General features: G+C 42.7%; 6 protein-coding genes and 3 long non-coding RNA genes across 22 annotated transcripts; 1 reads left to right on the forward strand and 8 right to left on the reverse strand.

Annotated features, from left to right (window-relative positions):
• Positions 1 to 211: 211 nt before the first annotated feature.
• Positions 212 to 8,861, reverse strand: LOC125295168 (zinc finger protein 629-like). 3 transcript variants are annotated; one of them, XM_048244356.1, is made up of 5 exons: positions 7,732 to 8,861; positions 5,989 to 6,096; positions 5,602 to 5,806; positions 2,621 to 2,683; positions 212 to 2,289 (listed from the first exon to the last, which is right to left on the reverse strand). In XM_048244356.1, exons 1-5 carry the CDS (start codon positions 7,926 to 7,928, stop codon positions 895 to 897), a joined length of 1,968 nt encoding a protein of 655 aa, XP_048100313.1. In that variant the 5' UTR covers positions 7,929 to 8,861; the 3' UTR covers positions 212 to 894. The 3 variants fall into 3 exon arrangements, with proteins under 3 accessions (XP_048100313.1, XP_048100324.1, XP_048100335.1); XM_048244367.1 differs by lacking the exon at positions 2,621 to 2,683; XM_048244378.1 differs by lacking the exons at positions 5,989 to 6,096; positions 7,732 to 8,861 and adding an exon at positions 3,667 to 3,881 and having other exon boundaries at positions 5,602 to 5,638.
• A 2,175-nt stretch (positions 8,862 to 11,036) lies between these two features.
• Positions 11,037 to 48,625, reverse strand: LOC125295128 (zinc finger protein 629-like). Its single transcript, XM_048244301.1, has 8 exons — positions 48,277 to 48,625; positions 36,356 to 36,526; positions 33,024 to 33,296; positions 15,174 to 15,279; positions 14,548 to 14,679; positions 13,559 to 13,592; positions 13,244 to 13,448; positions 11,037 to 12,570 (listed from the first exon to the last, which is right to left on the reverse strand). Exons 1-8 carry the CDS (start codon positions 48,571 to 48,573, stop codon positions 11,083 to 11,085), a joined length of 2,706 nt encoding a protein of 901 aa, XP_048100258.1. The 5' UTR covers positions 48,574 to 48,625; the 3' UTR covers positions 11,037 to 11,082.
• LOC125295173 lies at positions 24,216 to 32,458 on the reverse strand. The gene is made up of 3 exons (XR_007193643.1): positions 30,735 to 32,458; positions 28,063 to 28,106; positions 24,216 to 25,134 (listed from the first exon to the last, which is right to left on the reverse strand). It is a non-coding gene; the product is annotated as an uncharacterized LOC125295173 (long non-coding RNA).
• A 10,418-nt stretch (positions 48,626 to 59,043) lies between the features above and the next one.
• On the forward strand, positions 59,044 to 61,403 carry hes6 (hes family bHLH transcription factor 6). The gene is made up of 4 exons (XM_048251922.1): positions 59,044 to 60,039; positions 60,129 to 60,215; positions 60,352 to 60,433; positions 60,520 to 61,403. The coding sequence occupies exons 1-4, from the start codon at positions 59,968 to 59,970 to the stop codon at positions 60,951 to 60,953; spliced, it is 675 nt and encodes a 224-aa protein (XP_048107879.1). The 5' UTR covers positions 59,044 to 59,967; the 3' UTR covers positions 60,954 to 61,403.
• Positions 61,404 to 62,827: 1,424 nt separating this feature from the next.
• Positions 62,828 to 88,065, reverse strand: per2 (period circadian clock 2). Of its 9 annotated transcripts, XM_048240983.1 has the most exons (25): positions 87,892 to 88,065; positions 80,881 to 81,371; positions 76,483 to 76,581; positions 75,967 to 76,124; positions 75,426 to 75,547; positions 75,111 to 75,312; positions 74,618 to 74,669; positions 73,672 to 73,814; positions 73,489 to 73,567; positions 73,235 to 73,341; positions 72,814 to 72,967; positions 72,517 to 72,625; positions 72,108 to 72,257; positions 71,850 to 71,943; positions 71,560 to 71,734; positions 71,105 to 71,229; positions 70,526 to 70,729; positions 70,151 to 70,408; positions 69,190 to 69,725; positions 68,737 to 69,153; positions 67,610 to 67,753; positions 66,304 to 66,496; positions 65,753 to 65,981; positions 64,487 to 64,637; positions 62,828 to 64,350 (listed from the first exon to the last, which is right to left on the reverse strand). In XM_048240983.1, exons 2-25 carry the CDS (start codon positions 81,252 to 81,254, stop codon positions 64,183 to 64,185), a joined length of 4,443 nt encoding a protein of 1,480 aa, XP_048096940.1. In that variant the 5' UTR covers positions 81,255 to 81,371; positions 87,892 to 88,065; the 3' UTR covers positions 62,828 to 64,182. The 9 variants fall into 9 exon arrangements, with proteins under 9 accessions (XP_048096940.1, XP_048096931.1, XP_048096921.1 ...); XM_048240974.1 differs by having other exon boundaries at positions 68,737 to 69,725; positions 70,526 to 70,726; positions 71,560 to 71,731; XM_048240964.1 differs by having other exon boundaries at positions 68,737 to 69,725; positions 71,560 to 71,731.
• Positions 88,066 to 102,844: 14,779 nt separating this feature from the next.
• Positions 102,845 to 104,818, reverse strand: foxl2b (forkhead box L2b). 2 transcript variants are annotated; one of them, XM_048248979.1, is made up of 2 exons: positions 104,596 to 104,818; positions 102,845 to 104,439 (listed from the first exon to the last, which is right to left on the reverse strand). In XM_048248979.1, the coding sequence occupies exon 2, from the start codon at positions 104,435 to 104,437 to the stop codon at positions 103,544 to 103,546; it is 894 nt and encodes a 297-aa protein (XP_048104936.1). In that variant the 5' UTR covers positions 104,438 to 104,439; positions 104,596 to 104,818; the 3' UTR covers positions 102,845 to 103,543. The 2 variants fall into 2 exon arrangements, with proteins under 2 accessions (XP_048104936.1, XP_048104928.1); XM_048248971.1 differs by having other exon boundaries at positions 102,845 to 104,442.
• A 12,656-nt stretch (positions 104,819 to 117,474) lies between these two features.
• Positions 117,475 to 118,746, reverse strand: LOC125302957. Its single transcript, XR_007194991.1, has 3 exons — positions 118,555 to 118,746; positions 118,240 to 118,424; positions 117,475 to 117,933 (listed from the first exon to the last, which is right to left on the reverse strand). It is a non-coding gene; the product is annotated as an uncharacterized LOC125302957 (long non-coding RNA).
• Positions 118,747 to 118,791: 45 nt separating this feature from the next.
• Positions 118,792 to 122,431, reverse strand: LOC125302962. Its single transcript, XR_007194992.1, has 3 exons — positions 121,915 to 122,431; positions 121,449 to 121,606; positions 118,792 to 121,263 (listed from the first exon to the last, which is right to left on the reverse strand). It is a non-coding gene; the product is annotated as an uncharacterized LOC125302962 (long non-coding RNA).
• Positions 122,432 to 128,550: 6,119 nt separating this feature from the next.
• On the reverse strand, positions 128,551 to 144,013 carry copb2 (COPI coat complex subunit beta 2). 3 transcript variants are annotated; one of them, XM_048248351.1, is made up of 23 exons: positions 143,883 to 144,013; positions 142,838 to 142,975; positions 142,661 to 142,747; positions 142,443 to 142,569; positions 142,163 to 142,311; positions 141,540 to 141,686; positions 141,342 to 141,441; positions 140,834 to 140,976; positions 140,262 to 140,461; positions 139,709 to 139,819; positions 139,067 to 139,155; positions 138,385 to 138,491; positions 138,030 to 138,173; positions 137,413 to 137,543; positions 136,931 to 137,138; positions 136,678 to 136,788; positions 136,218 to 136,432; positions 135,846 to 135,938; positions 135,419 to 135,602; positions 135,010 to 135,081; positions 134,806 to 134,877; positions 134,641 to 134,712; positions 128,551 to 128,982 (listed from the first exon to the last, which is right to left on the reverse strand). In XM_048248351.1, exons 1-23 carry the CDS (start codon positions 143,883 to 143,885, stop codon positions 128,887 to 128,889), a joined length of 2,799 nt encoding a protein of 932 aa, XP_048104308.1. In that variant the 5' UTR covers positions 143,886 to 144,013; the 3' UTR covers positions 128,551 to 128,886. The 3 variants fall into 3 exon arrangements, with proteins under 3 accessions (XP_048104308.1, XP_048104326.1, XP_048104316.1); XM_048248369.1 differs by lacking the exon at positions 134,806 to 134,877; XM_048248359.1 differs by lacking the exon at positions 134,641 to 134,712.
• Positions 144,014 to 144,179: the final 166 nt, after the last annotated feature.

A 144,179-nucleotide genomic window follows, 5' to 3' on the forward strand; every position in this document is an offset into this window, starting at 1 on the left:
AGGCTTGTGGTTGGCGAATGACCTTGTTTTATCAGAGGTATGGCACGTTAAGTGTAAGTATGTTGAAAATGACCATGTTTCAGAAACAAACTGATGTGAGGTGGTGCAGAAAATGTCTTACCAGAGACAATTAGAACACCGTAATGAAAATATTCACCACTTTCTTCAGAGGTCATTCCAAACATGCCAATCAAGTAAGGTGAACACAGCGTCAATATAAACTCTTATTTTAAATAGTATCAAAAAACATGAAAACATTTTACACAATTATGTTGTAGAAACACCAATGTCATCTCTATACATCAGGCACTTGAGGTGCAATAATGAACTAGACAGGCATATGTTCTATGTACAATGAAAAACATGAGAACCAATCTTTTTAATGTCCATTTCTCCTCACAAAACTCCCAGCTGTACAGTCCATTAGTTTACCCCATATTTGCATCTGAATGAATGGTTCTTCATCGTGGCTCTGATTCAGGATCTGTCCTAATCAGTCAGAATACTACTACCCTTCACAGGAAGGCATCCCATATTCAGTCAGACTACTACTACCCTTCAAACATGAGGTACCCCCATTCAGTCAGGGGTGCGTTTCCCAAAACCATAGTTGCTAACCTGTTACCAACTTAGTTGGTTGGCTATGGGAAATTGCAGTGCAACCAACAAAGTTGCTTACTTAGTTAGCAACTATGGCTTTGGGAAACACGCCCCAGAATATTACTACCCTTCAGAGACACGAAGCCACGTTTCGTGACACTGGTGCTTTCAAAGGCCCTATAAACAGACTGACGAGACCTACTGCACTGCAAGGCACCTCTTGGTCAGTCTGACCCTGTCCTTCACATTTAAACAGTGGAGCGCTCTGGACTCTCCAGTTCAGTCACACAGCGTTCAATTCAGTCCAGACCCCAGGTCTCCTCGGTCTTCCTCCTCGCCCGAGGTCCACTCCCCGGCTCGGGGTTTGTGCTTACGCTGGATGTGGTTCTTGAGGCTGACGTTGTGGTTGAAGCACTGCCCACAGTCCTGGCACTTGAAGGGTCTCTCCCCCGTGTGGACACGCATGTGGGACTTGAGATGGCCTGACTGGTTGAAGGAGCGGTCGCACAGTTTGCAGGTGTAGGGCTTCAGTCCCGTGTGGACGGCCATGTGGCGCTCCAGCTTGCAGGCCTGTTTGAAGGTCCTGTTACAGACCTTGCACGTGAACGTGTTGAACACGCGGTGCGTCTTCCTGTGCGCGCTCCGCGCGTAGCAGTCTGGGAACCGCAGTGGACAGTGAGGACAGGAGAACTTCAGCTCTTCGTTCTGGTGGACCTTCTCGTGCTCGATTTTCTGCTTTCGGAAAGTGAAGCGCTTGAGGCAGTAGTTGCAGCGCACTATGTTGGGCTTGCCTTTCAGGTGAACCCAGGTCATGTGACTGAGCAGGCCCTTCTGGCTGGCGAAACCCTTTCCGCACACCAGACAGGAGTTGGGCCGGGCCTTGTGCTCGCAGATGTGTGGGGGGCCACCACTGACCTTGTTCCTTAAGGTGATGAACTTGCCGCAGTCTGGGCAGGGGTCCCGAAACTCCTTGATGCCGTGGCAATGCCGTGCGTGCTTCTGGAAACTGTGCAGGTCGCCGAAGCACACAGCCAGGTCCTGGAAGTTTAGTGCCCCGTGCTCTGCATTTCTAGTGGTGGTGTTTGTGGTGATTTCTTGGTTGTTCGACTCTGGGTTGCCAGCACTGGTGGTGGTAGTGGTGTTGGCGACATCCTGGTTGCTATTTGGAGTGTTGGCGTCTGGGTTGCCAGCGGTGCTGGTGGTGGTTGTGGTGTTGGCGACGTCCTGGTTGCTATTTGGAGTGTTGGCGTCCGAGTTGCCAGCGGTGCTGGTGGTTGTGGTGTTGGCGACGTCCTTGGTGCCACACTGGATGCAGCCGTAGATGCGTTTGTGGCGCAGCCTGTAGCAGCTGCGCGTGAACTCGGTGTTGCAGTTGTTGCACCACACCATGGGGGGCTCGTGTTCCGCCTCTCTGCTGGCTTCAGACCGCTCCGATGACGCAGCAGCAGGACCTTCCGCCGCCCCAAGTGGAGACCAAAACTTCTTGGACTTCATGACCCATTCCTCATCGCTGTCGTCATCCTCATCCTCTTCATCCTCCTCATCTTCCTCCTCCTCCTCATCACTGTCTTTGACAGTCGTTGCTACCCCAGAGAGAGCGGGATCATCTTTATCCTCCGTGTTAGTTTCTCTCTGGCCGTCCATGCTGTCGTCGGAGCCATCATATATGACAGTCACAACATCATCCCCCTGCACAAAGAGACAAAGAAAAAGAAACATTCACTCACAAGATTTACACAAAGCACAGCAATGAGTGGTTAGGCATATGGTAACAAGACAAGCTGGTATATCAAGTACATGGTTTAATGTCAAACCTGGGTAAGTCAAAATTTCCTTAAAGAAGAGCGTTTTGGCTTTGTTTTGCAGGTGAATGAAGCCATAGGGTTATTCTATTAGGAAGTTTACCACTTCCTCTTGGCTAACTTTCCCAGGTTAGTCACTGAAGCCCCGTACTAGAGACACACCCCTTGTGTGGTAACACAATAATAACTAATCATGAGACCAGACACTCAGTAACCACCTCTTCCTCGGCAGACTCGGTGTCCGAGTTCCCAAAAGACGGGCCCATCGTCTCATTAACAACCTGTGCAACACACATAAAAGGAGACTCTGATTGCTCTTGCTGAAAGATTATGTCTACAATAACCATTTCTCTTAGCACAGTTCAAGTACTTGTCTTCAAATTCTGATGGTCATAAACATGTTGTAACAATAGACACTGAGTATCACCAGGGGTTAGTGCATTTCTACTTGTATTGCTGGTAGGCTGTGAATACGTTTTACATCACTATGTGCGCTGTTTAAGTAAACAGTTTTCTTGTATGGGCCCCTTGTGGAAACAGCCGCAGGGGCAAGGCCACAGAAACCCCATGCATGTTCATGTTTGTTTATGCATCAGTTAGGAGTTTTGGTCCTAAACGAGTTGGCTAGCTAACGAGCTACCAAAAGATATGTAAGACCCTCCACACACACACACAGAAAATAGACACATGCATGCCAACAGTGCACGTAAACAAACAGCCACACACCAAATACAAACTGTGCAAGATAGGCAAGCACACACACACACACACAAGCAACAGTACAGAGATTTGGTTCTAAACTAGCTGCCTAAAAAGCATGCAAAAACCTAAACTAGCAAACTAGCTGCCTAAAAAGCATGCAAAAACCTAAACTAGCAAGCTAGCTGCCTAAAAAGCATGCAAAAACCTAAACAAGCAAGCTAGCTGACTAAAAAACTTTGCAGACCCAGCAGCACAGTGAGAAGTACTTAGCTTACTAAATGTTAACTAATGCCAACTGGTGTCTTTTCGCAATATAGTATGTGATTAGGGATGGGAATTGATAAGATTTTATTGATACTGATGTTATTATCAACTCTGCTTACCAATTTGATTCTTTATCTATTCCTAACCAATTTTTGAAAATATCAACAAGCAACTTTACAATTCTGATGCAACTTAGCCCACAACTCTGAAAACCATTAACTACACTATTGTACTTAAGAAATCAAATATTCATGTATATGCCAGCTTTAAGCTGTACATCATCTGACAAATAACTAACCTCTAGGAAAGCAGGTGACCTCCTGAAAATTCTGGTCCTTCTACTGTTGAGAAAGGGGGCAAACGTTTCGCAAACAAATTTTGTGACTGCTCGGTGGCGACAGTCGTTCACCCCTTCTTCGCTCATTTCCCCCTCCCAGTGCAGGGAGCGTGAAATGGGGGCTGGAAACCTGAAGGAGCGAGTCGAGCATCTGACTGTAACCTCAGAGTTAGTATCTGTAGCAAGCAACAGTCGAAATGAGACAGAATGAGAGAATATTTGAACAGCATTTGTTTTCTTAGTCAAAGAAAAATATGTGCTAAATATGTGTGTTTTCTTAGTCAAAGAAAAATATCTGCTAAGAGTGCCTGCATGGCACTAATGTTATGGCATAGGATATTTGTCCGCACTAACGGACGTGCTGCTAGGTTGGGAGGCAGTGTCAAATACATGGCACCGGGGAGGCAGCGTCAAATACATGGCACTGCAGGAATTTTAGCCCACGTTCCGTTCCACCATGACTTCTGCTTCATGACAAGTTCTGACAGTTCTGGTTCATGACAAGTTCAAACATCAGAAAATCATGGCGGCATGGATAGGAGGAACTAATAAGCTTGGAGGCATACGATTCCCATGGAGCGAAAACATTTAAATTGTTATTGATTCCCATCCCTATTGGTGAGGTTATGCTGTGGTTCTTTATATGTATGTGTGTCTGTGTGTGTGTGTGTGTGTGTCAGACCACACCGTTCTGAGCAACGTATCTCACCATTTGTGCAGTGGACTCTTACCAGAGGTGGCTTCAACTTTGGCTTCATAAAGTAAGTCCCATCATCTAGGCTACTTGTGCACTTCATACAAGTGATTTTACAAATTACCTGGTCTACCTGGCTGAAGACTTGTGCTAATAGGAGCAACCAAACATATGGAGGGACTGGAACAAAAATGCACTAACATTTTTACTTTCTGAAACGGAGGTTTTCCAGCTCTAGCTTTGTAACTGTACAAAGCTAGAGCTGGAAAACCTCCGTTTCAGAAAGTAAAAATGTTAGTGCATATTTGTTTAAAAACTGTTGCATTCAATTTAATTCTGCAAACCAACCACCACAAATGGAATTCAATTCTTTGGGAAGCACTGCCTTACCTCATGAAGGGGAGTTCACATTGTACGTGGCATGTGCTGCACTCGTCGCTAGGTGGCTCTTGGTTGTGCTAATGTCCCAAACATGTTTGTTGTGCTTGTCGTCGGGCTCAGCGCAATATACCATATATATATATATATATATATATATATATATATATATATATATATATATATATATATATATATATATATACACACACACACACACACACAATATATAATGATTTCCAGCACGCCGCAGTCAAAGTTCAACTTTGCCCGCGGCACGTGCAAGAGCGGCAAAACGCTGTAGCAACAAGCCAGTTCTTGCGCGTGCAAGCCATTGGAAATAATAGATTTCATAGCGCAGCGCTGCCGCTTGCGCATACAATGTGAACCCCCCCCCCCTTGATTCTCTTGCATTGCTCAGTCATTTCTGGGGTGTGACCTCATGATTCTCTAGTCAAGTCTGCAGTGTAATCTTACCTCATGATTCTCTAGTCATGTTTACAATGTGATCTTACCTTATGATTCTATAGTCTAGTCTACGTTGTGATCTTACCTCATGATTCTCTAGTCAAGTCTGCAGTGTGATCTTACCTCATGATTCTCTAGTCAAGTCTGCAGTGCAGTGTGATCTTACCTCATGATTCTCTAGTCATGTTTACAATGTGATCTTACCTCATGATTCTATAGTCAAGTCTGCAGTGTGATCTTCCCTCATGATTCTCTAGTCAAGTCTGCAGTGTGATCTTCCCTCATTATTCTCTAGTCAAGTCTGCAGTGTGATCTTACCTCATGATTCTCTAGTCATGTTTACAATGTGATCTTACCTCATGATTCTCTGCTGGGTCGCTGATGATCTGGTCCGTCGGGTGGCTCGCCCAATTCCTGCTGTAGTGGCACTGTTGACACTTCTGGGTGACGTAGAAGAACCATCCGTCGCGCTCCGTACTGATGCTGCATTCGCTGCAGCACGCTAGGCACTCCTTGAACAGCTGCAGCAGGCACTCCAACTTCACGACAACCTCGTCTGCACTAACAAAGACCAGGAAGCAAGAGAATCGAGTTGTACAAGGAGGGTCTGACATGTAGCAAAAAGTGTCATCACATGTATTTCCGATAGGAGCGCAGTTTACAAAAGATACGCAGACTATAAAAGAGATCTAAAATATGTGTGAGCCTTGCAATTTAAATGCTTCATAAACATGTCAGCTTACCTGCTGTGGTTCAACTCCTCACTCTTTACAGGTGTAGGCCCAGGCACAGCAGCTACGATGCTCTGAACTCTTAGTGCAATTCCTGGTGACAGTGAATTCTGATCAAAACTGCAAAACGTACACAGCAAAATCACAACTGTCAAATTTTACTTTCCATAAAGTCCCCTAAAGTTACTTTATTTATTATTATGATCATTAGTATGTTTATTCATTTAGCAGACACTTTTGTCCAAAGTGACTTGCAGAATTGTGCTAAATATTAAACTTGTAGGCTGGGTGAACCCAGACGAACCAGGTCCATCTGGAAAAGGAACAGATTGAAGTCTGTTTCTTAACTTGCCGTTTTACCGCTTCCGAAGGCATAGCCAGAAGTGAAAGTAAACTTAAATTTTTGTGCATTAAAGTCTTATAAAATCCTTTCAGAAGTGCAGCAGACATATTTTCTTGGAATGAATGGTTTTAAATACAGTCGTTTACACAATTTACTCAAGAAAATACATGTTTCTGGGTTTTTGGTGATTCGGAAATGGCCGTCAATCGGCTCCTTTCCAGACCAACCTGCAGAGCAATATCAGATTAGTTAGTTCATCTGTGTTCACCCTGGCTATAAAAGTTGACCATTAGAGACATCATGGGCGCCTTTGATCTGGTGGTGAGCTTGAACAGGCAGTTCCAACCACGCCTCTAGAATGGCCAACGGCCTGCCAAACAGAGTTCCATCTTTTCTGCTATGCTGCAGCATGGATCACCTTATCTCAGTGACATAAAATTTCACATAACTAAACTTAATAGGTACAACAGCTTCAGTGTGATAGTGGTGTTATGTGAGTACGTTTGGGATCACCAATATGAAGAGGACGACTGGCCAAAGCAGAGAATGACTTTTGCAACTCTCTTGGGCAATGTACAAATGTTCAATTACATTATAATTTACCAGAGCAATAAATCACAATTAGGTGTAGGCCTATTTACATATTTTTCTACTGGCAAGTGCTACATAGGATAGCACAACTATTCTTCACCATTCTAAGTAAAGCTGTTAGCAAATAAAGCAGTTTGCTGTCCTAACACATTTTGTGACTTCCGCTGCTGACCGGAAAATACGTTTTCACCCGGAAATAAAGTCGTTTGTTTACCAACATTTTGAATTGTCCCTTCAAGCTCAGACTAAACATTTCAATTGGTAACTCGTCTAGCTTGCTTTCCCCACTTAGTGCCCCTTTCCTGACATGTAACTATTTCTTAACAGCTTTTCTTTATTTTGCAATCATAACATACGTTAGGCTACACATTTACTTTTAACCAGCCCTGCTAGCTTCTAGCTTGCAAACGTACAGGCCCAGTTGTTTGTTCAAAGGCCCTAAAATAAGCAGAATTGCTGTAGGCTATAACATATTTACAAGTAAAGCGTACTTCTAATGTACAGTGGCAAAGCACCTACAATTGAATAACGCTAGTAGTTTGGATCAATGAATCAAAATGCTAAATGAATCATCAATAACATTGTTATCTAGGGGCCCATAACGTTACAGACTAAATGTTAACACATTACAACTCGGACACCAAAACAGCATGCTATGCAGCCTACCTAGCTATGATGTTTTTAACGTTAGCCAACAACTAACGTTACCGCTAAATGCTGCTACAGAGATGGCTGCTAAGTGGAGTCCAACACAAAGGGCTCAGGGAACACTGTTGAACGGTTCGACTGTAGCAGCTAGGTCAAATAGCAACATCACCCACCAATCTAGCAGGAAAAGAGCAAGATCTTCGTCTGTCTTCATGCATTTCAGTTCTCTGAGGTTCCTCCACCGCTGAAACCCCACGCCGATGTTCACGCGACTCTTCGCCCTTGCCAAGTCATATCCTTTCTTCTTCAGTTTCTGTTCCTCTGATCTTATCCTCTTTGGCTGTTTTCTAGGTGGCGGTTTATCGGCCATCTCTCCGTGTTCACTACGTCCAGATGTAATATGGAGTTTAGAGCTCTACTGTGAAAGACAGGCTGGAATCTCCTCTTTCCCCTACCTCTCTGCTGTGCATGCGTTGAAGAGATTCTTGATGCTGATTGGTTCCCTGCATTCAGTTTAGGCAGCCAATCGCTTGACCTGCAAATCCAACTCCATCCTTTATGTAAACATGCCACAACAACTCAACACATTTTATCTAGTTTAGGCATACGAATTACCCTTAGTAGCTCGGCAATGCATGTTCACATAACATCACATCCAGAATGCACCACTGATGAGTCAGTTAGCAGATGCTAACTTTATTATTTTTGTAGACCTTCACAGATACTGAATCAACGCTTGCATTGCAATGATGTGAGCTGTCCACATCGGAGATTTATGAGTTATCAATTTGCTGAACTGTAAATGCAACATAGGGACTGTTTTAACTCAAAACTATAGGCCTAAGGGCAGTCATTTCAAATAACAATTAAATTAGTCATACATTTAGTATGTGTGTAGTTTGATGGCACATTTGTGTACAAGTTGTCTGTGTGAAAGGGGTATGGAATGAATAAATACATATTATTTCATTCATAAATAACGAATAAATATTAACCTAGTAGGTGAGTCATAGCAGATGCCCATTTTCTTGGTTGGTATTCCAAAATACAGACTTTTTTCATATTTTCTAAACTTTTTAAAAAGGCTATTTCAACAATCCTTCTTAGGGACCATTTTCCAAGTCTTTATACAGATGGTTTTCTTTCTTTCATGTGCAACAGATGTGCAAAACGTGTCTTGGTTCATTGCCATTTGTGTTTATTTAGTCAGACCTGTGGGGTATACTAATCTCGATTAGTGGGTTAGCCAGGGTATGCTGTGACACGGAAGTGGATCTGTTTTAGTGTCGCTATATCACCATGGTATCTTATGCTGTCAACCAAACCTGGTCGGGAGGAGGTTATGTGCTAAGTTATAGCTCAAATCGTGTAATCTACCGCCCACTGACCAATCAATTGTCTTAAAAACGAAGTTCTCACGTGTAGGATTCTGTCATATCTTACAGGTGGAGCTCCGCCTCTACTAACATTTTGTGGGGGCCAGCCGTGGAGCTCCGGAGCCGCATGCTGCTCTTTGATCCCTCGGATGCGGCTCAAATAATAATGAGTAGGCCTATTTAATTAAAATGTATTTTATTTTAGTTCGTAGGTCTATCTGAGTAATTTATATAACTTCCCACTTCACTTGACTCCGTAATCGTAGCCTGCACAATATTGTTACATTCGTGGTTCGTTGCATGTCAATATCAAACAAAATCACCGATTTTCCTCCATTTAAGTCAACGAGAACACTTGTTATTGTTGATGTGCGCACTTTCTGTAGGCTAGATAAGGAAAATGTCAAAAAGGAAACGTCAGCGACCACAGCTTTCGAGCGCGAACACCTGTAAGCAGGCTGAAATGGAAAAGTTTCCATCCGAAGACTGATTCTGAAAACGCGAAATGAACTGCTCGTTATCGCACACTGCAACGAGTTAGTATGGCTCTGTTAACCCTATTCCACTTGCATGTGAGAAATCTTTCTCACATATGAAAAATATGAAGACAAACCTGCGCTCACGTTTAAGGGCAATTCCGCGCAAAACTGTCATATATCCATAACGCCAACTAATAGCCTACCATGGATGGATGTGACAGTTTTGCGCGGAATTGCCCTTAAACGTGAGCGCAGGTTTGTCTTTGTATTTTTTCATATGTGAGATGAAATGATGACAGCCTCAATTCTTGCATGAAACTTCACCTTACTGAATACATCCAGACTCCAAGGCCATCACCAAATCTAATCTCTGGTAGGCCTAATGTTCAATTTTGCCAATGACATGTCAATGAAAATTGAGTGTTGTGTTGTGAACTATGATTAGCCTACTTTGCATACCAAAGGACACTGGGAAAATAGGGGGTGGTGTTCAGCCTACATGGGAAGCCTAAGTCCTATACTTCTGTCATTCCACTTTACATTTCAAGTTACTTGCACAATACTTTTAAAACTAGTAGGAAATGTATTAAAAAATCCTCTGTTGAATGAAAATAGCTGTACCTTAAATATCCAATTTTTTTCTTGTAACCGTATTTATGTGGCTCTCCAGGCAAAAAAGGTTGCCGACCCCTGGGTTAGCGCTTCGGACTTGTAACCGGAGGGTTGCCGGTCCGAACCCCGATCAGTAGGCACGGCTGAAGTGCCCTTGAGCAAGGCACCTAACCCCTCACTGCTCCCCGAGCGCCGCTGCTGTTGCAGGCAGCTCACTGCGTCAGGATTAGTGTGTGCTTCACCTCACTGTGTGCTGAGTGTGTTTTACTAATTCACGGATTGGGATAAATGCAGAGACCAAATTTCCCTCACGGTATCAAAAGAGTATATATACTTATACTTTTGGATCTCGAATGCACTTTAATAGTGCTGTGCGTGCAAATATCCCACTATGGACGTGCATACCATACAACAACTGATGACATGATTTATTTGATGTTATAGGTTAGACACAAAAAATTACCGCAGTGTAGATTAAGCTATCGCTCATGAATGCGGAAGTAATTGTTTTTAAATAGAGGCGGTCTTGTGCGTCTCCACGTTTCACGATTGGCCAACGTCATCCCAACACCAAGAACGCGCACAGATCTGAGCTGAAAGCCTAGTTTGACAAATATATCACATAACTGCTATCGTAGTATCACTTAACGTATACCCCTGAGTCAAGGCTTTGTGAAGCCTCGATATGTCTACATAGCCTAGATATGTCTAACATGCTTCGTAGTATACCCCACAGGTCATACAACACAGCAGATTAACGGAGGAGGTTAGGATGTGGAAGCCTCTACCTCTACGTGACGGCCTCATAAGCCCGTAATCTGGCCCAATGGAAGGGTAGCTGACTTTTTCTTTTCTTTTTTTTCTTCACAAACTGAGAAATGACTTCAAAAGAGAGGTTTATGTTGGTGTGTGTTGAACTCACAAAGTATTTACCCCCCCTTTCAAAAACCCACCTACTACGTAAAAACTTAATACAATCTTATATAAATGAGTTAGGGCCACAAAGCAAAATTACAAAGGGATAATGACCCAAGTTTAATCATTTGAGTTTCCCCGTTCAGTCCGACTGCACCTGTTCTTCCTGGTCAATCACTGTCATCACCTCGGATGGCTTATGTTTGTGCTGGATGTGGTTCTTGAGGCTGACGTTGTGGTTGAAGCACTGCCCACAGTCCTGGCACTTGAAGGGTCTCTCCCCTGTGTGGAGGCGCATGTGGGACTTAAGATGTCCTAACTGGTTGAAGGACATATCACAGACCTCACAGCTGTAGGCCTTTAGTCCTGTATGTACCACCTCGTGTCTCTTGAGGTGATGGGGATCGCGGAAGCCCTTGTCACAAACATTGCAGAAAAACCTGCCATGTTCCCAGTGGGTCCTCCTGTGAGAGCTTCGACTAGAGCAATCCTCAAACCGTTTGGGGCACTCGGAGCAGCGGTACTTCAGCCTCTCCCCCTGGTGGGTCTCCTCGTGCTCCTGCTTGTCTTTCAGGAACCTGAACTTCTTGTAGCAGTATTGACAGGAAAGCACATAGTCTTCAGTGTGCACACGACTGTGTCTACGGAGGCCTGCCTCATTGATGCAGCGCTTTCCACAAGTCAGACACACGAACAGCTTCACCTTGTGATCACAGACATGCGGTTTCCGGCCTTCATGTGTATTGATGAATTTGCCACAGTCTGGACAAAGCTCACGTTTACGTTGATAACCATGAAATTGCTCCACATGGCTCTGCAGGCTGTCTAGATCACTGAAGTAGATGGCGTACTTTGGACGGTGCCATCTCGTTTCATTTCTGGTGCCTCCGTGGTCACTGCTGCCCACAGAACCCTGGTCTCTAACGCTACAGCTGCTGCCTAACTCATTAACTCCATCGCTGGTGGCCTCCTGGATGCCACTGGTGATGGCATGCTGGCTGGCAGAAGTGATGACCTCTTTACTACTAATGCTGTTTGAATCCTCAAAACGATCCCTGGAAGCAGTTTGTTTGTTATTGCTGTTGGCGTCTGGGATGCATGCGCGCTCAGCTGCTTGGCTAACATCACAAGAGCTCTCTTGGTCTGCAGCAGAAGGGGCCTCTGGGCTGATTGTGCGTTGGGTTTGTTGGTCGCCTGTGCAGAGCAGCTCCTGATTGCACTTAATACAGCAGTAGAGCTGAGGGTGTTTCTGCTTGAGGCAGCGGGAACTGGTCTCTTCCCCACAGTCACAGCACCACGCAACTTGGATAAGCTCCTCCTCTTCATCCTCCTCCTCCTCCTCAAACTCTTCATCCGATGCTTCCGTGACTTTTTCAGTATCAGGAGCCCACTCATCATCGCTGTCCTTCCTTTTCCTCTTGGTTGGCTTCGGTTTCTCCTCTTCTTCTTCTGACATATCCTCCTCCTCTACCTCTTGTTCCGTCAACTCATAACTTTCATCGGTCTCTTCTTCCTCCATCCTCTCTTCCTCCTGTATTTCCTCCTCTTCCTCATCTATATTGAAGGTAATCTCCTCCCCCATGTCTATAGCCATGTCTTCAGAGGAAGTCACTACAGGCTCCTCTTCTGCCTACAAGAAACAAGAATCATTCATTAAATGTATTGATATTATTGTATTATATTGAGTTGGATATATTGTATTATATTGAGTTGGATGTGTTCCAGTTGTTGTCGTATGAAATACTTGTAATGTTATCGCACACCGTTTGTTGGATGTGTTCAATTGTCTGTCGTTTTACGCAATGTTTGTTACCAGATATAATCGTTACCAGATATAGCAACACCAGTTTGTAATGAGGCATTACACAGCATTTACACCAGTAAACATCGTAGCAACACAGCAACAGATAGAGGTTGAACAGTATTGTTTCAGTGGCCCCTGGGATCAAACTCGCAATCAAAGATTGTAGAACATGGCTCTGCTCCGCTCTAGAATCTTTGCTCACAATCTCCTGGTGTTCCATTAGGAGGCTCTGGTCCCTGACCACAAGACTTCCACCACACACCACATCAGTCAGGCAATAACTAAACCATGCTCCACACCTTCCAACTTCGGCCACTTCTTAAACAGCATACTCTCCTTTAACGCCAAAACACATTCATAAACACAGCAACTTTGTCTTAGGACAAAACTACAATGATCCAACAACCGCTGAACGGTTCATGAAGAGTAATCATACAGTTGGGATGTCCATCCTATCTGAAATAAGCACGAAAATATTCAAACTGAGCCAACCCTGTACCTTTGGACGGCCTGCTGGGTTAAGGGGCTGCTGGCTTGTCCACTCCCTGCTATTTCCACAGCTCCAGCACTGCTGCACCACGTAGAGAATGGACCCCTTGCGTTCCGTAGTGACGCTGCAGGCATCACTGCAGCATTTGAGGCACTTCCGGAACAGCTGTAGCAGGCTAGCAATCTTCACAACGACATCCGACATCAGGCCGTTCCTTCAACAACATAATTTTTGCACATAATTTAGAAAGGAATGATTCATTTTACATAATACATCTGACATAATAGCAATGCATGACAAACTCGAGGCAAGAAATCCATTTACCTGCCTTGTATGATGGCAGCGTTGCTGTTGGGTTCTGTAGACAAAGATCGATAAACGATCCAACTTTAGTACAAAGGTTTACTAAACCATTTACATAAATAAATAAATACATCTGATATATTTTCACTTCTTGTATCTTGTATGTGAGCCATGTGAAAAAGAAAAAATACTTTGCCGTAGCCCTTCACAATTTTTTCAGGAATTATACTCTGATGGTCATTCCGTGTCAATTCAGACAAAATCCAGGAAAATGGTTGCTGCATCGTCTCATATTTTTCTCATATTTGTCTACCTAATATTTAGGTCCCAAAACTAAGACCTGTTAAACATTTTTGTTAAATTCCAATGTTCTCAATTGTTTTCACCCTTGACTTTCTATAATTTTTACACGTTCATAAATGCCTTATCTTCGAGGCCATGTTTGGCTTTTGAACACAGACATGTTCTCAGTATGACTGGACTGTCAAAAGTTTGTACTGCATCCCCATTCGTTTTATATAAGGCCATAGATATGGAACAAAATGCAAAACTAGTGATATGAGGGTCTTGTATAGCCTTGTAGAAAATCAAAGGGAATGTCATACAAACCTTTAATGCTTCAGTCATACTGAGAACATATTTGTCGACTTCCACCCTAAACAGTTTGGGCTGCGTATAATACCTTTTCTTATATTATATGTCCAAACATTGCTTGACAGATAATGTGATTTTCAAGCTGTAAAACTGAGGTAATTTCAAGGGTTGAAAATAATATAAAGATATTGGATTTGAACGGAAATATTTTCCAGGGCTTGGTTTTGGGACCCATTCTTGAAATAGACGAGGTTTAATATAAACAAAATCTGAGATGGTGCTGCAACAAACAACCTTATTTGATCTGACATGGAATTACAGCTGAAACATCTTGGTGAATCTCAGTTCTAGCACTCATTTGTGTTATACACATACAAATGCGATTAGGTGCTTTCTTCACTGGACCGAACTCATACCGCATTGTGATGTCCAAACTGTAGTGTGAACCGAGCAGTGACTTCCCTGTACCGTTAACATCCTAGCAGGTTGCACCAGGAAGTCTAAACCCTCGCCAAGGGAGATGTGTGTCACTGCAGGAGTCTGAGTGGCTGGAACAGGCACAGAAACAGAAACACACACACACACACACACACACACACACACACACACACGAGGCCAGAGGCCCAGAGTCTTTGTAATATCCCACCCACTGACAGGTGCCATGATAAGGAGATAGTCAGTGTTAATCACTTCACCTGTCCCTGGTCATAATGTTATGGCTGATCCGTGTATATGATTGAAATATGTTACTATTTTCAAAAAGGATGACAGAAATATGGACTAGTCGCTCTTGTAGTGTAAGAGCTGGCATGGTATTTTGCATGATACAAACACATAACATCTTTTTGTAATGAAAACCATTGGATTAAGAAACGTTAGTTAAAGATTGATCAAAAACGTTGGATCAGCCCAGTTTAATCCACAAAAGAGCATTTGTGATCACCTGCAATTCTGTCATGTATTATGTTTCACTAGCATTTAATCTACAGGGGTGTACATATCACATACTAACAATTGTGCTACTGTTCTAACAACAACATACCTTTGCTTTGTGCATGGAGAGGCATACTCTCAGATGAACCAGTTCCTACGGTCACCATTTCTTGCTGGAGATCACACTGAGGTTCGATGCTGTGTTTCTCCAGGGACTGAGAACATACCAACGGAAATAGGCCTTCATTAGTGGTCTTGCTCAAAAGTTTTTGGCTGAAAGGTTCTTGTACAACAGCAACTAAGAGCAGTCTGACACATATTCTATAAATGTGCTATTAATACTCAAGTACACAAGATGATGCCACTTACTTCCACCTTACTTAAATGCCGTTAACACAAGGAACAATAATAAACACAAATATTGTATAGAAACATTTAACCTTATAATGATGGCAGAAAACTACCTGCTTTAGATGTCCACTAACAATACACCTATAGCATTGTAAGTATGCATATCAAAGACTGGTTTCCAGACTCACTCCTTTGTGTCACTTTGTGAAGAGACTGGTCTCTCACAATTGGGAAACGTTTCTAACTCTAGCGTCGTAACAAGCTTAGACTTTGTTAACTTTAAAGTCATTGGTCCAACCTAACCAATTAGATTGATCAGGGATACCTAATGTCACTTCCTACTTCACCTAACTTTTATAAACTGATAAAAAAAAAAAAACTGCCAGTCAGGCAGTAATGTATTTAGGCCTACATTTGCCATAGATACATTTTTCTGACTGCAATGTTTTGATGTTTGCAGGCGGTGCTACTACTGTTTAAACACATTCACTTGATTTTGAAACTTGTCACAAAAACGGTGTAATTGAGTGGTGTAATTGTCTGCTACACAAAAAAAGTAAAAGTGGCTGGGGCATTTTCTATGCTAATTTAGTCAGACTCGTCAGTCATGCTAGTTACAGCTGGGTACTTCTCCACGAGACAGATTTTTACCTTGACCAGAAATATCATGACATTTTAGTATCGGCAGATCTTGTGGCACGAGATCTCACCACACCCCTAGCATTGATGCCACACTAGTATCAGAGATACTTGGTGGACGTGGCCAGGCTACATAAATAAAGGACATGTAATGAATTCATATTTTGATTGCTGTTCTCCTCTCTGGAGTTCCTTCCTCTCTTTGCTGACAGTTTGAAACGTTGAGTTGATTGAATTTAGCAAGATATGTTTAGTCTGATTTGATCAAATTCACCATTGCAAAAAGATGCAAACTTGTTTATGCATTTGTAACTTCAGAGAAATTCAGGTGCTAATTTAAAGGGGGGGTTTTGCTAATCATTTGATTTTTGGAAGTATTGTTTATATTTCTACTGATTTTACAGAAAAAAATATTGTCTTGCTTCACATATTTTAGAATTATATGTGCAGGACATTTCTTTATGTAGAGCAGGGGTGGGCAAACTTTTTGACTCAAGGGCCACATTGGGTTTTGAAAATTGGCCTGCGGGCCGCACAACAACCAGACCCAGATTTTTTTTTTGTAGCCTATAATTTAGTATCAAAAGTATTTGTTTTAAATATTAAATTGCTTAAAAATACTGCTAATTTGATGCTGTTGAACAAATGTATAAATTGTGCACTGTCGCTTTAACGTTTTTAAATTCACGTTATTTCTCAATGATCTTCTGCCTGCTCCGCTATGGCTAGTGCTGTACCTATGGCTGTGCCCTCTCAGTTTTTAAATGGTCAGTAGTGGGAACTGCTGTTGCCTTCATGATTTCCTTTTAAAAGTTTCTTATAAGGAGGAGATATGAATTATCAACAATGACAAGCCAGCTGGAACCTGCCACTCTCTCTCCCTCTCGTGAGCGCAGACGCGTTCCTAATTAAATGGATCGCATTACGTTCACGTTAGATCTGCTGAAAAGGAGATAACTAAGAGTAGGCCTATCATCTCTATTTAACATGATGTTTTGACATTGACATTGAAAACATTCTCTAAGGAGAGTGAAAAGCAGTTTTCAGTAAAGCTAACCAACGTCGTCTCTATCACAGGAAAAAAAATAGCGAGCAAAAATAGTTTGCCCACCCCTGATGTAAAGAGAGCTTGAAAGTGGATCTGAAGAATTTGCACCATTTTCTTTCAGTCTTCAAAAACTCTCTATTTAGGATTAGATTTTGTTTCCATGGTGCTTTTTAGACAGGTCATCTGCTGGAAACATTAGGCCTAGTTTTTGGTCAAAGTTTTCTTCATGGATTCCTGGTCAGAACCCCTATTGGAACAGATTAAAACTTATTGTCCAAAAATCCAATATGGCCGCCGTATTCCAAAACGACACACTTTTCCTATGCTATGGGGACATTTCCAGTAACAACAGTGTCATTTTAGCAAAAAACTGTCATTTTCTATCAAATACATATTTACAGAGGTTAACTGATGATTTTAAAACCCTAAGTATTTTCTAACAATTTTAAATCATTAAAAAAATCATAACTTTTTCAGATATTTGTCAAATATCAGAAATAATCCAATTTCCTTCAAACATACCTTTGTATCAACTTGGATATAACTAGTTTTAAACTTCCATTTGGTATTTATGGCCTGCAGGCCTCACTGACCTGAGCTCATGCAAGTCAGAAAGGGGAAGATTCCATTGAGGAAAGGTTCCAATGGGGGCTGGCATAGAAGCAAAGAGGGGGAGTGAGGGTTTTTTTGTGTGTGTGTTTTAATGTACAGAAGTGCATATACAGTCCATCTGATCAATAAGTATGTGCCTGGACTCAATTTTATACACTGACAATTTTTTCACCCATTAATTTGTAATGGCCAGTCATTTTTGACCGAAAATACACATGGGCGTTCTATTAACGTTTTTCATGTGACGTATTCTAGGTTCTATTGTTTACATCAGAGCCCGTCTAATAATTAGACATTCTCTGTTTACATCAAAAATTCTAGAACAGAATCTGTATTTCAGCAATGTCAACATTTCAGGCATCAATAAAGGTGATGATGAAACGTTATCCCATTGTTCAATATTTGATAGCCTGTCACAGGAACGTTATTTATTAAAATCGCCCTGATTTGGTGCATTGATCTGTATCGATAACGTTATGGGAGAACCTGCATGTAGCCTAATGGTAGCCTAACTTTTTTTCTCTGTTCAAAACTCGGTTTACACGAAGACGATAGACTTTCTTAGAAGCTGTGAAATTTGGCCAGAAAGGAACATGTCTTCCCTCTGAAAGTTGACACAAAATCAAACAATATTTGATCATTTAACTTCAACTGAACAGCGACAGGTTTTGTAGGCAGTAGACTCAGCAGACGTTAAAACATGTAACATGAGGATGCACCTTTCTGTGTCTCTGAGGTCGATGTGAGCAATGCCTTTAGGAGGGTTAATTGTAGAAAAGCTACTGGACCGGATGGAATTTCTAACAGGGTTTTGAAATCCTGCGCTGCTCAGTTAGCTCCTGTGTTCACTTATATCTTTAACACATCATTGGCTCAAGAGACAGTTCCTACTTGCCTCAAGCAGTCTGTTATTGTTCCAGTACCGAAAAACAAAAGTCCATCATGTCTGAATGACTACCGCCCAGTAGCCCTGACGTCTACAGTGATGAAGTGTTTTGAGAAGCTTGTGAAAAACATTATCTGCTCATCCCTCCCTGCCTCCTTCGACCCCCTCCAATTTGCTTACAGAGCCAACAGGTCTACAGAGGATGCCATCTCAAACCTTATGCACACCACCTTAACTCACCTGGAGGAGGGGAATGGGAATTATGTGAGGATGCTGTTCATTGACTTTAGTTCAGCATTCAACACGATAGTACCTCTCACCTTGGTCACAAAGATGAAGGCCTTAGGACTGAACACCACCCTGTGTCACTGGATATTTGACTTCCTCACCAACCGTTCACAAGTGGTTAGAGTGGGGGGTCTGACATCTGACTCATTAACCATCAGCACTGGTGCTCCCCAAGGCTGTGTTTTGAGTCCACTGCTGTACAACATATACACACATGACTGCAAAGCCAACAGTAGTCATACCTCCATCATCAAGTTTGCAGATGACACAGTGATCTTGGGCCTGATTAGTAACAACAATGAACAGCTGTACTTGGATCAGGTTGATGAGGTGGCACAGTGGTGTCAATCTAACAGCTTGACACTGAATATCAATAAAACCAAGGAAATGGTTGTGGATTACAGAAGGCAGCAGCAGAACTACAGTTACACCCCACTAATGATCAGCGGGCAACCTGTAGAGAGAGTCACAAGTTTTAAATACCTTGGTGTCCACATTACTGAAGACTTAACATGGACTGTTAACACTCAATATGTTCTGAAAAAGTCCAGACAACGACTCTACTTCCTTCGTCAGCTAAGGAAATTCAAAGTTTCTACATCCATCATGAAGGCTTTCTACACTTCAGCGGTTGAGTGTTCTAACTGGTAGCATCATCACCTGGTATGGGAACTCCACAGTTAGAGATTGTAGTACTCTGCAGAGAGTAGTGCGCTCAGCTGAACGTACTATAACAACTCAACTCCCTGCTCTACAAGATATCTATTCCAGAAGAGTACTCCTAAGAGCCCAAAAGATTCTGAAGGACTCTTCTCATCCTAACAATGGATTATTCCTACCGCTGAAATCAAGAAGACGCTTCTATGTAGTCACAAAGCCAGAACTGAGAGACTCAGGAGAAGTTTTTATCCCCAGGCCATCCTAACTCTGAACTCACACTATACTGACTTTGCACACATTCACTCCTCAGCACTCTCAAACATTTCCCAACTCTGAACTCCCACTATACTGACTTTGCACTCATTCACTCCTCAGCACTCATGACCCCACACACACCTACAAGACTTTTAGCACTTTTACATCCCTCTCCCTATGCTACAGACCTTTTTATTTATTTTCTTATTTCATCACACGCCAAAACACACACACACACACACACACACACACATATCTGACTTTCTCCAACTTTTTGCACATCTCCATAGAACTTTTTATTTATTATTTTTGATTTCTCCTCCATCTACCCATGTGCTTGATTGCCTAGCCTTTCTGCCTCCCCCCCAACACACACACTTACATCATCACTGTCATCACTTCACATACATACAACACACTGCTTGCTTGCTACAGTAAGCCTCCTCTACATACTTGCTGCACACTGCCCCCTACATACACAGCACATTGTCTTCAGGATCTTCTCCAACACACATCCCTCTACATACTTACAGCACACTGCCCCCCACCTACACACTACACACACACAGTCACTGCTCCACTCCCTCCTCCCCACACACACACATCTTCACTGTCATCACTCACATACATCATACATACAGTACTCTGCTTGCAATAGTAAGTCCCTGCCCCCTACATACACAGCACATTATTTCATCAGGAAGCTTCTCCAACACACATCCCCAACATACTTACAGCACACTGCCCCCCACACACACACACACATCTTCACTGTCATCACTCACATACATCATACATACAGTACTAGTGTCCCTGCAATAGTTTCATCAGGAAGCTTCTCCAACACACATCCCCAACATACCCACACTGCCCCCAATACACAGCACATTGTCTCATGAGGAAGCTTCCCCAACACACATATTGCACACTGCCCTCTCCCCCACATACACAGCACACTATCCCATCTCCCTGTCATCCCCCAACACACACACCAAGACCCCTGGCAGTTGGGTTAGCCCCTTGAGCCGTGGATCTGCCCAAGGTTTCTTCCTGGTAAGGGAGTTTTTCCTGCCCCTGTTGCTCTTTGGGTGCTCCTTTGTTGGTGCCCCCATCCAATCCCAATCCTCCCCACCTTTTTTATGCTGCCCTTGCCACTTAATCTACTAAACCCCTCTTCTACTGCACTCTTTACCCCCATTAATGCACAAATAGGCTGACACCAGACATAATTTCAATGCATTTCTTACTTCCAGTAACTATATGCATGTGACAATAAACTTCCTTGTATCCTTGTATTAATGTAATCATGTATGTAATGCATGCATGTAAAGTCATGAATCCTGTAACATAATAATATAATATTATAACATATAACAGCGATGGCTTATTCGAATACAATCTGCATGGATATAACCACCCAGAAAAACTCAGAATGTAAGTGATAAAGTTCAATAATTGTATGAAACTTTTTATTAGTTATCCATTGCAGCATCGGCTGTTATGCTAGCTCAGCCTTCACATATGCTGTTATTTTGGTCATGTGGACTTGATTAAACGGGTAAAGATAATTCATAAACTGCAGGCTATTTCTTACATGACTGAAGCAGTAGCCTAGGTTCACACAGTGGTGTTTGAGGTTGCTGTGTTAAGTTGTTGTGTGATCGCTAAACAATTCATAGGATCAAATCAGTTTATTTTGACATACGGGAGTTAGTCTAACTGACCTGTAACGTTAGGCTAGCACATAAGCTTAACCCTATTCTGTTTTCATTTATTAGCATTTGTTGTGATTATATAATCAAATGACACTCACGATAACTTGAAATAGAAGGACAGAAGATAGGTGATTGATGTCCACAAGCACGAATTTCACGAGACAAATTAGAACAAACTGTTCCGGTAAAAATATTCTTGCCATGTTTAAAATGCTGCACTTTTTCCCTTCATAGCCTATCTCTGGCAATTCATTTTTGGATGACTGTAGATAGTTGTATTTTAGCCTAAGCCTTCGTAGTACACCATTAGACCATCTTGAGAATAAAAGACTTCACAGAGCTGATACGATCATCCTCCACAACCATGAGGATAGGTAGGCTAAACGGTCGTTCGTCGTCTTTTTGCTTCTTATTGTAAAACCAACTGTTAGGGCCTACACGTGGTTGGCATCCCGGATTTACTAGACCAATTTAGATTTGGAACTATTTTCGGGCATAGCACCGGCAAAGCACCGCTGCCAGGCGCAAAGACATCACGCAGCATCTGAAAAGAGAAGCCTTGGCCGATCTGCAAGCTGCAGCCAGGGGTACTTGTCTGAACTTGAGTACTTGAGTGTGGAGTGTGCAACCCATGCAGACTGAAATGGTGTTTGTGCTGTGCAGAGTGGGATAAAATACTGCCATCGCACTTGTGTCACTGCTACCGACGACTTCTCAGCAATGACCCATTATCACAATAATTAGTATTGTTTGTGACGTTACCCTAAACAAAGATCAAACACTCATTTTGACATGGGAAGAATGGACGCGCTAGGCTACTGTAATTAGCTGGTTGGTTGGGGACTGATTTGAGGGCCTATTCTGTCTACAGTCTGGAGTTGGTAACAATGCCCATGTACTAATGTTGTCAGTTGAGTAAAAATCTTTGGTTGGATGGTCGATTACATAAACTTTACATGAACAGTGACTTCTTTGCAACTTTATCAAATTTTGCAGTACACTCGAGTCAACAGAGCCATTGTATGTTAAGTGTAACCAAGCCCCACAATTATTTAATTCCACAGGTAACGGTAAAAGGTAAAGTCGTCATATTGTCAATAGGGTGCAACGGCAGCCTAATGAAGTTATACAATAAAACTGGAAGCGACAATGTGAGTCGGACTAACGTTTCAGTTATAACATTAGCAATGCACAACCTGTACTTACAGACATGGATAATGAACACTGTTCTGCCTCTGTACTGAAAATGGATGGGACGGCCGTACCCTTCAGATGTAACAGCATTTTTCTCGTAGCATACTGCATTTTCTCTTCGTAGTCCTCCGGTTTGAAATGCTCATCGCAGACACGATACCGATTGATTTTATCCACTGGTGTTGTTGCAGGAATGCCGAGGGCAGCAAGCCAAAGACTTCTTCGTTCCACTGGTTTTGGAATGCTGTGAAACATTGTGTTCGTGTATGTCCTCTGCTTGTTACCGCAGCCCTTCACACAGCAATTAACCATTTTCCCCAGTAGATGTGAAACCAAAGTCCTTTATCAACCGTCTCTGATATAAGTGTCTCTGGCGAAACTAACTTCAAAATACTAGCGCGCCGGTGTATTGCCGGAAGTTGAGGGTTTTCAGATGCTGCGTGATGTCTTTGCGCCTGGCAGCGGTGCTTTGCCGGTGCTATACCCGAAAATAGTTCCAAATCTAAATTGGTCTAGTCTAGTAAACCCCTTCGTGTTAATTTGCATTGATATTTGTACTCGATGTGAATGTAGAGGTTACGAGAAATAATTTAAAAAAATATTGAGTTATTTGATTCACTTTTGCAACGACATGCTAGCTGGAATCGCCGGATTACAGCGACTACGCTAAACTAAAGCCAACCGGGCCGTTTCTAGATTAGGACAATGGCTGGGTCGGCTATAAAACGCTTTGGCTCACTCATCCAACTCTAGGGACTGCGGGGAGTGACCCAATTTCACCTAGGGGTGGCGTCCCAAAGCCAAGAAGCCTCATGGTAGTGAGAATAAGTTAACAATATTTTTTAGAGAGAAGAATTGTCAATCGGTCATATTTGACTGCAAACACAACAGGATAAGTGCTCAGTTTGATGAGCCTATTAGGAGACCTTTGCCTGTGAATTGTTGGACTCTTTCTCTCCTCTTGAAGAGGTTTCTCTGCTGCTTCAGCAAAGTCATCCAACAACATGCCCTTTGGATCCTGTCCCGTCTATTCTTCTGCAGTCTGTCACACCTGCTGTTCCGACAGCAGTCATGCATGTGTTTAATACTACTACACTCAGTTCTAGAATAGTTTCTTCCCAGATAGCAAAATTCAGTTGAATCAACGTTGAAATATGGTTTGGCAGAAATGTTGAAACAACGTTGAAGCCCAACATTGATCCGATGTTGAAAGTGTCCCCTCTACTTTGTGTTGAATCAACATTGGATTTTCAACCATACATTGAATCAATTGAATCAATGGGAATCTGCATTTCAGTTGATTTTATGTTGAAATAATGTTACCATCATATTGACTTGAAAATGGTAATCAACCATCATCTAAATGGTAATCTATTTTTCAGTTGATTTTTAGGTTGAAATAATGTTACCGAATCAATATGGTTCAACCATTATCTAAAAGCTACAAAAATGCTTAACAAAAATGTTAATATATGAATCACTGAACAAAATAACAGAAGAGGGTTTGTTTTTACATTCAGGTTTATTTAATTAATGTCAAAAACAAGTTCAACTTCATCATCATGTACTCATAATTAAGCATTTATCAGCATTGAAATTCCTTGTGCTGAAGTGTCCATCACTTCAAAATGGGTAGAGGGGGTACTGGTAACCATACCTGAAAATTTGAAGAGTTTTGGAGTTACGGTTTAGGCTGCAGTATGACTTTTACAGAATTTTGGCCAAAAATGAACGGTACAGAAACAATACCGTACCGTACAAAAAATACTATATAAAAATAGGATGGAGAGATGAGGAGGAAGAGGGTAAAACAAAATCCAAAAAACTAAGTGCCATTATGTGGGGAATTCCAAGGACGGTTCAGCATTCTGATGACTTGCGGGTAAAAACTATCCCTGCTGGTACGGGTCCTTATGCTCTTGTATCGTCTGCCAGAAGGCAGGAGGGAGAGAAGACAGTGGCTGGGATGACTGGGGTCAGAGACTATACGCTTGGCCTTTTTTCTGCAGTGCTGGCTGTAGAGGTCCTGGATGGATGGTAACTTAGTCCTTGTAATGCGCTGTGCTGATCTGACAACTCTTTGTAGCGATTTTCGATCCTGGGCAGTGCTGTTACCATACCATGTTGTTATGCCACCAGTCAGAATGCTCTCTATTGTACAGCGGTAAAAGTTGGTCAATATTTTGTAGTCCATGCCAAATTTCCTCAGACCGCGCAGAAGGAAGAGCCGCTGTCTAGCTGTCTTTGTGACCACACCAATATATGGTGTGTCCAGCTCAGATCCTCACTGAGGTTTATACCAAGGAATCTGAAGCTTTTGACTCTCTCCACAGCTGCACCCCCGATGTGAATGGGTGCAGAAACTTGATATTTAAATGATAAAAACAAAAGGCTGCAGCCAGGTCTCCATGTGAAGATGACACTGTGGGTGAGAAGCAGAGACAACACTCATCAGCACTCAGGATGGAACTTTTTGCAGAGCAATCAGTACAACAAAACAAAACAACAATACCAGTATTTTCTTTATAGAATAGTGTTGTAGCCTAACTGTAGTGAGTAAGTAGTGAGTCCCAAGTCCCAAAGGGAAAATGCAACAATGAACATCTTTAGTATCCTTTTGCACTTATAATCTATGGTCAACAACCATAAGAAAGGTCATACTAAGAGTAGAGAACATAATATTGGCCTAGCCTAATAATTATGTGTATGTGTTTAATTATTGACATGCTAAATTGACCTGATCCCAAACAGCTGTCTCAAAGTTATTGAGAAAATGTCATATATATTCTGTTAATGAAATGGTAACCAACAAGGAGCACCCAAGAGCAACAGGGGCAAGGAAAAACTCCCTTACCAAGGAAGAAACCTTGGGCAGATCCACGGCTCAAGGGGCTAACCCAACTGCCAGGGGTCTTGGTGTGTGTGTTGGGGGGATGACAGGGGAGATGGGATAGTGTGCTGTGTATGTTGGAGAAGCTTCCTCATGAGACAATATGCTGTGTATTGGCGGGGGGGTGTGTACTGCAAGTATGGTGAAGGGACTTACTATTGCAAGCAGAGTACTGTATGTATGATGTATGTGAGTGATGACAGTGAAGATGTGTGTGTGGGCGGGAGGGGAGTGGAGCAGTGACTGTGTGTGTGTGTATGATACAACAGATATTGCACTTCTCACAATGACACACATTAAATAGATTGATTTGCTTTGTTTGTTCTCATCTCTTTTGGAAAAAAAAGAGAGAGTGAATGGCATATGCTATAGGGTCATTCCACGTCAATTCAACCAGGGCCCGCGCACTTTGGTCTCAAGAAATTCTGAAACAATTACATGGGCAAAATGCACCATGGTTGTAAGGCAAGTGCATGTAAAGTCTTATGTGGGCCTCACTGTGAAGTGCAATATCTGCTGTAGTTTGCCTGCTATATTCAGAACTTTCATGAAGCTGTATGGATGGAGAAGGTGTGGAACTTTTTCAATGTAAGTGTGACTGTCAATCAGTTGTCCCTAACAGTGACAGCTGTTTTCAACCAACACATCTAATCTCTGTGTAAAACATAATATGATCATTTGTTTTGGGAAAATACACTATGTCACAATTCAATTTCATTAACAGAATGTTTACAAAATTCGAATAACTTTGAGACAGCTGTTCAGGATCAGGCAGGTTGTTGACCATGGGTTATAATATGCAGCTATATGTACAACAACAGACACATGGTACATTTTCCAACTTTGGGACTCAAGCAGTGACACAGCCTGTTATTAACTAATAGACCTTCACATAAAAGAAAAGACTTGGCCTCGACATGAAATTCATTAGCTAGATAATATTGCTATTGTTTATGCTATGTGACTGCTTATTTCATGCACACAGCCATTCAAAGCGAACAAGACATGACCTCTCTGTTTCTAATGTAGGCTAAGTCCAAATTATGTTATCATGTTACTTATCTCACAAAAAATGCAGGTGCTGTAGCCAGTGTACAAACCTGTGTATTAACTGTAAAAAATGTGATTCAGCTCGTCTTGGATCCTGAAAAGGAGGAGAGAAAATCAATGTGCTGCAAATACCCCCTGTAAACAGCTGTTTGACAGTTTCTGTCAAGTAGGGAAAGTGACATTTTGAGGCCTTGATAAAGCACAAAGCGTTCTAGAAGTATGTTAGGCCATATTGGCAGCCAGCTGTGGATTTGAATAGAGCAGCCATAGACTGTATGAGAGCAGTACCATAACTTCGGGTTTACAACTTTTGTCAGTATCAAGAAAAATATCACTGGACCCACACTGTTTTAGACCCATTAACACAGCGTCATCTGAGGACCTTAATTTCTCAGAATAAAATTTCTTAAATCTGCAGTAATTTGATTTGCATAGAACATATTAAAACTATAATGTCTGGTTTGTCATGTTTAATTTCAAACATACCCCCAACCCAAACTTCTCCAAAGTTGTTTTGTGTGTGTGTGTGTGTGGGCGGGAGGGGGAGTGGAGCAGTGACTGTGTGTGTGTATGATACAACAGATATTGCACTTCTCACAATGACACACATTAAATAGATTGATTTGCTTTGTTTGTTCTCATCTCTTTTGGAAAAAAAAGAGAGAGTGAATGGCATATGCTATAGGGTCATTCCATCAATTCAACCAGGGCCCGCACTTTGGTCTCAAGAAATTCTGAAACAATTACATGGGCAAAATGCACCATGGTTGTAAGGCAAGTGCATGTAAAGTCTTATGTGGGCCTCACTGTGAAGTGCAATATCTGCTGTAGTTTGCCTGCTATATTCAGAACTTTCATGAAGCTGTATGGATGGAGAAGGTGTGGAACTTTTTTTCAATGTAAGTGTGACTGTCAATCAGTTGTCCCTAACAGTGACAGCTGTTTTCAACCAACACATCTAATCTCTGTGTAAAACATAATATGATCATTTGTTTTGGGAAAATACACTATGTCACAATTCAATTTCATTAACAGAATGTTTACAAAATTCAATAACTTTGAGACAGCTGTTCAGGATCAGGCAGGTTGTTGACCATGGGTTATAATATGCAGCTATATGTACAACAACAGACACATGGTACATTTTCCAACTTTGGGACTCAAGCAGTGACACAGCCTGTTATTAACTAATAGACCTTCACATAAAAGAAAAGACTTGGCCTCGACATGAAATTCATTAGCTAGATAATATTGCTATTGTTTATGCTATGTGACTGCTTATTTCATGCACACAGCCATTCAAAGCGAACAAGACATGACCTCTCTGTTTCTAATGTAGGCTAAGTCCAAATTATGTTATCATGTTACTTATCTCACAAAAAATGCAGGTGCTGTAGCCAGTGTACAAACCTGTGTATTAACTGTAAAAAATGTGATTCAGCTCGTCTTGGATCCTGAAAAGGAGGAGAGAAAATCAATGTGCTGCAAATACCCCCTGTAAACAGCTGTTTGACAGTTTCTGTCAAGTAGGGAAAGTGACATTTTGAGGCCTTGATAAAGCACAAAGCGTTCTAGAAGTATGTTAGGCCATATTGGCAGCCAGCTGTGGATTTGAATAGAGCAGCCATAGACTGTATGAGAGCAGTACCATAACTCGGGTTTACAACTTTTGTCAGTATCAAGAAAAATATCACTGGACCCACACTGTTTAGACCCATTAACACAGCGTACGAGGACCTTAATTTCTCAGAATAAAATTTCTTAAATCTGCAGTAATTTGATTTGCATAGAACATATTAAAACTATAATGTCTGGTTTGTCATGTTTAATTTCAAACATACCCCCCAACCCAAACTTCTCCAAAGTTGTTTTTGTGTGTGTGTGTGTGGGGCATTTAACATCATCACAATTAATAGAGTGTGATAGCCACCAGGAAGTTTGTAGTTTTCAGCATCCTCATGATATTATAGAAGAATATTGTGTAATAAAAAGCATTTTTTTCTTAATTTATGCTATTTAGCCTATAATTATTTGTTATCCTGCAATCAAAAGCCACAACAAATTGGTGTTGTCTTGCAATGAAATTAATTACTACTACATTTTAAATTCTATCACACAAAATGGAAGTTTTTGCATATAGCTGTTGCCCCAATACTGTTCCTCCAGAAGAAGACCTCCAGGAAATGCAATGTATCATAAAAAGCGAACTTGTTTTTTTCAGGGCAGGTGGACATAGGTCAACTTTGCACAGAAAAATAAGGTTTTTACCATCATAGTTATGCGAGACAATGCGTAAAATTCCCGTAGATAATCATAATCATCTGATATTTCGAGGAGCCTCTCGCTGCAGCCTGCGGGAAGGCGGGGCTTGACATCAAGCCCAGCCCACATCCAAGTCAGCCATGTTTTTTTGTATTACGTCACGCAGTTTGAAATTGCTGGCGGCGAGAGGGAGGCAGTCAGCAGAGAGAGCCAGGACTCGCAACGAGACTGAGTGAGCTGATAGTGCTACATTCTACAAACCAGCAACTTACTGCAAAACACTTTTTATTGTGTAATTCAACACGTAAACTGTGGATTCAAACCAGTGCAACAACTCGCAACAGCACCAACGTTTCCATAAGAACGCCGTTGTCACACTACTCGTTGGTCAGAAAGGAATAGCTAGCTGGCTAGCTAGCCAGCAAAGTTAACCACGCAGATGGCAAGAGGCTGGCGGCGGCCCCCCGGTTTCGCTGTCGCCGGCGGACCGCTGAGTTTTTGCACATCGGTTCTACCGCTGCTTGCTATCTGGGCAGTAGCCTATATTTGAGATGAGGATATGTCTAGCTTTATCTAACCGGTTAACGTTACACAATGCATGCTTCTGTTTCACCTGTTACTAAAGCAAAATCGCCCCTTTGTAGGCTACATTTGGTTGTAATGGAGAATTCTTGCTGTTAAACTGATAGTCCATGATAATGAAACACCACACCATTCAACTTTTGAGGGCTAAATTTAATGAAATATGGCTCGTTTTCCGTTTGAACACATTGTCATCAATATTTAAAATGACCAGTTTTTATGAATGTGCATGTTATTGTTTCAAAACCGGAAATCAAATGAACGAAAAAGTACACGAACCCAATTACAATAACTAGCCTAGGCCTACATGAAAAATTCACTGTGGTTGCATTAAAGGTCATTTGTGTTTAGCCTACATCATCAGTTTCTATCATCTAATATGAAACAATATACAATATAATTCGCTACCAGACTGTCGGTAGCATAGATTGTATGTCTATGGTCGGTAGGAAAGCCAAAGCGTATGGGGAGTGACGTAGGCAAAGAAAACATGGCTGAGTTGGATGTGGGCGGGGCTTGATGTCAAGCCACGCCTCCCCGCAGGCTGCAGCGAGGTGTACTTGGATATTTCTGCGTTTGCTACGTCTCTCCTTTCACCATCATATGCCATTTTCCGAGAATGCTGCTGGCCGCGCTGCACTGGCTTTGCTAGGGAATACACGCGTTGCTCGTTTGTTATGTTTGTGCAATGCATCGTGGATAACGTAGTGTGAAGTTGTGTTCACTGTTCGGGAGTAGCACGGACAACGAGTCAACGGCATGCTGTTGCAAAAGTGGACCTCGTTCAATTGGACCTCAACAGCGGCGCTTTCTTCACATAATATGAGCGAGTTAACGTTAAAGTGTTCAATGAACACCAACTGTTAATTGTAGCTAGCGTTAGCTGCTAACTAGCTCTGACTTTAACCACACAAACTAGCATGGCCTTCTTTCTTCGATGAGTGGTAATGTGTAATGCTCCCCACACACAAAAAAAACTTTGAAAAAGTTTGGAGGCATCTGTTTGAAATTAAACAGGACACGATGACTGGACCAGACATTAGCAGCTAGCTCTATTTCTAAAGTTAACGTTAGACCCCCCCTCACCTAGCAGCGAATGCAAAGCAAATTACAGGAATTATGTAGATATGGTCCTACTATATGTCACACAAATAGGCCTACCATTTTACAGCAACCGTTTAGCAACCAAGTGTACAATCAACAGCAGGTATACTTTTTATAATTCAGTTAAAACTTACCACAAGCGAAGAAGAAAGCTGGGCAGGTTGGAAGTGAAGCAGTCAAAATGGCGCACCGGCTGAGTCTGACTGAAAGTTCTGTAACGGCTTTTTGGACTGTTCCAAATAAGTCCAAAGACGACTTAGATCGTTTTTGACTTAGATGTTTGTTTGCTTTTCTTATAGGTTACACACATAACACATGTTTTACACACACGCTAAAAATGTTACATTCAATTGTCCACAGCACATTGTGTTTAATTTAAAATATATGAAACCCCCTCCCATCAAATGGTCTCACCTAAGAGCAATGCCCCCCCACCCGCCTGCACCCTGCTAAAACGGTATGACAACATAGATTCAACGTTGATCTAATGATTGCCATTCAACCATTAAATTCAACCATACAATGTTGATTCAATGACATTTTTTCAACTTCTAATTCTTTCAGTGGTTGATCCACCATCAGTTTTCAACTATAACCATAAATCAACCATTTTGACCAAAACTCAACGTTGATATAACATCTTTTGCTATCTGGGATTCTTCTTTTAAACAGGCAAGGGTTATGTCTTTGCTAAAAAAAGTACACTTCATACAATTGATGAACTACAGACCTGTCTCCCTTCTTCCTTTCTTGTTGGCTTTGGAGGAAGTGTTCTTCAAGCAAGTCTATGAGTATCAGAACAAACTGCTAGACCGTATGCAGTCTGGTTTCAAGAGTGGTCATTCTACTGAAATTGCTCTGTCTGTGACTGAAGCATTGAGAGTAGCTAATGTAACCTATTTACATTTACTGTTACTGTTTAACGGACTCAAACCCGTAAACAGCAGCACCTCAAATCAGGAGTCTGCTCAGTCATCAGTATTAATTCTAATAGACTTACCTGCAGCCTATGATACTGTAAACCATGACATTCTCCTTTCTACACTGTCTGAACAGGGAATTTCTGGGAAAGATCTTGGTTTGAATCCTACCTTAAAGGGCGTTCTTTCAGTGTGTCTTGTATCAAAGTATCATGACCTCACCACAGGTGTGCCAAAAGGATCAGTATTAGGACACTATTTACACCACTTCCTTGGGTGAGACCATTCACTCCCATGGATTTCACTCACTGCTATGCGGACGGCTTTACCTGTCTTTACCACCTGAGGACTGTTTCCCATCAGATTTATGCATGCCTGATATTTCAGTCTGGATGACAGACCGACACCTTCAACTTCATTTCTCAAAAACTGAGCTTTTGATGTTTCCAGCTAAAACAGCTATTCCCCAACAGATTAACATCCAGCTTGACTCCTCTTCACTGACCCGAACTAGATTGGCACGTAACTTTGGTGTCATAATTGATGACCGACTTAATTTCTTTGAGCATGTAGCCTGAATTGCAAAATCGTGTTGGCTTGTCCTTTACAACATTAGGAAGATCAGACCTCTGATACAAGATTCCACACAACTTCTTGTGCAGGCCATGGTTATATCCAAACTGGACTATTGTATTTCACTGTTAGCTGGCCTGCCTGATTGTGTAGTAAGATTGTTGCAAATGATTCAGAATGCTGCAGCACGCCAGGTCTTCAATCAGCCAAAGAGACATGTAACTCCTCTCCTACTCTACCTTGACTCCTTATAATAGACCTTGGCCTATAGGTAACTTACTGGATCTGCTTACGGCTATCTTAATTCTATGATCCAGCTGTACATCCCCAACCAAAAACTGGGGTCATCTGATGTGTGCATCTGTTGTGTCGACCAGCCATAAACGCTAGATCAAATTCAAGACTCTTTTCCTCAGTGGTAACTCGTTGGTGGAATGAGTAGCCCAGTGCTCTCCTTCCTGTGATAGTTTAGGCCCAAAATCCCACATTTTTTGAAATTTTTATTGAATTTATTTATTTTTTGGGGCTTTTTTATGGCTTTAATGCGACAGGATAGTGGAGAGTGACAGGAAGTGAGTGGGAGAGAGAGTAGGGGTGGGATCCGGAAAGGACCACCGGGCGGGAATCGAACCCGGGTTGCCGGCGTACGGTGCAGGTCCCCTAGCCAGTTGCGCCACGGCTGTTTTAGACTTTTAGACAATCTATGCTACCGACAGCACGGGAGTTTTACCCAATTGGTACCCAATTTATTTGAACTGTATTTAACCTGTAAGAGGTTTATGTTTGAGGGAAATTTGATGATTTCTGATATTTGACAAATATCTGACAAAATGATAATTTTTGAATGATTTAAAATTGTTAGAAAAATACTTAGGGTTTTAAAATCTTTCTTTTTGTTTGTAACTTCGTCAGGGGAGACCAAGGTTTTACCTCATTGTTGACATCCATAAAGAGTGATGGCAGAGCATCAGCCTTGAGCGTTAAGCTGGCAGCCACACAGGACTGTTTCTGCTGCCAGTTCGTGAAGCAGTCAGGAGTGAAGTGGACGCTGCACACTGTGCTCGAAGAATTCACTGGATGCTTCAGTCTGCCATCAAGGAGAACCATCCACTGCTGCAGAGTTGATGGGTCTTTAGGGAAACTCAGGAGTTCTTCAGTTCTATTGCAACCTTGGATGATACACATTTCTGACATTTTTGAATCCTGCAAGGCAAGGCAAGGCAACTTTATTTACAAAGCACCTTTGAAACACTGCAGTAATATTCAGTTTACGCAGGTTTTTATACCCACAAACCGGGAACAGCATTGACAAACTGGAGACAGCATTGACAAAAGGCCTTTTCACACTGCCAAAATCGCTGCGATTTTATGTACCAGAATCGCGGAACGACTTTCCCTTTCACATAGACTGAAGCGGAACGGCGGGACAAAGTGTCTCACCAAATTTACTACCAAGCCCCTAGACATTTTGCCAACTTTTTTCGTTCTGGCACCAGTGTAAATGGGTCAAGGCGGAAAGGGGAATCTGGGTGGGCATTTCGATGCTATGTCCAGCCCACCACAGGAGATTGCAAATAAATCTAACTGATCACAAGCAGCAATAGCAGAGACAGCACATTATGTCAATCTTTAATTTCACAAAATCTCCAGTCATTTAATGCCTGCTAGAGTTGACTGTAGCTCGGAATGCAATCGGTTGCTATAATAGGCCATCCTAAAATCCAGTGATAAAACAAAGCATGAACTCATGAGCGTCTGTCTGCCCTATATGTATATCCTCTGATTGTAATGCTTACAGATATCTAGGTGATATTTGTAACATTTATTTTGTATTTGGCCTGTTCACGAAGTATTCCACGAAGATGAATGGGTAGGGAGACGGGCGCAGAGAATATGAATAAATTAAAGTTACTATTCTCGCGAACCGTTTACCACAACAACTAACCACTAACATTGTTTAAAAGCTGAGAAAAAGCTCTTTCGTGTGATACTTGTGATGTCTGTGATGAATAGGCTACTTTGCAAGTAGTTCAGCAAATTTGGGTGGGACTGAAATACCTTTACAGAGCAGCGGCTCTGGCTCACATGATGTACATTGCTTTAAATGCATTATCGCTTCACTACCCAACACGCGAACAAGAAAGAAAAGAAAAAAGAAACCAATGAGCTTATGTCGCAATTTCCGATAGGTCTAGGCCTAGAGAAAAGACAGCTGTGGTATAGGATTTGCTTTGCCTACACTGCTGTTTGGTTGTCCCAAACTTTGAGACGATCCATACTCGCATTAACTGAATCTTATCAACCCGAACTGCGATGTTCCAAACAGAGTGACTGTAGGATGCAAATAATCTCACTGCCTTCGGCATAACTGCTAACAGTGCGCCTATTGTTAAACACCTGAAAAATATTAAGCTGCCGTTTTCTTTTCATGACGAGCACTAAGCTTGAAAGATTTATGACTGACTGGAACGTTGCGTTTTTAAGCGCCAGAACTGCTTATCACGTTGTGTGACAAAGTTTACACCAATCATCATCTTCTAATGCATCCTTATGTTGAGATGTCCATTCTCTTTGCCCTAGGCTATCATTTGTGCGCGAAGCATGTTTCAATTAAGACAGTTGCCTACACAAGCTATTTTTATTGTTGTAATATTGAATGATTTCATGAATAAAGCTTTGAAAAATTGTATGCACAGTGCGTACAGGATTGCGGCTGGAGTCGTCACTGACCAAGGCCACAGTAGCCTGTGAACCTCTGATTTTCAAAGGGGAATCATGGCCAACGCAGGGGGCAACTCTTCTCTTCTATTTCCCTTCCAAATTACTTTTTATTGTCTGAAGACATCGATCGCAAGAATCTAACATTCTAAGCAACAGCAAAGCAACTTCACTTGCATTTGTAGGGTACTTCAAATGCAAGCTAACCAAAGTGCAGTCGGTTCTCCCGCCATGGTTTTGGAAATCACTCACCTGCTGCATCTGAAGGCCAATGCATAATAAGGCCTACGACTATCACTCTACACGCCCCCTATTGCATGTCACATTTTAATTTGCTAGCTGATCCTGCCTCCCCAAAACGCCGTATCATGTGAACAGATCAGCAGGCAAATTTAGATTTCGATTTCGAAACTAACATCATTACCTCTTGTTGCTGATTGGCCCAGCATCCTGGTGGCTGAGGGAAATGTTTGCGTATTGTCAGATACCAGAGTACTATCTCAGTGTAATGAAAATGAACTGAGACACAAGACTGGCAGGGCCAGGCTACTCAACTTATACTTTTAACGTCCAAAAGACTTTGTACTGTTGCCTTGCCTCCTCTCACACACGGACACCTGGCACCTTCCACCTAATGGCCCTGACACACTTACCCGACGGCCAACTGTCGTCAGAAAACGCAGTGGACTAATCAGTCGGCTACTGCCCCCATTTGGCCACTTCTGATTTGTGAGCATGCTTAGTGCATGAAAAGCACAGCACACCTTTTAGGTGACCTACACTGTCTGTCACACAGACATCATACTGTATATGTGATCAGATTAGGGGACAGAGCTGCAAGTTTCACAATTAATTTCAGCCTCTGCGATTAGGTAATTGCATTAGTTCAAATTGAGATTTCAATTAAAAATTGATTAATTGTGCAGCCCTAAATCCTTGTCGCAATTTTGGATGGATTTGCCTGATACAGATTATGATGGAGCGCCACAGCGTAGTGGTGTAGACCCGCAATTGCAGTTACAACGATCACATCACAGAGTTCAATGCGCTAAATTATGTTTTATGCCCCCAACGTTGTCTTCAAGGCAGCACTGCCTGGAAGGCACTAGGGTTAGGCATGGGTTAGGGTTAGGGTTGGGGTTGGGGTAAGGTTTAAGATTAGGTGCCTTTAAGTCAGCGGTCTGGAAGACGACGTTGGGGGCATAAAACACCATCGAGCGTTCAATGCTTATTAGGAAATAATATGTAAGTACTAGAAATCTGTTGGGAGACGGAGGCCGCTTGAAATTTGGCATCGCAATTCTCTACGCAGGAAAAACCCTGCACACAAAGCGTTACAGTGATGTCGTAGGCGAAAGGCAACACTTGAAATGCAAGGCTTACCTCTAACAGCTGAAATGCAAGGCCTTACCTCCAACAGCTGAAATACAGACTTACCTCTAACAACTGAAATACATGGCTACCTCTAACAGCTGAAATGGAAGGCTTACCTCTAACAGATGAAATGGAAGGCTTACCTCTAACAGCTGAAATGGGAGGCTTACCTCTAACAGCTGCCATGTTGGAGGCCGTGCAAGGTATGTCCTGGATAATGTTGTCGGTTCTGAACCTGACAGGGACAGTATCAGAGTAGCGGGCAGACCATTCCGTTTCACACCGTCTTTATGTGGGGTCTTCTTCAGGGTGGACTGTGAGATTGCAGTCAATTCTGAGTCCTTCAGATCAACAGAAACATCAGAGCCACTTATTTCCATTTCCATAGGCCTACATATGACATGACATTCCTTGCCCCGCCCCACTCTCACTCGTAACGGACCCGTCGCCCCTCCTTTGCATGCACATTTAAAAAAATATTAGAGAGCAATTTGCAAGTTGATTTCAAAACTGATTTTACACTTCATCTTGTCTGAAAATGTATATTAAAAATGTATACATGTACGAAATAATATGTTTTACAAAACCTACAGACAGTAATTCAAAAGAAAGTGTCCATTTTAAGCAGGCTCCTAAATATGCCTCTCCTGCCCACAACACGTCATATTACGTAGGAGAAGGTAGTCTTAAATTGGTGCTTAAACTCTGCCGTCATTGTGGGTGTAGATACAAGTCTGAGCAATGGTGAGACAGAGTATGCCGTTTTTTTTAGAAAGTCATAATTAGGGTTGGGCACCGAAACACGGTTCTAATATGGTACCGGTGCCGACGCAAATGGTAGTAACTGCATCGAATAACAACGTGGATTTCGGTACCTCATTTCGGTGCTTAAATTGCGTTTTTTTTTGTTTTGTACGAGGCATCACTGCATGTCATGCGTCATCTCTAACGTCTTGCTCTGATAGCAACACATCCAGATACAGTAAACACTGGATGTATAAACCTGAGGGGTACACCACATAGGCGAGTGGACAGTGTTTGACAGCTTGCCGGAGCCCAAGTAGCTTTAAAGCGATATCATGAGCTCCTGTCTAGCAGTGGGCCTAACTACACACAATCAAAAGGCTATGAAACAACATCAACAGTATACGTTACACAATACCCTTGCTAATGCGCTAGCTGCCATTTATTTGAAATGTTATCAGCAAAGTTGTAAGGTGAAAACTTTATTTCACGGTGTGTTCTAAACAACATAATGGCATGATATTAATCTTTCATGTGCATGAGGCCCATATAGCATCACAATGAATTTGAAGATGATGTTAAAAGTTAGCTGGCAAAAACATAAATATGTAGGTTATATACCTGATTTCACTGAGCTGTCAAAGAGGCTACGGAACCATCTCCGTAGTTATCGCTAATTAAACTCAGCTGACTGGTATAGCACATACCCATAGTTGCTGTTAAAATGCCTACTAGCACTGGGAATCTAAACACTTCAACACCGACATAATGTAGCCTAACATGTTCAACACTATTGCGTGTTATGGGGGAAGACATACAATTTCTTGAAGCATTTGGGAACACACTGAATTAGCTGGAAAGTAGTCCCTGTTAGTTTAGCTTGTTTGCACATGTCATTGTCCATGACCTGGCAGTTCTATGGCAAGCGGTTTTAACATACAGTACCTTATGGCAAACCGCCTACACTGTGTAAACTTGAAAGCAGAGCTTACCATTGTGTGTGCATCCATGGCAAGCTGTTTTAACATTTAAATGTAGGCTATTATGCATAGGAGCAATGAGATATTGATAGTACATTGAATATAACAGTTCAATTTAATGTTCAAATTTGTCTTATCAATAAAAAAAAAAGCAATTTATGCTTTAGACCATTTTAATTTAAACACAAAGTACCGGTTCAGGCACAGTTTCGGCACCGGCACCATTTTAAAAGTATCGATTTAGCACCGGTATCGAATAAAACCCAAACGATACCCAACCCTAGTCATAATGGTTAATCGTTGGAGCTGGTTGCACTATTTCCAGCCTGTGAGGACATCACATCCACCATTTTCCTAACAAGAAAAGCAAGGATTTTCGTGCTTGGGTGCATTTTGTGCAAGTAGCCCAAATATAGTAGAGGGGACTTCACTGCCTCATCTGTCACTAGCACCATGCATGTGTGTCGTGCTGTTGTTTATGTTTAATTTCCGGATTTCCCTATGGTCTCTGAGGTAAATGTCACAACGCTTTGAACTGTGGGTAATTCTCTTTGGTGAAGTCTGCACCTGGCTCGGTAAGTGTGTACTCAAACCCTCACGCCCTTTGAAATGTGATATTGGGACAGCCCTTATGAATTTCGCGAGAACGCGCATCAAAGTCTGTGAGTCTTTGAGTCCTTTTTTTGGGGATTGGGCCATTGTGTTTGTTACCACACTGACATTGCGATATCAAGATAATGTCATAGTTTATTTCAATTAATTACAGTGCATGAAAATGCACTCTACTGTTATCCGATTTCTTATTTCTCAGAGACTATTTGCTTCCTAGCTTCCCCAGGAATACTGAAATATTTGGATAAAACTTCAGCGATAGCTATGCTCATCTCATCCGTGGAAGTCCCCATGTTGTTTAGATTGAACAGTAGCTTCTCGTTGCGTCACACCTAAAACCAAAAACAGCCTCAAAACCAATGCTGATTGGACGTTCGTTTGGCGAACTGCTCCAAATTTTCTTTATCGGAGAGATGCCAGACTGATCTGCGAGAGAAAATCTGAAGCTCGCGAGATCAGGATGGTCTCACAAGGCTAAAGTGTTCTGGCCACCAGCAGCAACTGTCTGTCTCAGGCTTTAAGCATACAATCTGGCTCTTTTAAGACTACAGATTCTGTTCAACTGTTTCCTCTGCCCACAACTGTTTCAAAATAAAAGTCCTCAAAACAATAATTCCCTATTAAATAATTTAACCATTTAAACTGTCCAACTATTTAACTGTTCAACCATTCCAACTGTCAGTGGTCATCAACTATGACTACCGCCAACTGTTTCCTCTGCCTACAACCGTTTCAAAATAAAAGTCCTCAATATAATAATGTGGTACTAAATAATTTAACTATTTAAACTATCCAACTTTTTAACTGTTCAACTGTTCCAACTCTCAGTTGTCAGCAACTATGACTCCCGCTAACAGTTTCCTCTGCCCACAACTGTTTCAAAATTAAAGTCCTCACTACAATAATTTCCTATTACATAAATGTAACTATTTAAACTATCCAAATATTTAATTGTTCAACTATTCCAACTGTCAGTTATCATCAACTATGACTCCTGCCAACCGTTTCCTCTGCCCATAACTGTTTCAAAATAAAAGTCCTCACTACAAATAATCCCTAATAGATAATTTAACAATTTAAACTATCCAACTTTTTAACTGTTCAACTATTCCAACTGCCAGTTGTTATTAAGTATGACCCCTGCCAACTGCTTCCTCTGCCCACAACCGTTTCAAAATAAAGTCCTCACTACAATAATTCCCTATAAAATAATTGAAGAATTTAAACTATCCAACTATTTAACTGTTCAGCCTTTCAAACTGTCAGTTGTCATCAACTATGACTCCCGCCAACTGTTTCCTCTGCCCACGACTGTTTCAAACTAAAAGTCCTCACTACAATAATTCTACATTAAATACTTTAACCATTTTAACTATCCAACTATGTAACTGTTCAGTCATTCCAACTGTCAGTTGACATCAACTATGACTCCCACCAAGTGTTTCCTCTTTCCACAGCTGTTTCAAAATAAACGTCCCCACTACAATAATTCTGTATTAAATAATGTAACCATTTAAAATACTCATCTATTAAACTGTTCAGCCATTCAAACTGTGAGTGGTCATCAACTATGATTCCTGCCAACTGTTTCCACTGCCCACAACTGTTTCAAAATACAAGTCCTCATTACAATAATTCACTATTAAATGGTTGAACTTTCTAAATTATCCAACTATTTAAAAGGTTCAGCCATTCCAACTGTCAGTTAACTCTATGAATGCCAAGCTGTTTTCGGGAGCTTTGTCCTAGAGTGCCAGCAATCTAGACCATTGTTGACGATTTTTGTACAACCACAGCATATTCTGTGTTATAGCTATGAACACATACAATGGTTCGTTTAAAAGGTGAGACTTTAAGCTCTCGGTGGGTGCAAACCGTGTATTTTTTACACGCCTGTTCCTGAGAAATCCCAAGCTAAACAGTGGCTAGTTTTCATCAAAATCGCTGTTTTTTTTCTAGAAATGGAGATATAACGTCGTTCATGAAATATGAAGTGTTGCCTGTTACTTACTTGTGTAAACTTTCCGGGAAGTGATCAGCGAGACCTGGCGAGACTGCCACCTAGTGATAGACCCATGAAAATGGCCTGGTTTTGACCTGACGTGTATGAGTCACTGAATCGACCCAAAGCGGCAACCAAGTTATGATAAAATGTCCAGATTGTGTCCAGATTTTCATGAGTTTTCGATAGTCATATATTTCATTTCCATTAATCACAGAGTTCCCAAAATCACATATAAGGTGTGTTAGAGTGTCTAGTTTCGTAATTTAAAAAAAAAAAGCTAAAAACGTAATATTACGTTTTTGGCACTCAATGCATGGGAAGGAAAAACATAATATTACGTTTTTGCCACTCAATGAGTTTACATTAACTATGAATCCTGCCGACTTTTTTCCCTCATTCTGACATCCATCTTTTTACTTGGATTATATTTTAAACATTATAAATAATTTAGCTTACAGTAAGGAAGTGGCCTATGCTATTCACCTTATTCAGCCCCGTCCATTTTTTTAATTTCTTGTCTTCCACTTTGTCTTTAAACTTCCGGTCGGCTAGCTACATCTAGTTAGCTTCATTTGGATAACACGGCAGAAGAGGATGGAGAGGCTAACTTGGGAGGAAAACAAAAAATGCCATCAGGAGGTCAGAGTGCAATATTGTACTTCGCTCCCCAAGGCTATTCACCTCTACGGAGTGGGTAGACGATATGCGGCAGTGGCCACTGTATCGTATGGAGATATATTGTAGAGACAGACTGGCCATTCTCAGCACAGTATGCCAATACACAATTCTCATGCAGGAAAGTTTGTAAGAAACTTTTGTCAAAGTCCTTTTAGGCAAGTCCCTCCACTCGGCGGCCATATAGCAACGCTTCTTGGGCACACATCGGGCATCCATCTCGGCAGAAATGCGCATGCGCAAGGCTTCACGACACCAACCTACTGCATTCTTGCTCCAGCGTCGAGATCACAACACATGATTGGCATGATGACAACACACAACACAGCACATGATTGGCTCAATGTATTCACATGTCAACATTTTGCCGCGAAAGGGGTGTGATATGCGTAGACAACTGCCATATTGGCGTTACAAACTAACCCCATGCATTTCTATGGAGGATTTTCTGAGTGCTGTGTCTCCTCATTAGAAAGTCTCTGCTTTTGTATTGTTATTTGCTATTTGTTATGTGGTAGCAAATGATGTTAACTATCAAAGAAATAGACCTAATGTAGGAATGCACACAGATATTACAGATAATGGTGTAGGTCTATCTGATTAAGACCTGAGTGGTTGAAACATACTTATGAAATTACACTGGGAGCAAAGAAGACTATCTTCACTTTGTTCCCTTTGCAACTGTCAAAGAAATCCCATAAACACGGGAAGGCCTAGGGTAGCCTACATTAGATGGCCTAAAGATTAAGCTCTTCTGCATAGCATTAAGTGACTTGCATGCAGTTATTTGAACACCGACCTTGATCTAGCCTACTTTGGCTATTTAAAAGGTAATTTATTGCCAAAACACCACACAATATAAATGAGCTATAACAAACAATAAAGGACTTAATCACACACAAACTACTATTTTACTGACTACAAAAATAATAATTATGTAGGAAGTTTAGAAGTTTAAAACCCAGAATTGACCAAAAGTGCACCAAATTCAACACAAATGACTCAATACACTTGGAGGAGGCCTGCGTCCTTTCTTTTCCAGATATTTTAGGATTTGGATATAGCTTCAGTATCGAGTATCAAGATATTTATGGCAGGTATTGTATCGAAGTCATAATTTTGGTATCGTGACAACACTATGCCAGAGCCTCTCTGTTTTCAGATGTCGAGGATCGGAGGCTCTACCACCAACAAGTGATGCTGCTCAATGGCATATTAGAAGAGCTCATTATCAAGCTCTAGTATGGAGGCAAGCACACATACCAAATCCAGTGTTACTAGAAGTAAAATGTTTTTTACTTTTCGGTTGTTGCTGACGGTAGATGCAGTTCTGCATTAGGCTTATTCCTGCTATCTAAGTTCGTATGTAGGCCTACTGTAGGATATATTCTGAGTTGAAGGTTATCTGTGCAATTTGTTATTGTGATGAAATGCAAACACCACATGAGTGACTCACTATGTTAGCAATAAAAATATGGTTGTGTTTTGATTAGAATTTCCGAGTGTATTACATGTTAACTTTAATCATGTTCCCATTAAATACATTACAGGGCTTAAATTTCACTGCGGGATTGCGGGTATTGCGCATAATTTGTTCAAGTCCCGCAACTCTAGCCATCATAATGCGAGAAATTCCCGCATACACTTTTACAGCCTGTCTGATGACGTTAATATAGCCAATCATTAAGTGGCGTGAATGCGGTGCTATTGACCGGACTGATCAACTACCGAGTTGAATTGAACATAGCCTCATGCAGACACACACACACACATGGAGAGAGAGAGAGAGAGAGAGAGAGAGAGAACCACTTTGCGCTTACGCAAATAGGCTACGCTACCATGGCAAACTTTTACATCTGGAAAGAGCTCCTTGGTAACTATCCTGCTAGCTCAGGTCACGTCAACACTTGATCCCAGAAAGATTGTCTTCGACATGTTAGTTTTTTGAACATTTATTGTATCTAATGACATAGAAAACATAATGATTTGCATACACATACCGCACTATGCACAACTTTTATTCACTAGCGACTATAGCCTAAAACCGTCAGGTTGAAGGGGGGCTAATTACTCCATAGAATTACTCTCACGTATTTTCTTAAAGTGACAGGCACTCAATTACACCTACTCATCAGCAATGTGCACTCAATTGGACCTACACACCACATTAAAGATATGCCTAAGTGTTATAGGTTAAACGTCAATATGAGGCATTCAAATTACTAAATATGTTTAGCTACTAGTAATTACTAGTAAAATGCTATACTTTAAAAAAATGCATTATTAAATAAATACACTCTATATGAATTCAAAAATATATGATAGAAACATATCACATAAGCTATCATTTTCAGTGTGTGTTTGTGTGTGTGGAGAGAGTCAAGTAGAATCTAGGATGTCCACTGTTGTGAATGATCCCAGTATATATTACTGATGACGTCAGGGTGGTGGGGGCCCCAAAATCAAACACTTTTTTAAAAAAAGTATCGAAGTATTGAAATCGCAATTCTTGACTTGGTATCAGAATCGACCCCCCCTCCCCCCCAAATTGTGTAAATCCCCCCTACATGAATAACCTAAGGGGGGGAATTCCCCCCCATTTTGAAAAATGCATTAATAAACTATAGTATGGTTTCTTTAATGCTCAAACATGTAAAGTGTATTTAGAGAACACTTTTATTTGGTTTTAGTGATTACTTATGAAATCAACCCAATTTAGGGAAAAATAAGCAAAGAAAATCGCTATTTTGTGTTAAAATGCTGATTATGTGGCTTAGAACTCAGAATTGAGCTTGGTAAACAAAATATTCAGAATCAGCACCCTCAAATTAGGTAAGAGGGGTGGTTTACCAACTTTTCCTCAAATTTGCCGTCAGAAATTCTCTTCTGTGAAGCTGCTCTCCCTCTATTACAGAAACTCGCAAATCCTTATCTGTTTGGTAACTATGGTAACTATGTTTAGAAAGTCATTACAGAACAGCCGCTCCAAAGTCAGTGTTTTCCTAACTTCAGATAGGAAAGGTGTATAACAGAAATGTCTTAAGTCAACAAAATCCTAAATAAACGTTCCTAACTTTAGGATGACCCATAACATATGATGCCAGTCATCTCGATAGAACTCTGCTATCTCAATGTATCGCAATGGATGTACTGCTCAATCGGAAGTTTGGAGACAATGTGGGCAAAGCTAGAGCCCCCCCATGTTTGCGCACGGAATAAGGTGAATAGAGGACCAAAGTGTGATGTCACGTTTCCGTAGCAACCAAATTTAAACCAATTTATTAATGTGAAACACTAGGCCAGATCAAAGTTTGTTTCACGTATTGATAAGCAGTTTGCTTTACTCTCTATTGATTTTCTCCTCTTGAAATGGATTTCATCTCCTTTTTTTAAAGAAAGACCACAATGAAGCAATAGAAAACGCAGTCTTGTTTCGGTTGTTTAGAACAGAAAATTTGGTTGCCCGGACAAAGTGGAGGTGTTACGATATTTATCTCAGTTTAGGATGGTATTTAGGATTTTTGGTATTACAGAAGCATGTTTCCTAACTGCATTTAAAGTCAATCAAATGGTCGTACTATACCTTTGCCGTGTGTGACCCAGTCACAGAGCAAGTGCCAGTTGCTTCCATTTGAATATATAATAGAATATTTACAAAAATGTGAGGGTGTACTCAGTTTTGTGAGATACTATTATAACTAGTATCAAGCCTGAAAAACTGCCTCCGACTACAGGAGCTGCAGCACAGCACTCTTTGCGAGCATATCTTCAGACCAGAGATTGGCTACTGCTACAAAGTCCACCACTGGATGCCCTTGAGTATGGATGGAAACAAGGTCCCAGACTACCTTCTGAAGTTTGTCAGCTGCAACTGTGCAGGGGACTGTGACACTCTCAGGTGGTGCTGTAAAAAGTGGGGAGGCAAGTGTATTTCTGCTTGTTGGAACAGTCATGATAACTCTTGCCAGAACATCAACTCTTGCCAGAACATCAACTAGCCAGATGATAACAGCTGTGAGGGAGTGCAGGGGAGCTGGATTTAGATTAAATTTTAAACCGATTAAGGAAGTTTTGTTTTGTAATTGTTCAATAAAACCACTTGTTATGGATTTTATATGGACTTGGGAGTCATTTTTACTCAAAACTAATGGCTGGGATAGATTCAGCACCCCTAAAAACCCCTGGATAGACATCTGAAATATTGGTAAAAAAAAAAAAGTTCATTATTTTTCGTTCAAGAGAGTTCCATTATCAGAATCATAGTTGTTCCCACATGGCTTCCGTTTTAACATTCCATCTTAATGCAGAGGAAGTAGATAAGCCATTATCACGCTGAAACGACGTACTTCCGCATTCATGATCTTTGTGCACTGCCACTTCCGGTGAATTATTCATCACTCTGGCGTACCCGTGATGGATGAGCCCAAGTTTACTTATACTGCATCCCTGGTAAATTTACCTAAAATAACTTTTTCTGACGAACATCGACTAACTGAACAACACTCCATCACAGCCCGCTCCAAAGTGGACAAGGGATACAGTTTCTTTTTCGAGAACTTCATCTATGACTATGAAGGGGAGTGGCTACTAGCTAGCTAGCTAACATAACATAGGTTAGCTTATGCTAACATCAGTTTGGCGTCAGCTCAGATGTTCGTATGGTTATAAGGTGTTTAACCTACGTTAAACCCAACTAAATTAAGATTATTCAGCTTTAAATGACGCTGAGTCAATGCACCCATTTCATTTATATTCTGATAGGAAGAACTTTAGCCTCTGTCTGTTTATATTAAGTCAGTCAACAGCCATGTGCAATAAATTGCTATACCTTTGTTACATACATACGGTATGCAAATATCAATATCATAATGTAACTTTGCATTTAAATTCTTTAATATCCTGTTTGTTGAATCCAACATGTTAATGGTGTAAGGGGTTAAACTACTCTACTGCGGTTGCAGATTTCCTAGGATTTTTGGTTAATTCTAATGCTCTTCCCTACACGTCTATATAATTTGCAACAAGATTTTCATTTTACTTTAACTTTATCAACTAAAACGATTAGTGTTGTGTCTGTAATGTAGATTGTTTTTCAAGCTGACACAGCCGAATTTCAGGAAACCTCATGCAGCTGTACAGCAGGCAAGTGCCAGAGTGGCAGAGTGCCCATTACAGCATGTTGCAGGTGAGGGCTGTGGTCTGGGATGAAGTTTACATGGGCAGGTTGATTGGAGTGACACTGGTTCTAGAGGTCTACCTTTGATTGTTAACAAGCACATCCTCAATCCCGGTTTGCTCTTCTCTCTCTTGTTCTGCAGGTGAGAGCTGTACCACCTCCTGTGGCCTGCACAAGCTCTCTGCAAACATGGCATCGACCAAGGACAAAGGTAACATTGTAGCCGCGTGGAGCTGAACCGTATTGAATAGACTTCCAGTCTATTTTTCAGCCGCGGTGTGAGCTGCCCCATGTGCCACCCTTCATTCCTGGAAAAGGACTGAAAAGCATCAGGCCGCAACCACTAATATCATCAGTGCTGCATGGCTTGTCTCAACTCACCATGGTCGACTTCAGGTTCGGACCTGTGCCGTGAGGTTCACCCCTGTCCTACCAGTGTCCTCCTGTGGTCAAACGCGGAAATTACGTCCAACACCCAGATGCACCAACATTCCCTAAACTACCTTTAGAGGGGTCAACATTTTCCACTACTTTTCCGAAATTTGAACCAAACTCCCAACAGTTTCCCCATTTGGACAGCATAACTGTGACACACGAAGTGGTAGCTGAGAGAGGAGCAGACACGTGAGCAGTCTGAGTGCCCATTATGGCAAGCATTACGTAAACCTAGAGTAACAGCTAGTAGGTTCTATGAGGTTAGCCATGTGAAAGGGCCGTCTTCTGGTCAGACCCTGGCAGGGCGGATACTTAAGGGAGTACGCCAAACTCCCGCCATGAAGAGGGGCCTTGAACGCGAGCCACAAGTGCTGGAATAATATTCAAAACATTTCAATGTAAATGTCTCACGCTGTGGATTTGTTATCCATCCCGACGCTCCTCACCTCGGGGCTAGCCCCGATGCAGGGGTATATGACCCTAGTGCCATTCTGTGTTTTGGGCTTGCTTAAGTTAAATGCCCAGACATCTCTAGCATTTCTGAGGCAGGACATGTAAAAATGGTAAATGGTCAGGCAAAACTGAAGCAGAATCATAAATACCACTGGCAGGTTCAAGGTCAATTGGTTGTAACTGGATTGAGTTGGTGCGATTTTATAACAGACACTGAGGGAGACTTCACAGTCGAAAGAGTCTGGAGGGATGATGAAATGATAAGACATGAAAAAGGTGGACCTGTACTTCTTTGGTACATGAATGTGTATCTACAGCAGAAAGTGAAATGAACTGAATGAAAAGGATTTTATTAATTCCCTTTTTCTGAGTACATTATTTACTACAGTATTACATATTTACATTATTACATATTTATTTACATTACATATTTATTTACATATTTACATTATTTTGAATACTTTCAGGACAGACTGACTAGAATTTATTATAGATGAATGACTTTTCATTCAATTATGTACATCTATACAATTTTTTCAGTATACAGTTAAATGCATGGGATCGGGGGAAACACTACTCAACAGGGATGTAGCCTTTTAAAGGAATTATCCGGAGTAAAATGCCCTTAGGGAGTACATACGTTGAGTTGACATCAAAATCATGTCATTCGGATTTGTTTTGAGAAAGTTCGATTTTACTGTTTTTAGTCAAAACTCGTTAGCCCTCCCCACTTTTTGAGCTGCGTGCACAGAGCACAACTCGCGCATGTTTTATTTCTCCCTAGGCTACCCTTACTCCATATATAGGCAAACATACAAAATGACTTCATTGATTCATAACGTTATCACACATTATAACAGACAAATACAATGCCAAGTTACAGGTAACTCAAAGTAGTTTAGCCAACGTTATCTCGATCCCTCCCCCACCATGTTTACTTTAGGTATCGTGTATTGGGCTACAACTCAACGGAAAGGCTAATAAAATAAAAATTTAATTCAAATACATTACCTCTAGACCGCCAACAGATTGAGCTGCTTTTGGAATTGCATTTCTCCTCAAGCGCATTCGTTGTTTTAGGTCACCAAATCGTCTTTCCTGGGTCAAGTCATCCGGGTCAAAATGTGCACTGCAAACTCGTAAGTCTCTCTGCTTCAATGTGTCGACCGGCGTGTTCATATCAATTTTTAAAATCAGCAGCCATTGTTTCAAAATTTGTGAGTCGTGAAAAGGCAGCCTGTGGAAACTCACAGGATTGAACCATTGCATCTGCGTCCCGCAGCCAGGATAGGCACAAACACGCACCATAACTCCAAAAGTTTGCTCCGCGGTTCAACGATCTGCTCACACACCTCTCCTTCTTCTGTGATGATCACTTCTTCTTCTTCTTCTTCTTCTTCTTCTTCTTCTTCTTCTTTCGGTTTTTATGGTGGTTGGCAACTAACTTTAATGGTGCATTACCGCCACCAACTGGACTGTGGTACTGGAGTCTAACCTTTCCTAATAGGATGCAAACAAATAAAAACAAACAAACAAACAAACAAAACAAAACAAAACAAACAAAACAAAAAGATCATACTAAATTATTTTAATTAGTCCTGTATTCCTCAGGAAGCCAATTACATAGTTTACACACATTTCCCCTGTCTTTGCAGAATTTCTTCTAAGTTTAGCCTCAGCTGTTCTCCTTGTAATTGTGAGACTAGTCTTTGTCTTTCTTCCTGATATTTATTACAGTGTAAAATAACATGCTTCTATAGTCTCTGGACTACCACAGAATTTACAGTTGCCATCAGCATGCTTCTTCATTATTAACAAAGTTTTATTTAGACGTGTGTGTCCATACCTCATTCTAGAAAATACATCCTCCTCCTCCTTGCTTCTGTTCTTATTTCTGCTCTTTCCCACTTTATCCTGAATATTATAGAACTGTCTTCCAGTCTGCCCACTGTCCCATAATGTTTGCCATTTACCCTTAACTGTGTTTTTGACCATACTTTTAATTTCTGCTTTGCTGTAGTTTACTTCAACATCTATATTAGAATGTCTAGCTGCTTGCTTAGCACTTTTATCTGCTAACTTATTTCATATAACTCCTATATGAGCTGGTACCCAGATGATCACTTCTTCTTCTTCTTCTTTCATTTATTGGCAGATTGCATCGTTTAATTGTTGTATACCGCCACCTACTGTACAGGAGTGTGTAGAGTGATGCTATTGGAACTTTTGGCTACTCAATCAGAAAGGTGTAAAATAAATCTAGAGATGATAAATAATAACAAAACAGAAACCAACAAATAAACAACCAATCAAAACAAAACAAAAAATTTAATTCTTTTCATTAACTCAGTATCTTTCAGGAAAGCAAATAAGGCTCTAATTCTATCACCTTGCATTCCTTGTTCCCCAAGAATATCATCTATGTTCTCATCCAATTCTTGCCAAGTTTGTCTCTGTTCTCTGTACCTCCCACATCTAAACCAAACATGACCCACATCTTCCTGTGTTTGGCACTCTATACATAATCCATCACTTTTTCCTATCAGTTTAAGTGTTGAATTTAGTCCTGAGTGTCCCATTCTTAATCTTGTGTACACTGTTGCTTCTTTTCTATTTTGCATATTCATTCTTTTTCCTCCAGTGTTTTTCTGATTGTTGTAATAGTGTCTAGCCTTAGGTTCAGCGTCCCATTCCTGTTGCCATCTCTTCATTATTTCGGATTTAATTTTAGTTTTTGCTTCTCCTTTCCCTATTGGAACATTGATTTCTATTTCTTTATTTTTTAGTGCCTTTTTAGCTAATCCATCTGCCTTTTCATTTCCTCTAATTCCAATATGTGCTGGAACCCAATAAAACTGAACCATTAATCCTAGGCTTCTAATATTTAACAATATATTTCTAACTTCCATCAGTAGGTCTTCTCTGACTGAATCACCACTTTCAAAGCTCTGCAGTACAGCCATTGAATCAGAGCATATTAGAGATGTTAATGGTTTTATTTCCTCTATCCACCTTAGAGCTGTTATGCCAGTCATTTATTGTGTATACTGAGAGGTAATTATTCAATCTTTACTTCATTCCTTTTTTAAATTCAGGAATGTAAATTCCTATTCCACAATGACCATTTTGGTCTTTTGATCCATCAGTGAACATTTGAATAAAACCATAAAATGAAGAGGATAGATATCTTTCACTATAATTTGCAAAACCCTGATCATCAGGGCATTCCCTCTTTTCTTTCAGTATTTCTATATTAACCTCTGGAATTGGTAGCATCCAGGGAGGGACTTCACTCAGAGCTATTGCAGGACTATATTCTAAATCTTTAATGCCATACTGCTCTGCTAATTTATATGTTCCATCCAAACCCTTTAGCCTTTGTTTGATACTCCCAACAATCATTCAGTACTGATGCTGCTGGATTATTACTATCCCCCATCAGTTGTACCCTATATGTTAAAGCCAGCTTAGTGTATCTTAAAGTAAGTGGGGCTTCCTAATCATCCTCATCAAGTTCTGGACTTTTTTACATTTGGTTTCGACATAATGCACATGATATTTCCATGTAAGTTTTTCATCCATCCAAACTCTTAAGTATTTAAATTTCACAACTCTTTTCAAAATTTGATTATACATAAATAAATGGTGGTCCTCAGCCATTTTCTTTCTTGTAAAGTACATAACATTTGATTTTTCAATAGAAAATTGAAATAGAAAATTAGGGGCAGCCGTGGCCCACTGGTTAGCACTCTGGACTTGTAACCAGTGGGCCGCGGCTAACCCCTCACTGCTCCCCGAGCGCCGCTGTTGAAGCAGGCAGCTCACTGCGCCAGGATTAGTGTGTGCTTCACTTCACTGTGTGCTGTTTGTGTGTCACTAATTCACCGATTGGGTTAAATGCAGAGACCAAATTTCCCTCACGGGATCAAAAAAGTATATATACTTATAGAAAATTCAAATCCCCAATCCACTCCCCATTGCTCTAATATTTGAATTTTCTTTTGCATGATTGATTGTTGTTATATATGGAATATTTCTGCCTCTTTTCCATATTACCGCATCATCTGCATACAGTAATCCATCACTTCCTTTTCCTAGTTTTATAAATATATCATTAATCATTAAATTAAAAAAGATGGGACTGATTACACTTCCTTGAGGAATTCCATTCTCCACTGTAAATTCATCTCAATTTTCTAAACCTACTCTGATTCTAAAAGTACGTTGGGAAAGGAAGTCCAGTATGAAATTATACATCTTCCCTCCAATTCCCATTCTATCCAGTTTGATCAATAGCCCTTCTCTCCACATAGTATCATATACCTTTTCTATGTCTAAAAACACGGCCACCATTACCTCCTTCATAATCAGTGTTTTCTCCACTTCATTACACAACTTCATCAAAGCATCTGCCGTAGATCTACCCTTTCTAAATCCAGTTTGATAATCTTTAAGAACACATTTCTTCTCCAGAAAATAATTTAATCTTGCCACTATCAATTTCTCCATTAACTTTCCTAAATGTGACGTCAATGATAGGCCTGTATTTCCCTGGATTGCTTGGCTCTTTTCCTAGCTTAGGGAAAGGAAGAATAATTGCCTTTTTCCATATCTTTGGTAGTTTGCCCTTATTCCATATGTTATTGAACAATTCTAATACCTTAACCAATAATCCATCAGGTAGTTGGTATGCATCTGCATCTAGTATATGATTTGACTCTTGTTTAGCATTTAATATATTTTTATTTTCCTTCAAAATTTCCTCTTTTCTCTTTTTGAACATTTCATAGGTGATTTCCTTTATGAATGTCAGCAAATTTCCCCCCCAACATATTTGCTTTATCAGCATCTGAAATAGCTTTATTTCTTCCATCATTTAACACTGGCATTTGCGATGGTTTATACTTACCTGTCATTTTCTTCAGCATCATCCACATCTTATCCAAAGTTGTTTCTCTTCCAATTGTTGAACAAAATTGTCTCCATGCTTCTTTCTTGGTTTCTTTAATTACCTTCCTTGTTAGAGCTTTTTTCCTTTGATTATCCATTGTTAAAGTATTACGTAGTTTCTTAAATGCTTTATTTCGATCTGCTACTGCATCTGTGCATTTATCATTCCACCATGGTATTTTTCTTCTTTTGTTTTGGCTTTTACTAATTGGTATACTCTGACTTGCTGCACTTAAAATAATGTTACTTAAAGACTCATTCATTCTATCTATCGAATCCTCCAGGTCTAAAGATGGATTATTTATTTGATCATTACAACATTCCACATACTTAACCCAGTTGGTAGCCTAGAAATCTAGACGCACCCTAGCGGCGGCAAATTAATTTGCTCAGCCTGTACGTCTAGTATCAAACCATAGGGATTTCTATTGGCTAACACCGTGAATGTTATTCAATCACAGCGCTCTATTTTATTAGAGAGTCTTAAGGCGGGCTTAACAGGATAAAGACAGTCCTGCGACTGTGAACAACAAGGAAGGTGGCTATGGCTTAACTAAGAGCAGTTGTTTGAATCGGCGCTAGCGTCAACTTTGGAGGAGTTGGACTTGTGCTTTTCTTTGAAAGTTAAGCAACACAATGCACTTAAGTCATTACTTTCGAAGAAGGATGTATTTGCCGTTTTGCCGGATACGGATATGGTCGTAGCGCTGGCCTATGGCATGCCTAGGCAGTTTGAAAGACAATTCTCTGCCCGCCCCTTGGATTAAGTGAGGTGAATGGTTCTATTCCAGACTATACATTCAATGATATAGGATGGCCTGCCAGGCTACCCAGTTGGCTTTCTGAAAGCACCATTTGTGGTTTATATAATTTTGTTGTATATATACATTTGTTTCTATCTTGCATGGAATTGGAAAGTGATCACTACCAATACTTGTATTTTGATCCACTTCCCATTCACATCTATTAGCTATTTTCCTATCCACTAAAGTTAAGTCTATACATGATGTTTCATTTGTATATATATTTATACGTGTACCAGTGCCATTATTTAAACACAACAGCATTCTCATTGATCATTTCTTCTAAAATTTCTCCATTTGCATCTGTTATTTTGCTTCCCCATAATGTATTATGGGCATTGAAATCCCCACACCATATTTCTCTATGACCTTTTCCCTTATAAATACTCTTCATTAAGTAATTTGATAGTTCTTTACATGGATTATAATAGTTGATAATTATCAAATTACCTCTATCCTCTTTATTAACTATCTCAGTTACAATACATTCATATCCTTCAGATACCTTTATTGGGCTGTATGATATTCCTTCTTTAACAAATGTCAAACACCCCCCTCCTCTATCTATCTCTCTATCATATCTTATACTATTGTTATCCTTTTAAAACAAAGTCTAGTTGTGGCTTTAACCATGTTTCTTGGATGCATATAATATCAGGTTTAATTGGTAAATAATTTACATAACTTTTGAATTCCTGTCCATTTGCAATTAAACTTTGTGCATTCCACTGAAGAATAGAAAAAAACATAATCCATGTATTCCATCATGATTAATATTTAACATTTCATGCACTTCATCAGCCTTTGCTGATCCCCAAGTATATTAGCTGCTTCCACTACTGATTTTATTCTATCACTTAGTGTGCTGTATAGTGACATTGACTACTGAACAAATGAATGCAACAAAATTGTTCTTGTTTACCAACATTGTATCTCCTGATACTTTAGCCTTATATTAATTAATTTCTGAGATAGCAGTGTGTATGATTTCCTGCTGCGTTCTTTCCCTATCATGACCTCTGTCATTCTCTCTACCTTTGTCGAGTTTCAGCAGAGTCCCTTCTTCTGCTCTGTTCTGGTGTATAGGCAGGCCTCTGATTGATTCTATTATTATCATTCACTTTCTTAATTGCTTCTGCATATGCCACTTGATGTGTAACCTTATATTTCTGAATTTCTCTTGCATCTTTTTGCTTTTCACATCCCCTATAAGCTGCACTATGCTGGCCTCCACAATTACAGCATTTTAATTCAGTTATTTCCCCACATTTACCATATTCATGTTCCCCTCCACATTTAGCACATCTGATCTTGCCTCTCTGCATTGTGCTGCTACATGTCCAAACCTTTGACATTTAAAGCATCTTAATAGGGGTGGGATGTATCCCCTCACTGGATAACTCATATATCCCATTTGAACTTTAGTAGGCATTTCCACCTTAAAGTATAGCAAAATCGACAAACTCTCAGCTTTCTCTATTCCTTTAGTCAGCCTTTTTGCATCCATAAGTTCACCTCCTTTTAGACTATTTTTGATTTCATCAATGGAACAGATATCGGTATTCCTGTAATCACTCCTCTTGATTTTGATGTTGCACCTGGTATGTGTGATGTGATCTTGACCCCATTTAGTTTTTCTTTGCTTAGTATAATATATAAGCAATCTACCATTTCCCAAGAATCTGGCATGATTGATTTTGCCTATCTCTTTCTCAATTGCTTTTGTTAGGCCTACATGAATTGGGTGTAAATCAGGACCTCCATGTTGATCAAACACTACTACAACTTTAAATGTTTCACTTAATTGTTAATTAGCATTCTTCTTAATTCTGCTTTCTTCAATCTTACTCCGTTTAACAGTGTCTAACGACTCACGCTACTACTGGAATCCGACCTCTAACCTGCTTTCTCCTAACTTCTTCCCAGAACATCTCATTATCTTTATCCATAGTCAATGGGTCTAAATCTTTGAGATCCTTCAAATAACCATCTGATTTTGCTGCCATCAATCACTCCACATTCACTGTACAGTAAAGCTTTTTATTTACCAACTCCGAATGATACGAACAGAGCCGGTCTACGGAGAGCCTTGCCACTCCGTATTAAGTCCCATTGTACCGAGAGTACCATGAGTGCAGAATGAATGGGAGTCAATGGAGCTAGACGGCTAAATTTGTCTCTTTCACCTGATTGTCGTTGACAAATCTCAGATTTGATTGTAGTTTGTATAACTTCAACATGGGTTATAGGTCAAAAGTTAAATGAACGAGTACTTATGTCCTTTTGATTTCTTACAGGTTGGGTGTTGTTGCCCATAACACTAGCATTGTGCTAATAAATGACGTCATTGACACGTTTGAATCAGCTCAAAATCCTCTTTTCTCGGGTTATACATTTCAAGTAATTTGAATATTGTATTCGAAAGGGGGATAACACTAGCATTGTGCTAATAAATGACGTCATTGACACGTTTGAAATGCTTTTTAGAACAATTAAGTGACTTAAAAATAAATGTAAAAATTATAATACTCAACCAAGTGTATTTTCTTTGCCCCCCCCCCCCTCCCTTTCGAATACAATATTCAAATTACTTGAAAAAAATGTATAACCCGAGAAAAGTGGATTTTGAGCGGATTCAAACGTGTCAATGATGTCATTTAATAGCATAATGCTAGTGTTATGGGCAACAACGACCCAACCTGTAAGAAATCAAAAGGACATAAGTACTCGTTCATTTAACTTTTGACCTATAACCCATGTTGAAGTTATACAAACTACAATCAAATCTGAGATTTGTCAACGACAATCAGGTGAAAGAGACACATTTAGCCGTCTAGCTCCATTGACTCCCATTCATTCTGCACTCATGGCGATCGCCCCCAGTGGAACTCTGGTGGAACTGCAACCAAAATTCGGTACAATGGGACTTAATACAGAGTGGCCAGGCTCTCCGTAGACGGGCTCTGTTGAAAACTTTATCAGCTACATACACAGCCAAAAATGTTACTTACTTTCATCGGTGGCCACCAATGGTGCATTTCTTCCGAATGCTGTGGAGTTGACCCTAGCTGACCTCAATGTTGCTAGTAATGACATGTAACGTGAGGTCGCGCATGGATGTGATGTCTCCGTCCTGCAGGCTGTAGCCAGAGCGCTCTCAACTCCGCTGCCATGTGTGAATAAACAAACGTCCTCTTGATGTCCACGGTATACGTTATTGTCGGGTCCTTGAAATGACCAAATGCAAATATCATCCGAGGGACCTGACTGTGACGTCCCCAGAAAGTCCTGCACTGGACGTCACGCAATAACCAAAGGATAACTTGCTCTGGACGTCAATAAGGTCACCGGAACGTCCGCTAGAGAACATGACGTTCGGGATCAATCGGGGACGTCGTGAATGTCCGCATAAGGTCCGGGGGACGTCCCGTGTTTGTCGGGAAGCCACTTAAATCGGTGCTATACTATGCTATGCAATGCAATAAGTTTTCATCATATTTTCGACGTTTGGCTTTGTTGCATATATCAGGCTGTGATACCATGCAGCGATAAAATGTGACAAATCTGTCCATTTTAAGTTAGCTATCGGAACGTCACATGTATTACCATCACGTATGTCTAACCTCTTACGTGTATCTGTCACTTAATATTAATTTCTATACAAACCAAGGCGGCGGATTCCTAAAGAAATGCAAGCACCCACACCATAAGTTTATCTAAATTAGCCATGTACCAAAAAATACATTTTACTGTGACTCGAAGAGCTGTAAACAGTACTGTAAGGCTGTGTGTACAAATCCGCTTGGAGCTCAAGCTCCAAGCTGCAAGTTACCGTTCACTGGTAACTTGCAGCTAGCTCGGCTGGCGGCACTGTTGCTAAATTACGTTATTAAGTTTGGCACAATACATTCTCACTCAGGATAGGGATAAATAATACTTTCCACTATCCCAAAGATTTAGTATACATCTCTTCTATTATTTATTTCGATTTTATAATGTTGACAATTACATAATCATTGAAAAAAAAACATAGATAGTTCTAACATGAAAAAGCACAAAAAAGAGTCTTCATGAGATGTCCTCTTTCAATGCAGGCAATCAACCAAGAGATATAAGTAATATTTTGAAGTCAATGACTTTTAACTCCAGGTAGCCAGTGTAAAGATGCTAGGATGGGGGAAATATGTTCATATTTTTTTTGTGTGTGAGCAGCTGCATTTTGTATAAGCTGTAAGCTCTTTAGACAGGTATTATTACAGACAGCGTAATAGCATTGCAATAGCATTGCAATAGTCTATCCTTGAGGTGACAAAGATTTATTTCTTGGCATCTGGTAAGAATAAGGACTTCCTTATCTTTAAAAAAAAATTCTTTAAATGGTAAAATTAATTTTTGGTGATCTGTTTTATGTGATTATTTAGTGCTAGGTCCTGGTCAATTATAACTCCTAGGTTTTTAACACTTGTGGATGAGGTCATTGAAAGATCATTATATGTAGCCTGTGATGTGGATAGGATATCCCTCATCTTTTTAGAACCTAAAACCATGACTTCTGTTTTATCTGACTTCAAAAGCAGGAAATTATTCGTCATCCATGTCTTTATATCTCTTACATGTGTCAAGTTTGGCTAAAAGGGTTAATTCATTAGGTTTCATGGAGAGATATAGTTGTGCATCATCTGCTAAACAACAGGGGCCCCAGTATTGAGCCTTGAGGCACTCCATATTTTACCATAATCTGGGTAGATGGTTTATTATGGACCTGTACAAATTGTTGACGGTTAGGAAGGTATGATCTAAACCAAAAGAGTGCTGAGTCTTTGATGCCTATCAAATTTTCAAGCTTAGTATGTCATGGTCTATGGTGTCAAAGGCAGCGCTGAGGTCCAGGAGGACCAGTATTGATACAAGGCTAGGTTTTTTGAGGGAGGGCTTAAAGGTGCGATTTGTAGGATTGTTACCGAACGTTCTGTAGGCCAAAATCAAAAAACTGGTGAATGTTCTCAAGACTACCAGACGCGAGCCTCTTCTGGGTTGCCAGATGTAATGAAGACTTAGCTAACGTTAGTTGACCTGCATCTGCTTTAACGTTTCTCCAAACATGACCCAGCTACACATTACGGAAACAGTAACAAAAAATACCTCTCTAACCAACGTAACATATTTAGCTGAAGTTAGCGATGCAGATGAAGTTTAGCCTAGGCTACCTGAGAAATATGGCCAGCTCTGCGTCAGACTTGATATTCTTTGTTTGACAAAAGACGTCACCATCTCAGGAAGCTCCTCCGATGTCCACTTAATTTGTTTCTTGTTTTAATTTTGGAAATTTTCCTGCCTCTCGTAGGCGTTCATGACTACAACTGACAGCTGTTGACAGTTGGCCTTTGCTAATTTGGCAACCCAAATAGGAGGACGCGCTAGCCCATTATTAATACGCTATTCTAGAATTAATCGCTCAAAAACATAAATGAAAATTCCAAAGAGATTCCGCCCGTAACTCATTTTTTCATGGGTTTTACGGGTTAGAGTCATGTTGTCAAATAAGCCATTACTTCAATTCATCGTGTTTCCTTACTCTCTGACAACATATGGTGATCATTTTTGGAATGGTTACAGTTTATTTTCCATTATTTCCTACATACTGGACCTTTAATAACTGATGTCTGAAACGACTGCGGTGCCCTGATTGGGCACTGAATTATTTATAATCTAGAGCAAAACATTATCCAGAAAGAGGAGAGCAGTCTTAAGAAGGTGAGTAGGAATAGGGTCTAGTAGACTAGTTGTAGATTTTGATGAGAAAATTGTGGAGGTGAGATCTAATATGTTGTGTATATGTAAATGAATTAAACGTTGTTCGAGGTCTCATCTGTGATTCTGTTATGTTTTTGCTATCTTTCAGCAATGGAGTGTACATTTGGTGAAACTGATTGGTTATTGATCTTATCTCTAATTGTTTGACATACAATCATACTGTTGAAAATAACTGTTTTGTGAACTTTATTCAGCGCCCTCAAGTGGAATCTGAGGGGGAACTGCAACCAGTCCAGAAACCGGAAGTAACCAGACGGTGCCAATTCTCTTCCTATTAGACATTCTCTGATAGGCTATGTTAGGTGTTTTCTGTTCTATGGCCATAAGCCTCTAATTAGGCTAATAAGCTGGGCTTTGTTGTACAAGACCAAACTACGACGAACAATTTGTGATAGTCTAGCCTGAAAACAGTTGAACCGAATTTTTGAAAGGCTTGGGCATTTTTAGTCGTGCGTCGCGAATGGAAGTTGGTCTGGTTAATCTTATTCCGTGTATTAGTAAATAAGCGGCCTATTTGCAAGCTGTTAAATTGGTGGTCTGTGTAAAGGTACGGGTTAGGCAGATGCTGCGCTCAAAAAAGAGCTAGGAAGGATAGGCCTGCGTAAATGCTCTGCGATTGTATTTATTTAGAAACCTCTACAGAAACCGACTTTCTTATTAAGTTAGGCCTAATAAGCAGTCTCTTTGATGCAAACACATAAACGGTGATTTGTTGTCAGAATCATTAGAAGTGTGCAAGGTAGGCTATGAATGAAATTTGATGTCACGAATTAAGATCTGCTCTCGAGAGCTGAAGTTCTCGATATCAACAGGACAGGACTGTTGGCGAAAAGTCCTTGCACTCTAGGCTTGGATAGGGAGACAAAGGCTCAGTCGTTGATTGGTTGGTCTCTCCACGTCCGCAGTCACCTCGTAGCGCAAGCAGCCAAGCCTTCCATTCACATGTAAATGGGGCCTCATAAATGCCTTCTACAATTGCCCACTTTGCACAGTATATGTAGTGCTTGTTAGCGCGCAGTGTGTGGATCTTTGTCTCTAACGGGGCTCGCCTACCATCTGCCATCTGCACCATTCAAGATCGTAACGGTAGCCTGCATTCTGTTCTCGACTCCATTCCACTGTACGGGATAGCAACATGGCCCCTACCTCTAAATCGGAACTCAGTCGGAGTGAAGACGAATATTACGGCATTAAAGGAGATCGAAAGGTAAGAATTAAAAATGCGTTAGAATAGAAATACCGTGTTTACAAGTGGTTTGAGTCTAATAGTGTCCATCTGCTAAAATCATTTAACAGACGAGAAAGCCATTGGTGGAGAAAAAGAGAAGGGCACGCATCAATGAAAGTTTGCAAGAGCTCAGAACACTGCTGGCAGACGTAGATGTAAGTTATTCTTCTAATGTATAGTAGCCTACACATTTTCAAGTAGCCTAGGTCAGTTTATAAAGCGTTAACCTCAGCCGAGGCGCAAAGCACAAACCTCTGGTGTTTAATTTTTTCTCAACATTTTTATCATTAGGCACCATCAAAAATGGAGAATGCTGAGGTTTTAGAGATGACTGTTAAACGTGTGGAGACCATTCTTCAAAATCGTGCGAAAGGTTTGTGACCTAAGCAAATAAAACATAGTTCCGGTCATTTAGAGCGGGGTTGTATTCGCTTGACACTCTTGTTTTGATTTCAACAGAGACGGAGAATGTTAACCGGGAGGCAAGTGAAAGGTTTGCAGCTGGGTACATTCAGTGCATGCACGAAGTCCACACTTTCGTGTCCAACTGCCCAGGGATCGACGCCACGATAGCAGCAGACCTCTTAAACCATCTTTTAGAATGCATGCCTTTGAATGATGAGGATTGTTTCCAAGATCTTCTGTCGGATTTGATGTCAGACTCACCGAACAGCACTTCAAGTGAAGCAATGCTGTCACCTGGGGGAAGAAGTGGTTCCAGTGGAAGCACCTCTGCCCTCTCACCGTCTCCCTCTACTACCTCCGATGACCTCAGCTCCGACCTGGATGAGACGGACAGTGAGCAGAGTCACATCTCTACAGATGTGGAACACCAAGACACCCCTAGCACTGCAACCATGTATTATTCTAAGTCCATGTGGAGGCCTTGGTAGCCAAAGTGTGACGACTTTAATTGTCTTAGAGCAAGAGATCATTAATTTATGAAATGGAATATAATAAATTAGCCTAGGCAGTTAAAGGCATTAGGCCATATTTGAACACGTTCACTACTAATTTGCCTAGTTGGTTCTTAAAAGCTCTTTTCTTCCATGTGAAAACTTTGTATGCATTCGAATAATCGTTTGTATTTAATGTTTTACCTAGCCTATGTATTAGCATTTGTTTGGTCTTTTTGTATGATTGCTGCGCACAGATGTAAATATTTAATTGTGAGGCTTTCCTAAGTAGGCAGTGGGAAATAGTAAGTGGACCGGGCTACTACATTACAACTGTTTTATCACATTGTATCAATTAAGTGCTTGCTCGCCCATGACCACATAAAGATAACTTAATTTCCCTGACAAGAGATTCAATTTTGACTTTCATTAAATGCATTTCCCTAACCCACGTTTCACACAGACGTTGTTTCCTTTCATCATATAATTCATAAACCAGCACCACATAAGGTTAACAGGCATTCCATTAGGCCGCCACAATAGGACTAAGAGTTCTGCACATTCATAGGCCAACATGTAGGCTAGGCTTAGGCCTAATTATTCACTCAACTAAAAACCTATTATAGTTTCTGCCAACATGACGGGACAAATAGTCCCACATCTCTTGAAAGAGCTTTATGAAGTGCAATGTCCGTTCCCTCGCCTTTGATCTCGGAGACGTGTTAAACAAGACACCAGGAGCACAGATTCGGAACTGCAGCCCTACGCAGATGGCATGGTCTAGAATCAAAAGAGATTGTCTAGATCCAGGACAGACAGAACAAATAGTTTGTGCATGTTGAAAATCAAACAAGTTCTTAGTTAAACCTTGACTATAGCATAGGTTTAGGCTATAGGTAGGCTATAGAGGTGTTGGCCAAGTCTTAGGTAGGCCAATAGGCGTAGGTCTACGCTTTGAGTTGTTTGAATAGGGCGTATTGCCCTAATGTGGGACATTTTTTTTTATTTTTCGGACTTCTGTAGTAGGCCTATAGACTATATTAGGCAATGTGAGGGCAACACACTAAATCCACATCAAATTTTGATCACAGGACCCTACAGCTTGCCATTCCCGTAGTTTCACTGACATTCATTAGTTTGGGGAAGAGCCGCACCCACTGGAGCTTCACATTGGGCAGTGTCCCACATTTATAGTCCTACAAATTGCGAGTGCGCTTAAAAAAAGAGCCTGTAGTTATCCTTTTAACACACAATCGAGTGGCCTAGCAACTCGATGTATTAATTTTCTAAATAGGCCTACACATTGTAGGCTACTCCAGAGAATATCACACCCTGTCGCCAGTTTTATCTGTGCAGACAGTTGCCAAGTCCGGATCAGCAACTACAGTAGTGGTGCTGGCGGGAGGTCCGTTACATTCGCACTTCGCCACTAACTGTGAGGTGTGAACGGCGGGAAGTGTAAATGACCTAGACCTTTTTCATCAAAGCTGCTGCCGGAGTCAAGTGTCACATCGGCTACATCTGAAGCCCAAATTACACGAGCGTCCAGATTCAGGCTCTCTCTGACGGATATGTGTTGTAAAAGAGGACCGCTGTCTGCTTAGTTCCGAACAGATGGCATAACGGCCATCGGTCACTTTGCGGAAAGAGATTGATTTCATAGGCTACACGTTTTAGACCCATATTTTAACAAAAATGAAACAGACAATGTCATGGATGGTAGCCTATAATTTACAGAAAAAAAAAAAAATCACCAGTGGTTGAGCCGAACTTGCCTAAAGGCTATAGGCCTAGCCAATGTAGGTAGGCTAATTATGTTATCAAAAATACATTTGAAAGACCCAACAGTGTAATAAATAGCCCAATGCAGCTTAGGAAAGAAACAAGGCATACATATCCTTTTTTATTATTTATTTAACAAATAGACCACTATTTAACAAAAAAATGCACAGAGACAAATATTTAAGAGTGCACACATTCTCTTGTCCATTTCCTCTGAAATAAATACATACTTGCTACTTCACACATGAACAGGGAAAAACGAATATCTCTTCTCATTTTCCAGTAGATGGCAGTGTAGCTAAAATTGCCTTAAAATTATCCACCAGAGACAATACCAGTCTGATCAAGCCCAGGTCTTCAAGGATGCTGCCCTAACAAAAAAACTAGAAGAGGGCCTACCAGATGGTTGATTATGAAGATATGTACATCTCCATGAAAACTGCAGTTAAGAGGTGTGTAGGATTTGTCAATCCAACAGTTTCCAACAGCAAACCCATGTAGCCTACTGTTAAAAGCTACACTTGAATTATGTGCACTGTTTGGTCAAATCTTTTGATCAAAAGATTTTTGCTTTATCTTCAGGTTTAGCTAAAGGCCTATTACTGAAGATAATTTAGATACCATGTATACATGACTCCAGACAAAAGAAAGAGATGAAAGGAATTAGCACCATTGTTAACCATAGGCCAGGCAATCATCCACCAGAAATCTTATAAAACTAGCTTTCAGTTAACAAATAATCATCTTCAAAGGTGTTACAACACCCAAATACCCTGCTCCACTCCGGCTCATGTGCTACTACCTACTGCCCATTCTCAGCTTACCTTCTCTTGTAAGATATAAATGTGCACGTGCTGTTGTGTTTTGTCACCATTTATCTCTGTATAAAAATAAATACATATTTCAACTACCAAAGATTCACGCATACTATGGACAGAAGGCAAGCAGTCCAGAGGAATTTGTCTGAAGCCAAAGAATCATTTGAAGGATGAAAAAAATCCTCAGTATAATTAAACATATAGAGAAATCTGTGGACAAACATTTTGAAAGACATTAAATAAAAAAGTTGACATTTATCACATTTAGTTGACAGATCTTCATCTGGTAACTTGGTTCCAGAATTGCAGAGCAATACAAAATACAAAAGGGGGAACTTAATACTACACTCAAAATAACGGCCTACACAACTGTGTGCACATGCATGTGCATATGCACACCAACACCCACATTTGCTCACACTCACATATTTACAATATCATTCACTCAGACACTCGCATATAGACGCACACATACACACACACACTCTCACGCACACACACAGTTACAAAATAGAATGTTCAGTTTTTCTTGCCAGAATATTCTGTGTGTATGTGGGTGGATGGAGGTGTGTGTGTGTTATTCCATATTCAGTCAAATTAATTCTTTACAGTAGTCAGTAGTAGTCCTAGGTCCCAGTCCCTGTGGCCAGACACCGGGAAGAGCCTGGCTGCTGCAGCTGGGCACTAGTCTTGTCTGCAGAAGCCTCCTCACTGGCTTCCGTCTCACCCATGTGCAAGTCAGGCGTCTCTTCCTCAATGAGACTTTCGGAGAGATCCTCACAGCCCATACATGTCTGTTCAGGAGACAGGAGACATAAAATCACCAAACAATCACTCATCACCATTTCAAGGTGTACTGTATGTTGCACAGCACAAGTTCTGAATGACAATGAAAGCTCAAACAAAGCGGAGCTGGTCGAGGGGAGTCACCTTGACATCAATGGCTTTGGGCAGACCCCCTCTTTTCATCCAGGGGTGCACCTCCACCAACTCCCTCCTCTGGTCCTTGCTGAAGCGTGGTTGGTTTTTCTGCATCTGACGGAGCTTTTCGCGATCGTCCCTCAGAACCTTTTGCATGTCACTGAGGGAGAGAGACACAAATAGGCGCAGACACTCAGCACATTACTCCTGTGGTGGGACACAAACAATCACAAGCTGGTCCTCTTGTACAGCCTCTTCGTAGAGGAAGACTAGAGCAGTGTTCACCTCATCAGTATGCGCCAGCAGTATGGCATTATTTCCAACGTTTCATTCCAACGTTTCATTTGGTTCCACAACGCTATATCTCCATTTTGAAAAACATTAAAAAGTCATGTTATTTAATTGTGTATTTCAGGTAATATCATATGAAGTTGCAGTTGTGTTGTTTTGATTGATTAAAAACAAAGCAAATAAACAATACCCAATTACAGTTCAACTGAAATTACTTAAAAAAAAAAAAAAAAAAAAAGATTTATGAAAATTCATTAAAATGGAGGGTATAGAGTTTTGGAACCAAACTCTTCATTTGATTTCTGGTTAACTAAAGTCTTTCAATGGAGCAAGATAAAAGGAGTTGTTTTTATAAAAGGGCAGTTCACACTTCACTGCTAAGAGGAAATCAGGTCGTCCACAGAGGTGTGAACATTGTCTAGGCTGACAGGCGCATTTGGATAGGTAGGTAGGGGAAACACTTACAAAATGCTCCTTTACACTCATACCTAAATGAGTGCAAATACATGGCTAATATTGGGCATCTATTTGACGCAAAACAGAACAAGTTGGTTTCTTAGAGCTTCCATTAGAATAGCAATCAAAATAGGAAAAAACACAGATAGAGACTTTCAAAATTAGATTGATTTTTGAGGGGGAAAAAACTTGTCAAGGCTCACGGTCACATGACACACACATCTTTTTAAAATCTATTTTATTAATTAAGTCAAACTCAGAGAAGTTTAGACTAAAATGAGGTGAAATTAATGACACCACATTGGTCCCACCACATTGATGTAGTTACGGGGGGTGGGCCATTTGATCAAATACAGAAGCTCTGTGTAGCTAAATAGGAAACTGCCTGAGGTGTCAGAATGTGGGTAGCGAGTAGGGCAACATGCTCACATATGTCTAGTCTAATCATGCTGGTGTTGCCCAAGTCCAGGGGGAGCAGGGATGGAGTGGCAGGGGGTAGGGGTTCCTACTCTCTCTCCTCCCACTCACCGTGAGGGCATCTGGTAGGTCAGCATGCTGGCCCCGTCTACGTTAGCCGTGTGGAGCCACAGTGGGTCCTGAGGTACGTACTTGGAGAAGTGCTGGTTCTCTTCCACCTCCATCTCCCCGCCTTGTCCTACTGTCATGGCTGCTTCAGGCTCCTTGGCCTTATGGCTCTTCTGAGACGAGTCCACGCTGCCAAAGTAGTTGCTGCTGTTGTTGCTTACATGGCTGCTCCCTGTAAGGTGGTGGAATAAATGCAGGCAGCTCGAGTTATCATTGGGTCACTGTGAGCACAACACTTTTCCAATATTGATTCATATTCATAGAGTTAAATGTCGTTTTTTTACTGGTCCATATTTGGTATGTTTCCGTGTTTGCTAACAGAGGAAACATCTTACAAAACTCCTTTATGCCCACACATAAACGACTGGCAACACTTGGCTAAGGTTGAACTTCTAATCGACATAAAAGGACAACTTGGTCTGCACTACAGTAAATTGGCTCTGAAGAACATCAATCCTGTTCCACAATAGTGCTATGTTGCTATGCTTAAGTACCTGTTCCACTAGCAGATGCACCACTAGTTGAAGTTCCGTAGGCAGAGGTTCCGCAGCCATTAGAACCAGAACCCATGGAGCCCGAAGTGGCCGAACTCGTGCCTGAGCGCGAGTCCAGAAGCAGGATGTCCAACATGTCACTGGAGGAGGAGTTGCCATCGCTGTGGTGACTGTCATCTGGAGACCCCACCTCCTGGAAGCGAGAGAACAGATTGGTCAGGTACATTAGCTCAGACTCGGAACACTGCAATACTGCCGTCTCTAGGTCTCTTGCTGGCGGCCCACGCGAGTGCTATGACTTACAGGCCTCATTCTACTCAATCACCATTCTGCTTCACCAAATAAATCAATCATCGCTTTACACAATAATGTATCAGTAGTGCCACTAAGATTTATATTAGTGGTTCCACTTAAATTCAATTACACCTTTCAAACTTTTGTTACAGACTGACCACCAGCACAAACCTACTGTAGGTACTTCACAATCATTTATGAAAGTAAATATGGTGAGTGTCTTAATCTCTGTAGGCTTATTATGACACTTGCAGATTTATACAGCATTCACACATATCAGTCTCATTATGGGGGATAATGAGAGGTACTGTGAGCAAATCGTATGGAAATGTTTCTACATCAACCTCAGTCTCAATATATGGGCACAAACTGTACCCACCAACACATAGCACAAAGTACAAAAGCCATGTTTCAGGGTTAATAGACGTGGTCACTAGTAAAGTCCTAAAGTCAACAACAGCTTAATTTCAGTGGTGGGCAGGGCCCTCCTCAGTCTTGTGTGAATATTGTATTTCATGGGTAAATGTGACAAAAAGAGCGCTTTTTATACACACAAAGACTTACAGTATGTAATGAAAGTAAGTGTGTGTGATTAGTCTCCATGCAGACTAATCTTAAATGGGGGTGGGGGCAGAGTGAGTAATGGCAAAGTGCAATGACAAGAGACTGTCCTGACGCCCATCTAACCTTTTTGGGGGGGTAAACAGATGGTATTCATCAACACTGTGTAATTCTCACAGTCGACAATAGTTGCACCCAGAAAGAAAACATATAATTTATTAACTGATGTAGAAGTGATGGGCATAATAATGACATGCAGAATCCAGGCTACAAAAAAAAAAAAAAAAAAAAAAAAAAAACAGCCACACTCAATTAAATCAAATGAACCAAGGAAAAGTGCAATGTCAGCAGAACAGTGAAACCCAAAGGAAATGCAGTCTCGTTGGTCTCATAACATGGGAAAGGGAGAGAAAGGAAGATGGTAGGGTGGCGGGCTGCGATGTTGGCCTACCTCGTCGCTGCAACACAGTTTAGGGAATAGCTTTTCCCAAGACAACCCCCCACCATCAGTCTGCCTGTGCCCAGACCTGAGGCCGCAGAGGCCAGGGGGGGTGGCTGGGCAGGCCCTGTCTAGAGCGGGCAGTTTGAGTGAGCGCTAAAGGGTGTAAGGGACATATGTATTAACATCCATCTGTTGGGACACTACATGCTCTGAATCATTCCTCTATGGTAAATAAGATTTCATATTGTACTTCAATATGGCAGTTTAATCACATTAGCATAGATTATTTACACTGTATGCATGAAAACATTTGATATTTCATGCATTGGGATTGTAGTCTTTTATCACTTTCAATACTATCAAATATTAGTCACATTACTGCATATTAGGGGCTATTTTACACACTTTATTTAACAATGCATTTCACTTCAAATTATCATATTATTCAACTTATTTTTCTGTATTATTCTAGCATCAGATTATCATATTGCACTACTTTTTGTTTCCAAAAAGATTTCTAGCATGCTTAAATTGAAGCAACAAAAAATGTTAGTGCTACTGCCACTTGAAGACAATAACTGTAGAGCTGACAAACTTCAGCGTTATGGTTTGTGCAACAAGCTGCCAGTGACAACTTGGTCATGAGGACACTTGGCCCAAGAGCACTTCAGTGGGTTTGCATTGCCACACTGCAGCGGTTTAGCGCAGAGAATGCAGGGGACTCAAAGGGAGAAGCACGATGAGGACATTTGCTCTTTGCTCACACGCCACACTGGTGCACCACTCTCCCTCCTTGTGATCAACGACAATAGTCTACCCTCACAACTGAGGTGTGACGGCGCCATCTACTGGCAAGTTGACACCATCATGTGTATTATAATGAGAAAGGAAGAGAGGAAGAGCAATAGAGAAAGAGTGTATGCATGTGTGTGTGTGTGTGTGTGTGTTTGTACGTGCGTGATTGTGTGTGTGTGTGTGTGTGTGTGCGCGCGAGTGCGTGAGTGCGTGTGTGTGCATATGTGTGTATGTGCGTGCGTGCGTAAGTCTGTGTGCATATGTGTATGCGTGCGTGCGCATGTGGGGGGAGGGGGGTTAGGGAGACAGAGAGAGGGGGGTGAAAAGAGACCAGTGCCTACCTGCTGCAGCTCGGTGTCGGGTTTGGTGGGCATGCTGGTGGGGACCTTCTCCACGGTAGTGGCGGCGGGGGTGGCTGCGCTGTCCTGCCTCTCCTCCAGCTGCAGCAGATTGAGCTGGAGCGGCGAGCTGCAGCGCGACTGGAAGAGCGGCGGCGAGGGCTGGTCCCGGGCGCCGAGCGACTGCGGCGTGGAGCACCGCGACTGGCCCTCTCGCTGCTCGGGCTCCGACGCCTTGGGCGGCTCGGTGGGCAGTGTGAAGGAGAAGGGCTGCGGCGCGTAGCCGCTGGGTGGCGGGAAGGGGTTCTGCGTGGCAAATTGCGTCTGGACCGTGAACGTGGACTGGCCTGGGAACGGCAGCTGCCCCTGGAACGCCGGTTGCGCCTGGAATGACGGTTGCCCCTGGAACGCCGGTTGCGCCTGGAACGCCGGTTGCCCCTGGAACGACGGTTGCCCCTGGAACGACGGTTGCCCCTGGAACGACGGTTGCGCCTGGAAGGCGGAGGGCTGTGTGGGGAAGGCAGTCTGATCGGGGTAGAAGGGCTGGCGTGGCGCACTGCCCATCTGTGGGAACATGTAGTTGGGCAGCACCAGGGCCACCATGGGCGTGACTAGCGGCGCTGGGTATGTGGGGGGCTGCATGGGGACGCGCGGGTCCTGGTTGCACTGGCTGTCGCTGAAGCGCGACAGTGTGGGGTCCACTTGGGGGGCCATGCCGCTGGCACCGGGGTACATCTGGAGTGGGTAGGCGGGCATGACGGCAGGGTAGGCGATGGGGAAGGTGGACTGGGAGGTGTCCGAGGGTGACCAGGACGTCTGCTGCAGGCCCTGCAGTGGCGGCCTTGGCTGCTGCTGCTTTCGTTGCGACACTGTACTGTCCGACGACTCGTTCTGCTTCACGCGTTTCGATTTGGTCTTCTTGTTGCGGCCGCTGCGGCGGGCGGCCGGCTCGCCACTTCCTCCCTGCTTACAGGAGCGCACCGCTGGAACAGCTGCAGAGCACCGACAGGAGGAAAGGACAGAAGAGTCCAGCAGTGAAATTACATACTGAGACACATTTTCTCTCTTCAGAAAATATTGTTTAGCACACAGCTTGTGAAATAACCACAAGCACAAAACACAGCTGGAAATGTAACCAAGGCCAGCCTGGTTTACAGAACTTATTTTGTAAACTGGAGTAGGGAGCTGTGGGAATGTGGGAAACTTAAGTCACATAAACTGGTAGAAATGTAAAAATTGACCAAAATGTTTTTGTTTGTTGTTTTTTTTTTTTGGTGTTTTTTTGGTGTTTAATGATATGTGTATTTCTCCTGTGAAGCCCCAACATGTTCCCCACTATTCATTCACTGCCAGTTTGCTTTGACTGGACACACTGGTTTCCTGTGCAAGTGGCCATTTCCCCCACTGGCTCCCTCACCTTCTGAAGCCAACTGGCCCTTTTGTCTCTCCAGGTACTGAGAGCAGTCAGCCTTGAAGGCGTGGACACCACGCAGCTCCCGGAAGCGGTTAAGGAAGGCGTGCTCCTCCTTCTGCGTGTGTGCCGCCAGCACCTGCTTGGTCAGGCCCAGCTTCTTGTACGCCTCCCTCTCCTGGCTGGGAGGTGAAACAGCACTTGGGGGCACGGTGGTCTGGCACTCCACTGCCTCTCCACCGCCTGAGACGTCCTCGATGATCTCTGCACAGATTAAAAAAAATAAATAAATAAAAAAGAACTCGTAGGTCAAGAGCGTCATGACGACTCGAGATACTGATGACCATGCACCAGATGGAAGGCCATGCAGAGGTAGCCTACCTGATTCAGGCTGAGGCTTCTTGTCCCCCACGTGTACGATGGTGCTACTGTAACTGCACTGGCTGGGGATGGACACGACGCTCTCGGCTTTACTGGGCAGGGCCAGGGGGGCCAGCGACGTGCTCACCACCCCCGGGGCGGCGCTCTTCTTGGCCACGTTCAGAGTGGCCAGAGTGGGCGGTGTTTTCAACAGCGGAGCCTCTGCTTAGAGGAGAAGGGCAGCAATGGAGGGAGAGAGAGAGAGAGAGAGAGAGAGAGAGAGTGAGTGAGTGAGTTAGGAGGGGGGGGGGAGGGGGGAGAGAGAGAGAGAGAGAGAGAGAGAGAGAGAGAGAGAGAGAGAGAGAGAGAGAGAGAGAGAGAGAGAGGGAGAGAAAGAGAATTTCCCCACCAGTCCTTTCATTCAAACTGCCTTAGAATACCTTCCACCCATCTACCAATAACAGTCACTGTACAAGAATATCAACTGGAGGTTCAGACTGTGATGGGACATTAATCAGGCACACTAGTGGGTTTCAGACTGCTTGACTTCCTTAGAGGCCTTGCATAAGACTAGCAGCGAAAGAAGAAAGCCTGAAGTACCTTCTGCTGCTTGCATGGAGCTCTCTACTTTCTGTTTGTCCTCATCTGAATTGGAGGAGGTCGTGTTGGAGGAGGACTGGCATTTCCTCTTCACTGTGATAGGGATGTTACAGCTCTCCAGATATCTGAATGAGAATACACACAATCCCCAACAATGCTATTGGTACACAAGGAAATCCCTGTATACTTCTTTACAACAAGCTAGACAAAATAGGTACAGTCCACAAATCTAGCAAAGAAATGTTTAAATATTTCAGCTTAACAGCCAATCACCCGTCTCTTCTGGGCTCCTAAAGCAAAGTGTTAACTGGTTGGAGCAGTGAACAACTTAATCTGAGCAACTCTGTGTGTTACCCATTTACAGATCCGGGACTGTGAGCAAACACACAATGTTCTGACCGCTCAAACAGGACACGTTCACAGAGGCCAGTGAGGTGAAGCATGTGCATGCCCACCTGATGACGCTGTCCAGGCAGCTGATCTGCTGGTAGGAGTAGACGGTTTGGTCCTTGAAGGCCAGCTCCTCCTGCATGGCCACACGCTCCTCAGGGCTGCCCCCAGAGTCCCGCCAGCTCATCGGAACCGCCGTGTCCTTGGGCCGGACCGCCGGGCCCTTCTGTTGCAGTGCTACTGGGGAGACAGCATGGTGATTATTGGGCTCAGCAAAGGCAGCACAAGGACACCAGAACAGGACCACGACACAAGGAACGTTCAGGGGCTGATGTTCTTTGCTGGCCCTACTTACTGTTTTGGCTCCTCTTGGACTGCAGCTCCTGGGTCTTCTGCATGTGCACCCCCTTCTGCATGTGCACCCCTTTACAGATCTCCTGGAATGAACGCTGTGGGGAAAAGAGGACACCAATGTCACCAACAATGGACCCTTGCAAATGGATTCCTACTGAACTGGACTGAGTTCTGCTGGCTGAAAGGGTGCACTCAGGGTATGAGGGTGCAATCAGGGTATTGACAGACAGACAGACGGACGGACGGAGTGCTGACTCACAGGCTTGGCCTTGTCTGGTTTGTCCTCTTCTGGCCAAGCGGCACGGGGCCCGCTGTTCCCCGTGCTCTCGGTCGACGAGGCCACGCCGCTCATCAGGTGGTCATTGCTGCCCAGGCTGCCGTAGCCGCTGGAGCCATTGACGTGCACCGGCTGCAGGGGGGGCAAGCAGGCACAGCAGTGGTCAACAGCTTTGTCAATGGTTGAGTATCCTTACAATGCCTACTCTCTTAACCTAGCGACATGCCTTTTGTCCCTTTTCTTTGCCTTATGATTACATTGAAGAATGAAAACCAGGTTTGCAATAGGTGCTGCGTCTCTATTCACAAACGGAAATGTCAATACCTGGTGAGGTGTAAACTGTGTGTACTGTAACAACGGCAGAGTGACCGAACCTCTCGGTCAGACTCACCTGCAGGAGGAGCCGGTGGATCTGCTCTGTGATTTCATGGATGTCGGAGTCCATGGTCTTCCCTTCGGCTACGCCTGGCGCCACAAACACATCCTCATTCACAGGGCCGCTGTGGGAGGAAGAGTTTAGCGAATTAGTGGGTAGACAACACAATGTACAAGATTTGGTAACAACACAAGCATATATTTGACTTGACGTGGTGAATGTTTGCCATTTAACAGGTCACAACCTCAGGCAACTGTGTGATAAACCATCCATAAACCATCCATCCCTTCCATAAACCATCCCAGAACTCACATGCGGACTTTGTGACGGCCAATGACAAAGGACACTTTGCGGCTCCAGGGGTTGACGAAGCTGGACCAGCTGGTGTCCAGGGTGATGTACTCCCCATTGCGGGTGCAGAAGCGAATGGAGGAGTGGTCAAAGGGCTGGCCGGCATGCTGCATGACTGGGTACAGAGACACCGAGCGGGGTTACAAGCAAGCTCCTCACGCTACACTGGCATTCAATGGCTCATTCAACAGAAATGCTGAGGTCCTGTTCTGTCCATCTCAGACAAAGACATTATATTGTGGTGTGTGGTGTTTTCAGTAAGAAAAAATACGGTCATTCACTTCAGTGAGTGACATTTTAACAGGAGAAGGCCTTTGGTGTATGCTATAAACAAAACCTTCTTCCATAATAATAGTCTAAGAGAGGAAATGCAGAGACTCACTCTTCCTGTGGATGCTGAGCATGACGGCCCAGTCGCTGGGGTGGAGGTGCATGAGCAACGACGTACCGATCAGGTCCTGTGGAAGGTATCCTAGCAACGGAACAGCCCTGAGGTAGACAGGAACAACAGTTTTACAACACAACTCTTAAGTAAAAAGGACTCCAATACTCAATGTTAATGACATAAACGCATGGCACACAACACGCTGTATTATACAGACGACAAGACTGAAAAAAAAAAAAAACTCATCTCACCTCTCATCGACGTCCTGGAATGCACAGTTGGGGGTATGTGTTGTGGTAAAGATCCGCTTGTCAGTGGGGATTCTGGGAGCTGGAAGCACAAATCCAAAGCAAATTCATTTTTTTAAATGAAAGGAGTCGAGACATTGTGCAGGATGATGTGACAGAGATCCAACATGCTGGTTGTTTGCTTACCTTCATACCCTGAGTGCACCCTTTCAGCCAGCAGGAGGCAGCAGAACTGCTCCTCTCCATGCACAGAGTCTTGCACCTTCATCAGGTAGGGCGTCATGCGGAAGGGGTAGTACTGGAGGTCCTCCGCACACTCCTTACCACCACTGAGGTCAGAACAACAAGGGAATAGGGCAGGTTGGCATGGCATGGCATCACATCACATGGCATCACATCACATCACATATTCTCATTCACACCAAATCAGGGCTCTACAGGAGGGTGACTACTGGGCATTCTGTGGCACTGGGCCCCTCTGACTATGTGAGTAGTGACGGCAGTAGGAAAATATTCACAGATGTTCACCCTGCCACTGCTATGAAGACTTGAAGCTGAAGTTCAGTTCAGTTATTATCGGTCTCAAAGTCTTAAGTGTTTTGCTACAGCAAAATGGTAGTGAGTGATGCAGTTGATTATTCTAAAGTTATAATTGAAATTCACATGACTAAGTTATGGTGTGGATTCAGTAGTGTTGTATAATCAATCCTTGCTAAAATACTTGGCATTTTCCTTTTTTTGTTTGTAGTCATAATTTTATAAAACATAATTTCTGCCATATAACTGTGTAATTTATAATGTCAGGAAGGCCCATGAGGCCAGAAATGACTGTGTCCTCTACAAGAGTACATTGGATAGGCTTGTTTAAACTGGTTGCGGTTGGCATAGCAACAAAGTCCATCAGCACCGTGACACTTTTTTGGCCATTATAATGGTGTCAAAGTGTAATCGGTCTGTCATCCTCTAGATGGCAGTATTGGGGCTTGTCACTACAGTGAAGGGAGGTGCACCAGTCAGCGTGGACACACTGCTTCCTGTTTGCCTCCTGCCTTTGATTGAAGGCGAGACTAACAACTAAATAAAACCATGCAGGGCAGATGGTGAGTGGGAAACAGACAAAACACACACTCACCTGATCCGGCAGAAGAAAGATTTTTCCTGCATGCAGTCGGAGGGGGATGACTCTTTTGAAGGAAAAGAGGGGAAAAGGGATGTCATTAATGTGTATGAGTGCTGACCTCTGACATATGCGTCAGTTTTTCCCCTCTCCATTCAATCAGGTGACTATATGGCCCGCTAAAGACCAGCCACAGCTGTGTCAATGCATGAATTAAGTGGCACACAGGCAAATCAATGAATAAAAGGTTTTCCGGGGCATTTAAAATAATTGCCTTTGAGAGAATATCCTAAATAGTTGTAATGAATATCATTGGGCTTGGGTTCAGTTGGCCAGCTATAACAAGCGTACATATACTCATACGGATATGGATATGTGGCAGCCTGTGACATAATCTGTCACTGTTCAATAGTCATGTCTGGAAACATTCTAGAAAAACTAAAGTGTGTGTGTGTGTGTGTTTGTGTGGTTTGTGTGGTGTGTGTGTGTGTGTGTGTGTGTGTGTTACCTGCTCCAGTGCACATGCTCCAAGAGGGCAGGCGGTAAGGCGTTGTGAAGCTGTAGAACACACTGACATCCTGAGGTGTTAAAAACTCCACAAACTTGGCATTCTTAAACACGTCCCTCTTGCAGTTCAGAATGGTAGCTGCCTGGTCAGAGATGTACACTATCTTCCCCGTGATGAGGGACACTGCAACTGCAAAAATGTCCTGCACACAAACACAAATATCATGTGTCAAAAACTACATGCAGTTCATATTTCACATTTACATTTCAAACCCGAGATGTTAAAGACATAAGAATGGTTTTAAAACCAACTTACAGTGTTTTTCAGTGTGTACTCGGAGGTAATACTGTCTATCTCCTCAATGGTGTAAGAGGCCACATCCAAACCCGACGGCTGGCTGTCATTGATCATAAGCAGTTGGTAGTATTCCTCATTGGCTGAAGTACGAGAACACAAAAGTTTAAGTTTATAAGAACTCATGAGACAGATAAGACTTTTTATTCTTTTTTCCACTAAACAGTGACTGCTTTCCAAATCTATATTAGGCCTCTCTTGTAGCTCAAAATAATATACTGACTTATACTGACAATTTGCTATTACATAAAACTAGGGCTCTCACTACATACTATCACAAGGGCACCATAATACAGACTGTTACCCGTTGATGCAACACAGCACATATCTGACTGAGTGAAAAAACAGACAGGCCACATTGCACTCAGTCAGTTAAGTATTCTCCCAGACAGTTCAGGGACCAAGAGGTCTCCCATGAACAGAGCTGGCTGTCCTTTCCCTGGAGCTTCTTGCTCAAGTTCCCATTCACCTACACACAAGTGACTCCTCAAAGGCTCCTCACCTTCCACCTGTTTGACGCAGCGGAGGGCATATTTGAGGGTGTTGAGGGTCGTGGACTTGTTGCCTTTCTTTCTCTTCTCTGAAGGGAGGTGCATCTTGAGCTCCTTGAGGGTCTTGAGCAGCTCCTTCTGTGTCTTGGCCTTGGCAGACTCTTCACTGCTGCAAGGGGTAACAGATGCACAGACGCACAAGCGTGTCAGCGGCAGTGACTTCATGTCAAACAGGATGTCTAGGTGTGATTCTTGCAAGTGCCAAGTCAACCTGGCAGAGATGGAGTCCCAGACACGTGGGCCTGCTTTGAGGATGCTCGCCCGTCAGCGCTAACACAGATCTCAATAATGAATGCACATACTGCTGTTGTGATCAATAAAGCTGTCATTAAGAGCCCCATTCTGCTCTAGGTGCTTTTTACATTTAGAAATAGCTAAAGAGTACACAGCTTTATTTCTGTGAGAAAGGTTGCTGGTGTGTGTGCGTGTGTGTGCGTGCATGTGTGTATGTGTGTGTTACTGCTAACCTGCAGCCACTGGTGGAGGGGTTATCCTGTTCGGAGCTGGCACTCAGTAAACTGAAGGCATTGGAACTGCTTGGTGGTGAAGGGCTGTGAGAGTTTGAGCTGTGAAGACATAAAGCACATTTGTCACGTTAGTTCCCTACGCTGTTAAATGGATAGTGAAGAGTTCTATTTAGGTTAAGTATTCTATGATGACATGGCTGCTTTGTGACATGGGGAGTCCGTCCCAGCGTCGATTTCTCTGACCACAAAACTGTACTGTGCAAACTATTTATTTCTGTATTTCCTTTTTAGGAAAAAACGGTGCTGCTGTGCTCTGGTGGCTTGCCCCGCGCAACTATGTGTGCCACTATGCAGAGAGAGAAAAACAAAAACGCAGCTCAACAACTTGTGGTTGAACTAGTAGAACGGTCAGTTCTACACAGCCCAGACAGAAATAGAAAAGACGTGTCACACTCAAACAACTCCATCCAACAGACACCAACAAACACAGACTGATGGTGCACACTGACCCAACTGTTGCCATTGGTTGTCCTTTGTTGGGGCAGTGTGCAAGCACCTTAATATTGTAGCTGGTGATAACATTCTGAATTCTTGAAGTACTATTCCTGATAAAAGATGGTTAATCTCTGTGGTTTTAATCAACAAGTGGAGAACAAGACATCAACAACATTAAAACCATACTTGTCAAATCTGGAGGCCTTTTGTAGAGAAGGAAATGTGCTACCATATAAACTGTGTCCACAATAGGTGTTCATTTGAGACAAGAACAACAAAATGTTCTTTTAAAGTCCTGAAGCACAGGGTACTGTCAGCAAAAGACCATTCATTCCATTTCAGCTGATTATTTCAATGTGTTCATTTCAGTAGGCGAGGACTAAGAAAGAGCTCTGTACAAGAGAGTGAAGAGAAAATTGAGAAAATGAGAGTTAAATTAAAGAGAAGTGGAGGGGAGGCTCTACTGTGGTTGGCTATGGCCCTCCACTGCTCACACACACATCACCAGGTGCTCCACTGTGCCACTGTGAAGCTCATTCTGACTCATCATTCATACTTTTCAAGCACCCACTTTCAACCAAATAACTACCTCTTTCCTAGCCTGGGTGTTCCCATGCTGCCTTGCGCGTGATTTGATTCACGCTGCTAAGGCAGCCTGGAGACCATGGAGCAAACTTTCGCCTGAGATAGGGAACCAATCACAGAACAGGGGGGAAAGCAAGATGATGATGAGCTATGCACAGACGCATTTGATAGACATCCGTGGCACCCAATAAACGGATCTGGGCATTTTTTTCAAATACGAGAAAATTAACGTTTGGTTCCCAGACCACGTCTCATTGAGAAGTGGTGGTGCTAGCCAGGCTACCTCTTTCCGGCTTTTCCCAGGTACCCACCCCCCACCCGCCTCTCTCTGGGGCTGTGTGTCAGCCTGAGGACCTGAGCCAGGCCTGGAGAACCACACTAGAGAAGGCCTGGAGAACCACGCCACCACCCTGGAGAACCACGCTAGCGGAGGCCTGGAGAACCACGCTAGCGAAGGCCTGGAGAACCACGCCAGCGGAGGCCTGGAGAACCACGCTAGCGAAGGCCTGCCGAACTTGAGCCTGCTTAAGCGGCTGAGCGTCTGGCTTTGGATTAGGGCCGATAATACACCCGCAAGGCTATAAGCAGCCGCAGATAACACAGCAGCACCGTGAAGCGTACACATGGGCACCAATATAGCCAGCAAAGGTGCTTAATATGGAAAGCGGCCCTACAAATAGCTGGTCACTTTGGTTACCTTGGAGCTAATTATATAACCAGATATGTGCCAACACCTGGACGCTAAGATAGTGGACTAGTAGGTGGCTGTAGTAGGTTAATATCATGGGTTAGCTGAAATCCTCTGCACTCAGAGTCCTGCTAGCGCAAGCAGATGTCTGTGAGCAGCTGGACTGATAAGGATCTTCTAGAATATTAGGTGGTGGGTAGCTGTGGAAGAGCATTCCCTCTTCGACGTGAGCACAGTGACTCGCCCGGTCAAACCCAACCTTAATGGCTTGGCACCTGGTGTGGGTAGTTTTTATATAATTTATATAACTACTTTATGGGCGCTGAACAAAGACGCACTGCATTATGATTGGACTCCGGCTAAGGTCTTCTTCACACACTCGCCCAGGGAAGTTACAGCATGGTGATGTGGGAGGAGAGCATTACAGCACTGATTGGTTAGGTCAAGAAAGGGGCAAGGAGGTGCGACTGAGTCAGAGGTGTGGGCCTGGCCCTGGAGCAGGCACCGGCCCTTTAGGAAATGAGACAGACCACTCATGTCCTCTGCTCTCCCATTTTCCCTCACAAAGGTCTGTCCCTGATGGATAGGTAGGAAATGGGTATGTCAGAGAGGAGAGGCAGCTCCTGGGGTGAAAACCTTGGTAAAGTGGCGCTCAGCATGAAGTAATGAGACGTAACAGAGAGAGAGAAAAGAAAGAAAGAAAGAAAGAAAGAAAGAAAGAAAGAAAGAAAGGGAGAGAGAGAGAGAGAAAGGGGAGAGAGAGAGAAAGGGAGAGAGAGAGTAAGCGCTTTCAGACCTACGCGTAAGACCAAAGGTTCTGCCGATGTTAAACGGTGGGGCCGTATATCGGAACGACATAACCGGTCATATGGAAGTCCGAATTTAGCCGGTTGTTGTACTACTCTCCCCCTAGTATTTCCTCCGGACATTCTGTAAATGTGCTGTGTCTGAACGAGGCGTAGAACATGCGGTTAAAATTCACACCTAGTGAGAGGGCGTGTTGGTGACGTTTCTTTCGTGCATCCATGTGGTTAGATCTGACTTAAATGCCAGTGTTATGATGGAGAGAGGGAGCACAAACAGAGGGCGGGATAGACAGAAAGAGAGAACAGAGAGCGCAAAAGTGCTTAACAATCTTTCCAGTAAACAGCAGTTTGTTCCCTTGGGAACCAGCTTGCTGCTGCTGATGGTCTTTTGGCGTACCATCTGGGGTAAAGTTAACCACCTCCATTTTTCCTTTGACATTGGCCCATGATATGACTCATGCTCTCACTTAAAGTAAACACTGAGGGAGAACAAGCGAGGGAGTGGCTCAGCAATGTGGTGGCAGTGACGTGACGTGACGTTCAGAGGCCTCAAAGCAACTACCTCACGCAGAGGGGCATTAGAGCCTCCGGAGTGGACAAGCACTTATGCGCTTCCCATTTTATGAAGAGGGAGAAAAACATGTTTTCCACTCTTCACCCACACTCTAGTTGGGTCTATTAAACTTGCAAGTGCATGTTTCAATGGAAAGCCTGTCCTCATCAAAACCCATCACAGAATGGAGAAGTGACAAAAACAACAACTGTTGCCGGCAGCGAGATCAGCCTCCATCATGTGGCGGGGCAGGTGACAGGATCATAATCACGAGAGGCAGAAGACAGAGCACTGCAACCTGCTAGCGGTGTTTTGGATGATCTTTTTCACCTAATGGCTCACAAAAACCTGTTATTTTACAGAATGGACTACCTGCCAGTTTTGTTTTTCCTAGGTCAACATTAACAGTGTTGTAATGGAAACTTCCAGATTTTGGCTAATAGGCTGTTTCCTAGGCTACACATTAGGATTAAGGAATAGGAAGCTAGTTGTGCAAACATCTTTCCTTTGTGAGGTAGACCTGCCCCAACAAGAAAATTAAGCTATTACCTCAATTATTACATGTTGCTAATCCCTGGCTCTAGAATACTCTGCCTTCTCATATCAACTTCAATGCTTGTTAGGAAATAATGTTTTCTGTGTAAACAAGTACTAGACATTTGTCTGGAGGCAGAGGCGGCATGAAATGTGATGGAAGTGGCCGCCTCGCAATTCTCCATGCAGGAAAAACCCTGCAATTTTCATGCAAATGCAATGATGTGTAGCTCTACTGTATCATACTCACCTTCTTACTTTATGACTCACTAGGAAGAGGCAAATACTCCATGTGTGGAGTTTCCTCTGCCAAGATTCCATCCTAGTTTCTAAAGTATACTGATATAGAACAGGGAGTGGGCAGGGATTTGTTTAAGTGTCTGCGCATAAAGATACCAGACAACCGCCAACCCATCAGAAATCAGCACATTATACAGTATAAAAATAATTAATCTCTCACATGTCAACACTGTGTATTAGTGGGATTGTTTTACAAACAACTTTGATAAAAAAAATTTACGATTCTTATCAACAAGTTCACTCATTCTCAGACGCTCACAAAGAACGTGTCACTTTTCCTTGAATATAAACATTAGGTATTTGCAGAAAGGCATCAACTATTGTTAAAACTTGCTGTTTCTTGTATAGTTTTTGATGTGATTTTTGCATATATACAAATAATTTTGTCCACTTCTTTTTTTAAAGAACTCTCCTTAAAGGCTCCTGCTTAGACTGACCTCTTGTTGCTCCCAGACGACTCCAGCAGAGCGGAGTCCTTGCTGTGGCCGTTTGAGCTGCCCGTCGACTCATTGCCATGGGACTCGTTGCCGTGAGACTCGTTGCCATGGGACTCGTTGCCGTGCGACTCCGTCCCGCTGCCGCTGGAGCCGCTGCTTTTCATCTCCACGTCCTCGTGCAGGGAACGCGCCATCTTCCTGTTGCTGTGCGGGGAGGCCGGCGGGTCCTGGCTGCTGCTGTCGCTGCCCTCGGAGGGCAAGCCGCCCATCCGGTGAAGCTGAGCCATGGAGCTGCACACGCCGCCGCCACCGCCGCCGTCCTGGCCCTCCAGCGGGGAGAACAGGTACGGCTTGGAGTCGGAATCCTCAGACATGACACGGGCTAGTGGAGGTGGTGTGGAGGTTCTGGTGAGAAAGTGGGGCAAACCCAATCACCCCATCATCACACAAAGGTTTGCTTTTGAAATAGTGATGCCGCGGGATCCCAAGACCTGTGAATGTAAAAAAAAAAAGGAATTGAGAATATGAGTGAGGCCTATGCAAACACACAATCAAAGGCTGTGACAAAGACAACAGATAAACACAAACCATGTTTTTTCCCCTTTGGATTTAAAGTCTCCCCAGTTGTTTCTGGGGAAAGTCAGACAGCCATTATAACACTCTTTGATCACCTCTTCTATATTTGCTATGAGCTGGGTTAGAAAGGTCTCGAGTCGCTTGCCCTTCTCACAGCAGAGGCTAGCCTCACATCAAAGCTTGAGGCGCCAATGTCTGAGCTCTCTACCGCAGTGTGCAACCCTGAGGCCTTGCCAGGCCCAGACCCCTGTCCTTGCCTTCAAAAGAGCCCCGTCGGGGAGGCCTCTGGGCTGCCCTTTGCCTGTGGCTTAGAGGAGAGGGAACAGTCCCACTTTTAAAGTGTCTGCACCAGCGCAGACATAGGTGGCATTTGGATGTACCATGTGTAGCGTTCCTGCCCCATAGACATGAAAGATGACTAGCAGTGGTCTAGACAGACAGACATGTATGGCAGACTTTTTTTTAGCATTCACCTGGGGAGTCCCTTAAATGAGGTCATGATTGATACTGACAATGGTCAGCTTTGAGAGGTAAACATTAGTTAATATATACTGCACAAACCCATCTGAGAGCAAGTTCCAAGATATTTTATGTAATATGTATAAAAGACTCCATTGATCATTTGCACTGTGGCCTCTTGGTCTTTTGTCTGTGTACAGTAGGCAAATATAACCTGATCTCTCCATCACCATTGTTAGGTACACATGCAGAAATACATCAATAGAGGCTCCTTCAGTGTTAGGTAAGAGTGTGGAGTGCTCAAGAGTACAACACCTTGGATGTTTAAGAGTATGACGTCTGCAGGGCTGATTAAGCATTCACTTTTATCTATGGCTGACATTCAGAGTCCAGACTGTACTGCTGTATGACAGGCCTACACTTGTGGCCTAGAAGTCAAATATTTGAATGCAAGGAAAATAGGTGATATTCCCCGTCTCTTTAAAGCTTTAAAGCTAAAGTAACTTTCAAACTGGTTAAAAAAAAAAGATTAACCAGATCCACTGGTTTGGAAATGCCAAAATATGTTTTTCTGTTGCAGGAGTTTGCCCAAATTTTTGCTTAAGTAGTAGCCTCTTGACCCTGGTGCATGTGAGAACCACATAACTCAACGTTGCAATTTGTGCGACTTCATTCTGAACTTTGCTCCATCCCACTCCAGACTGCGCCAACCTATCTGACAGTGACGAGAATGCCTGTCTGGCGCTAGGCCAGGGTAACCCAGTAACCCACAGAGCAGTGGGAGTGGCAGACATGCTCTCCTGAATCCACGCCTACTGCGGGTGCACCTCAACCAGGCACATCGGCATGAATGCACACGTGTCTTAGAAGTGACAATTCTACCCCTCATTTGCGTCATATTTAAATGCCTTCATGCAATCAACCTGCCAAGGCATGCAAAACTGGCTTTTGGTTTGATTTGGACAGATGACAAAGTTCATTTCTCAGGCAATGTCTTGTCATTTTACCGTTTTTTTTTTTCAATGTTTTACAACATTGTCTGTATTCATGGTTCATAGTCAGTGCAAATGTGAAGATAGTTCGGTGAGTCTGATGGAAGATTCCCAGGACAGTAAGATTTAATTCCTTAATGCTTTACAAGAAACAACAATGGGACGAATAGTTACAAGATTATTCTCATATATTCTCGAATTATTTTAGATTTTTCTTTCTAGTGCTTTGAAAAAAGAATGTCCACACATACTTGTGTCCACCAGTGGTTTATATTTGGGAGAAGCTCTTCATCTTCTTTTGATATATGAAAGATCATACTTATTATCAATATTAAAAATACATATTACTTATAAAGTACTTATGGATGTATAGACCTATTAATATATAAAGATATGTCAAAGCTGACAATAGCTCAGAAATAGTATACGGTAGTGACAAATGCAGTGAAAACAAAAGCTGGTTGAGTACAGCACCACTGGATGCTCACACGGTATGCCAGGTAACTGCTTTCACACAGCCTACATATAGGCCTACTTGGAAAGAGGATCTCAGCTCAGTGTGCAGTTGGATAATCACTGAGGATGTATCCTACCTTGGGTCAGCCCTGAAGTTTGACAACAGAACACTTCAAATAGCCTACAGTATAACACATGAATAGATAAAAATAAATAACACTAACTAAACTAGCACTGACAAAAAGTCAGACAGAACTAGACTTAATACTGACCTACTGACACGGGATCTTGTGCCAAATGGTATTCTCTATTTTATCTCTGTTATCTTGTCATTGTCAAATTTCCTTCATATGTTTAAGTCATGTAGATTGCTTGTGCATGTAGATAGAAAAAGATCTTAGACGGATTGGCACACTGACAGAGACAACAGACACGTCCTTCCTGTTCTGTCAGCCTGGCCTTCTCTGCTTTGTGAAATCTGAATGGACCCATCCTGGAACCTTAAATGCAGAGCCAGGTGCCAAGCATGACCAAATGTGTCCCTTCAGGGATGCTGTGAGTGATAATGACTTGGTAATATGATTGTGACTAAGAAGTTAAATGAGAACATCTTGACATAACTCAATCAGAGGTTATACTTGTACGCAAGTAGGGGTGACATTTTCCCAATAGACACAAACAAACACTTCCGTGAAATAGTATTTTGGGGACACTGGCTATGCATTTGTCTGGCACAAACTCAATTAGCCATACTGAGAAACATCCTGGTCACAGGTGCATTTTCACTGGTAAGACCTCGGACCAAGACAGGCAGTGAATTGCACAGGTGGAGTGGTGAGTCAAGGTCAATGTCTTTCAAGGGACCACATCATGGCAGTCTGCCAAAAGTCACACTGGAAACCACTGACTAAGCACAATGTCGCAGGTAGGCACACTCAGCAAGCAAAGTAATATGTGATCTAGGGAAAGTTCAAAGCCAATCGAAGAAACAGCACACAAAAAGTAGGCTATATAGTATATTTAACAGTGAACATATACAACAAGATATTAAACTTTCAAGATGGTTCATCTCACTTGGTGTTATAAGTGTCATCTACACTGAATAGCCGTTGTTACAGAAAATCAGACTTGAGCCCCTGTGAGCACCCAAAGACTCAAGCTGTGCCACAACGGACTAAATTACAATAACAAATAAACTTACACAAGCCTATTAATTAGTGTTCAGTTTGGTAGGACTTAAGTAATGTGTTAGACCATCCCTTGAAGCTGTTTTATAACCCAGCATCAAGTTGGAGGCATTTATGCAATTGAATGCGGAGCAATACTGTTCACCACTGGCTGATTTTATGTAAGGTCTTACATAATTTGAAACTAGTAGAGGGGTGTCAAATGAAGGAAAGTTTAAAGCAAATATGTACAAATATTTTGGACATACTGGAGAACATGCTGAGCAACTGTTTAATCCTCATTATACATCATGAACTTGTCTTTTTAGAGAAACATTTCACAGATTCTTCACCCACAATCTGCAGATTGTTTGGGTTTCCCAGACAATAGCAAATCCTACTAAACCCGCTCTCTTTCTATTCACATTTAAGTCACATTTTTAAAATTCGGTTCAAATTCAGTAAATTCAGTCAACTGAACTGACCCATATTAACCATCTCACAGTGACAGCGACCAATCACCAGATCATGAACAATTCATTCAGTACCAGGAATTTTTATATCATGATATACAACTTCATGGCCTGTTGATAGCCTATATACAATAGTAGTCTGTAAGCTACAACTAATACGCTAATTCAGCTATCCTGGCGTATCCACTGTTTGGACCTGTTCACATACTTCCTACCATATATGAGGCACCATTACCGTTTATTGTGTCTCATATAGCGACAACAATTGACATTTTTGCCATGATTACGGCACTAATCACTATGACAGTGATTACGACACCACAGAACTAGTCAACAACACTTTCAGAGACCCTGAGGAGAAAAGCAATCCATAACACAAAAACATCAGATAATAGTCTTCCATGTCATAGGTGTTTAACATCATTATCTACACTGCTACTTTCCTGTCGGCTAACAGGTTGGAAAGGTGTGGAGCACTAGCAGGTGGATAAGTGGAAGAGATATATCTCTCACCTCCTTTATCCAGGAAACTCAGTGGCTCTGCATCTATGGAACACTCCATTTGTGGACAGGTTTATGGAGATAATATTTATGCTGATAGGAAACTTCCCAAATAACACCAGATGCCAACCAAGGCTATAGTGTATCTGCAGGATCCCCTTTCTCGTTTAGGTCTAATTTGCATTTGGGGGAAGCCTGTCCACATACTGTTGTAAGCTTAGGAACCTCAGTGGTAGCAAAAAGAAAAGTTTGAAATGAATAATCTCGGCCAGATGGGATGTAAGACTAGAACTAGCAAGAAGCGCCAGCTCACAATGCCTTTGGAATATGACATGCTTTATGAAATCATTATTGTAAAACACCCATTCATGAGAGGCGATGTCATGCACCAGTAAAACGGGTGAGACTGCTCAGCCAAAAAAGAAAAAAAAAGAAAAAGAGAAGCACAATTTCCCTAAGGACAGCCCATTGTGCGTCATCCTACACTCCATGCAGTCTAGTGGAATGTTCTGAAAACACCCACATCACATAGCAACCAGTAAATAAACTATAAATAAGTATACATCTATGCAAGTCTTTAAAACACACTCAACTCTAAAGTTGAACCAGGCAGCTAACAATAGCATCCGGTCAAATGAGAGCAAATTAGTATACAAAATATACAGAATACTTCCAGATGCTGGTTGTGATAAATAAATGGTTCAGCTCAACACTGTCAATAAAGCCTGAATATTTACAACTGATCACTTAAACTGAGGAACATGGGATATAAACTCTAATGGCTTTCTTTGATTTATTAAAGTAGTAAACCTCCACTACTGCTAATCAAACTACTAAAGATAAAGATAACATAATTGAATCTGAAGACCTACTGCAACGAGAACAATACCTCCTGTAAGGCCTTTACAAGTTAACTCTCATGTTGGATGTCTCAGTTAAAATATCATAGGTTTTAGAATGGATGTAATGAACAATGTCCAAGCAGAGGTGTGTTCTCAGTGCCTTAACACCAGATTAAGGTATTTGGAGCACCTCTAGGTCACTTTTAATAACCTGCTACTATTGAGGCTGATTAGTGTAGACCCATGGCACATAGAAGCAAACAACAGTTTGCCTGCACTAACAACTAGAGAATCAATAAAAAGCAATGAAGATACTCAAACATAAAACCAATGTAGGCCAACGGCATGATAGCAAATGTGAGAAGTAGGCTAGTCACTTAGAAGACCTTTTCAAAGGGAAAATGTGAAAAATCTCAAAAACAAAATATGAATACAACAAACCTCCACTCAAGTGGATTGCAGACAAATGCATATCTTTAGATATAGATATAGTTGCACTTACTCATTTGCACCATCACCATGACACTCACTCACACAGTGCACCTTACCTTAGGCTACTATCTACAGAGAATCACAGGCTCAGTCCCTGCCTCAGTCATTGCAAGCGCCTCTTGATTAATCACCCACTATGTGGATACTGTTTTTAGATTTGATTTAGATTAAGTGTAATTTAGTATAATTTGTATTTTAGTATATTCTTTATCTTCTACTGTCCTTATTGCTTAGTTGTGTTTTTTATGATATACTTTTAATTACTTTTTTCTGCTGTTAGTGAATGTGTGTGTGATGTCTGTGAGACCTTGAATTTCCCCTTGGGGATCAATAAACTATCTATCTATCTATCTATCTATCTGAGGCCTTTCATCTGTTGAAGGCTAATACATTTTGTCTGAGTTTGGCCAACGCCTAGGTCTATTACCTCACTCGCCCATAATAAAGGCTAAGACGTTCTAGGCCTCCAAGGTGAGATGCCATCACGAGAGAGAAAGAATTCATAAGACACATTGTAACCTAATTGATTCGCTGTTTTCTGACCTCCTTCAATAAAATGTTGCAACAATAGAGGGCAGTGCAATAGAGTTCCTTGTACACATGAATTCTCAAAAAACTGGAAAACAAGACACTGTCACAACTCTCTTCATGGTAAAGTCCACACCACTCGACTAAAGAGACATCCTAGTCAACTCAACAGTAATTTTAGAGCATTTATTGAAAGAACTGATAAGAGGGAATTTCAGACGAAAACATGGGCATGGCTAGCTCTACTCCAGTGACCGGCTTTGACCTGAGCCGTGGCACAGTTATGCAACGCAGATTTCAAATTGAAATTAAACGAAACGAGAAAATATTTCCACGCGTCTTCTTCATGAATATGATCTAGTATAACAGGTCAAGTTGATCTAGATATGAATGGATTCTTTTCGAGGCAGCAATGATTTCATAACAGTCACATTGCACTGAATGGATGTCAATAGGTTATACAACATCATCATCCTGAGAACTTAACTGGTTTCAAGACGCATAAGGAGCAAAAACATAGGCCTACCTTAACAAACACGTAGGTTTCCTATGCGTCTTGAAAAGATTCCTCTTGTAGTAGGATATTCAAAAACTTCAAAAAGTCAATATCTTTCCGAATTTCCTCGATCCAGTTGTCGGCTTTGGCTACTGACACACTGCACTCGCTCAGTAGGCTACGTGCAATGTTCACTCACGGTTCTGCCCTGAATCCTAAGCGGTCTGCATGACCTCAATTCAAACTCCGCCTAACGCTCCTCCTTAAGAGTGTGTTCATTGGTTAAGAGTGGTAGGTTATATGTGGGAATGGACAATTTGAAAGACTATTGGTCTATAGACCCGTCAATCGTTTTACATAAGTATGTCAAACGCCTCACGTGGAAAACCACGTCCAGTGACGACATGCGAGACGTGTGGGCAAATCAGTAGTAGCGACCGCTGCGAGTGAATGAAACCGTGGCTTTGGAGGACGGTGGTTGGTTCAGGGAGGCGAAATACGAACGAGTGTTATCTAAACAGTTATACAAGTGTGTGTGTAGTCAATGTGTATGATGACTGCGCCAAATAAGCTCTCTAATATCGGTGGCATAGCCTACTGTAGAACATTTCCTATTGTCTTTGCTACAGGTCAACGGACAAACAACTGTTGTGCATTTTATCAGAATATTTCGGACACTGATTTAGCCCAGAAACCACTATTTGAAACCATAGCCTAATGTAATGTGGGAGATAGGCCTGTGAAGACAACAAGCAACTCAAACTGCGTCATTTCAGAATGAACTAAAACTGCAGGCTAGACTGCCAGAGACTATTGAAGGTAGGTAGCTGACACGATTACAAGTTGCTGAAAGATTGTTAGGCTAATTAGCTCAGCCAATGTGAGTGGATCACGTGAAGTTGGTCTTAAGCCACGACATCATTTTACAAAGCCAGACTACCTAGTCTATATGGACACGATTTGCTTGACCAAAAATGTAATTAGAATTGCAGACGAAACTAAGACATTAGTGGCCGAACATTTTCTAAATTTGTGATCATGTTAGGATACTGTAGGCCTAGGCTTATCAGAGGTGTGTGGCCGTTTTCAGAAAGTCGTGGCGTAGGCCTACCACTGACACGTGAGATGATCACTGATTTAGCCATTTCATCAGGTCCCCACAGGTGTGTTAACCAAGCACCTCTGCATTCATAATAGGTGCATGATTTTGTACTGAATTTTGTATTAAAATTCGATTAATTGTGCAGCCCTACCTCAAGGTATAGTCCCATACACTTTACACGTGACCTCAAGGTATAGTCCCATTCACTTTACATGTGACCTCAAGGTATAGTCCCATACACTTTCATGAATGTCAGTAAAAAATTATCTTCACATCCCTTCAGCTGTCGGTCCAGTATACGTGCCCTGCTCTCAAAAAACTCAGACAGTAAGTTTTGCAAAAGTGGCCCAGAGCAAGCAATACAACATTTCAACCAATCAACATCTAGAGGCACTTGTGCCAACATTGCTTCTGGAGTGCTGAAAGGAGAGGTGTATTATGGGCTGTTGAGTTCAAATATCAAAAGACTTTCATCTGCATCAAGGACTACAACTTCAACTAGCAAAAGATCCTACCTTAAATGTTTTGGAATTACCGTCTAGTTTACTGAAGGCAAGTGGTTCTTCTGCAGTTCATATAGTCATATGCATACTTAATAGCTTTAATAGTGTCTCCTGGGTAACATAGGTACACCTGGTAATTCTTTCAGATTTTTTGGAGACCTAAGTGCGTGGGCCCTGGTTCAATTGACGTGGAATAACCCTATATAATTCAAAACCATCCAAAACATGACAATCATTTGTAGAGAATGACAAATAGCATACAGACAAAAGGATTCTATCGTCATATCGGAATTTGATGAGCATATATGGCTACATTTCTTGTTGAATAAAATGTGACTGACTTCCTTTATCCAAAATACTACTGTATGTCTTTGTGCAAATACAATGCAATACAAATCAGATCCTTAGTGCATCAAAATGGCCAATGTAGTGATCATTTTGGTCACTCACTCTCTTGTCATGTCTAACACACTAATATTGTTGCCACCACTGTCTCATAATTACATCTAAAGACCAAAATGTTAAGATAGAATCAAATGAAGAACAGCATAGGCAGATAACAAGCTAAAATATTTTCATATGACACATTCATTTCTGCATTTTTAGGCGACAGATGGGTAGGAATTGGCAGTATCAAGTCAGAGGCATGCACTTACACACACACACACACACTTACAGACACAAAAAAAACCTTTTCACAATAGCAGATGGTCATAACTGTTGCCATCTTCACTGCTTTTTCATTTGAATGAAGACATTGTTAGGCTTCTTCTTGTCAGACAGATAGACAGTGACACATTTGTCACAAAATATAGTGACAGTATATGTGCAAGCACAATGGACAACTCAACAGGGATTTACAATGCTGTGTCACTTTTAACTTCAATATATGATTTTATTGCTCTGTATCCTGTGATTGTAACTCATGGCTCATGGAGTTTTTTGCAAGGTAAACAATCAGGTACAACTATGTTTCTGCTTGAGGTATTCAGCTGAGAGATCATTGCTTCTATTCCTGAGGAAATGTGTGGCAGGAGATGTTGCATCTTCTTATGATCACAGGCTCTCTTCGCTGGGCCGGAAATGCTTACAGCTTCATACAAACAGCCAGGGGGACGTGGGCGCGTTGCAGCCACCTGGCGGAAGCACTCCGGCGAATTCGCCGTGGCAGAAATCCTTATGACTCACTGAATTAAGTGGGATCATCCACTACTGTTTGATATGCGACGCATCATAAATAGGACTGGCCAGCGATGAGTACTTTCCCCAGAGTCTGACGCGTCATCAGTGCAAACATTACTCCAGCTGGCCCTGGGCTTATGGAGTTCCATGGACACTGTCCCTCTCCACCTCCACACACTTACCCATACAGTCTTTTTTGTTTTCTATGACTAAGTGGGAAGCGCCATTGGCCACTTGAGAGCCCAACTGATTTGGCCTATTTAGGCTGTCATCACAATATCACACTCAGCAAGGACGAGGGCAATTATAGGTAAGGGTTATTACTCCAAATCATACATATTCATACGCAACATTCAGAATAAGAATGAGAGAAGATTAATGAATGAATAGTATGAAGCACATCAATAAAATCCATGAATAAACAATGTCTGACTTGAATGGAATGACACACACATGCAAACACAGTGAGAATATTTGACCTACATTGTGACGAGAAAATTAGAAGAAAAATGTTGATATCAAACTGCCATGATAAGGGAAAATGCATTCTGGCAGAAATGAGTATAAAGGTGAATATTTTTGCCAGTCAGAAGTTTGGACACACCTTATCATTTATGGCTTCTTTCTTTATCTGACTATTTTTACATTGTTGAACAAAACTAAAAACCCAGAACTATGAAATAACACGTGGGTTTACATGTAAACAGAAAAGGTGTGCACAAATCTAAGTGTTATATTTTAGACTCTTCAAATCAGCCAACTTCTGTTTTGATGACCGCATTTACCACTCTTGTCATTCTCTCAACTAACCAGAACCTAACCATTTCCTAGCAGTCCTAAAAGAGTTCCAATGCACTTGTTGGCTGCTTTTCATTTATCAATTTCAATTAGGAAGCATTCAAGATGAGCATCTCAGGAAGTGATTATGATGCCAGTAGTGTGTACAGTCAATGGATGGATGGTCATTTGAAAAATCGGATTCATGACGCATGCTTTTTACTATTCTATTACAAATCTAAATATGTGTTATTAGATTCTTTAAAATAGCCTCCATTGACTGCTTTATGCACTATACTGGCATCATCATAACCAGCTTCATGAAGTACTAGTCACCTGACATGTTTCTCGCTTACTCTTCAAATCCTTTCAGTAGTCTTCATTAGTGTTTTATCTGCACAGAGACCAATTTCCTCATTTCATAGAGTTGAGTAGATGTCCTCTTCCATAGGCCTACACATCTTTTTACAAATTGTTGGACTGTTTTCAATAATCAGAATCAAATAATCAAACGGTCTCGAATCACCATATGCTATGCTAAGAGATACTCAGGCATTCATGCTGACTCTTCTTGTATCCAGTGGCGGTGCTTTCTGTCACATCAGTGGTTGAAAGACGTTTATAAACGTCATAATGGGCTGGGTTGGACTAGAGGGTGGAACACAAATTCCATTCGGACATCCAGGATTACATCATTGAACGCTTTTACAGAAGTAGACATGAGGAAACTAACTGGAGTTGGGCCCGGAGTGAGTTATGCCTGAGGGCTGAGGCTAACTACTCTTTAAAGAGGAGCGGTGTGTTCCTCTCGCTCTTTGGCACGCATCCTGATGTGCTAGAGCGACAATGCATTTCCTATTGTTGGACTTTCTCTTTCAAAGGCAATACAAATAAGGCATAATGACTCATACCTATATCTGGAGTGTTCTTTCTTCTATGTATGAAAAAATAAATAATTAAAAAGTTATAAATGCACAATCTCTCTTCAAAATACTAGATGCTGCCTCAGCATTATACATTTAGAATGTTTTTCTTCAAATGTGATTTGTTTACGGTACAGTGTCTAGTTATAGTCAGCTGTCCATCAGAGACACAGGAGGCCTACAGACGGTCTCGCACATGTCTTTGACAGGCCGTCTCTGTCCAGAGAGTGTGTTAGGAAAAATGGCTAGAGGATGTTTCGTGATGGAAAGTAAACCCGACAAAGCATGAGTTACATTTAGATTAGATGAGATGACTTGCAGAGAAGAGTAGAGCAGGATAGCACGCAACCAAACAATAGTAATTAATCCCATGTTCCCAGACTTCTGCATGACGTTACTGACCCTTAAATCCTTTGGAGCAGCTTTCCCCCCTCTCTTTTTTCTCTCTGTCCTCTCGTTCTTTTTAACACATGTGCACACTCATGTAAAAACTCACACACATGAGGGACAGTGTTTAACTAGAGGTCTTGATTTCTTTGATTAAATTTCTTCTTCTTTCTTAATTTGATTTTTTTTGTCTCAGAAGATTGTCTTACACAGGAGTTTCTGATTCTAACCAGTTCCTTAGGACTGTAGTGTGTCTACTACTGTTTTCAATTAAAGTCTACAGAGAACGTCTAATACTACAAAATTCAGTTATTTTCAATGTTCAATTCAGTCAGATGCTAAAACAGCTAATAGCACGGTTAGTATAGCTACGTATATTACAAGTGTCTGTGAATGTTGTAAAAGTGATCTGATATCCTGAAAGTAGTATTTGTATGGCAAAACACATTGCTTTAGTCATGACCAAAGTAGCCTATTACTTCCCTCAATTATCCATTATATATCAGTGGTTGGCCTATTGTTGAAGATCAAGATGTACATTGTCCTTTACGTTTTGTGAAGGCAAAGTTGTTATGACTCATGGGTATATTTAAAAGTGGTCTTAATCTTTGCTATTAGTTTAAGAGATTGAAAGGCCACAAGACCCTCATATCTTTACAAAGTCAATGAGCACTCTAGGCCATCATTCCAGCATGGATGTGTGTGAGGGAAAAATCAGGAACAACTGGACAATGTGCTCAATCTATTTTCACCATTGGACTTCACAAGCTTACCAACCTTATGTAAAATCATCCTCAGAGATCTCTATGAGGAGTTTCATAAGAGGCAGCGTGCCAAATCACACACTATTACAACGGATGTGATGTTCCTATCTGGACACAGATATGTGTTAAACAACGCAAGTTGTTTTCAACACATTCGTTTTGAGTGCTATTGTAAGTGACTATTGGTAGAATTGTAAACAATCTCCACAAAAAACACATTAGTCAATGTTTTGGTAGACTCCAAAGAATGTATATTTTACTTACAATATTAACAATATGCAATAGAAAATGTTTTCAGAAGACAATACTTCCAGGATATAATTTAATATGACACTGACAGAAATATTATAAGCATTTGTGTGGTCTTCTTTGAGAAATACACTTATTGAAGGTTAAAGGTGCTCTATGTTGGGTAACGTCTCTTTGATGTTCAAACAAAACAGAAAGTTAGCTCGCTACTCCCTCCCCCTCCTTCCTGTGCAATTGAAACTCTCCTAAACGCGCATCTCATCGGTGATAGGCTGGAACAGTTTGTTATGTTTTTATGGTCCAGGCTGGACCAGGTTGTTTTTGTTGCCGTTTCTGGAGCCTGGGCTGTCCACAGAGACTGTGTTGTTTTTACAGTGTACTCAGGGCAGAGGCAGCTAGCAGATGGTGAGGTGATGCTTGCTGTATGTGACAAAAAAATGTTTTAGCTAAGAAACTGCGTAACATCGCTTAGAGCACCTTTAAAGAAGATTCAAGCTAAAGTGTACCAAGAGTGTCAAGGTGGACCAAAGGGGTTGACGATATGTATGTTGGTGCACATGTGTCCTACGGCCCCAACACACATCCAGATATTTTTCCTGTGCTCAAAACTCTCTCAAGGACAACTATGGTGAGGCGTCATCGCTGCCACAGCTGGCCTTGCCTAGTCAGGAAGGACCTATTGGGTGTGAGTGCTCCATTTCCTCTTTCTGTTCTCCTAATCACAGGTATTCACTTTGCTGCCCGCTTTGCTCTCTCCGCGGCTGGATGGTTGGGGGGCACTACCTCTGCGCGTGAAAAGACCTGTTTAGAAGAGTCACATTAGTGCCAAGGCCATGAAGCCACACGCATCCTGGTGGCTGGCCAGTTGGTAAGCCTTTCCCACTTTGTTTATCATAACAGAGCCCATTTCTCACAAGTGTCTACTTGTCTTTTCAAAAGCAGACATTTACATATGTTAGCCTTCAAATACCTGCTGTCTGTGAGAGTGAACATTTCTGTGAAATGAAAATGGATTGCACCAATTTACGTCACTGCCATACAATTGCGAAGAAGCCATTTGCCTGCCACTGATGGAGTGCCATGTTTGCTTATTTTCTTTTACACAAAATTGTGTCAGACCTTGACTTGTTGTTGATGGACTGTACGGACAACTCTCATGGGTTGCCTGGAAACAGAAAGTGTGATTCATTCTTTGGGTTGTTTTGGTGAATTTGGCCTGGAATGATAGATGGTAATGAAAACTTAGCTTTGAGACTTGCTAGTATATTCAGTATTGAGCTGCACTTGCATTTCCATAGACAAGGCAGTTCAAAATATCTAAACATCTCTCTCATCACACACACACACACACAAAGAATGACAAATTTGGTAATTATCTTTTGTGCTTGCATGTGCCTTTATTAATGCTGTTTTTGGTCTGGTCACATTATAATCTCTTGTACAGCTAAATTGAATGTGCCTAATACATTAAACAGAATACTAAAAGCAGCTATATCTCCCCTTCTCTTTCACTATTTCTCTATTTCTGCAGCAATTTAATCTGAACAATTGTTAACCATTATGGTTAACCATTGTGCCAGTTATTCACAGAGTGCACTAAGAGTATATCTGATACGCCATATGACTGGCTAGACGGTATTTCCCCCATAGGGCAATCATTACACGCTTCTAAATAACGCTCTTCGTGACTCCCACAGGTGATGAGCAATCGGAAGTGATTCAACCTGCTGTCCCCCGCATCCAGCCGCCTTTTGCTCCTGTTTGGATGCACACAGAACCCTGGCCACTCCAGGGGGGTTCCTTTCCACCTGCCTGGACAAGTCATTCAGCAGTCATTGATTAGCATGCATACAGGTGCTCAGCAAAACACTTTCCACCTCTTGTGTCGCACATGGGCTTAATGAAAATGCACTGACAGGAAGTGTAAATGGGGTGATCTCATAGGTTCTATTTTGTGTGTGTGCACACGTGTGTTTGTTGTTATTGGACAGAGCTTGGGTAACCATGGTAGAATTAAACCAACCCAATTAGCACCAATAAATATGCCAAATATGATCTTGGCATTTGGAAGGTTAGTGCGCAATGCCACAGGGAGTGTAACCAAACTAATCCTGCCCCAAAACTGCCAACTGCCACACACACCCTGGCACAGAAAATGGGTGAATAATATGGCATTAAATATTGAGAAAGGAGATGTAAGCACCCATTACTGGTCCCAATCACTGAGTAGGCTTTGCCAGAACAACCATGACATTTTCTAATGCCCCCAAGCAATGACCATGCCTGTGTTTATAACTATTATTACTTTTTTCATCTCTAACATTCACCCCCCGCACTCATCCATTTCCAATATCGGAGTCCAAATGTGACAAGCCATATCCTTCTTGAATTTCCCCTTGGGGATCAATAAAGTATCTATCTATCTATCTATCTATCTATCTATCTATCTATCTATACCCACATAAGAGAATTGCGTGGTGCACAAGGAAGAAACGTGCCATCTGACGCAGATGGTGACACGTTGTGTTTGGCAGCTTCTGAAATTTCTGTCGTTCGCCCACCAAGTTAGCGAGTATGTTGTGAACTGCGTCAGAGGCCCAGCTATTTTTGAACAGGATCATTACTGTGGCACATTTAAAAAAAGGAAATGAAAAAAATCTGTAATATAATTTTTCATCAGCCTTCTGATTTTTTTAGAAGTTTTTTGATTTATGTTTCGCCAAAGTGATTCTCTGACAAACTGATAATTGGCATCTATCAGAGAAATCACAAAAAGAGGGGGGAAAAATAAGTCCTAGTGATGTTCATTAAGTGGGATTCAGTAAACTGGTTGAGGCTTGGAGCACTGTTGATCTAATTGGTGTATCTTGGTCCAGTTAGGTAATTAACCAATTCATTGACTGTTAGGCTGGTAGCCTACACTGACTTTTCTTTAGTCACTGTGGCTTGTTATGAGTTACGAGTATCCTGTTAATCTATCAAAGCCATGAAACAGTATATGTTTAAAGAGCAGCATTCTCCTGAATGTTGTTTCATAGCCTATGCCTGGAAGTAGGTTTAATGAAAATGATTAGAAAGACGTTTTAGTAGTCCCATCTTCAATTAGCCTGAACTAAAACAAATTAGGCTATGTGTTTATCAGAGTTGAGGATCTTATATTAAAACGGCAGTGTACCGTTGCATGCAGACGCAAAGAGAATGTAAGGTCTAATTCCCTTCTCCAATCCACAGCATAATAACTCTCAGGAGCTATTTTGTCATTTGTGGAATATGTCTGCCACCTAGTGGTAGATTTGTACATGGCATAACGTCAAATATATCCGTCTGGTCGATGCTTATGTTTACAGCGATAATTCAGTGGCCTTGGGTTACAAAATGCCTCTGCGAGCCAAATGGATAGCAGCATATGTCCATAACGGAGTCACGCCCTGTTGTTGGTAAAATATGTGTGACGACTATGGGGCTGTTACCCTAATACCCTAAAGGCACACATAAATGCTTGATTATTAGCTTACATTTCAATTCAGTTCAATTAAACTAAAATTATCTTCATGAATGTTTTAAGGTTTGAGAAACCAGTTACGCTTTTCGCATAAGGAAGTAAGTAGACTTCTCTTGGATTTCACAAAAAAGTCTAGGCCTGAAACAGTTCAAGTACCCCTGACTTTCATGTAGGCTAACAGTGAGGGTACGCCTCTGGACTTGATTCTGGCAAAGACGTTGTGCGCAAACGTCACAGCGAGTACTAGTACCCATTTCTGCCAGTAGATGGCACCCGTAGTATTGACAATGTCCCGCGAATTAGCGTGCGACTGATGCTTTCTGGAACTGATTAGGCTCAAGAGAGATGAATCCCAGACTGCTCGTGTGTGGCTCAAGGATATGGCTTGTCACATTTGGACTCCGATATTGGAAATGGATGAGTGCGGGGGGTGAATGTTAGAGATGAAAAAAGTAATAATAGTTATAAACACAGGCATGGTCATTGCTTGGGGGCATTAGAAAATGTCATGGTTGTTCTGGCAAAGCCTACTCAGTGATTGGGACCAGTAATGGGTGCTTACATCTCCTTTCTCAATATTTAATGCCAACCACATTTACCTAAAGTTAGGCAGTAATGTTTTCCCATGCGTAGCTTGGCTTTATCTGTAGTGGAGATCTAAATATTAACATTGATATGTCCAACTTAGCTTTTTAGGTGAAATAGATTTCCCCCCACATTTTTAATGTAGACTTTCTCCGCATTGTCTGTTGCTCTTTAGACGAGTTGCACTGTGCAGGCACTGTGTTTGTAGTCTCTCTCTCTCTCTCTCTCTCTCTCTCTCTCATCCCTTTTTCATTCACACAAACATGGAGGCACACACCCAGTTATGCAATATTAGTGTGTGTGTGTGTGTGTGTGTGTGTGTTAACATTCAAACCATTACCCCCACAAGCAATCAGCACTTCAGAGGGAACTAGCATCCTTGGAATTTTTGTTTTTTTATCAAAGTGAGGTCAAAAGACAGACGCGCAAAGTTATTTGACTTGTTTTGGAAAAAAAAGACAGCGAGAGAGAAAAGAAACAAACTTAAAGAGTCGCCTGAATCTGTGACAAATTGCCGTCAGATCGAGACACTGGAATACGGGGACAGAATGTACACTGCGTGGCGTGCAAGAGAGAGCGAGAGCACCGCTGTGGGGCCGAACCCCACTGCTGAAATGAGAGAGAGACAGCCTGGCTCCGGCACACCGCGCAGCGCTAGCTCACGCTCACGCTCACCCACCCGCTGCCCGCTGCCCCGCGGCCTGCCCCGGCCCCACCGCACATGCTTTCTGACACTTGTCATTGGCTGTTCACCCCGGCCATTCATCTGGAGCCGCACGGGGCTACCCCTGGCGGCGGGACCGTGAGGGGGCAGGAGGAGGGAGGACGAGAAGAGAGGGAGGCTGAGGAGGTTAAGAGGATGCAAATCATAGCCATGTGCACGGTGCAGTCAGCAAGAGGATAAGGAAGTGTAAACTCAAAATATGGAGCGGCCTCAGCAGTAATCCGTTGCAGAACTCAGAGAGATAAAGAGAGTGGACAGTGATAGGGGGAGATTACCAGGTCCCAGGTCTTGGCATTGATTGATTGATTGACTAACTGACAGACAGATTGACAGATTGATTGACTGATTGGTTGAATCATTGATTGATTGACAGCATGTACAATTTCTGCTTCCCTATGTGCAGCTTGTTTGGTGGATGCTCATTGGAATATTCCTATCTTTCATTGTCTGAAGAAGAGAACTGATTTTTGGTTCTCAACTTTGTCTTAAACGATACATGTTTATATGCAGACACACATATGCCTAGCACAATGCTGTACTGCCTTCTGCCACAGAGAGAGAAGGTTACAGCTTCACAAAGTTAGTGGACTTGATTTCTTTGGTTGAAACAAGCGTGTTTGATTTGAATGAGATTTTTTTGTATATGTCTTTGCAAGTTCTCAACAATGGCCGGATTTCTCAAAACTCAGCCTTTCTCCCGTGCCCCCACTGGTGTTTACTGTGTTATAAATAATGATGACCCCTATTCTTTCATTTGAATGGGACTGAGGTGAAATGTGCAAAGTCCAACTCAAACAGCACGCTGAGAACGAGGAGAGGGTAGAGTCCGGCTCGAAGCTCCTGGGAATGTCAAATTAGAAACAAGTCCAAAAATGTCAAGAATTCAATTGTAAGAGGCAATGGTATTAACCAAACACACTGCATTTAAATAGCTAGACAGAACAGTTATATCACGCACCATTGTCTGCATTGTTGTAGCCTGGACACGCATGCTGAATGTGGCGCATCAACTTGAAGCAAAGCCAGATGATCATGGACATGAGATGGCCCTATTATCAGTGGCTCATCATGGAGGAGATGTGCACCAGGGACCTAACCATTGTTAGTTTGTCAAGCACAAGAAAATGACTTGTTATCCTTCCGTTATGAAACCTATTTTTGCAATATGTGAAGAATAATGGATGCAAGCTGTGGTTATTGCATTAGCTACCATAAAACCCGAAATCCTACTGTTCTACCCAGGCTCAGTGGTAACGCAGCAGTAAACAGTCCAGAATGTGTCTCAAAAAGTAATAAAAAAGTTGAATAAGTCCAAGACAGAAAACTTTCAAACAGAAGGCCTACTTCCTGTGAACATGACATTTGGTTGACGTGAACATGTGTTGCAAGAGTAAAATAAATGACACATAAATCTCTCAGACTGGCAAGAGGAGCTGGGCAGCAAGAGAGGAGCATGCCCTTACCTCCAAAGTACCTAGTCATCATCTTTCAGAAGTGGAGACACATCAGTCTAGCTTAGACCTCATGCACTGGCTGAGAATGTCTGAGTCCATAAACACAGCCTGGCTCCCAAGGGACCCGCTATCTGCTCCTGACACACAACTGACACGCTCGCATAGTCCTACATGCTCTTATACACGCTCATATTTTTCCCTCTTCATTTTTCTCTATGCAATGAATGGTAAAAACAGCAAGGTTTTGAACAGAGAGACAAAGAGCGAGAGGTGACAAAGATGTTGTGTGTCACCATGTTTGTAAGCAAGCATGCTGAATAAGCCCACATATTTTCATGAGGCAGGCTATGAGCTTTATTTGCTTCTTCTATAAAACATAATACATGTATTATTATTATTATTATTATTGTATAATAATATTTATTCCATAAATTACATGTAAAAATGACATGCAAAAACAATAACTTGCCTGATCTAAATTAGATTCTGAAAAATTATTCATGAAAAATTATGGTTATGGAAGTTTTTTTTTTCAATTATGAGCATACAATTTTCAAAGAGTTTCTCAAATCAACTCCGATATATCTGCTTATATATATAGGATTTAGTTATTCCAATAAATGTGGCGGAATACAAAGACCTACAATATACTGATTTATATATTATAATAGTATAATAGCCTATGTGTGTATGGAATATTATCATATATAAGGAAAACAACTATATCATCCATAAGTTACTTTTTCTTTTATCAAACTAGTCAATAATGTATTGTAAAGTAAGCCTCTTAGATTATTGTTTTTGTTATGTTCCTTTTGTTTAACTTTTCTCAATACAATGTTTGTTTTAACTGGGTTCATTTGTGGGCTACATTCAGTGTAGATTACCACAATACAGTTGTTCTCCTCTGAGCACTTTCTTGTTGTTAGAGAGAAGTAGTATTACACATTATCAGTGCCAAATCTATGTGGGACGGTGAAACACTGTAGAAAATGTGTTGATAGATTAAACACTCCTGAAATTGAGAATGTATCTATTTTTTAGAGCGCATCGACATTTTAACACTAGATTCAGTCCGTTATATTCAAATAATATAGTGTTATGTAATACGTAATTAATAATCGAGTCCCTGGGCCACCCTAAATACAACAGTTAGCCAATTAATATTTCAAAAAAGGATCAGAAATATGACGCTGTAGGCTACTTGAAATTCAGTAGGCTATTAAAAGGACTGTCTTTTTTGGAAAACAGTATGGCATTATCACACATCAGGTTAAGTTTGCAGTCACCTTTTTAGCACATTTACCATTTACAGAAGCCAAAACGTGTCATCCAGATATTTGCTATATGCGCGGCCATGATGTTGACAGTAGTTTACATAAGCCTACGGAACACAAAATTATTGGATTTAAAAATGGTGTGAAAAGTAGGGTGCGAGCCTATTTATTTTACTCTTTGCGTAGACAAGAAAAACAGTGACAGATTTTCAACTCAGCCATTCTTTACGATTTATGAGAAAATATGAACCTTTATCATGGGGACATCTCGAATCTTTAAAAAGTGGTTTACGTTGCGTTGGAGTTGAAAGGGTTATCAGGTGTTTGATGTACAATAAAATGTAGGCCTACCATTCAGAGTGTTTATCAGGTGTAGGCTGGACTAACATGCTAAAACAGAACTGAAAATGACCAAAGGTGACTAGTCTACGTGTTGCTCACCTGTCAATCAACTATTTTCTGTTTTTAGTAAACCGACAGGAATACAGAGATTTAGATAGTCAAACCAAAGCTAATAGACTGATTGATTGATTGTATATTTTCGTATTACCCAGTTGAACATGTCAAAACACCTCTATAGCTTCGAAGAGCAACTTCCTGGACAAGGGGAACGACGACGGCTGCGCAAATAGGTAGCCAGCTTTAAGCCAAAAATCCATTAGAAAAGGATACTTCTCAAAACGTCGGTTCTAATGTTTCATCAATATTTGAGGCTATGATTAAAATTATTTCACAAACCTAATCAGGTCACACTACCTTTCAAATCACGCGTAGGCCTACGTCTTATTTCTTATTCACAGACTAGCATATGTACTTTTTAAGCGGCAAGCGCATTTCTGTAAATATAAGTATATATACTCTTTTGATCCCGTGAGGGAAATTTGGTCTCTACATTTCTCCCAATCCGTGAATTAATGAAACACACTCAGCACACACTAATCCCGGCGCAGTGAGCTGCCTGCAACAACAGCGACGCTCGGGGTGCCTTGGCACGCTCGGGGTGCCTTGAAGGCACTTCAACCGTGCCTACTGGGTTCGAACCGGCAACCCTCCGGTTACAAGTCCGAAGCGCTAACCAGTACGGCTGCCCAATGTATGTGGCATGATAACTGTGACATTAGACAACTGATGTTATTGGTCAACATAATGATGGCTGACTTTGGAGCAGAATGCCGATAAGCAGTGAATTGGAAGATGGGTCCAAGTTAAAAAAAAAAAAATCTTTTAAAATCTTTTAAAACATCTCAATTTAAAATGTAATATGTGTTGTGCAATTGTAGGCTTGCCGAATAGGCCTATGGCTATCGGTCTATTCAAACTATATCTGGGTTACAAACAGAACAAAACACACCAATAATACTAATAATAATAATAATAATAATAATAATAAATAATAATAATAATAATAATAATAATAATAATAATAATAATAATAATAACAACAACAATAGCCTAATAATAATATTTTTACGCAACAGATGAAAATTGCAGTCCTACAGCACTGCATTTAAAATTAATATTTTGTGAAGTAAATGGAAAAGGATACCACAGGAATTCCGATTGAAAATCGCATTTATTAAGAACTTCGAATTATAAAATAAGTGCTGGTTTAACATGGTCCCAACAATTTAGAAAGCAACACTCGACTTGACAAAAAAGCAAATCAATACGTAAGTCGCGAACTAAAGGGTTCTAACAAAACAAAACTGAAAAGTATTCTATCATCAAACTTGACTTTAAACAAACAGGCAAAAATCTCAAATGATCTGGATTCGGCTACAGACCAGACATATATGCAATTTTATAAACACAACCTAGAGGTAGACTGACATTCAGACAATTACCATAACGTCTTCGTGTAAACCAATTTGCTCATGGGATAATTCTACAAAGGTGTGCGGTTTCAGGTTTTGTACCCTGTTTGCGTAAAACTGTAAAAGTTTTGGCTTTGGCGACTGGTAAATCGATCCTTTGTTCGCTTTTGGGGGTAATTAGGATACAAAACAGACCTTTGTCAAATGCAGGACAACCCGACGAGAAGGGCCTTCTCTGTCGTTCAGCCTGTACTTGAACTCTTCTTGGCAAGTAGTAAATTTCTTAAGACTTCCACTGTGTTTTATGTTGATTTCGACAAGTATTGCTTTTCCAACCTCAGAAATCGATCAACTTCAGAGGTCACATATAAATACTTAAATCAAGATTCAACACCCCAGCATCACCTCTTGCATTTCATTTACATCGAAGAGGCTCCGTTTATATGTCAATCCGAGAGTGCAGCGACGAGTGCTTAGCCTCATGGTCCCAGTACGAGTAGAGCTCGCTAGGCTGACGGGCACAGGCAAACTGCAGGCCCGCTGGGTTGTTGGAAGGGACCGGAGAGGGCGCACCAGTGGCGGCGCTCAATTGCTGGGCTTGGTGGGGATGCTGGTGGTGACTCATTGTGTTGTATGAGTTCATCATGTTCGGTAAACCCATAGCCTGCATTCGGGAATAAGGGTTGTACGAAGGGGCTGACAGCCCTTTGACATTGATGGGACTCACATTGCCACTTGTCATCTGGCAAGACGCGTAGGACATTGGTGCAGGCGGCTGACTGAGCGGCCAGGAGTTGTTCATGAAACTAGACTGGATGTACTTCGGAGGGGACAGGTAGCTGTATCCATCCCCGCCAAAGAGAGATTTTCCAGGTTGAAAGTGAGCCGCAGGGGGCCTGAATGGCCGCTTCATCCGTCGCCTCCTTCGGTAATTTCCTTTCTCGAACATGTCCTCGCAAGCTGGGTCTAGGGTCCAGTAATTCCCCTTTCTTTCGCCCCCGCCTTCCCGGGGCACTTTGATGAAACACTCGTTCAAGCTCAAGTTGTGTCGAATGCTGTTCTGCCAGCCTTTCTTGTTCTTCTCATAAAACGGGAACTTGTTTATGATGTACTGATAGATGCCAGATAAGGTGAGCCGTTTCTCCGAGCTGTCCCGAATTGCCATTGCAATGAGGGCGACGTAGGAATATGGGGGCTTCTGGGACGGGTCCACTTTCTCCGAACTCTGTTCTTGAGCCGGTTCTTCTTTGATAAACTCCTCGGTTTTAACCGTGCTGGTGTCATGGACCATCAAAGCCATTGCGTCATCTTCTAGGTTATGGTAAGATGCCATCGCTTCTGAAACAAAACAAACAATACAAAACAAAACATCAAACAAAAAAGAAAAACATACATCAAGCTGTTAAGTAACAGCTATAAGGTGGTTGTGAAGACAGAGGATGGATGTGTGAGCAAAAATGCGTGGCGGAGGAAGACATCTACTCAACCTACCTTATATTTTGAGCTTTTGTCTCCTTTTTGCATGCCTTTCTACGAACTGGTTATGTGCGCCACCATAAACAGACGCATATAACAACGATCCCACTGTGCTCTCCAAAAAAGACCCTCATTCGATTGTCTTTAGCAACTCCGAAATGCACGTTGTCCATAAAGTTCCCAGTTTTAAGGTCCGACTTAGTTATCCTCTCCCGAGGCACTCTGACGCCTTCGTCAGCTTCGCTCAAGTATCCAGTGGATATATGCGCACTAATTTGTGTGATGCTTTGTTCCGCTTTCGTCATTTCTGTCGCTCTGCGAGGAGAGGGTAGAGTAGTTCCCCAGACCAATGTGAAATTGCCCCGAAATATTTCAGCAATTACTTCTCAATACAAAATATAATTTTCCTTGTCATTTCGGAGTTCACTCTGAGGTAGGTGTGTTTTAACGTTTGGTGATATTTATGGACAAAATAGCCTATCTTGGCATTTATTGCAACAACCAAGGTGATAGACTGAAAACGTCAGCAGACAAGCCATTTTTTAAATGGGCGATATGGTTTAGACGTTTTATTTAATAAACAACAATTGCAGTTCGACTAAAACATTGAAATTATCACTGCGCCAGAGTGTAAACATTTACACGAATGGCTCAACGTTGCATGGGCTCTTAATTGTTGTTGTGAATGCCTTCATTAAAGCTGTTCTTGTTTTTTTCGCCAGACAGATTAATTGCAATTCCATAACCTACAGTGCCATTAGAAACAGAAAGGTACGAAGGAGTAGAGTTTCGGCCACCCATGCTGTCCCCCCGGGTTTTCAGCAGGGCATTTTTCCCCAGCCCACGCAGGTGCAACAGCATTGTTATGTGTGTCAACGCCTCACCGCCGACCTGCCGCGCGCGTCCAAGCTATTACCCAGCTGCTCCAGAAAACTGTATAAGGCAAGGATAAGGAACCACTACTTCAAATTCCATCACTGGGAGTCTTAAAATGAATCGCACTTTTAGTTTATTCATGACCTTTTTATTTGTGTACCTAATATTAAGCTAGGTAAGGTTCGGTTCAGTGAGGGCAAATTGATAATTATTATTTGAGAATTAGTCGATTGAAAATGAAATTAATGGAATGCATCACAAGTTGTTCACACATATAATTATAACAGTAATAACAACAACAATAAAAACAACAATAATAGGAAATAGAAAAACACATATTAATAATTCAACATTTTACTTCTGCATTTAACTCGGTGGCAGTCCGTGTTAGTTCTCCGTTAAATTTAATTTGTATGATAAGTCATTTGCAACAGTAGATTTTGAAAAAGTTTTACGCTAAATTATTGGATCATCTGATTAATTAGGACATAGCCTACAGATATGGCTTATGCGCTCAGTAAGGAATAGGCTTTGAGATGCGATACATTTTGTAATTATACTAGCCATATAAAGGCACAGAAATGTGTAGTATGAAGTAATTTTCAAATAAAAAGCTGGAAAAATACTCTATATGCCGGATAAACATTAGACGAATATTGGGGCTCAGAATGTTCTCAAATGAACGCGGGCATTACAGATTTAAATTCCTGTCTTTACAAACTTCCTGCCTTCCACTTTGAAATGAGGATGTTTATGGTTTGAAGGGTAAGAATGCGGAGGGATCCGCGCACCAGGTCACCAGGACCGCGAATATGTGCTTTATTTGGAGCAGGACTAGTCAAGACAATCTACACGCGCATAGGCAACAATATGCAGATTTGTTTTATGAGTGTTATTAGCCTACATTACAACCTGTTGATTTGGCATGACTTGCATATGTAGCCTGTTTATACCAGCTCTCCACGCACCTTACAATAGCCTATTATCCATAAAGCTAAATTACTTTTACAAAACATCAAGTCTCAGGATATATTGTGGCTTACCGCAAGCAAATCCGTTTCAATTTGATTTCGTTTTTCTTTAAATTAATTTAGATTCCGCACGATGCCTGTTGGTTAACTGGTCAGTATTTCATGTAAAACCAAACAAGTAGCCTTCAATTATTTGGTGAGCGCTTCCACACTGATTTGCCTTAATATTTAAAAGGGGATCTTAAAGTAAGACGGACGAGATTCAGTCCAGATATGACCTTTGCCACCAAGCCTTAAAACATGATTCCAGGTAAAATCATAGATTTTATCAGCAAATTGAATGATACTGTTTGGGCAATCCATAGGCTTACAGTATCTACGTTTGCAGCATAAAACTAAGCATAAAGACTGAAAAAAGATAATTTAAAATAAAAACACAAATACCTTCAAACTGTTAGGCTACTCCTAAAGCCCTAACAGTTCATCTGAACTTGACGATGGCCCTGTTGTTTGCCTGTGATGAAGTCAATCTCTTAAGCATCACATCAGGCATCATCAGCCTTCAGGTGCTTGTACAGGAGATTGAAATCATCAAACAGTTAAACTTTCACCCTCGAGCAGGTCATGCATGTCCACATGGGCCGGCCGGCGTGCTTATAGGAGCGAGGCCTCCTGACTCAACCTTTATTTAAGTAGGAGCTGACCTGTCCCCCTCTGCTGAAAGAGTGGGGTGGGGGTGCGGGCTGGGGGTGGGTGGGGGGGCTTCCTCACTTTGTAAGCCCCACGCTGACCCCTGCCTTAAATTACAAAGCCCGCAGAGCCCCACAGCTCTTCCTGAAGGTGGCCGGGCTTTTTGTCTAAAGCACAGAGGCCGTGTTTACTTTTCTTATCACCTTGAGGAAACTTATGGGAAGTTCTAAGGCATTTTCCTAACAACTCCCCTGTCAAATTATTATAATGCATTGCACCCAGGCCCAGTGAGCGTTGCAGCACAACCATCGGGTGGAATCAGTAGTGCTATATGCGGCATCTCTTTTGGTAGTCAGGGAGGTGTTATTTAGGGTTGTGTGCTCATGTCATGTCCATTATTTAACACTGTTACATTTGGCGAATACGATTCGTTTTTTTTTTTCTGATAGAGTACTGTGGAACCCTATTAATGAACCCAATAAATGGAATTTGGCGTTTGAAAGGGATCAAAACAAGTTTGTCTGCTCAGAGACCTTGTCATGTTCTGGAGCTGCAGGAAAATGGAGAAGCAACGACAGTGTCAGTTATTTTATTCAAAAAAGGCAGGAAGTGAAGTCGTCATGGAGAAGCAGAATGAGAAATAGTGTTTGGCGATTTAATGAATTTCCAAGAGCAGCAGAGATGCGGGGGTAAGGTGTGATCCTTATCAGAGACCAGCAACCATGGGATCTGGGGCCGTACAAACAAGCCTTTGATGGCCACTATTGGAGCTGTGGAGGAAGTGTTCTCACGACGGCTATTTTTGGCTAGACTGCACTCTTTTTGTTTCGCGAGAGGAGCAGGTGAAGCTCTACGGTGGACACCGCAGCCTTTGATGGGGAGGAGCCCCGCGTCACCGCTCACTACCCTGTCACTGCATCACACGGGACGCCAGGCTGGAGGCAGCAGTCACAGGGCCGGTTAGGCTCTACCATAGAGTACACATTTACAGACGTTTGTGTGTGTGATGAAAGTAAATCAAAACACACAATAACCACAGTCATTTTAATAACCAAAATATTTGTAATGTTACTAACAAAAAGTGCACAGATTGTAATTAAATTAAATTGATTGCACCATTATTATACATATTAGATTTAATTAAATATATTTAAATAAATTTAAAAATATATAATAACAGTAATGACCTTAAGGTAAATAAAAAAAAACCTCAATCTGATTAATATCTAATCAATGTTAGTACTTGTAAAATGTACAAAAGAAAACACTTGTCATACAAAAACGATAATAATAAAGTTTGTAGAAAATAAGTCTAATTGAGTACATTTAAAGACAATTACTGTACTTAACACAGAACCTTCATGAGAGTTGTGTTATTTTCCAAAAGTATTGAAATAACAGGAAGTTTGACATTTCTGATTTAAAATATAGAAGTTTCAACAACAGAGTCAACAGAAAATTCTCTAACTTTCCCAGAAGTAGGTTTATTTTTTATTTTTTTTATCAAACCTCAAACTTTGAGCAACTGAAACACCTGACTCCAACTATCACATGTAAGTATTATGCATATTTTAATGAAATGTGAACATATGGCCCTGAGGAGCTGACAATGTATCAGTAGAAAATGTATCAGTAGAAACTGAAGAAGAAACTGACATTTTCTTATACATTACATCACGCCACACTACACTATAAGGCAGAATATATCTCATCTTATTGGTTTAGTCTTTTCTACCAAAAGATTCCCTGGATTTGCATTGGTCCTTGATATCAGACTGCAACAGCATACAAAGGTAAAGATTATTATTAACATGACAGGTTCTGTACACTAATAGTAGCGAGTATTAATTCTGAATACTTTTGAAGCTTTTTCAGTACCTAGCGGTAATAAGTGTCTCCATTCAGTGGAACAGACAATTGTAATTTGCATTTATGCAGGGGGACTTAACCTCATGCCAACCAGTGCCGAATATGAATAGATAGTAAAACAGTGGGGAGAACTTCATCTGATTCGTCAACGGTTAACGTCTCTTTTACTGTAAGGGTTGGTGAACCCTGAGCCACTTTCAGATGACCAATAGAGTAACATTCAGCACTCCTCGTTCTCAGTCGTGAGCGTAATGCAGGCTAGCCGACTGAAAGCTCCGTGGGACATGATAGTGTATCAGGGAAATAACCATTAGCTGTCACCTCACTGCTTCTGCTCAAAGCATAACTGACGAGGAACAGAGCGGTATGCTCACACACTTAAATTAAATCACCTCATGATTGTATGAAAACTCTTTCATACATATTGATGAGATATATCAACCATATTTCCACAGTGAGTAAATAAACTGTCAGGCAGATACGCAGGCGAACAGACAGGTAGGCAGACAGACAGGCAGAGAGAGAGACCGACAGACCGGCCAACAGACCATTAGACAGTCCGATAGATAGACTGATAGTTAGACTGAAAGATAGATCAATAGATCGATAGATGCTGTTGATAGGCAAGATTGAATGAAAAACTCCCCTCTGTCACCCTTGCTTCAGCAGTGTTTTTTGTGTGAGGATTTGGGGATCACAGGGGAGCGTAACATGAGAGAGAAGCTCCATGCAGCAGAGGCGGGAGGCTTCCTGTGTCCGGCCTTTCTGTGGCAGAGCTAAGGGGCTCCTCGTGTCAGGCAGATGATGCGATGTCCTGTTTATGTTGTGCCGCACTGCTCTCTTCCTGAGTGAGGCCAGACCATGCTGTGCACCACTCTCCCTCTCCCTCACCTTTCTCCTGTTCCTCACATCACACGGCACTAAGCAAGGACAATTCAACGCACACATGGAAGATCATGCACAATGAAATTCACATGCATGCATACACACACACACACACACACACACACACACACACACACACACACACACACACACACACACACACACACACACACACACACACACGCGCACGCGCACACACACACACACACACACACACAAATGTGCACGGATGAATACACACATATACACATACATGTGCGTGAACACACACACACACAGACACACACACGCACACGCACACACACACAAATGTGCACGGATGAATACACACATATACACATACATGTGCGTGAACACACACACACACAGACACACACACGCACACGCACACACACACAAATGTGCACGGATGAATACACACATATACACATACATGTGCGTGAACAGACACACACACACACACACACACACACGCACACGCACACGCGCACACACACACACACACAAATGTGCACGGATGAATACACACATATACACATACATGTGCGTGAACACACACACACACAGACACACACACACACACACACACATGTAAGAACTAATGAAGTACTCATTTATAAAATGTGTGTTACCATAACAACAAATTCACATACACAAATGCATGTTCTGCATTTGACCTCTGCACCTCTACACCCACAAATAATATGTTTGGTATATTATAGGTATCATATAGTTTGCATGACTATAATAATAATGATAGTAAAGCACATTTAATGTATTTAATGTTTAGAATATGATAACAGAGTCTAGAGTGTGGGGCTCTCTAATCTTTGTGTCATTTCTACAAATAGAGTTGAACCTCATTGTCATTGTTGGACACACACATGCATTCTTTCAGAGCCTCCTCTTACTATGATGGACAGAGGACAACACAGTGAAGATAACTGCTGAATTGCTAAAACATAACCATTTCCACATCCTCACCATTCAAGCAACAAGGAAACAGCGCACTGACCCAGATTTGGGTTCCTTAAACCCTGTGGTAAATATCCATGACTATTTATCGAAGAGAAACACAGGACATCTCCTTTAAATGGAGACCGAACGGAATGAATCTGTTTGTTTGTGATGTCTGGCATGAAAACGCAAATATATAAATATGTATGAATGTATTTGTATATGGCATGTGTCTGAATGTATATGGTGTGTGTATGAATGTATCTGTATATTCCCCAGCGGAGGCAAATGTGAGAGCTCAGGCTCTTTGTCCACTGCTCTACCTGTGGAGGAGCTAGTGGCCATATTGGTAAGCAGGTCGCTGAGGTAAGTGTATGGGTAGGGTGGGGGGGGGGATACAGAAACCAGGTTAAGGAAGAGCTGGTGGTGCGAAGGTCGCCCCCTGAACAGGGGCAGCCGAGGGTCAGGGAGCAGCGGGACCCTTCTCTGGGGGGTCAGGGCACGGGCCCCCGGCTGGGCCCGCCGCGGCCGGGGCTCGGAGGGGAGGAAGAGGCAGGGGGCGACCCTGGAGTAGAGGGACCCCAGCCTCACAGCTCTGCCCCGGGCCAATGTGTTCTCAATCAGAGGAAACACAAACAAGTGCCTGATTTAAGGGAAAGGCCACGCCGCTCACTGCAGGACCCGTCGGCCAGGCCCTCTCTCCCCTTCTCTCTCTCTCTCTCTCTCTCTCTCTCTCTCTCTTTCTCTCTCTCTCCCCTCTCTCTAATCTCCTCTCTCTTCTCTCTCTCTCCTCCACGCCACCCACAACCCGCCCGCCATACCGCACACCTCCCGGGGAGCGTGGGGGAGGACAGCGGAGGAAAAGGAGGAAAAAAGAGAGGTAAAGACAACAAACACCTAAGTCGTTAACAAGACACAGAGGCGTCGGATTCCCCTGCCTCCCCAGCCCCCACCCCCCGGTCCGGCACCCCCCTGACTCTGTGTCCGTCTCTGACTCTGTGTCCGTCTGTGTCTGCGTGTCCGTCTCTCCCATCCTCTGTGTGCGGCTGTGACGCGGCCTCTGTCCCGGCTCAGCAACACAAACAAACAGGGGGATTAAGGACTTGGCTGCACTAATGAAGCGCAGATGAGCAGGCAGGCAGGCAGGCAGAGAGGCGTGCTACAGGTGAGCAGCAGCTTCGCCACCGCAGGACCGTGGCTACAGCAGGACACAGGAATGCATGGCTGTCTGTGTCTGCGTGGGTGGATGGATGTTTGCCTGTTTGGAGGTGAATTTCTTTACGCAAATGTGTCCTCTCAGATTAAATACTTTCATGTGATAGGTGTTGGATTCTCTGGTTGTTGCGTTGTGTTTTAGTTCTAATGTCTGTATTGAAGCAAGGTGTGTGAAATGTTTGACTGCCAAAGTGTGAAATTTATTTTTTTTATAAATGTAGTATGTGATTTAAGTATAGATGTCATTGTGGCATAAATGCATGTGTCTGTGTTTTTTAAGCAGCCTGAAAAAGAAGTTTGAAGAAGACTGCAGACTTTTAGAGGAAGATAAGGTAATACTTTTCTCTGTGATCTGGTGATGTTATACCAGTGTGTGTGTGTGTGTGTGTGTGTGTGTGTGTGTGTGTGTGTGTGTGTGTGTGTGTGTGTGGTCGGTGCGTGTCTGTCTGCGTGTGTGTGTGTGTGTGTGTGCACGAGCATGTGTGTGTGTGTGAACATGTGAGAAATACAGACATAAAACAGGTAGACAGCCCAACAAGACCTATGAAAGAACTCAAGAGCAATCGTTTTGACCACAGCCCGCATATATGCGGGCGATCAGTCATTTTCACACATGATGTGAAGCGGGGCGCGAGGCCCCGGCAGACACAACGCGGAGCTGCGGAGCACAACGCAGCGCTCAGGTACGATGGCAAGGGGAGCCGCTTGTTATGTCTTACCTAGAACAGATAAGAGCAGATTAAGGTAAAGCAGCCTGGTCCTGTACAGTCATCCCCTCCCCTCGTCCTGCATGGCCTATTGTGAGGAAAGCAATTACCCGTGCACTAGCAGAGATCCGTGGACGGTCAGACCCCCAAGTTGATGGAGCCCATTGTACGCTGTATAAAGGACTTATTATAATATGGGTTGAGACTCTGAGCTGATGTCATCACTGCTAATGTAAAGATTAGGTGACATAGGTGTGATTTTCATTTATTCTTTCCTTCAACTTTTAGGCATACCCTCGATTCAGCTGATATGATTTGGGTTCACATGGATATTCCTAGCATAGTTTAATGTGTCATATTTGTTATAATTATTTTTTGAAAATAAATGTATGTTTGAAAATAATATGCAAAGCAACATGCTTGAAGTTCCTCTCAGGTGTTACTGGTAATTTTGTAAAATCATGTAGGTAATAGTATTGTTAGGGTAAGGGTAGATTATCGATTGGTAAAATACAATAGAAGATGATTCTTAAGTAGACAGACACAGGAAACAGTATAGGCTTGTAAGGACAACTCCCTATGTAAGAAAACACAGTTCTCCCACTGGTTTCAATGCCATCCTCTATCTGGGCTCATAAAATAAGATTGGGTAGACATAACAATTCTTTTCAGTTTGGGATTCCTTTTGCCTTTTTATCAGCTGGTTATAACACCCTGTGCACCACACAACTAAGATATGGGGAAATCTTTTTCTGCGAAATTCTGCTAAGAAATGACAAAAAATGTGAGTTTTATTTATGTGGGATATTTGTAAATAAATTGTGTCTTTTGAGCAATGAACAAAGGACTGTTGAAAATGTGGTTGAACAGCTAGTTGTAAAGGTCATAACCCAGAAGTTGATTCAAACAACCACTCTGAGGGCAATTATGTGAAACAACATGAAATTTCACACAAACACACACACACCTACATGCACACGCGCGCACACACACACACACACACACACTACACCGCACACTCTGAAATACATGCTCTATTGTTTCAGATACTTCACTCTTACTTGACTCTAGCCCATTGTGTTGTCAAAACAATAGGCTCAGGTTCCTCACACAAAGAAATTATTCTCCTAACATTTGTTTTAGTCTCTAAATTCTACTGTTAACACTGTCAAGGAGTGAAAAACAGTCATCATACAGAGAATTTACAGTAAAACATATTTTATCTATGCTCCTACTTGGTGCTGATCATTTACAAAATGACAGGCTTTGTGCATATTTATATTTCTTTTTTTTTTTTTTTATCTAACATCCTATTTCTGAGGAAAGCTCTAAAAATAGTATCATGTTTTGCTTGTATAATGTTGTGTGTATGCTGTTTCCTATAGCCCTATGGCCTTTCACCCACAACTCTTCTAAAAACAGTTATTATCCTCGGAGATTACCAAAATAAACAAACAGGTCAATCAAAGGGCTTTACCCGGCTAGCTATTTCTATTAAAACAACAGACTGTCTCTCACACTCTTAGCATTTTCTGATCTGAAAATCCACGACACTCCCCCGTCTAGTCTACTGAGTGGGACTCTTCCATTGGGCTGACTGGCTATCGGACGTGTGGCTGTTCACTCTGTTCCCGGCCGTATCGGAGAACGTGTTGTGACCCGATGGTGTGTTTACTGAGCCGGCGAAGCTCAGCAGTTCTCAGCTCTGAGAGAGGCATGCTCTGCTATCAGGTGTTGACTCCATGGAGATGAATTGACGAGCGTCAGCTCAATCTAGCTGCTCATGCACGTGCAGAAGAGACAGAGAGACACAGGAGAAGAGAGAGAGAGAGAGAGAAAGGCAGACATAGAGATAAGGAGTCCTTCACCTCTGCAAACCTTCACCTTGCTCCCCTTTTCCCACCCCCCAATCCTGATTCTCTCAATCCCCCTCCCTTTCTTCTCTTCTCTTCTCTTCTCTCACTTTCTCTCCCTCTGTGTTTTTCCTCTTTCTTTCAACACTCCCCCTCCCGCCCGTTGTTCTTCCTAACCCCTTCTCTGCTTACCCATTGCTTGTGGTTACCCCATGATGGATCTTGTGAAGTTGGTTGGAGAGTCAGCCTGCGCACGGTGCATTTGAGCTTAATTGAAGCTTCTATGAGCCGAGCTCTGGTTCTGATCAAAACAGCCTCCTCCGTCCGAGCGCAGCTGAAATCCGAGAGATGCCCAAAGGCCTGTTTTACTCCTTGGCCACTCAAGCACCATTACATGGACTATTACTCTATTACTATTACGGCAGATGACATGTAGCTAGAACGGTTTTACCAGTTGTCAAAACCAGATAGAATCCGATCTGTCCCATTGTTTGTGCGATTTGTCTGTGAATCAGTTCATCACATTCACTGTGGCATCATGTAGCGGCTGGAGGGAGGCTTCTTAAGGATACGGTTCCTGTGGGTGACCGTGTAAGGATGTACAACTGAAAAGCCCATACAAATCTTTTCTCAAGGTGCTTCACAACTTTTTTTTTATCTTTCACTCACCAGCTCATTACCAAAAAAAGAAAAAGGAAAAGAAAACGCAGCAGTGAACAGAAACACAGGTCCTTTCTCCTGATCCTCAGGTGGCTGGCCAAACAATACCACAGACTCGCTGTATCATTTTGTCAAGTTAGACATCCTAATCTTAATGCTCCTCTAAAGTTGCCCCCCACCCCCACCCCACTCCATGCCTGACAATGTGTCCCATGGAGAGGAATGTTAAGCCAGCACAGGAAGCAGCTGAAGTGGTTGCCCATATCAAAGGGCCCAGGTAACTGACAGGTAGGAGAGAGGGAGTGAGGACGTGACCCTCTCTCAGCCACAATAGAGGTGTGCACCTGTGGGGACTCAGGGGTGTTGGAGGGGTGTTGTCTGTGTGTTGGCGTGGAGGGTGGCGGCAGAGCGGAGCCCCCCGTGCTCAGACTTGACCCTGGCCCCCCCCCGTGACCCACTGGCCTGCAGGTGTTTGGGCCCATTGTCTGCAGCAGGCAGGCAGAACCGCCGGGCTGACATCTCAGGTATGTGCTGCTGCTGCCGTGTATGGGGGTGTGGGAGGAACGTGGAGGTGTCAGTTGGACACACACACACACACACACACACACACACACACACACACGCACACGCACACTCTCTCTCACTCTCTTTGACACACTCACACTTACACACATTGACTTAGTGACACTTACTGACACATGTAAACACAAGATACAAAAGCAGTTCTCTTTTGATCGTTCCAGCATGTAATACCATAAGAGCGCACACACAAACTCACAAATAGCAGCAAAAAGAGAACGTACAGGAGGTGGAGGTAACTTTTGGGTAAACTGCAGATTATTTTTGTTTTTTGTTTTTGTTTTTTTATTTGAAAGAAAATTAAAATATTACTATGCTGTTATATGAATGCTGATGTGTTGCGTAAGACAGAGAAGGAAAAATGACCATGTCCATCTATTCCATCTGAGGCACTACTAATGTGATAGTTGTAAGCGGGCAGCCTAAGGACACTGGGCCCAGTCCCAGGAAGCTTACTCTCAGAGACTGTCAGGAGAGAAGCCGCTCCACTGAGACCCTGAGGTTTGGTTTGGCACTGCAGCCAGGAACGTTGGTTTTAGTGGTGGAGCAGATAGGATGGATAGACCAGCGAAAATTATCATTTTCATCCTCTTTTCCAAAAAAATATCTTATTTTCCAAAGAAGATAGTCATGGAGGATTTTTCAGAACATAGAAGCTGGAGAGGACTGACTAAGAGAGCTCTGCACCGTCATTGCCTTTGACAGATCCTGGGCATTTGGCTGTATTTCCTGTGACAACACAGCTGCTTTGCACGTCCAGAGAGGGCAGTACGCAGCCCTGCGCCGCTGCTGCGCTTCCTCTTCCACGGAACACAATGGTTTACCTCACGCAGCACTCGGCGTCAGTGGCGCGGGGCCAGGAGACGCCTGGGAGGGCACGCCACGCTACGCCACGCTCCACTGCAGCCGCCACCCACTGAAATAGGAACGTGTTAGAGGTGCCACTGCGCAGAGACTCCCAGGAGCCTGCTAGTTTGGCACACACACACACACACACACACACACACACACACACACACACACACCAGTGGTGGAAATTTGAAAATGTGTACATCTACCAGCCACTAGCAGATTTTTGGTCAAATTCACCAGCCACTCAATATTAAAATATTACTTTGTGTCTGAAATCTACCAGCCATAATTTCCATCCCTGGCACACACACACAAACACACACACGCACACACATACATACACTCACACAGATACATGCAAACTACCTTATCTATTATTTCAAGTAAGATATTGTTCACACTCATTGTTTAAACACACCACTGGAAGTTGGCATACACTTACATACAGCATTCTGCCTGTGGGCAGACAGTAGGCTACCGTAAAGCCTCTCAAAAGAAAAAAAGAAGTTTTATTTATCTCAAGTTTTCCTATATATGTCAGCACACGGATAAGGCTTTGTGTAGTGTTACTACTCTCTTCCAGTTATGTACAACCCCTTCAGTAAGACACCACAGATGAAGCATGCATTGTTTGGTTCAATGTTTTATTAATCATATCAGATAACGGTGTTTGCTGTGTTGTGTGAGCATGACATATGTCTGAGGCAGTGTTCAGAGCTTAACTACTTTCCAGGTAAGCCGTCTGTCATCAGAAAGTAGTCCCCCACACACACACACACACACAAAAGCAGCCCTCCTTGGTCTCCCCTAAACTAGAGCAGCGATGTAGGGGCAGATAGCTCTAAAAGTGCCCTGAGGATGTTTATGCAGAGAGATGACTTTCCCCTGATAGAGCTGCGTGTAAGCCCAGTAAATATTAACTATGCTCCTCGGCCTCACAGAAGGCCGTGCCCAGCGTGTGTGTGTGAGGGTGTTTTTTGGTCGTACTATTGAAAAGAAGAGAAAAAATGGCTTTGGAAAAAAAAAAAGAAAAAGCTGGAGACTGGAAAAAGCTGAGGCCAGGCCAGGAACATGAATGCGATCCAGGGAGCGCATGTGAGAGTGGGGATGAGAGGACAGATGGCTGGATGCGCGTAGATGGACAAGTGAATGAGCGACGGAGTTGCGAGATGAAATAAGGTTGGGGAAAATTTCCTCCTAATCCAGCTGTCTCAGCTCGGAAGAGATAACGAAGGCCGGCTGGGAGAGAGTAAGACAAAGAGAGGGAGAGAATAAAGATGTACAGAGAGATAAATAGTGAGTCGGAGGGAGATAAAAAGCCGGAATGTCCCCTCTTAGCCCTCAGTGCTGTGAGGCCTTATACCCGCTGTGGAGACATGTCTCTGCCTGCAGCACTGAGCCCTCTCTCTGTCGCCCCCCCAACCCTCTCCCTCTTTCTCCCTCTCCCCCCCACCCTCTACCTCCCTCTCCCTCTCATTCTCTCTCTCTCTCTCTCTCTCTCTCTCTCTCTCTTTTTCCCCCCTAACTCTGTGAAATGGGCCATACTATCTCACAGAGAGGTAGAGTCAGCTCTCATGGTGGTTCCTCCGTCTGCTAGAGATTGGGCCACACTGGCTGACTCAACCAAATCACAGACAAGAGATGGCTGGCACTGGCGCTGATGTCCGCCTCCTCTCACGTTGGTTTCAGGTGCTATTTTGGTGCACCGGTGTGAAAGTCACTTTAACATCCTGTAAATGTTTGTTTTTACACATTTGCAAATAGGAATTTATAGAATGTACTACTATTACTGTTATTATTATGTAACTACATGCGTGTTTAATTCATTTCTAAATATGTTGTCTGACAATATCAAGGCACCTGGTAAGTATTGGGAAATCGGGAATCACTGTTGAGCAACATCATCTTTCCAGTCTCGGTTCATGTGTTTCATGTAGAGGTGGATGGCTGAATCATACTGGCGAAGAGTGAGACCTCAAACACACCTAGACACACACATACACACACACGCTCACACGCAAGCACGCACGCACGCATGCACACATGCACACACGCACACACACACACACCACACAAACACACACAAGCACACAGACACACTCATGCATGCACACAAAGGGATAGATAGTTATGATAGGTAGAGAGAGAGAGAGAGAAGGCATAAAAGAAAAAGATGAATAACAGCCCATACTGCCCTCTCTCCAGCACTGGGATGAAAAGCCCGGGCCCCTCTCCTGGCTGCTGCGGTATGTGGGGTAGGACAGGGAGGATGTGATGGGGGTGATAAGGGCCAGGCAGGGGCGCTGGTGCTTGGGTTCAGTGCCAGGACAGTGTCCACATATGCTGGTATTCGTGACAGCCTCCGAGATGCCAGAACCTGAAGGCGAGGCTGCTTAGCTGGGGAGCTGGGGTTTCCCAGGAGCACCAGGAGATCACCGGCAGAAACGCTACTAATATTTCCCCCCTTTTTCTCGTCAGTGGGAAAGGTAAGGCAGATGGACATCTGCTCAGCTCTATCTGCACACTATTTATTTTCTATAATAAACAGACCACCTACCAACTGTTTTTTGAAGATGTAACCTGGAAGTCTGTGCTTATTTGTAAGTAACTTTGGATCAAAGAAATGGAAATAAAAATGGAAAGACATTTTGGTTTAAATATACATGCAAATGTGGACCATATATAGCATGCACAGGAAAGAAAAAACTATGTGTTTGAATGGAAATAATCATGCTGTATTGATGTGAACTCAGTTCATCATCTCGTTTGCATTTGCACCACAGCCTGATGTGTATCTCTAATCCACATGCTATCTGATGGAGATGTATGTGGAACTGGCGGCCAAACAGAGTTACCTGTGATGGTATGGAAATGCAGCTGAGTGGGGGAGGATTGAGGTGTCTGCTATAATAGCTCCTGTGCATAACTCACTCTCTCTCTCTCTCCCTCTCTCTCTCTCTCTCTCTCTCTCTCTCAGCTGTGGCCTGTAGAGGCCACCCAGGTGTCAACAGTGGTATTATTGGGCAAGGGAACCTAAAATGGCCTCTGCGTCTCCTTTTCTCACACTCTGTCTCTCTCTTTCTGTCTCTCTCTGTCTCTCACTCTCCTCTCCTTAATTCCATCTCTCCCCCTCGGCCGAGAGCAAGTGTTAAAAGCCCCAGGAAGGAATTTGTGCCTCTCAGGGCGGCTGGGCCTGTGGGTGTGAAGCGATGCCTCTGTCTCAGCTGTCAGCTTCACTTACCCAGCATCCCCCTGGGCAACCCTGGGGTTGGGATGGTGATGGTGTGTATGTGTGCGTGCGTGCGTGCGTGAGTGCGTGCGTGTGTGTGTGCATGTACATGTTGTGGGACAGGTGGAACTAGAGGGAGTGAAAAAGAAAGATCACAAAGGAGAAGAGCAACAATGTAGGAAAAGCAGCAATATCGAACATACTTGCATCTAACATACTTAAAAATGCATGTACACATATGTTTATGATATAAAACATGCACATGTAAAAAAGTAAATGTAGGAAATTACATAAATAACTTGAAGTTGCACATTGCCCATGCAACTGATATAGTCAGCTGGTTACAAAAACCTACTTTGTTAAATTTCCACATAATAAATGTTATATCATCACATAATTCTTACAATGCCAAACATCTAAATAATTGGAATGAAATAAAATCCATGAGAGAAATGTTTCTTATTCAATAATTACTTAATGGGTCAAATTAATATAACCCTCAATGATCATAACTCCCTATGAAATATGCCCTGTCAATTATTACACCTCATAAAAACACAACTATGAGAGACTGACAGTAACATGCAGCTCATGCATTGTGCACTACATAAATATGAAGGGAGCAAAACCATTTAAGCTTTTAGACTTCCTTTGTTTGGCCAGGCCGGCTGCCAAATGAGAATCCCTATGGCCGTGGAGCTGGGCCTGATGACAGCCATTGTGCTCTCAGCGTGGTAGCCATTGTAAAAACACACGTATCCTGCGTTGTCCTTTTAAGTGTACTCTTGCGCGCTACTGAGGCTTTCGCGTCCTGAAATATGTCCTTTTTAAGTTAAATTAGCAAGTTATTAGTAGCCGTCTGAAATGTACACCTGCCTAACCGCCGAAATATGAGGCAGAGCAGAACGAATCCGTTTCCCAAAGAAGAAAGGAATTTCAGGGGTCAAACGATCTTTTCCTGAAATGAAATCACAGGCAGTTCTTGTTAGCTCTCTCTTAGACATGTAAAGTAGAACTGTCTCCAGTCGAACCCAACCTCTGCCTCTCACCCCTTCACCTCATTGAGTTAGCGTCAGCAGGGACAGAGTTCAAGCCTGCCACATCCAATAAGGCCTCTCCGTCCGGCGAAGACTGCTGTAGCCCATGGCGACTGCACCGAGCGCTGGACTGTAACCCTCCATGCGCTCCTTCGCTCCTTGTCATCGCTGGCAGCGGCGGCGTGGCATAGATAGCACCATTACCTCACAGAGGGTACTGATCAAAGGCGTGAGCCGAGGACCGTGAGGGGACCGTGACCCTGCCCTGAACACCAGGGCTATGCAACAGGATCTTCAGTTCACCTAAGGTGTAAGGGGGAAGGGGCTTTTGAAATTCATAATACAAATTGGTTTTTCCATTCACCAAATTGCTTTATACATTCATAATGGTTATGATGCAACATAACACATGTGAATGGGCCTCCACAGGGAACAGTTTAAATGCATTTAATATGATTGCTCTTGCGCATCTGGTGGTAGTAACTAACCTTTGGCATGCTTCGGAGTTTATCGGAACATTTAGCACCCATTCAGACAAGAGCGCTCTGGTACAACCTGTTTCGTGTTTAGTCTTTAATGAAATAACTCCCAACCTCTAAATGCATTCCGAATCATAGTGAGAGAGAAAAGCTGGGACAAGGTCACACTGCAGAAAAATATATAAGGAGAAAATAGGGATTCAGTAGTGGCACATAAGAGCTTAAATGAACATGTGTAAATGAGCTGTGATGTGTGAGTGTGTGTGTATATATATATATATATATATGTGTGTGTGTGTGTGTGTGTGTGTGTCAGTGTGTTTGCGACTGTCCATGTCTCTCTCTGTGTGTGTGTGTGTGTGTGTGTGTGTGTGTGTGTATGTGTATGTGTGTGTGTAGTCACTCAGTGAGCGTGTGTAGTGTGTAAGTGTGAGCTCGGGAGAAGGAATTGGGGTGAAATCTGGAGAAATCTGACCTGCGTTTGCTCTGACTGGCCCCTCTCTTTGGGCGAACCCCTAAGATTCATCAAATTGGATCAAGATGACATCAATAATAGACTCAAGCTGCAGCACAGGAGAGACCCAGTGATCCATGTATTGTTTTTTTCAGCTCGTTTTTTTCTGAAGGCACATTCCAACCACGGTCACCATCACATTTATGACATCAAAAGATTTTACACAGATGTCAACACATTGGTGTGCGCAACACTGTTTCATCTCATTGAAAGGCTTTATCTGATTTAGGGAAAACTCCCATCATACCGTTAATCCTATTAATGAGTCATTCTAAATTTGAGGATTGCAATCAGAGTACAAAAGTGATTGGTGACTGTGTACAGATTTCACTGATAGAACACAGGGAGGAGGGATCCTCAAACAAATCTTAAAAAACAACAATTGTCAAATCAAGCACGGATCTCTTATTTTGGGCCCTGGTTGGAAGTTGCTCTCCGACACAATGACTGTTAGACCGTGACACCCCTTATCTAACCCTAACTGTGGCCTATCATATCCAGTTATGAGGATTATTGTGACCTCTTCATGTTACCAAGGTTACTAATCAAATTTCCGCATGGTACTGTGTCTACAGGTCTTTGTGATAAAACAGTCCCCTGCCTTGCCGAGCTTGGCGGCGCGGCCATTCTTGCCTTATACATGATGAGGTCAGTTCATATGTAATTCCTAGGATGAAAGACTATACTTGTGTTTTGATCCAAGAAAAGTAAAAGGAAAAAAGACAGCCTTACAAAGACTCCCAGACTCCAGCTAGTTATTGGGCTTCACGGCCAATGAAAAAAAGCAATCTGTTAGTTTAAGTGGATGAGCTTGCAGTCTAATGTGCTGTTAATGTTCTCTTGTAATTATCTATAATGACCTACTGTGCACAGACAGTGTTGTGTTTGAAAATAAAGTAGGCTTAAAACTATTAATAGCTTACAGAAGACTACTGGGGAAGCTTAATGTTGTCACAATCAGGGGTTCTAAAGGATTCGTGTCATAACCCCGCTCCCTTTCAAGCCTAATCAAACTCTGCTTCTGGGACAGAAACAAACAAACACCCTCTGTAGTGGCCAGCGGAAACGCGAGAATAAATCTAGTAATGAGCGAGGACGCATAAATGTAATTCCGTCCGGCCCCGTCACTCAACGGTCAAATCCAACTTTAGACGAGGAGGCTCAGAACTGGAGGCGCGCAGTCCCATTCATTACCACGCTGCTGTAATAACAGCCGGGCATCCTTCCATTGTACGCACGGGGACCACAACCCACGGCACGGACAGAGACAGTGAGTGACTTCAGAACTCCACTGAACACTCCGAACGTGGAGACTTCCTGTCTCAAGTCCTCACGCAAGCCGCATCGCGACAGGGCACGAGCGTGCGCGCACCGCTGTTCTAATGGCAACACAGGAAATGGCTTTCGGATACAGGGCACATGCCTTCGGCCTAATGGATGATTATTTATTATTTGCACGGCAGACACCCTACCGGTGCAACCCTATTGCGTTGTGTTTGATGTAAATACCAAGAGTATTTGTTTGGAGAGAGCATTTTGTGTCTCTGAGAAGAAATTATTCATATTCTGATGTATTGAAACTGACAGAAAAATGACAGCAATAGAAAAGGTGTGAAATGATGGTGTTCTCACTGGGCAAACTTTTAAGAGGGCTTAGGTATACCTTGTTCACTCAACTTGTTCAACAGTACCATTGCACTATTTTTTTCCCAAAACGTAACCACAGCGAAGCTTTTTAGAAACGTTTACGATTAATCAAGTATGGGCATGTTGGCTCTAAAGGCTGTAAACATTAGTGACTGAAGTCCTAAGAATTGACAAACAAACTGGAAAAAATAACATTAACTATTAAGCTTAGGCTATTGCCGAAGACTAGTTCAGATTTCACTTAGCTAAGTAAAGCAAACATTCACTGTGTGTGTGTGTGTGTGTGTGTGGGGGGGGGGGGGTTGTGGGTGTTTGTAATTTGTTTGTAAATATCAATTTACACAAATAAGACAGTTGTAAATGGCAAACTGATTGATGTATTCTTTGTGTACATTCAAATAAATGACGATACATCTGTGAGCAGAAACATTTTACACCCATGTTTACATTTACTTTAAACCTATTGATTTTAAATAGTAAACATACAGTCTTGTCGGTCTTTGGTATTTTGAATATAGTAAAACACTGGCTGAGGATGGGGTAATAGCCCTCTTTACCTGTGATATATCAAACCTATTTCCAACATAGGCATGCAGCTTTTTGCAGCACCACCAGATATCAAAGGCATATTGCTGGTGTTTTAGTGTGTATTTGTTGTTATAGTACATATCATTGCACCAGTATAATGCCATTTGGCCTTGCGGTAGTATGGGGGCGTTTACACAACTGATTCCAGGCGATCTCCTATTGAGCTCTGTTCTGCTCTCGGTGTTCTGACAATAAGAACACAATAATACTGCAAACAGAGAGAGAACCTCCAGAGTGACACTCCCAAGCTCTAGGCTGGGTAATATTTTACATGTTTAACATAAATGAGATTTTTTTTTAGGTTGATCAGTCTAGTTTATGGTAGACTGTAACTGAATGTGCTCATAATAGCATTCTTTTGAGGGGATGTTTGGCATTACTGTCATTCACATATCAATGCAACATTGATACTGCGGCTATTTCTGTAGTGTTTTGAATGTTGAATGTCCCCTCTGATGTAGATGCAACATGTAGCATGACCATATTCAAAAAATTCACATGCGTGTTCCTGCGCGCGCGCACACACACACACACACACACACACACACACACACACACACACAAAATACACAGAGAGAGAGAGAGAGAGAGAGAGCAGGATGACAGAAAAATAAACATAGTGCAAAAACGTCAGAGTATTCTACACAAACTCCATTTCATAACCCGAAGGTATTACAGATTCAGGATTTTGGTTAAACCTGAATGATCTACAGTTAAAGGAAAACATCCCTCTACCTTGAATGATTCCCATCGGAGGGTAATTGGTGATGAAGGATACATCTAAAGCATCTTTCACCCTGATACCCAATTAGGAACAGAGGTTAAAAAAGGCATAGGCTGTCTAGAGTGCACTGTAACCTGAGAGCTCGGAGAGAGTGTTTGTGAAGGTGAGTGCTGGATCGTATAAGCTCGCTGGAGCAGCTGGACCCCACCAGGCTCTGGTCAGACCCCGGTCAAATGCACATCCCGGCCGTCTGATTGTTCCAGTAGAGAGATGGAATCCAGAGAGGGCTACATTATCAAGATGGAAACTATTTTCAACACTTCGGGCCCTCAAAAATGCCTCATTTTAATGAAAACTCATTTCTCAAATGTTATCCTAAAAACGGTAAAAAATGGTAGCCTATCCATATAAACCATTCTTGTGTGCATTGCATTGCGATTGTTCTGATTCTGGAGGCAAGTTGCTGACTTGTTACTGGACTCAGATACCCTTCCATATTTCAACTCATCTCTGGTCAGCGATCCCACAGCTGTACGACCAGGAGTCAGAGTGCAGTGTGAGCACACAGAGAGGGGGCAGAGTCCCACCACTCGCCTGGCCAGGCCAGCCTGAGATCAACTGCAGACGAGGCATCTCACTGACACCCCCTCCTGGCTGGCAGCGGCACTGCAAAACTACGCATGATCACTGACTTGTGCAAAACACACACAAAAAAATGCAGGCAGTCACAACATTTGACAGTTTTTTTCAAAAACAGAAGTAGAACGTCACAAACTGCATTAAAAGCATTAAAACCGAGAGGGAAGCTGTCAGTCAAACTGCCGCTGTCATTCAAACGGCAGCCAGTGAATAGAGTGACTGAGGCTCGTAACGATCTTATCAGGCGGGGAAGGCTGCCGTTTGAAGGGATCCATCTGGCCCGTCTGGAGCGACGGAGCTGCCCACTGATTACTGCTCACAGCTGCAAGCCCTGGGCAGCTGGATGCTCGGCCGGTAGGGAACTGGGCCACAATTAGCCAGGTTATCAATCAACGGCTGGCTAATGAGCGAGAGGCTGGGGCCACACTGAGCCCACAGGATTTCCCCGCTCCTGGGAGACCAGGGGAAGCACTACTGAAGGCTGCCCACTGGGCCTGGGACTAAAACACCAGCCCTGTTACTTCACTGGGGGGGAACTTAACAGCTTTATTCATGCTAAACCCTGGGATGGGCCACGGCAAGGTTGTTCAGGACAGGTGACCTTAAAGAGATGTTTTTACACTTAATTTCAGTCTTGTGGAGAATGACCCCCTTGCTTTCCTCACTCACCTCTATCTGGAAAAGTATGTGGTAGGGGGTTTGGCAAACATATGTGGTTTTTGCAGAGCTACTGTACATGTGTTCAACTAAGACCCCAAAGTACAGCTGTGGATTGCTTTGTCTAGGCATCATACTACCAACAACACGACACATGGATCACTTAGACACTTCCCAGTCAATCTGAAGTGTGGCAGGTTTAGCATGTAACATGATCAGGAACATGCTTGACAACATCAGTCTTTATTACCATGCAAAGGGTGAAGATGAGCTTCAATCTGGGTTTTGGGGAATTGTAGTGCAGGTTTTTTTCTAGGCAAACCTCACATGGCCAGAAGGATGTATTACTGATAATAGTATACATATATACTGACATAATACATAATACATACTGATAAAAGTCCTTACTGGCATTGCATTGGGCAGAGTGTAATTTAGTGCTGAAGCATGGCTTTCAGATAACAGAAAGACTGAACACGGCATTCTCAAGCTCAACCTTGACAGTGGGTGTGCAATTTCGGAGTCCAGATAACACCCTGCGCTGATAGATAATGGCATTCACAAGCAGAGCAGGAGCTAAGGGCACTTGCCATCCACTGGGATCCCCATGCCCACGTCCACTGGTCAGCATCAGACAGTGACCAGGCTTGAACAGGCCTCATTTCTCACACGCTTTCATCTCATACCCCCTGTGGTGTTGATTAGAGTGTACGAAAGCCACAGATGTCTTTCCCCGTCCGCTCCGAGAGGCGAGCATTTGAGCAGGCGGGAGTTTGGCGGGGCCTTGAGAGAGAGAGAGAGAGAGAGCGCTTGCGGCTGAATGTCACCGTGCCCTCCGTGGGCTCTGCTCTGCCCAATGTTCCCCTCGCCTCCTCCTTCTCCTCCGTCTCCTTCTCTCATCTAATCTCCTCGCTCTGCTCCTCTCCCACTCAGATGAGAGAGAAGTTGAAGAGGAAACGCCAGAGAGGACTCTCCTCTCCCAGCCGGCCACTTGGCTCACCTCCCTTTGACCTCCATACACACACACACACACATTTCACCAGGCCTGATGACTATTTCCTGAGTAGTGTATGTGGATTTTTTTTTTTTTTCAAAGTGAGGTAGTGGAGGCCATAGGAGTTCTAATCTGAACTCAACCATGTAATCCTGATTCACATTTTCATGCGGAGCAATTTCAAAGCAGACTCGTCAAACCAATGAGATTGGTCACAGTCACGTTCGTGTGCTCTTATCTTGTTTGCTGACGGACTGCAGTACAAACACCATTCTCAAATGGAGGACTCTCACCGTCGAGCTGGGCACCAGTTTCTTTCACACCGTGATAAACCCAATTAAAATCTACAGGTGCAGAGTTGACAGCTCTCCACCTCTGAACGCCTTTTCCACCTCTCACACTACCCGATCAGGGGGTCGTTTCTAGAAAAGTTAGCAAACGACGCTTTCTAGAAACAAGCCCAAGGGTTGTGGCAAATGGGATGGCTGTGCCCCCCTTCCCCCACCCCCAGTTTCTCTCCCTAAAATGGCTACATGATTGTTCATCGCTAATAGTTCATGTTTGTACATGTATTACATCGTATTGTGGACAGTAACCATTCTGGATATACAGCATGTGCTCCACTTCCACTCACCCCCTTTCAAAAGGCTTTCTACTATATAATAGGGCCAATAAAAGGCCTAGGGGTCCTAGCCCTATTATTTACATATGAAGATACACAAAGGGATGACAGGCAAAATGTATGATGAAATCCCAGCTGTGTTAATCGTCTGCTGAAGTTCTCCGTATACCTTAGACAAAAGTCCAACGCCTGATGGGGAGTTTTGACACAGGATTATAATGAGGTCCCTCGCTCACCCTATTGTCAGTGACAACTCTGTGGTGACTGGTGACATACTGAACTTCTTCCAATGCACAGGGCTGCACACGAAATCCCAACGAGCCGTGCCATGTTTTGTGGGGCGTACGCTGTGCTATGCTTCAGTACTTCTCTGTGTGTGACCAGGGTGAGGACCCGCTGGGCGCGTTGCAGTGGTGACCCCCATCAGGAACTCTTTTCTGCCTGACCACACCGCAGCCTGTGGGGTCCTGTGTTCGCTCACTCCCATGTTTAGGCAGAACTGCAGTGTTTCAAGACCTTAGAAAAGTGAAACTACATACGCAAAAATGCATTAACATCCCCTGGCAATTGCATTTTTTTTCAAAACCCATCTTTAATATATTTATCCTCGCTGAAGGGGTGAATTCAGTTATAAGGCATGCAACGCCATCTAGTGTCCTGTTGAAAAACCTTCCACGCTGAGGATCCAAATAATGATTTACAATGAAGTGAAACAAGGGAGACATATTGAAACCATAATGCAATGTTTTATTTATTTTTTCTGTGAATGAACAATGATTGCTCTAAGTTAGGACATACATTTAGATAAAGAAATACATACTTAAAGGCAAGGGCAGCTGTCGGAGGCGAGCTGAAGAGTTAGCATATAAAAATTCAGAATGAATGTGTCCCTTAACCCCACCCCGCCAATATTCACGTGGGAAATCACCCATGATGCATTAGTGATTCGCACTGATAACCACAGCAGCTAACAAGTTTTACTGCCTTACACAACTCAAGTAGAAATACAAAAGAAGTTTGGTCTCTTAAATAAACACAGATGGCCTGAATCATAAGGGTGTGTTAGTCATCTAGGAAGTCATCATCAAGGTTTACGTCTGTGGTGTCAATGTCGTCAAGTTCCATGTTGTCAAGGTCATCCTCCAGCTCATCCAGGATCTGGACATGGGGGGAAAAAGGGGGATAAAACTGACGGTGAAACTTGATCTGTTGCGAGTGACACACACACACACACACACACACACACACACACACACACACACACACACACACACACACACACACCATCCCAACCCCATCACCGTTACAATTACCATTACCGTTACCATTAACATCCCAATGCCATGTTTATGGTGCGCGTCATTCCATTTGAAAAAAAAAGCTAGAGTCTTCCCTCTGGTGCCACCACCCCATCTACAGGTGGTGCCACCACCCCACCACACACACATGTCACTACAGTGCCACAACAGGCTTGACCCCATCAGGCTTACAATTACCATTACCGTTACCATTAACATCCCAATGCCATGTTTATGGTGCGTGTCATTCCATTTGCGCAAAAAAGCTAGAGTTAAAGACATGCACTTTGGGCTCTGTACACATGTTAGTGACCCAGCAGCGCATGTACAGAGAGATCAATAAAATCACGGAACACTTCCAGGATGCTGGTCCTGAGTGCTGAGGAGTACCTCGTCGTCCTCTAGGTCGTCTGCTGCTGCTGCTGCTGTTGCTGCTGCTGCTGTGGGGGTCTTCTCTTCCTCTGGTGCCCAATAAAATCAATGGAACACTTCCAGGATGCTGGTCCTGAGTGCTGAGGAGTACCTCGTCGTCCTCTAGGTCGTCTGCTGCTGCTGCTGCTGTTGCTGCTGCTGCTGTGGGGGTCTTCTCTTCCTCTGGTGCCACCACCCCATCTACAGGTGCCACTACCTCTACCACAGGTGCCACTACGTCTACCACAGGTGCCACTATGTCTACCACAGGCGCCACTTCCGCTACAACAGGCGCCACTTCCTCTTCAACAGGCGCCACTTCCTCTTCAACAGGCGCCACTTCCTCTTCAACAGGCGCCACTTCTGCTTCAACAGGCGCCACTTCCTCTTCAACAGGCGCCACTTCTGCTTCAACAGGCGCCACTTCCTCTTCAACAGGCGCCTCTTCAACAGGCCACTTCGCTTCAACAGAGCCACTTCTGCTTCAACAGGCCACTTCCTCTTTACTAGAGCAACAGGCACTTCCTCTTTACTAGGCTCCCTTTCAGCTTTCCTCTTCAGTAGGCGCCACTTCTTCTTTAACAGGTGCTGCCACCTCTTCAACAGGTACTTCCACCACTGCTTCCTCCTCTTCTTCAGCAGCTGGCTCAGGTGTAGGGGCGCTCACAGCGCCCACTGCTGCCGCCACAGGGGCAGCTACTGCTGCCATCACTGATGCAAACATGCTGGCTTTCGCCGCTTCCTCCTCTTCCTCCTCTGCTGCCTCTTCCTCAGCGGCTGGCTCAGGTGTAGGGGCGCTCACGGCGGCCACTGCTGCCGCCACAGGGGCCGCTACTGCTGCCATCACTGATGCAAACATGCTGGCTCCCACTGCCGGGGCCTCTACCACCGGGGCCTGTACCGCCGGGACCTCTACTAACGGGGCCTCTGCCACTGGCTCAGCCTCCAGGGGTTCCGTCTGCTGCACAGACACCTGCTGCACACGAGCATATAGACAAGCACAGATGTCAATCAGCCCTTCACAAACCTATATAACTAGATAGTTTTCCAGCAGATATTCCAGAGCTCCACAGACATGGAAACACTCCACAATTACTCCCATTCCCAAGAAGAACAGCCTAAAAGTCCTGAAAGACCCAAGATCCATAGCCCTCACCTCCCTCGTCACATTATCAACGCCACAGCTTCAAAGACAGATCCCCTTCAGTTTGCATTCCACGCTAAGAGAGGGGTGGATGATGCCAAACTCTAAATATTGAATGCTGTCCATGAACACCTAGAAGTCCCAAATTCTCCGGCTCCTCTTCACGGATTTCTCGTCTGCCTTTAACACCATCCAACCACATGCTGGCTAAAAAAAAAATCTCAACCTGGATAATCAGCTAATTCTGTGGATCATTAAGTTTTGTACCCAAAGAACACAGAAGGTGCTGGTCAATTAAAAGATTCTCTGACATAAGATACATGTCCACTGGCTCACCACGGGGCTGGGTCCTCTCACCACTGCTTTTTATCTTGTACACAAATGATTGTAGAAGCTGCCATCCTGATCGCCATCTAGTGAAGTTTACTGACACTGTTCTCCTTTCCCTGCTATCTGGTTCTGTCCAAGATCATGGGCCTGTCCTCAGTGAGGGTGGAAGAGTGTGATCGCTCTTTTTTGGAGCTAAATGTTTCAAAGACTAAGGAGATGTTCATTCACTTCACCAACCATGGAGGACGCAGGGCTGCCAAACCAATCTGTGAGTTACCAGTTGTAGTTGTACACGAACACAAATACCTGGGCACTGTAATTAGGTGGGTCATTCTACAAAAACGTGCCATTTTAAAACTGTAAAACAATTAATTATAATTAACAATATTTAATTTAGTTGCTGTGATATGACAAAAAATGATTTGCTAGGGGTATAAAGGTCCATGTATTCATACTAAACCGTTCAATACAGATGTGTACCATATAAAGTCTTTAATTGTAATCAACAGTAGGCTTTTTTGCGTGCGGACCATGTTTCAAATGTGGGTTCCCACACAAATATATTAAGTGGTGAACCATATGTCAGTTTAGTCAATTAACGTCAAAAACATTTGACACTTTCAAAATACTATTCCCGCTGCGCATCAGCAATGCTCTCGAGAATGCACACCATGTGGTCTCATCTTGTCAACCACATGGCTAGTAATGACCAATAACATATTTCGTCGACCCTGTTACTGTCAACATTGTTACTTCTATAATACTCTAATATAATAAAAATAAATAAAAGACAAATGTAAAATAATCTCAGATGAATGTAAAATAACCTCAGATGATTGTAAAATAGAGCAATATTCCACTCAAATACATTCACGTATGGAAAAAACATTTTCAACATTCAACATTTTCCATTTACGAACACTCTTAATGTAAACAGATTTATCTTTCATGATCAGAATTGATCTAAATATGACTTAAAATATTTTCAGATACAAATTGATTTCTTTGTAACAGGGTTGACAAAGCACACATGCATGTTTATTATTTGCAAAATAAATAAATAAGGTAACCCGAGATGTCATTGCATATTTTTAAGGATCTGCTTTATCCAAACAGGTGCTTTAAGACTTTTAAAACAGAAGATATTTGGAAAGCTAAATGGCACGTTTTTGTAGAATGATCCAGGCACATTCAGATACAACAGTTCTAAGAACACAGTTCTACCAACTACTGACTAGAGATGCTACCATGTCGTTTGTGGCAAGTCCCCCCACTTGATGGCCATCTTGCAATGCACTTTGGGCAGTTATCGGGCAGCTATTTTGGGCACACTGCGCGTGGGCAAGGCTTCACAACACCAAACTGCGAGATCACAACACATTATTGGCACGATGTATTCACAACATACTACATGATTGGCACGATGTGTTCACATGTCAACTTTTGGCAGCGGAAGGGGCGGGATATGTGTACACAACAACGAACTAACCCCATACATTTCTATGGAGGAGTCTTTGAGTGCTGCGTCTCATTAGAGTCTCTGATCCTACCCCTACAACTACACAGTTCCTGGGGCTTTTTTCTGTTTGCATTCCCGCACAGTAGGAACTCTGAGAGGACTTCACACACATTAGTAGCCCAATTATTTCATGGACATAAAATAACTGACACACTAAAAGCTCATGGTATCAGGAAGCATAAAAAAGAATCAGCCTTGTTAATAACATTTCTTCTCAGTCTCTGCAGCCTTCTCATGCAGTTTTTCATGCAGATGGCGCATCTTCTTACTGCAAGACACGCAAGCTGCTTGACTTGATTCCACTTCCGAGCCTACACAACGACAGCGAATTGCAGCTTGCGTGTCATAGTTTTCTGAAGTGGTTTGTGTGTAGGATGGTAGGATGATTTTCATGTGAAATGCAATTCTCATTTCTTCTGAAAACCTAAATAAATCCGAGAATGCTTATCGGACATGCTTGGTTTTTACTGCAGTAGGCTAACGTTAATCTTAGAGCCACTGGTCACCTGATTAATGTTACATCCAAAGCTAAAATAACTTTAGCATTGGTTGAGTGATGGAGGCTAATTTGATTGTATTTGTAAAACATAAACGCAGTTATACTGAGTATATTGATAACAGCACTGTAATTGTCTCTTTCGACTGTCATCCCATTCACTTCATACTGATCATACTGAGAGGAGCTAAGTTAGTTAGCCACAGTGCATTTAGCTAATGCCATGGTTTGCCAGTGGAAGTATGATGCATCCTTAAAAACACTGGACTGGGACAGTTCTGTTTGCTAAAACTGTTAAGCTGCTGTTGACTCGTTCACCAACACCGTCACATCATTCAGACTATCCGTGGTGGTCCTGTCAGTGCTGTCAGTGAGTGTAAACTGTTACATTAAGCTCACGAAGACTGCACATGAAATAAATGTGCGCATATGAAACAAGTCTTCTGAGCTAACGTTAATTCCCAAACACTCACATATCCTGCTCCTTAGTTTTAGTCTTTATTTTTTTTGCCTTTCAACAAAGGTGCTTACACCAAGCAAAGAAGTGCATGGTTTTCAAAGGCTAATAGTAAAGTAAAAGTAATGTTTTGCTCGCATAGCCCACAATGTAGACATGTGCAATGGGGGTTATCAAAGGTGAAAAGACTATACACTACTTATTTAGTTAAAAAAAAAAAAACATACTGTATAAGAGCCTTTTGTTAGGAAACCAGATAATTAAGCCTATTTAAACAGATAATGTCCACCTTGATTAAAATTTTGTTATGGGAGAAAGTTTTTAAATTGTGTTGGTTAAAAATGACTATTGGCCGATATATTGGTTATCGGCTTTTGACACTCTCAAATATCGGTCTTCAAAATCCCATATCGGTCAGGCTCTACTACGCACAGGGAAAAATACCCTACCCCAAAGTAGGAGCTCAAATACTGATAGGAACTGAGGACAAATACAGAGGAACTCTTTAATCCCCAGTTCCATGCTGTCTGAATGTGTGGCAGTATTTCCTGAGGAAGCTATACTACTAAATTTATGTAATTAATTTACTTTGGAGTAAATTTGGCCTACCTTTTCTCACGCATAAGAGAAATCTCGCTCACATGCAGGGATGCCAATTATAGATCTCACAATCTGAGCAATATTGGAAAATAAATGAGCATGCTTTCTCCACCTTGACAAGAGAGTCATTTTTAGGTGTTTTTTAATTAATGTAAGCAACCACTTTGTTCTGAAAGATTGTAGGCAGATCCTACGCATGAGATTTTTAAAAGTGAAAGTAGGCCTATAGGTGAGTAGAAAGTTTTGGGAGGGAGCGTGTGCACAAAATTGATGCATTTGAAATGCTTTTATGAACTTGAAGGCATGTTATTGTGGATGTGTTACTAAAATATGTATAAAATATTGTTGCGCATGCACCCCTGTATCCAACCCAACCCACATCCGCATCCAACACGTAAGGGATAATGTATAGAACACCGGTCATTATTGGGAAAATAAATGCGGGTCACCCGTTGGATACCCGTGGGTACCTGAACCCCTGCAGGACTCTGGTTGGTGTGTGTGTGTGTGTGTGTGTGTGTGTGTGTGTGTGAGTGTGAGAGAGCGTGAGCATCATCATACCTCGGCAGGTGCAGGGACTTCTTTGGGCTCGTGGCCTCGTGCCTCTTCTACAATATTCCTCTCCTCGATGGGCTGGAAAAAAAAAAAAAAAAATATACCAACCAGATGAGTATGGGAGTCATGTGTGAAAGCCTGTTTGTGTTTGTGTTTGTGGCACCATCATACCTCGGCAGGTGCAGGGACTTCTTTGGGCTCGTGGCCTCCAACCTCTTCTAGAACATTCCTCTCCTCGATGGACTGAAAAAAACACAAAAAAAAAAACCACATACCAACCAGATGAGTGTGGGAGCATGTGTGAAAGTGTGTGTGAAAGTGTGTGTGTGTGTGTGTGTGTGTGTGTGTATGTGTGTGTGTGTGGCACCATCATACCTCAACATGTGCAGGGACTTCTTTGGGCTCGTAGCCTCGCGCCTCTTCTAAAACATTCCTCTCCTCGTTGGGCTGAGGGGGAGAAAAAAAGATGAGTTTGGGAGTCATGTATTGAAGCGTGTTTGTGTTTGCGTGTGTGTGTGTGTGTGCATGCGTCATGCAGCAGTGAGGAGAGGACAGGTTGACACTGACTACATGGGCAGACAGTGGGAAGGAATGCGACAGGAACATGAGAGGGGAGTGTGAGATAAAGAGAGAGAGAGAGAACAGAAAGGAAGGGGTGAAGTGGTGAAGCGGGTGAACGAGAGCAGAGGTGGACAAAGAACAAAGATGTGGACACTCGGAGGGTCACACGGTGCTAGAGGGTAGGTGCCGTGTAAGAGAGGGGAGGGCTGGTGGAGCGGCTCACCGTGACCAGCGGGTAGTCGGTGGCCGGCCGGGTCTTGCCCTGGCTGGTCTCCCGGAGGAACTGCTCAGCCACGAAGGCCTCCTTCAGGCCAGGGAACAGGTTCTCATACTCAGTAGGGTCGGCCAGAGACTCTGCTGCCTTCTGGTTCACCTTAGACAGAGACTCCCTCCACAGTTTCACCACCCTGAGCGTGCGTGCACACACACACACACGGACACACACACACACGCAAAACAGTACAACAGAGAATTGTGATGCTTTATTACAAGGAATCTCATTTCAAATCTTATTTTGAGAGACTATTCTTCGTTCACATTCACATACAGTCACATTTTCACATCCAGTTGGATGAGAATGGGAATTGATGAAAATTAAGTGTTCCAAAACCACAAGTTATATGTAGAAGAGCTACGCTGCGTGAGCTCACCTGGACACCTGGCTGGGCAGGTAAGTGCGGGCGAGGAAGGCCGCCTCAGGTAGGCGGTTGGTTCTGATGAGGAGCTCCAGGCAGTGGTCCAGTCTGGGGAGAGAAACAGACACGGACACTCAGAGGAGAGTGGAACATTTATCTGAAACATTTATCTCTACAGTTTTTGATTGACTGAATCATGACCTAAACCGTTTCAACAGTGATTGTACGGCAGTTCAACACAGGACACCACCTCAGATGTGAGCAAAACTTGACTTCCGCAACTTTTCCCAATTTTCCTGAAGAGTTTGTGGATTACACCCTTGATGACTGGTCCGGATGCATATGACATGTCTTAGGAGGCTGTACCATGCATGCACGCAAACTTACTTCCCCTGCAGGAAGTAGGTCATGAATGCCACGTTGTTTTTGCCGTCGCGTTCCGCTCCCTCGGCCAGCTTGCCCACCATGGCAGCGTTGCCCGAGGCGGTGGCTAGCAGCAGCAGGCCCCCGTAGTCCTGGGCGTGGTGGAGGCACTCCTGCGCCAAACCAAACTGGCACTTGCTGATGGCCAGCTCTGCCAGCTGCTTCCACTTCTGCTCCGACTGTGGGGGCGGAGGTGGGGGTAGGGTGGGGGGAGGCAGAGCCGTGTGAGGAGGTTTGCATTGGACTCGCCACCAGAAATAACAACGCTCACCCACTTTAAATATTGATACTTCTAAAATGCCAGTGTGCTGGCGTGTTTGCTTGAGCATTTTTTCGGTTCAAAGCAAATATGTGGCCCTCTGCAGACGGACCTGTAGATGGTTTGAACTGGCATGGGGTAGATTGAAACAGGGCCTGTGCTCACCTCGGCCTCCACAGCCAGCTGATAGGCGATCTTGAGCTCTCCCAGCTGCAGGGCCAGCTCAAACCTGTGCTCTGGGTCAGTGGACACGGCCAGAGCCTGCTGCTTGAAGCCCTGGAGCACAAGCACATATATACATTCCATTAATCAATCAATTCACCATTCACTTGTGGTCTATGGCAGAGTCCTAATAAGAGATATCCCATCAGAAACATCAACGGTGCAGCAATAAGATACTACAGATAGGATGTTTCACCTGTTTCTCCAGGAAGTGGGCCACGCGGGTCCTCTGTTCTTTGGGGATTGTGGGTAGGACCTTGTCGGCCATGCTAAAGTCTCTGCGCATGACTGCCGTTTGGTACTCCAAAACTGACACCAACAATGAATAGCTGACGATGTTCAGCTCTTTATCGCCCAAGTACAGTCGGTCATCCTTAGGGATGTAGCCCAGCAAGTACATGGTCCTAAAATCACACACACACACACACACTGAAATTAAGACCTCAGACTGCCTTTCCTCCAGCCTGTCCCGGTAACTATATTTTGCTGAATGAAACAGGCGGGCAATATTGCGGTCTGCAAAAGTTATTGTCGATAAGTAATTATTGTGACCGGTTTCTCATTAAAGAATGTAAAAGTATCATAACTGGTATACAAACACAACAAATCATCACAGTCCAAGTGACTGATGTCATTTGTGTGACATTGTTTTTCAAATTTTTTCCGTTATAGGCGTACCTGTCCAGGTGAGCGATGGTGACGATCTCTCCTCCAACATAGTAGTTGAGTCTGTTGACAGAGCTGGTGTAGATGAAGCAATCTCCCACCCACAGGCCTGTCTTCACAATCTCCTGAATCTCCCCCAGGACCTGAGTGGAGCCAGCGCGGACACACCAACGACGGCTACAAGACATCACACACACACACAACACATACGCACACACACACACACACACACACACTGTAGCGCACACACACACACAAGCAACACACACCGCTGCCGCGCACACACGCTGTACACACACACACACACGCCGCGACACACACACACACACACACACACGCGCACACACACACACACAGCGCACACACACGCGCACACACACACACGGCACACACACACACACACACACACACACGCAGGGAAGAAAGGCAGAATATGTTTACACAGCTGGACATACAGCACATTCCATCACAGTTCACACAGTCCAACCATCAACAAGAAGAGCGGGAGAGCGGCAGATCTACAGAGATTTCCATACATCCTGACCCTTATCAAGGAAAACAGTGCAGCTTACTGTGCCACCACCAGCTTATCCTTTAGTGAGCGTGTGCGTTCCAAATCGGGTCCTTACCTCAAAAGCGTCCTCAATGCCGTCCTCGGTCACTCCCTCGTTCGTCTCCTGGGAGGTGGCCACCTTCTCGGACAGGTAGCGTAGGATGAAGAAGGACTCCTCTGTGGCGATGCACACCAGCTCTCCAGAGTCGGACCAAAAGATCTGAGAGGAGAAATAGAACCGTGAGAACCTGGCAGGATGCCAAGGGAGAACCCCTGCATACAGCAATGCATTCTAACCTTACGGTAAAGACTAGTGAGCTGTACACATGGCTCACATAAATCTCTAAGGTACTCTAATCAGTGGGAATTTGAATGTGTTTGCATTAGTACTGTATGTATGTATGTGGTGTGTGTGTGTGTGGAAAACTCACATGTTTAGGCTGGATCTCAATGCGCCGAATCAGCTCTGTGTTTTCCCAGTCATAGAAGGCCAAGCCATTCACAGAACGGACGCCCAGCAGGAAACCACCATAAATACCTGACAACACACACAGAGCCATCGATGAGATGCATGAACATACAGTACACCGGTTAACAGAATAGTCTTGGTTAGCGGTTAGCAAAATAGTCTTGGTTAGCGGTTAGCCGAAATGTCTGGGTTAGCGGTAGGGCTGCACGATTTGGGGAAATATCTCATTGCAATTTTTCTGACTGATATTGCGATTGTGATTTGCGATATGATTTTTGAATGTCAATTAATTGATTCAGTTCCATATTCCAAATGTCTCTTTAATTTCCCATGCTGCTTTACGCGCACAATTTTATTCACGCTGCTAGGCAGCCTGGATTCTATGGACTTCGTTTTCACCTCAACGAAGGAACCAATCACAGAACAGAGGGAGGGCAGCAAGACGATGACGACACACCCGAAGCCGTTATGAGCTAATGTACAGACGCATTTGATAGACATTAAGTGGCCCAATAGCTCTGGGCATTCGTAAACCACGTTTCAAATACGAGAAAATGAATGTCTAGTTCCCAGACCCCATCTCAATGAGATGAGGTCTGACGTTAGCCAGGCTAGGGTTAGCGGTGTAGTCTGGCTCATCTTACCTTCTGCACCAAAGTCAGGCTTAAAAGATTTCTTCTCCTTGAAATTCTTGAAGATTTTTACCACACTGCTGGACTCCCTGATGGCATACCTGTGGCAGGTAGGAGGTGTACACCAGACTTTTAAAAAGCAGAATAACTATAAAAACACCAAAGTGATCCACTTTGTAGGATGCACTATGACAACACTAACAAACTTGCTTATATATTAAAGGTGCTCTAAGCGATGCCACACATATTTTTAGGCCAAAATATTTGTTGTCACTTACTGCAAATATCACCTCACCATCCACTAGTTGCCTTTGTCCTGAAAACACTGTAAAACAAATGCGATCCCTGTGGGCAGTCCAGGCTCCAAAAACAGCAACAAAAACAACCTGGGCAAACCTAGCCCATAAAACATAACAAACTGTTCCAGCAAATCACAGACGAGATGCTCGTTTAGGAGAGTTTCAATTGCACGGGAGGGAGGGGGAGGAAGTAGCGAGGTAGCTCTCTGTTTTGTTCGAATGTCAACAGAAGTGACGTTACCCAGCAACGCTTAGAGCACCTTTAACGTGATTTAGTAAAATGCTGCCAGTCTTTCACAAGACAAGCTGGAAGAACTTTGGAGGTCACATTGGACACCTGAGACGCAGTACTTACTCTGAGGAGTCGTGGGCCCAGACAAACTCCTGTGCTGACCCGAAGCTCTTGTTCCTCAGAGCCATGGCTGTGTAGATGATGTACTCTCCGTCTCCACACACCACAACAAACCTGAGGACACACACAGGCCAGAGGAGGGGTCACACCCACTATGCTACACCAGGGCCATGAGAGCAGAGGGGTGCGTTCAAATGTGCAAGCATAGGCCAAGGTTTACAGCAACCGTTTTCTGCTCGTTTTTCGTTCACCACAAACGTTTACGAACACTTTTGCAAATCAGCTGAGGAGGTAGCTCTCCATGAACATACAGGAGTGCTGGAAAAAGGTTTACCGTGATGGAATGTTTTCACAAAAATGGTTCAAATTTAACAGTTCAAAGAAAACTTGTTTGCCATGAATGTTTACGTCTGTTCAAAGAATTTGAACGCACTGCAGGAACATCTTATCTCACTCATATACAAAATTATGAAGTCATTTTTTTAGTAATGGCAATGTATCTGAATGGTGACTAATGAAATGGCAGATGCTAGTTGTGTGGTTCCCATGAACTCGCCTGCCGTTGGGGTTGTGCTGGATGGTCTGAGGGTAGATCTCACAGCTGCCCATGTCTTTGACAGCCAGAGGAAGTCTCTCGCCGTCCTTAATCTCCGTGTCCCCCATGGCCTTCAGGTTGGCCTGCTGCACCTCTGAGTGTTTGGCCCAGATAATCTTTCCATTGGTGTCCATGGACATGGCTGGCTCCTCACGACCCAGCTAGATCAAACCAAAAGACAAGAGAAGACCCATAAGCCCAGTGCAATTTCAGTTCTCCAGAAAACAATGCAGAAACAAGAAAATGACTGAAAATGATGAACATGTAAGAAAGGCAGCTATTGTGTTATTTTATATTTCTAAAATGCATGACACCTCATAGCCTTAAAAATCACATGTATACAGCTATACAGATCACACATGTATACTATACAGCCATAATTGACATAATGGCACTACTTCTAGATCTACAAGTTGTTTAACTCTAAGCTGGCTACTTGTGTACATACTGTAGAAAGTTTACTGCCATCTCTGAAGGGTCAAGTTAACTAAAGGTGTCTGACATTGTCAGCAAATGCAACTGCCGGACATTACCTTGATGATGATGCTCCCTTCATCATAGCCCAAGGCCACGTTGTTGGAGCCACGCAGGCCGCACACGCACCACACACGCTCCATGCCATAGTTCAGCGTGCTCTCCAGGCGGTACGTACTGGAATGCCAGATACGCACCGTGCCTTTGGGGGAAGAGACGAGACCACACAGATATCAGGTCAGCAACAAGGGGACAAGTTTTTTGTGTGACAATGTGAGAGAGACAGACAGACAGACAGAGAGAGAGAGAGACAGAGAGAGACAGAGAGAAAGAGAGAGAGAGAGAGAGAGAGAGAGAGAGGACTGTGTGTGTGTGTTGATTGGACCATAAACGGCCACAGCAACTTTTCTATTATTGTGTTACATGTTCCAAATGTAAAGCACTTTGAGCTGCATTTTGTGTATGAAAGGTGCAATACAAAGGTGCTATACAAATATTAAATTATTATTATTATTTATGTGTGCGTGAGAGAGAGAGAGAGAGCGAGAGAGAGAAAAAAAAACACACCATCCTCTGAGCCTGTGATGATGATGGGCAGCTCTGGGTGGAAGCTCACACAGGACACGTTCTGAGCATGGCCCTCCAAAGTCTGCACACAGGTCTTATTCTGTGGAGAGAGAGGAGGCAGGAGGGGGGCATTTTAATACATGCAAGAGAGAGAAATTCAGTCTGACCATTTGACCTGATGAAGGCAGGACACCTCACCTGGTAGTCCCAGATCTTCACCAGTCTGTCGTCTGCCCCTGATATCAGGTAGGGCTTGTCTCCTCCGCTGTAGTAGTCTATGCAGTTCACTCCTTTCTCGTGGCCCTCCAGCGTGAAGTTAGGGGAGTTGGAGCCCAGCTGCCATACCTTCAACACATGAGACAGGCAGACACTGAGCACCCCTTACAAACTCAACCACTCATCCTGCAACATCACCGATTGCAAGAGAAAGAAAGAGAGACATGTTGTTTTTCTTTGTTTGTTTTTTGCATCCACACATTTCACCTCTCAGTCCATATCGCACTCATGCACTTCGCTGGCATACTGACATGGACATTTTCGCTCGTTTTGAATAGTTTTTGTAAAATAAATAAGTAAAAGTTGACCCTTCTATACTTGTCCTCCTTTGATCTGGTTATGGCCTTTGAGCCAGGCCGTAACATGCACAGACACACAGGTTTGCATTACTTTCATAATACACACGCAAATATACTGTACGCACTTGAATAAAATAGGATGTGTAACTGACATATAGTCCAGCAGAAACACACACACAAACACACATACACACACAAAGTAAGTTCTGAAGTGCTGGGCTGGCATGCTGCTCCTTCATGAAGTACCTTAATGGTTCTATCCAGGGAAGCACTGGCAAACTGGTTGTTGTCTTTCGGGTTGATGACGATCTGCATGACGTAATGTGTGTGGCCCTCAAACACCTGACTGCACGTCCACTTCTTATCCCAGTCCCAGAGCTTGATGAGCATGTCATCTTGAGATGCGGAGAGGAGAAAAACAGAATTAAGGGCAGCCTTAAAAATCTGCAAAACTTCTGATAAAAGAGGCTAATGACAGCAGTTAACAGCACGTCTGATTTCTGATGTTGCTTTCTTTTGTACCTACCGCTGCTAGTGAGGATGTAAGGCTGTGTGGGGTGGACAGCGATGCAGCGGATGTAGTCAGAGTGTGCCTCAAACATGTGAACACGCTCCAGTGTGTTGTAGTTAAATACACGAATTTGCATGTCATCCTAAAAAAACAAACCCAACAATAACAATGAGAAACCACACAAAAAAATAACTCAAAATGTAATGAGCATAACCACAAAGAAAACAACTTACTGCCCCAGTAATGACCCAGTTTTTCCTGGCAACAAACTTGGATGCTCGCACAGGTAAATCACAGACCTCAAAGGTCTTCACCAGGGTCTGGAAAACAGGTGCCACACACATTAAATACATAGGTAGCAACTATTAAATGGAGTGCAGGGAATGGGTGGACGGGAGTACAGAACTCACTTGTGTTTCGTGGTTCCAGACGCACACGCTGCCATTGTAAAGGCTCGCCAACATCCATGGTTCAGTCGGGTGTAGGTCAACGCTCTTGACGCGGTCTGACCGGGCCGTTAGCTTGCGCTTGATGTCCAGCCGGAGAGGCTAGAAAACAGGCAGACTTTACTCAATATAATAATAATCACACATACGACAGTAACAGCATCAAAGTGCATCGTATAAGCGTACTAGAAGCCTGTGATTTAATCGCGGATACATAGGCTAAATGATATTTCTAATGGGCAAATATTGGAAAACAGTCGTGTTTGTGTTTTAAGACAAATATTAGCAATGAAATATTGCATTATAACAGTGAAACATTGCATTATTTCACCCAAACATGCCAGAACTATACAGACGAAGGGACACGATCACTATCACAAACGTAATGATACTATTTGCCACCGTGGTAAAAAGCGAGTCACTGCGTTTATGAAATACACTGGCTAACTGACGTGTCGCCAGCTAGCAATACTACTGACTTTAACGTTACTCTGCCAATTGAGATATTTGTGGAGGCTGCAAACATCCGATGATTAAACGAAACTCACTTGACTTTATAGGAGATTTCAGGGAAATGTTCATGTGGTTAAGACAAGGGCAATTAGCAAAAAGTTAGAAGAAACAGGCTAGTGAACCTTTAAACCTTCGTTAGCTAAAATGAGAACACTAGCAAGCAACCTAGTTGACAATACAGAACGTAGCCAGCTAATGTTTTGGCATTGATCAAGGTTAACAAATGTACTATTGCTGCAGAAAACATTCTGAGTTTGATATTACAAAATCCAACTTTTTTTGACCAAGTCGGAAATCATAGTTTCAGAACAGCAAAGTGCGGCTAAGTTGGTCTGCTAGCTAGCTAGGGTCTTCAACGTAAGCCAGGGTTAGCCCAATCAAATGACATGAACTAACTTAGCTAACATGGCAAACCTTTACACATCATCGGGGAGTCAACAATGTCAAGTCTTTGCATATTATACATATAATCTAAAGCAGTATTGTCTTGTCTTACCATGATTCCTTTGCAATGCTCGTCTCCTTTCAGTCAAAATGGTGTATAATCACATTCGTCTGCTTTCGGCAGTCGTACCCCCGATTTTTTCCAATGGACAACTAAATGTGACGTGGAACTTCCTGAAACCAGCTAGGAAGTGGTGACGTGCCATAGGATTTAATACTTCTATGGTAGTAGGCCTAAAGCAGCCTAAAATGTCTCTGGTAGGGGCCACTGACCATGGAGGTTAGAAACTGATTCAAGGTGCCAATAAAACTCTCAACGATGATATTTATTCTTTGGTAGTAGAAAAAA

Source organism: Alosa alosa, chromosome 1 (assembly GCF_017589495.1).
Source record: "Alosa alosa isolate M-15738 ecotype Scorff River chromosome 1, AALO_Geno_1.1, whole genome shotgun sequence".
Classification (NCBI taxonomy): Eukaryota; Metazoa; Chordata; class Actinopteri; order Clupeiformes; family Clupeidae; genus Alosa; species Alosa alosa.

Coding starts and splice junctions, on each gene's coding strand:
- LOC125295168 (XM_048244356.1), bottom strand. CDS start 7,928: ATGGCCGATAAACCGCCACCTAGAAAACAGCCAAAGAGGATAAGATCA. Junction 6,097..7,731: donor GCTCTTTTCCTGCTAGATTG/GTGGGTGATGTT, acceptor TACGTTTTGCAG/TTTTGATCAGAATTCACTGT. Junction 2,684..5,601: donor ACCCAGCAGAGAATCATGAG/GTAAGATCACAT, acceptor TGTGTTGCACAG/GTTGTTAATGAGACGATGGG.
- LOC125295128 (XM_048244301.1), bottom strand. CDS start 48,573: ATGGTGCGTGTTTGTGCCTATCCTGGCTGCGGGACGCAGATGCAATGG. Junction 36,527..48,276: donor AATCTGTTGGCGGTCTAGAG/GTAATGTATTTG, acceptor GTTGATCTGAAG/GACTCAGAATTGACTGCAAT. Junction 12,571..13,243: donor ACCCAGCAGGCCGTCCAAAG/GTACAGGGTTGG, acceptor TGTTTCTTGTAG/GCAGAAGAGGAGCCTGTAGT.
- hes6 (XM_048251922.1), top strand. CDS start 59,968: ATGGCCCCTACCTCTAAATCGGAACTCAGTCGGAGTGAAGACGAATAT. Junction 60,040..60,128: donor GCATTAAAGGAGATCGAAAG/GTAAGAATTAAA, acceptor ATCATTTAACAG/ACGAGAAAGCCATTGGTGGA. Junction 60,434..60,519: donor TCTTCAAAATCGTGCGAAAG/GTTTGTGACCTA, acceptor TGATTTCAACAG/AGACGGAGAATGTTAACCGG.
- per2 (XM_048240947.1), bottom strand. CDS start 81,254: ATGTCTGAGGATTCCGACTCCAAGCCGTACCTGTTCTCCCCGCTGGAG. Junction 70,409..70,525: donor GAAGCCTCAGCCTGAATCAG/GTAGGCTACCTC, acceptor TAATCTGTGCAG/AGATCATCGAGGACGTCTCA. Junction 65,982..66,303: donor TGCATCTGCTAGTGGAACAG/GTACTTAAGCAT, acceptor ACCACCTTACAG/GGAGCAGCCATGTAAGCAAC.
- foxl2b (XM_048248979.1), bottom strand. CDS start 104,437: ATGGCATCTTACCATAACCTAGAAGATGACGCAATGGCTTTGATGGTC.
- copb2 (XM_048248351.1), bottom strand. Junction 138,174..138,384: donor TTGAGATCCAGCCTAAACAT/GTGAGTTTTCCA, acceptor TTCTCCTCTCAG/ATCTTTTGGTCCGACTCTGG. Junction 135,603..135,845: donor CTGCCCAGCCAGGTGTCCAG/GTGAGCTCACGC, acceptor ACGCACGCTCAG/GGTGGTGAAACTGTGGAGGG.